Source organism: Callorhinchus milii, unplaced genomic scaffold (genome assembly GCF_018977255.1).
Source record: "Callorhinchus milii isolate IMCB2004 unplaced genomic scaffold, IMCB_Cmil_1.0 Scaffold16, whole genome shotgun sequence".
Lineage (NCBI taxonomy): Eukaryota > Metazoa > Chordata > Chondrichthyes > Chimaeriformes > Callorhinchidae > Callorhinchus > Callorhinchus milii.
In genome coordinates this window covers 12,939,381-13,083,559 of record NW_024704757.1, presented here as the reverse complement: position 1 = coordinate 13,083,559, position 144,179 = coordinate 12,939,381, and the positions used below count along the sequence as shown (strand labels likewise).

At 40.2% G+C, this 144,179-nt stretch overlaps 5 protein-coding genes across 7 annotated transcripts in view; 4 read left to right on the top strand and 1 right to left on the bottom strand.

Annotated features, from left to right (window-relative positions):
• The window catches only part of pgap6 (post-glycosylphosphatidylinositol attachment to proteins 6), a 15,180-nt gene extending 12,908 nt beyond the window's left edge, over positions 1-2,272 (top strand). Inside the window, exon 13 of the mRNA XM_007893755.2 lies at positions 1-2,272. This exon is cut by the window's left edge and continues 1,467 nt beyond it. The gene's annotated coding sequence lies outside the window, so the exon portion shown is untranslated.
• A 7,912-nt stretch (positions 2,273-10,184) lies between these two features.
• rgs11 (regulator of G protein signaling 11) lies at positions 10,185-42,826 on the bottom strand. The gene is made up of 19 exons (XM_007893754.2): positions 42,596-42,826; positions 41,868-41,964; positions 40,944-40,994; positions 37,635-37,741; positions 35,480-35,531; positions 34,660-34,718; positions 32,740-32,816; positions 29,561-29,642; positions 26,745-26,813; positions 23,554-23,577; positions 22,892-22,953; positions 21,154-21,267; positions 19,529-19,644; positions 17,529-17,616; positions 17,057-17,195; positions 16,698-16,780; positions 15,689-15,803; positions 13,391-13,699; positions 10,185-10,310 (listed from the first exon to the last, which is right to left on the bottom strand). Exons 1-19 carry the CDS (start codon positions 42,653-42,655, stop codon positions 10,287-10,289), a joined length of 1,728 nt encoding a protein of 575 aa, XP_007891945.1. The 5' UTR covers positions 42,656-42,826; the 3' UTR covers positions 10,185-10,286.
• Positions 42,827-73,332: 30,506 nt separating this feature from the next.
• Positions 73,333-102,514, top strand: arhgdig (Rho GDP dissociation inhibitor (GDI) gamma). 3 transcript variants are annotated; one of them, NM_001292329.1, is given in 6 exon segments: positions 73,333-73,366; positions 88,749-88,919; positions 94,535-94,618; positions 99,569-99,645; positions 100,573-100,636; positions 101,193-102,503. In NM_001292329.1, coding segments are annotated over 5 exon segments (588 nt in total). In that variant the 5' UTR covers positions 73,333-73,366; positions 88,749-88,753; the 3' UTR covers positions 101,390-102,503.
• A 3,644-nt stretch (positions 102,515-106,158) lies between these two features.
• On the top strand, positions 106,159-114,431 carry pdia2 (protein disulfide isomerase family A, member 2). Its single transcript, XM_007893753.2, has 11 exons — positions 106,159-106,572; positions 107,819-108,025; positions 108,450-108,583; positions 108,712-108,849; positions 109,472-109,588; positions 110,247-110,372; positions 111,311-111,505; positions 111,898-112,018; positions 112,872-113,053; positions 113,601-113,753; positions 114,029-114,431. Exons 1-11 carry the CDS (start codon positions 106,341-106,343, stop codon positions 114,125-114,127), a joined length of 1,704 nt encoding a protein of 567 aa, XP_007891944.1. The 5' UTR covers positions 106,159-106,340; the 3' UTR covers positions 114,128-114,431.
• Positions 114,432-116,931: 2,500 nt separating this feature from the next.
• On the top strand, positions 116,932-126,094 carry LOC103178863 (protein disulfide-isomerase). The gene is made up of 11 exons (XM_007893824.2): positions 116,932-117,133; positions 119,918-120,124; positions 120,237-120,370; positions 122,208-122,345; positions 122,470-122,586; positions 122,944-123,069; positions 123,283-123,480; positions 123,842-123,962; positions 124,968-125,149; positions 125,248-125,340; positions 125,864-126,094. The coding sequence occupies exons 1-11, from the start codon at positions 116,932-116,934 to the stop codon at positions 125,930-125,932; spliced, it is 1,587 nt and encodes a 528-aa protein (XP_007892015.2). The 3' UTR covers positions 125,933-126,094.
• Positions 126,095-144,179: the final 18,085 nt, after the last annotated feature.

The following is a 144,179-nucleotide window of genomic DNA, read 5'->3' as shown; positions in this document are numbered from 1 at the left end:
TGTAAGAACACATCCTAATTGACTTTTCTGTATTTGAAAGTTCATGTTAGTTGTCCTTCGTAGACTATTATTTCACTAGTTTGAAGTAGAGCTTTCATTTACTTAAACGTCCTTGCACATAAATATGCACTTTTCGCTGTCTTAGAAGAACTGCACGAATCTTCTATAAACTTGTACTGAGTATTAAAAAGATGCGTTAAATAAGTTTGTTTTAAGTAGCATTATTTTGATTAAATTAGGATCATTCACTCCCATTGTCACAGAGCAGCTAGAGTGTGCCCACTTTGGCTGGTCTCATTTACATTTTTAAATACTTACAATCTATTTACCTGCAGTTTCAATCACCAGCTGTTCTAGGTGGTTTGGGTACGCCAGATGATTGTCTGTTTTTCCTCCCACATTGAAATTAGGAATGATTCAGAAACCAAAACCACTTTTTGTTGCACTTTGATTTCTTTATTGCAATAACTGAAATCCTTTCACTGCTAGTTGTGAACTGGTAAGTCTTTCAAGACTACAAGATTTGAATATTGTAAGTGGTTGCTGTTTATACGTGAAAATTTGTTTTGAAATTATTCGATTCATTCTACTGTCCAAATGTGTTTCAAAACGAGCATGGTTATCTTAAACTGGTATTGCTCGTTTACTTTGTTCATTTTGGTTTTTTTTCCCCCAGCCCAGTTTACTTGCCGTCCTCCTTTCCTTACGGTATAGGGACTATATATCTCCAAACCCCCAATATTTGTCCAGGTGGCTTTTTTTCCCTATTTGTGAGCCCTGCTCATGAGTGTCAAGCACTTAATCGAGTGCTTGTGGGGAGCATTGCATGTACATATTCAAGAAGGGGTTGTTAGATTGTGATCAGGAGTAAGAATGTTGCTTGTTTTTTCTTAATCCCTAAGAGAAGGGACATTCAGGCTAATTGTAGCCTCCAGCTGCTGCAGTTGTGGATGGAAACAACTAATGTGGCAAAGGCTTGGACTTATTTTGCTTTCAAAGAGCCAAGTACATTAAAAGCATATGTACTTGGCATGAGACAAACGGCACACAAATTTATGTTGCTGGTTACAACACTTTTGTTTAATGGGAATGTGTCCTACAACTTCAATATTGTTTTGAAAAAGCACAGCAAGCTACTTTTAATTACAACCTGATTATTATTAATAATAATAATAATCCTTGCTGTACCTAAACAGTACTTTTAATTACAACCTGTTTAAGGCATCTCATTCCTAGATCTTGATTTGCAGCCTTGCATCAGACCTAGGTGAGCCGAGCTCCAGCTTTCAAACTTTATAGGCTTCAAAGTGCAAATGTAATGCAGTGGGTATTCTGGATCTTAAGAATGACTGACTTAAGATTTTTGTGTGTTCCCGATTTTTGTTTGCCGGAGGAGAAAGGAGAAATTTTTAAGTAGATGCAAAGTGCTCCTAGTGGGGTTGGCAAAGACTGGAGCAGATATTACCCTGCCCAGTTGTAGTGGCTAGTTCCAGAGTACAGCCATTGGAACCTACGACTGCGATTGCTTTTGAAGAGCCTAAATGATTACTAACTTTCACAGAAAGGAACATGATCTTTTCTTTTTTGAAATACAATGTGTATACATTTTCTTCCACAATATCTACCGAAGCTTATTGGACTGGGTAATTGGACCTGAGAATATTTTTGGAGATAGTTTTCAAAATTACATTTTGAAACACTTACCATGTTGTATTCTACATTCTAGTAATTAATGTTGGGTAAATGCCTTTATTTAAAAAACAATTTTGAGTGGCTTTGTTAATCGTCTATTAATGCGTGTTAGAATTAGCAAGCTAATTATCAGGAAATTAAGACATGGTTGCAGTAAGTACGTATGAATCAGTGGTAAATAGATTACAGGAGTCATTGTTTTTTATTGGCACTAATGTTGCATGAAAATTTCAAAGTAACAGTAAATTCTGTTGCTTAGAAATAAACTCAGGTCACTGTATATTTTCAGCCTTTCACAAATTAATTTTCTTGTATGTACGAGTATATAATGCAAAAATGCCAAATCACAATTAAAGATCTCTGAATTTATTCTGGTTAAATGGCACTTTTGTGTTTATTGAATAAAGAAATTGCATAATGTATCTTTTGCAGTGCACTTCTAGGTTACCTTTCACGGGTGTTGATATATGGGTGATTACTTTAATTTCATTTTGACTTGTATAAAAATTGATTGATGATGAAAGCGTTGTATATTTTATAAAATGAAATGCCGACTGTAATGAATAAATCCTATTTTGAAGCTTTTGGCCGTGCTCAATATTTACTTGATGTCTACACTGAAATCTAATTTAAGATACTCTTGTGTTTGATGTGGCATAATTAATGTAAGGAATTTGAAATTATCACTTCTATCAGTAAAAGACGTAGGAAGATGAGGAGGAATAAGTAAAGGCCATTCCTTCTCTGCAATTTGTCAGGTTAGATCTCTGTGTCAGATCTTTAAGATGTTTTTCTAAATCATTTCTATCCAAAGGCCATGGAACACAAGCCAAGCACAGTACTGTAGAGATTAAACCAGTTAGTCAAGTATTCTCTATTGTGTATTTTCCGAATGCTTCCAAAGGTACTAATCAAACAACAACAACAACAAGATTCCATTTATAGAGCCCCTTTCACATCGGGAGGACGTCCCAAACAAAACCTGAATATTCATTTAAACTTTAAGCTATACTCTTTGTCCTTGATTGGTTGCCTTCAGGCATTACATTACATTTCCACCGTCATCACAGTAGCTCATCTGTCTCCGCTCTCTCTATTTATAACCCTCAACCGCATGACTAGCCAGATATTGATTGGGATCTAATTTTTAACTATGAGTTGATGCCCCCTTTAACCACCCTCTGGAACTCCGACCCGCAGTTCCTCCGCCTCACCCCCTCCCTTGCCTCCTTCAAGACCCTTCTCAAGACCCTCCTCTTAGACCTTGCGTTCGATCACCCTCTTTCCCCACCCCCACCTGCCCTCCACTCTCCCTGATCCTGCCCCCCCCCAGCTTGGGTCCAAACACTGATTGCCCAGCGCCTTGGGCTATCCTCCCTGTCTGAAAGGCGCTATACAAATGTAATTTTGTTGTTGATAACGTATATCAGAAGCAAAAAAAATCATGTTTGAAGCTTAATTTCTCTTCTGCACTCACTAGCCCAAGATAAATGCTTGCTTTCAGTAGCTTAAACATCGTTTCAGTGGACTACATAAGGTTCTGACTAATTTAAGGTAGTTTGCAAGACCTGCCCTAAAAGTGATTGCAGTTCGCGTGGATTAATAGTGACTCGTCAGCCAGGAAGTGTTTGCAATACTATTAATCATTACCAATGGCTCAAATGTGAGTCATCACAATTGAATACCATATCGCCTCACACCTTAAAGATGACCTCTTTCTCATTAGGTGAGTACGTTTTTTTCCCCCGGGAGTGGGAGGTAAGAAGAGAGGTATTTAGACATTGGGTAAGTTGGTTCAATTTTGTTTTAAGTACTCGCAATGAACCGGAAAGCCTTGTTTTGAGATTGAGATTGATCTTATAATATAATAATAATAATAATAATCCTTGCATTTGATATAGCGCTTTTCATGTCAGGAGGACATCCCAAAGCGCTTCACAGAACACACTGTAAAGTGAATTGACTGTATATTTGTGGGCGAACGCGGCAGCCAATTGCGCACAGCAATGTCCCACAAACAGTCGTAGATTGAAAATGACCAATTTATTATTGTTTTTGGTTTTGGAGGGATTATTATTAGGTGTGTGGAGTAAGGAAACTTGCCCAAGGTTTCGCCCTCTGCCTGGAATTGAACTCAGGTCTCTCGCTTGCAAAGCGAGTGCTCTAACCACTGAGCTACAGGACTCCACAACTCTTGCATAGTTTGTGGGTTCGCTGTGCACTCGGAACTCATTGTACGTTCTGGATGTCCGAAATGCACCAAAAAAGTTAGCTTAGTATATAAGTTTAATGACTGAAATCTGTGTTTATAAATTTCATAGCATTTTATCTCGGGTGGTGTCATCTATGAAGTTGGTGAAATGGCAAAGGATCAAATGACAGACCTGCTCTAACAATAAAACACGGTTTCCAGTTTATCTTCTTGTGTGGCAACAGCGTGATACTAGGAACAAGCATTTTTGCAATGTCATATTTGTTTAGCAACTATTAATATCCTCAATGTTTCTTTCGATTCATTTTAGAAAATGACTTGAACAGCCAAACTTTTTGTGAGTGTGTATGTGTGTATATTTCTGAAGGTGCAAATCTGCTGTATGATTCATTACCGGATATTGGATGGATGTTTAATTGTAGTATCTGAGAATATTAAAAGGCATTTTTTTTGTGAAGGTGAGTGACGCCCTTGTCCTGACTCCCAATGCTTTACCAAGGTACCGCGAGCATCAAGGATTCTTACATCAACTGGAGTGCAGAAAACTGCAGCGTAAACTCACTACTCTGTCCTGAACAACAACATAAAGAGCATTTCTGTGCCCAGCGGGAACTGGGTTGAGTCTGGCCAAATCATTTTTACAGAGGACGCATACAGAATAATAATAATAATAATAATAATCCTTGGCTTTGATACAGTGCCTGATCACATCGTTAAGACGTCTCAAAGCATTTCACAAAATATATTGTAAAGTGAATTGACTGTGGATTTTGTGGGCGAAACACGGCAACCAATTGCGCACAGCAGTGTCCCACAAACAGTCGAGGATTGAGTGATCACTTTTTTTGAGGATTAACCCCAGAAAGCGATCCACCAATTGACTGAACGACCAGGTTCCTACTTACTATTAGGTGAACAGGCGTGTGGAGTAAGGAATCGTACCTAACGTGATTTGATGTTTGGTGGCAGGATGAAAACTGCTTTTTCTCTGACGTACGTCACCACTGGATCTGGGTGTGAATGATGATAAAATTGAAGATGAAGAGGCACAGAGGACTTTGCTACAACACCAACAACAACTTACATTTATGTAGCACCCTTCCTGCAGGATAGTGTCTCAAAGTACTTTAAATGGATGAACAAATAAAGGGCAGAGACAGCAAGTGGCAGACGTGTGAGGGTACTGTTTCAGTGCTATCGCAATCGCTTCTCTGCAACAATTGCGTCATTGACTATTGATATTTTTTGACCTTGGACAACAAATTTCCCAATGCAATTTGTCACAAGATGGTAAATCTCTGCCAACCAGGAAAAGCTCCCTCGGACAGCTTTGTTTCTCATGAGTCATTATCAAACCGTATATTTGTATGCTGCCGATTCGCATGTTGTATAAGCTCAACGAGAGATATTTGCATATTCCCAGACGTTAAAAGAAAATGGTATGAGTAAAAGCATCAGTATAAAAGTTGGCATTAATCCTTTAGATATTTTGTTGCAACGCTAAACAGTGCACTAAAGTTATTGTTCAGCATTAATGTGATATACTGGCAGAATGTGGAACATTGATATTACCTAATTCCGCCAACTAATATGCCAGACACTTTTGTAGCTGAGATGTACCACAAACATATCAGAATTATGGATCATAAATTAAATTTAAATGTAAATGTTTGGGCTTGAAATGACACCAGAGCTGGTTTATTACAGTTCAGCATATTTGATGAAAGGCTTTGTGTTTGTTTTATAACACTCAGTCCATGTTAATCTATCTTAAATTATTCATTGAACCAATACAGCAGTAAATAAAATGTTCAACCAGCACTGTAGAATGGAAAAAGGAAATGTTAGCATGTAAGGCAACAAAAAAAACACCAAATCATTGTTTTTAAAAGACTTGAATAAATGAATTCCATAGTTTTGCTCCTAACGTTACATATTAGGATAGAACAAACTACTTCAATTAGAAACTCAACTTAGCTAATATTCAGTATTATGCATTCAGCGTAATTAGACTATTTTGCTCATCGTTTGGCTGACGTTGTGAGTACTGCAATAGGATGAAGTAGATGTTACAAGTTGATTGAACTGTGTTAAATTCTTTTGGAAGAAAGCCTAGCACTTCTAATGCTGATTCAGACTGGAAGATAATTTGGAGTTTGTTAGAATAAGCAGAGCTGCTCTAAAAAGGATTGCTTTTAAGTCATGGCTTAGCTTGGCTTCACAGTGTTTTTCACGGATTTATAAAAGTGAGATTGGCGATAGTTATTTTAACAAACAAAGCAGAAAGCAATTTACTAAGCGACATAATAGACTGAATCAAGTAATGCATAATGGGGTCACCATTTTACAGTCCCAAATGTTCTATCCCAGGACAAGTTACTGATTTGAAATGCGCGAAAAGCCGACCAACTTTTTTTTTCATTTTCTTTCAGAACCATTTCCTAGGTGTCCTGGAATCAGCCTCGTCAATGTATTTATGTAAATGGTGAGTTTTAAGCAGTGAGCTAGAAAGTACTTTGTATTAGAAGCTTAAACCTGTACAAGTTCACTTGATTATAGAATTAATAATAATAATAATCCTTGCATTTGATATAGCGCTTTTCACGTCGGGAGGACATCCCAAAGCGCTTCACAGAACACACTGTAAAGTGAATTGACTGTAAATTTGTGGGCGAACGCGGCAGCCAATTGCGCACAGCAATGTCCCACAAACATTAAATTTAAAAAAATAAGTTCAAAAGGCTATAACGAATATTGAAGAAAACATTTAATGACCTTAATTTTTGTATAAAACTTTGGGATTTTGATTTTTAAAATTACTCGACTTAGGTCGCGTTACGGAGCAATGCAGAATTTGGCAAATTGCTGAAAACGATCTCAATTTGAGTTTTTCTGCAGTTCTTAAAAGAGCTTACAGAAAACTAGTTTAAAAAATATAAGGCTGTATTTATAAATGTGCCAATTCCGGATGCACAGCAAACCAGCAAATCCATATGCTCGATGTTCACTCATTCTCAACTATTCTCGTAGACAGCAAAAATTTCAGTTGACTCTAAACTTTACTGTACATTGATGGCTCTTGATGAACTGACTTGGCTTCACCTGCGGCGTATGAGGCTATGAAATGTGATGATAGTGACGAGAAGCTTGCACTTTTTTTTAAAAAAAACGTGGTGAGCTTTCCCCTCTACTTTTTTTTTCTTGCCTGAAACTTATTTTTTTGTTTGCAAAGAAACTGATCAATCCTGAATAGTCAGCCAATAATCAAGTCAAGGCTCACACGTAATGATCACTTTTGACAAGGTGAAGGTGACTGGAGCTGGCAGCTTCATAACGCACAGCCGTGGTGGGGAAAGAGGAAGAAGGTGTTTCTGTACAAGGTAATGTTCTTTTAAACGCAATTGCCTGCCGCCTTTCACCCACAAAATACACAGTCACTCCACTTTACAGTCTATTCCGTGAAGCACTTTGATACGTCTCAATGACGTGATAAGGCATTATATCAAATGCAAGGATTATTATTTATTATTATTATTATTAGTTCCTTTTTAAAATATATTTTGGGTTCTAAAGGTAACCAAACAAGCCCATAGAGCTCTGTAGCGCTGAGGCTTTGATGTGACGAAGCAATCCGAGTGTAGTGATCCCTGACTCTTAAATCCCATTCGCATCTGTTGTATTATTCTTTGTTGAACAATAAATTGACATAATTTTACTGTACTAATCCCACTATACTAATCTTTCTACAAACAATCTGGCTCTGCTATTTTAGCACTGGATCTAATTGTTTCTCTATATTTTAAAGAAAAGCAAAACAACTTACTAATTGTATTTCCTGTGTTATTTTCATGAATCAAATCATGCAAACGGCTGCTGGGAAGAAGGAAATGCATGATATATACTTGGGAGAAATTAATTGCGGTAAAAGGTCCACTTGAAAACAATTCAATAGGAGAATAATACTTCAGTATACCCAAAGGTGTTTTAGGTTTTTCCACCTCAGCTATTGCTGATTTATAAAACGTATTTTCATTTAGAGCTACACAAGTAAATCTTTTAGTTGTTTTATTTTAAAAAAATTTTAAAAAAGTGCTTTAAGCAGTTTTAGAGAGATGTCAGGAATATTCTTCCGAAGCTTGGTTACATTGTACTGTATGTATTCTAACTTGCAGAAATGCAATGGGACGACAAAGTTCCAGAAGATGTAATTGGGCGCAGACAATAGGATTGCATGCTTTTCCGTACAAAGTTTAATGTGCTCTTTTTCTAGAAGAGCTACTTGTATTCTTCGTTACAGACAAAGATAGGTTATACCCAATATTTGTTTACCCTTTGAAACCTACTGCTGATGCATAGAAAAAGACTGAGATGAAACTGAAAGAATAGAGGCCTATAGAGTATGCAAGTTTGCATTTATTTACAATTTTTTTTAAAAAAAAACTGCTTTAAGCAGTTTTATTAATCGCTTGCCGCAGCATTAAGTGAGTTCAAAACTGTCCAGGTTCAGGAGACGTTGATGACCCATGATTTCCCAAATGGTAAAAATTAAAAACGATAACCATATAAGGAATTATCTTTGGATTAGGGATTTAATTATCCAGAATTTGCTAAAATTTAGATTTTGGTAACTGTATCCACCAGCGCTCACCTCCAGGTGAGTGTTTGATATGTAAGGTTGCACTCCATGCAGTTGATTTCTTAACATGGGACAGGATTTGCATTTGTTGCAGTCCAAACCCAGTCTTTGGGAATGCTTAATGGATAATGTTGCATCCTTCACTAAGAACCACAAAGAAAATAGAGCCCAGGATCGGACCAGAAGAACGCCCTTCAAACAATTAATCTTAAAATTACTTCATCTCATTTTTCTTTGAAAACATTTGCAGTTTAGCAGTTTCTCATTAATAATTTAATGGTGTGAAATCTACGTGTATTTGAGATCGAACATTTTCGGCGACTGTCGATCCATTACATATTCTTTTGTCGCCTTCCATTCGGGCTCAGCTCTAAGGAATCTCAGGCTGACCTCATCAGCCCAAACTTGTACATTGACAAAGTGTCCATCTATTCCAGGCAAAGGGAAATTTTTACTTTTAGATGGCATATATGTGGAACTCTGGTCTGGATACTCTTGAGCATAGCAAGCATGACTGATCAAGTAAAAATCTATAATCTATAATCGAAACCAAAACCAATAATAAATTGGTCATTTTCAATCTACGACTGTTTGTGGGACATTGCTGTGCGCAATTGGCTGCCACGTTCGCCCACAAATATACAATCAATTCACTTTACAGTGTGTTCTGTGAAGCGCTTTGGGACGTCCTCCCGACGTGAAAAGCGCTATATCAAATGCAAGGATTATTATTATTATTATTATTTGGGTCAGATCATTAGGATTCAAGACTTATTCCGGTCCTTAATATAATCACATACATGTACAATATAATGAAACAAAAATACCTTTGTTTAATTAAATCCCAACAAATAAACAATTCCCACTAGATGTTTTATAAAGACTTTATTGCCATCTGGTGGTCGGCATTACAGTTTACCATCTGGTCTTTCACAATTTTATCGATACTGTGACTGAGATATCGGTTCTCACCGTGTAGCAGTGGCTTATTTATACAGCTAGACTTTGCTCAATTTTCAGGAGGCTATTTATTGCATTTCCAACGTCGAAAGCAAAAAAACAATAACAATCTGACACCATGTTATTCACATTACAGGTACAGCTTAGCCTTATGTACATATTGGGAACTATTCTTAGGACGTTTAAAAGGACATTTGTTCCACCCCCAGATTTCTCCCTGTGGTGCTGAATGTGCTAGACATGCCCACTAAAAATTTTTTCATGTTAGCTGTTCTGTATGTAAATCAACGTGTTGTCTTAATAAAAACAGCACTCTCTCAAACAATGAATGAAAGGGGAAATTTGCGACAGATTTAAATATCGTTCAGTTTTCATTCAGGCGGGCGTGCGTCAAAAGAGAATTATGGGTGGGTTCGAATTTCAGGTAACTGCACGAGTTAGGCCAATACCTCCTCCAGCACCGCAAGAAGATACTTCCATCAGATATCTGGAAACGTCTTGAACCAAGACACATTTTTCAGATGTTTGTCATAAAAATGGACGTGTGAAAACTGATTTAGCTTTTGAGATTAGGCAGTATTGCAGCTGCACGAATTGGAATTAGAATTTGCAGTAAAAGTATAAAGTGGAATTCTTCGTTATAAATAAAGGCACTTTACAATAAAAAATAAACGCTCTTTTTCTTTCGAACTCTAGAGTTGAGTCTGATACTCTGACAGTCTGTCCTGAGGTGCGGCTGCCTTGTCCTCCGAGGAATCTGCATCTTCTGGATCCATCGAGAAGATTTTACATTCCAGAGGGTCTTCGGGTCTAGCCAGGGAGAGACCAGTGAAAAGAATTGAGCAACTTTATTTTTAGTAACTTGTGTTTGATTTAACCATGGAGTTGTGCAAAAGTGGAGTCCTGAAGCTCAGTAGTTAAAGCACTCGCCTCTCAAGCGAGAGACCTGGGCTTGATTCCCGGCGGGGAGAAACCTTGGGCAAGTTTCTTTACTTCACACGCCTGATAATAATCCCTGGTCACTTCAATCCACGACTGTTTGTGGGACGCTGCTGTGCGCAATTGGCTGCCGCGTTTCGCCCACAAATATACAGTCAATTCACTTTACAGCGTATTCTGTGAAACGCTTTGAGACGTCGAGAAGACGTGAAAAGCGTTATATCAAATGCAAGGATTATTATTAGTAGTAGTATTATAAGTTAGCTCAAGAACACTTTTATCAATTCACCCCCATTTTCTCAACCCCTTCTCCCTGCCACCCCCACGCACTTCGGACTCATTGCCTTTCTCATGATGATGTTTCTCATATGTCAGAGTAAAATAATGTTATTTCTCATTTTCTAGTTTTAGAACAAATACTAAGTAGGTCAATTGTGATGAGACCCCATAACCTCTGCAATGAGCTGAATTATAATATTCCTCCAGTGTCCCCAGTGGAGTGGTTCCTCTAAAATGTTCCTGCGTTTACAATGCAATGCTGTTGCAAGGTTCATTTCGTACTCATGACCTACCTTTACTCATCGCTTTTTCGACTGCTCGTCTTTGGTTGTAAAATGACCTTTGTGACAAACGCTTGCTGATTTTGCTCCCTTTGCCGTTGAAGGCTTTACATTGTTGGCATTTGTCTACAGCACGTAAGCTTTGCACAATGCTTTTTATCCCCTTTCCCCTTCCCCATTTTAGCCCTCTTGGAAAAATGTAGATTCATGCTGGCACATGGTTCCAAGGTCTTGAGGCATTGTTCAGTGGCTATTATCCATGTGGATAATAGTATTGTTAGCCTACGAGGCCACTTTAATATCGCCGAAAATCAACTCAAGTGCCAAGTATTTACAATATTTTGTTCAGTCCGACTTATTTCAGTGAAACAATAGTTTGGGTGTGTAACTTTTAAGAAACGTCTGATCTTCCTGATCTGTGTTTGGGAATGAGCGTGATTCCGTTCACACAATAATGAAAGCTATTTGGTGGAAGAGGATAATCTGCTGCACATCTGTGATTTACAGAGAGGCAAATATTTCTGGGCAATGGGGCTGTTAAGCAGCTATGAAGACATCTGTGCAGTGATTCATAAAACAAATGCCAGGATATAAGAAGCAGAAGAATTTCCAAGTGGCATTTTGCCATGTGCTGTGGCCTTGGACTAAAATTTACGAAAAGAAACAAGTGACACTATGTATACTTTGCTCTTGCTCAGCCTATATTAGAGCAGCACAATTACTTTAATTGAAATCGGGTACTTATCAAATTTAGCAGTGGCAGAATCGAGGGATGTGAACCTTTCATTATCCTTATTAAAATGGGGACTTTGATGAATTAAATGCAGAGCAATCCCTTTATAATTTCTTTGCTCCTCATGATGCAGACTGTCATTCAAGACATCATTGCATTCAAGCAGGGAAACTGGAAGCAAGATCCATTTTTAACCATAGTTTAGAGTTTATATTATAGCACCTCCATGATATCTACGGACTAAGTAATTGAAGAGGACTTTTAATTTGAAAAAAGTAAATGTATACTGAACACAAGGATACCACTGCATAATTGCAAATAGTTGTTTGCAATTGTTGTGAGAGATCTAGAGTAGTTATGATCAATAAGTATGGCAACTTATAACTTGGGATATAAAGGAGGGTTGAAACATTTGCATTTAGTTCTTTGCATATTTCTGGTACATACAGTTATATGTGCGCGTGTGACGTGGGTTTATTCTATATGTGTATATACTTATACTTATGATCAATAAGTATAGCAATTTAGTAATTCTATCTTTTGAACAGCTTAGACACAAATGGCCAAATGTTTAAAATGCGTGCCGTCCCTTGTAGCAATAGAGTAATGAGACCAATGTGGCAATGTTACATTTGAGAAATCAAAGGTGCCCCTGCTCTTGTTCGACCGGCTTGTTTTATGTCTTAAACTTCATTCATTCTCGTACGTCCTGAGATGACATACAATAGACAGGTCAGTAATTCAGGAATCAAATAGGCTTACCTCTGCTTCAATGTCACATTCCCTGTGAGGATCAGTGGTTTAAAAAGCCCTTTCAGTTAACATACATTGTGCTAATAACCACCAGGGAAATGATAGTTCCTCCACCCCTCCCTCCACTTTCATCACATATTGATTGCACTAGATCACTTAAACATTTCATTGTGCTTTGCAGAACATTCAGCTTATTCTATATATGTTTTGCTTAACAACGAACACAGTAAAGATGTGGTACTGTTTAGTATTTGTGCTGCAGTACGACACAACTCGTTTGTTTCTTGCATTTTTATATAATTCAGAAGCCACAGGATCTGGTGAAGCTCTGATGAGACTTCGTATTGAAATGTCTAGTTTCGACTTTCAAATTTCTTTCCAGGGTGGAATTTTGAAAAGAAACTCCTATTAAATAATGTATCCACATATATAGAATAAACTCAAATCACACGCGCACATGTAACTGTATGTACCCAGAAATGTGCAAAGAACTAAATGCAAATGTTTTGACCCTCCTTTATGTTTTGGCCCTTTTCCAAAAGGTGGTAGAAAGTGAATAGTTTAATGAAAGTAAGATATGGCAAAATAATATGGACTGGATTGGATTGCTAACCTAGTTTACATCAGGGAATAAGTACCCTTGTATCACTTCCAGTCATTTCTGGTTTTGGGGGTACTAATACCAAGAACTAGTGGCATATTATTAATGCACAAACTTTTTTGGGGGTCCAAAATGTCTTGAACAAATGTTGGAAAACAAGCCCAGAAGCTGAAAATAACATTACTGCTTAATAAATTCCTTATCAGTGCTGTTTTTGTTTAGTTCTTTGTACGCCCTTGATGTATATACAGTATATGTAATATGCACCCATTTTGGGTAGACATATTGAAAGCAATAGACTTACTTCACTGATTTCACCTAGTCCAACATGCCACGGTTGCACTCTTGTATTAGCTAGTGAAGCAGGTTTGAATTTAGAGAGTGCAAGTGTACTACTAGTCTTAAAGCATGCGGAGAATGCAACCGAAGAACAAACAGAGAACCTCTTAGAGCTTGCGAAGCTAGAGTAGGGGTAGGTTGCTGTAGGAAGGTTTCCAGGGGAACATGAGGGAACGATGGGATGGGACCAGGAAGGTATGTCCTCGGGATTATCTGGGATATTAGGTCCAGTGAACATTCCTAGGTTTGCCAAAGGATGGGAGAATCGGCAGAGCTGTGGGGATGAAAAAAAAAGGATTTTGAAATGGAGCAGAGACATTGCAATATGAAAATACGTTTCAGCAACAACAACAACTTGCATTTATAGAGCGCCCCTCATGCAGGGTAGCGTCCCAGAGTTTCTTACGTATGTTCTGCCTACATGTGCACTGTACTCTCATAGTATTCTAGACTCATTCTGTAACTAAAGAATTATCAGCAAATATTATTTTTCAAAACTAATGCTCTTATTTGACTTGATGAAAACGTGTTTCAGAGATCAATTTTAAAAAACAATGAAAACGCTAAGCGGTCATACAGTACATTTATTGGAAGAAATGTTTAATATGAGGATTAACACTGAAAACATATGATGTAACATGAAAGATATGAGTGAAAACGTAAAGAAATTGTTCTTACACAACCAAAACAGATAGTAAGCAGACCTGGTATGTTACTCCACCAGTATACAATTATTTATGTTATATAAATAATAAGCTTCAACTGATTTAACTAATGCATAACTAAAATACAACTAGTTCTAAAGGGCAGATGTCTGAAAGAACGTTACTGCAATAATTGACCTCCCATCTCTCTATTACTTTCTCTCTTATTCTGTTCCTACTCTTTATGTTCTCCATTTTTGTGTTCAGATGTAAGTTTAATTTTTCCGACCTACTTTATCCTTCTAACCATTAAATAGGTTTAAAATGTCTCGCTTACCATGCATTTGCTGGATGATACCATCCATTTTCGTAGATGGAGTAAGAATGGCTGAAAACAAGTCTAACATGAGTGTTAGATGCTATATTTTTAGAGAACTGAATAGCCAGGCACAGGGGGGTGTGGGGGGTACAGGTAATCTGATCTATTGTCCAAACCAGGAGAGGTGCGAATGAGGTTACTTATTAGTGGTCTGGTCAGACCGCACCTTGAATACTGCATACCGTTCTGGTCCCTGCGATATCAGGCAACAAGGTCGATCCCAGGTGTGAAAGGAAAGAGTTAAGAGCAACGACAAGACAAGCTCGGGCTCTTCATTCTTGAGAAAAGACGACTCAGAGGAGTCAATATTTTAATTGGGATTGATAAAGTAACCTCAGATCAATACTTTAAGGATGTATAATGATAATAGAACAAGAGGACGTAGCTTTAGAGATGTATATAAGGATAACTTCAGGACAGATGCCTGGAAGTTTTTCTTTATGCAGAGGGTAATCAGTGACTGGAAAGTGGTAGAGATCAGGACACTAGAATCATTTCAGCTTGATGCAGTGACGGAGGAATGGTAGGGTGGGTGGTCTGGAGGGATGAGATTAGAGGGGCCAAAGGGCCTACTTCATTTATCCAGACCAATCTTGTGATACACTGTCACTAATGCCTTCAATGCGCAAATCTCTGTGGAGAATTCAGTTCTCTTCTTTCTACTTCGAGTCTGTGAAGGTCAACTGCATGGATGGCAATTTATTGTTCAATATCCTCAACATATCTCAATAATTCTAAACACTGAAACACAGTAAAGTCCTAATCAGTCACTCCAAGGGATAAAGGGCTTAGAGAGAGTTAGGGCCAAGATATTGACGACTTGATGACTTAAGTGGTAGTGACAAGTTAACCCAGGGTCGAGTTATCAGGAGTTCACTGTGGTTAAGATAGATGAATCTCAGTATGGAGATAAAATGCAGGGTAGAAGTTAGAAGGCTACTATTGAAAATAATGTCAAAGTAATGTTGTCATCCTTTTTCTATATTCCTTGCTGGTGTGAGAAACCGCATACAGAAGTTATGTTCAGATTCTGCTTCAGGGTCTCATTGTTTAAACAGAAAATGCAATTTATACTTTCCGAACAAAGAAAACGATAAGATTAATAAAAGATGTCACCTATATATAACACTATTCTCTGATCACGGTCCTGTGGAAAGCACAGGGATAGTGACAAGACACTGGATAATGGTAACGTAAAAGAAACGTTGATGCTGGGAAGGTGCTGGGTTTAGTTCTCCACCTGTGAAACAGTCCCTGACGTTGCAGCCTTAGATTTTCCATCATCCTCCGCTAGGTGTGAGGCCTGTGCGGGGCTTGGGCTCGAATGACGCTGCCACCTCATGAAAGGAAACACACTGGGGGAAAAAATAAACGAGAGACAAATGTGTATTTGGAGGGAAGCCCCTCAGAGAAAACAGCTGAACACTTAAAAACAGCGATCAATGTAGACATGACGCTGCTGTGCGCAATTGGCTGCCGCGTTTCGCCCACAAAATATACAGTCAATTCACTTTGCAGTATATTCCGTGAAGCGTTTCAAGACGTCTCGTGATAAGGCGCTATATGAAATGCAAAGATTGTTTTATTATTATTATGAATCGCCGATGCACTATAAACTTTCTAGGACTTCGTAATTTTTTTTTGCAAATCAATGTCTCTCCAAAATAACAAACTCCTGAAAGGTTTCGGAAAATACTTAAAGTAATTCTGAATATTTAAAAGTGTATATTACTTCCAATCACTTTTTATAGCATCAATGCAAGAAAGCTCAACTTTACAAGAGATGAGTGTAGTTTCAGCCTTAACCTCTTTCCAAGTCACCACTTATCTATGTAATCATTTTTTCCTTCTACTTATAACTAACACAACTGTAATTGTGAGAAGTGTTTTGATGACGTGATTAGGTGCTCTACCAAATGTAACTATTACTATTTATTATTATAAATATTCAGGATGGAAGAATAAATGGATTAATTCCGGTACCTAACATTGACAGGAATCAAACTTTTGCCCTATATTTTTGAGATAATAATAATAATTAATAATCCTTGCATTTGTATTTGCTTCACAGAATATACTGTAAATTGCGCACAACAATGACCCACAAACAGTCGTGGATTAAGTAACCAAATTATTATTTTTTTTTTTGAAGTTATTATTACTCCCGGAAAAGCAATCCGCCAAGCGACTAACAGCAGGGATCCTACTTACTGCTCGCTGAACAATAAATAAATAACATAAAATAATACCTTTTCTTTGCCTCTTGGGGAACACTGGCTCTAACTAGCATACTCTTGTACATCTCAGACTTTAAATAGCGGGGATAACAGTCCTAAAGATAAACAACACAAATAAGTTACATTTTGTGCAAAACTGGTCATCAGACTATTTCTTCAGTACATTTGTATTTTTGCCTACTTGCATTTTTACATAATTTTTTTCTTCAATAACATTCAGTGGGATAATCTGCCGATTGCCATTTGCAGAATCGAAGGTCAGTAAATTAGTGTACGGGCAACTTTCAACACACGCACAAAAGCCACTGAAATGAAATCAATGTTACGTGCAACCAACATTGAAGTGTTGCATCTCAAAAGAAACCACTCACTTTTTTCATCAGCATATAGATATGCATCTGTGCATCATCCAAGATGAAACGATCGGGGGACTTTAATCCATTGAGGGTCTTTTCCATGGTTTTACTGTCAATGTTCACCCACTTGCTGGCACCTGGAGCTAGAAACTGCCTGCAGAGAAGTACATACATCGTTTCATTGGAAACCGGAAGCAGAAATGATATAAATATCGTGGTACATAGTGGGACAAATAGGTCCTTCAGTATTAGCACGCTGTTTCGCTTGAGCTGAAGATGCTGGGAGTTCCAAATCGTGTTTCGCTGCTTTCCCATTGAAGAGGATGTAATAAGCATGTCAGCGGTGGGATTGTTGGTTTCATCCCAAGGACGGTGCCTCTGAAATTTAACGCTTCCCCAGTACAGCACAGGAGCGCCAGCCCAGGCTGTTTCCAAACAGATGGTATTACAATTCTTTCGAGATTGGTTTAAAAAGTAGCAAACTTACTGATAGACGGCAATCACTTTTTCTTCAAGATTTGACAGTTCGCCATATTTTATGTCTTCGCAGGCCTCCCAGAAGCTAAGATTCTCACCTGGTTTGAAAATCAAATGAATCATCTTTTTTTAATGAAACACTATTTGGTGTTGAGGGTTTAATTTCCTCTGCATTTCTAAAAACTTTCAGTCTAAAGTTGGAATATAGTGAAAAGATTGCTACAGTATTTTTAATCGACGAGTATACAATATCTGGTTTCTGATTTCTTAATTAAGATTTTGATTTCTTTGAATTGTGAGCACAGCTCAGAAAACATAAGTATGCACGTTAAAAGGTGCTGACTTACTTGGATTCACATTCACAGACCATTACCTATTGTTGTACAGAAAATGTGCCCATATGTTATGAAATTATACACTCCAATACTTGTGATGAGATTCCAAATATTCTAATTGCAAAGTATACCCATCCTTATGGTAATTAAACATCCCTACTGTCATACAAGGGAAGACTGGCTGGAATTCTTCTACTAAACATGAATTTTCTTGCTGATTAATTGTTAGATAAACTCCATATCAGTTAATACAGGTATTTGCATTTAGGCTAATTCATTTGTGCGCTTCAAATGAAAGAAGGGTACTGTTTTTGATCAGTTTTTTTTCATAGAAATAATAACTCAGATTTATATAGCACTTTCAGTGAAAGACATCTCAAAGCACTTTACCTAATGTAATTGATTAGATAACAAGTGAATGTTATTACCTTGGCAAATGCAATAGCTAATCTGTGCTTGGAATGTCACAAAAGAACAATAAGATGAGCAATAATAATACCTTTTATTTGATATAATGTCTTATCGGGTCCTGCAAATGTCTCTTCCCATCACAACATCAAGTTGTTCCTTAAATGCGTTCAGCATCCTGGCCTCAACCACCCTTCCTGGTAACCTGTTCCAGTCATTAATTATACTCTGGGTAAAGAAATACTTCCTGGTGTCTTCCTGAAATTGTCCTTTGCAGCCCTGAACCCATATCATTTTGTTTGCTCTCTCAGCGAAGTAAGATGTGCTGCCTGGTCTGCAATCCTACTTTTTACGGTAATTATAATTTCACGAGGATTAATCCCAAATAAAATTAATTAGTTGTGCAGTGGCCCAAACATCAATTAAACCAACGGCTGGGGACAAATCTAAACTAAGTCGAATCGCATTTTATAAATTCTGACGTAATCCATCTGCCCTGTAACCACGATTGAAATTGATTTAAATATTTACGCCAACATAATGTGACTCATCGAGTTCAGCAATGTCTTATGCAAGTGCACTGTTTGATGAGTTAGGAATGTTTTGCAGCAGAAAGTAAAGCCTAAATGAGATGAAACCAGCGCTGAAGGAAAGATTAGCCTTGCTGTAATAATAATAATAATAATAATCCTTGCATTTGATATAGCGCTTTTCACGTCGGGAGGACGTCCCAAAGCGCTTCACAGAACACACTGTAAAGTGAATTGACTGTATATTTGTAGAACTCACAGCTCATGAACCGGCACTGACAGAGCAGCCAGCGCTTGCTGTTTTTTTCACTTGAAGCAGGGGCGTGCTGACAGATGATCTCTGTTTAATGCTGACCCAGAATCAGCCTCTTTAATAGCAACTGTGAAAGGTTAACAACAGCTATAAATTTCTAAACTGCAGACTCACTCCAAAGCAGCCTTACACTGGCATCTTACGATTCTGAACCGCGCTCACCCCTTGGAAGGATGTGCACTCTTATACAGTTCTGTGGTTTGAATGAGAGACGGAAAGGGGTGTATTGTCCCTGATTTGGAGAGATGACCATTGCTAACCCATGAAATTCTCCTTCCTGATACTACTCTAGTAATAATGACACAAACAAACATTGAAGCAAAGTAAAAAAAATAAAAAGAGGTGGGAGTGTGGGTGGGGGCAGAGAGAACGAGCGAAAAGAAAAACGCACTGAAACCTGAAATAACGTTGATTGACAACTTACCACTGATCTCTTTTTCCAGATAAAGTTTAAGTTCCTGTCGACCAAGCGGATCATTCAGGAGCTCTCTGAAGATGAAGGCCCAACGTTCCAAACGTAACTTTGTTGGGGTGGTCACGCTGTCAGCAGAAAGAGGTCAGAAAACGTTCATACTTTTACAGTTTTATTTTTTAAGGCTTTTTTTTTGGAAAAAAAATTACATTTTGTAAAGCTTAGTTGGGCGATGAAGCAGTGAAACCCAGTTTTCGTCTGTTATCGAAAATGTTATGGAAATTTTATTTTTCACCCAAGCAAATTGAGCTATTTATTTAAAAAGTTATTGAAAATGTTTACACTTTGTGAAATCTTCGCTCGGCAATGAAGCAGCGAAACACGGTTATTGCTTGCATAAATTTGCAAAATTGAATCATACAAAGTCAAAGAATCAAGAGCTCCAGTTTATAGAGTTGGATATTTCAATTCTAAATGCTTGCTTCTCCTACCCTTAGGTTAGCTTCTAACAGGAATGTAACACGTCTATCATGCATATTTCCCGCAATAATGCCTGACAGATTATACTGTTCTTTTATAAGGTGAAATAAAGTAAGAATATCAATCAAAATGCACTGGTATATTAAATCCTAGAAGCCGTAAGATAATTAAACTGCTCATGTAAAAAATTAGAAAAACATCCACGACGTACCTTAGATAAACACTGTAAATCAAATTATACGAAGAGATATGTAACTGATACTGTGTACTATAAAAACAAGCCAACACAATTTGTTTGAAGAACGCCAGATTGAAATATATTCTTGCTCTTTTTCAATCTTATTCAGTGCTAAGTTTTCTTCCTAGACGCCTATTAATCTTTCATTTCAAAAAGTAATAAAAGTATTGTCAACCACAGATGACTATTCTGGCTTGTTTACAATTCAGAACTGATTCCCAATTTTAACGGGTTCATTTCAGTTGCCGGCTGACAGTTTGGTATGAAAGAACGTCCTCCCGATGCGAAAGGCGCTATACAAGTAATTTGTTGTTGTTGCTGCTGCTGCGCATTACGGTTCAGCAGAGTTACACTTGATCGTTCAGTTCAACCTGATGTTTTATTGCTTTGATATAGAAAATAATTCTGTTAGTATTAATTAAAAATATATTACCACACTGTAAGATAATTAAACTGCTCATGTAAAAAATTAGAAAAACATCCACGACGTATCTTAGATAAACACTGTAAATCAAATTATACGAAGAGATATGTAACTGATACTGTGTACTATAAAAAAAAATTGTGGTCCAATCGAAAGAAGAAATAACGCAAGGGCTTTTTTAGCTGTATTTTTCTCTGCCATCATCTCCTGCTCTGACGCTCACTTTTAACTGAGCTCCAAAGACTCACACCCATTGCACCATCAGTCTTTGAGTTGCGCACCCATACCCAAAGTGCACCAGAATAATCTTCCTGACATGCCTTTAAAGTAGGCTTGCTCTCTTTGCTGTTGCTATCGCAGGCTGAGAGATTCTCTGACCGTTATTGGGAAGCAAGAGTATCCTAATCTCTACATGATCCGAAACTGACCTGTTGCTCGCGGTAACAGCTTTCTAATAGCTTCTACTTTCTACTCGGTCTCAATTTGACCACTTACAAGTCAGCATTCAATATCCAGTATGTGGCATCGCCTGTAATCCAGGGATTGCTGGGAAGGCTACCAGACATGATCGGATCATGCATAAGATACTGCTCGCTGTGCTTCACAAATCTGTCGATCATATTAAAAAAAGGTAGAATACATCACTGATCACAGCAACTCACTTGTAGACTTGAAGTAATAGCACAAACAAAATGTGACATGTTACGTGATAAATAACTTGGAAATCCTGGGTCATGATAATAATACTAATATCAGACAGAATGGGATTTTGTAGCCCCTGAAAAAAAATACACTGACTAATTCTAAATTGCTTAAACAGTTAAGATAATCCCTCCATTTGGTATGGTGCCTTATTAGGTTGTTGTTGGAAGCTCATCTCAAATGCTTCACGGGATTTACTGTGAAATGGAGTGACTGCGTATCTGTAGGCAAACGCAGCAGCAAGATTGTGCACAGCAATTTTGGGGGATAAACTCCTTTCTTTGCTCGAATAGTGCTGTGGGATCTTTAACATCCACCTGAACAGGCAGACGGGGCCTCAGTTTAACATCTCATCTGAAGGACGGCACCTTTGACAATGCAGCACATGGTTTCAATGAGTTGGTTCCGAATTCCAGATCAAAACCCAGGGATTGCGCAGGGAGCTCAAAAACAACAAATCAAAAATAAGAAGAGATAAAAAGGTTGAGAAAAATGGTTTCATTGTAATCCAGAAGTCTAGGTTCACTTAATTAATGCTGATTACTCTGCAGTAGGTGATGTAGCATCAGTATCCCTTTTCAAGAGCAATACAACCAGACAACCATGATTACACTGCCTACAGGCACTGCTGTTGAGTGGGGGAACGCATACTTAAGGATCTTGCACTTATTTATATGCACAGAGCATTGTCAACCAGCCTCCGATGAGCTGCGAGATCTCTAATGAAGGACATAGCTGGCAGGGACAGCTGAAGGAACTGCTTTGCCAAATTCATTGATGTAAGAGGGCTAATGGTGCAGGACTACCTTTAAGAGATGTCCCAACCAAGTCAGGTCAGCCTGCTTCTCTCACATACACCTCACATCCTCCCGACGTGATAGGCGCTATACAAATGTAATCTTGCTGTTGTTGTTAGTAGTCAGTTTAAGAACGGGATGGTAGGGTGGGTATTCCGGTTGGATGAGATCACAAGGACCTTCGTCATCCAAAAACAATCTTGTGAACAGTGCAAGTGGAGTTTGGGAGCTAACTGTCTGGCAATTCTTTAGGTTGGAGGAGTGGCACATAGTGCTGAGAGGGATGGAAGGTTCAATCAGAGGATAATAACTTGCCAAGATTGAGGAAAGGGGATAATAATTGAAAAAAACATTTTAAAAATAAGTCTGGATGTTCAAAGCAAAGAAAATCAGGTCATTCCCATGTTTCCCAATTTTGGCCACGTGTTGAAACTAAATCTACACGGTCTAGAAGTGTCCATTAGATGGAACCTGAGACGCTCTAGTGATTCCTTTGATCGGATTTCCTTAGGCCAGTGATTTCTACGGAGAGTATTGTGCCTATTCCAGAGTTCTCCATAACATACGTTATCATTCTTTGCTTTCAGTCGCAAATCCCATCATCTCCGACCTGATAAGACACTGCTCACAGTCACGCAGGAGTCAAAAGAAGCAAAAGGAAAACCTTTAAAGAAAGTGGATAAGCATATTTACAACATTTGAGAAACACGGTTGGATATAATAAAATGCCATACCCCTCCAGGGAGATTGAAGATTTAACTCTTGTTCTGTTCATTGCCTTTTTGTAATATTCAATCTGTTTTTTTTTCCAATTAAATAGTCCACGGCAAAAGAGGGGGAGAAAAATGAGTGGAAAGAGATTCAAAGGGAGTTTTAAAGTTCGGAAGCATAAATTGCAGATCAACACATCTCAGAGACGTGACGTTTTATACATTCACTCTTTGTTATTATTATTATTATGTAAATTGGCCCTCAGAAGTCAAACAAAAGTCAAAAATTTTAAACTTCGCACAACAAATCCTAGCTATCCCAACCCTAAACTCATATCCTCAGTTTGGTGTAATGATAATGTACTGAGCAGAACATTTCGTTTCAGATCTAGAATTAAATTAAGCTCTAGCTTTGACTGTCTTAATTCTACTAATCTAATTCGTGTGTTTCAATTATAACATAGTAGCTTTTTCCTAGCGTTTACTTTTTTTTAATCTCTTTACATTACTGTAAACTGACAATGCATAACGAAGAAACAAAATACAATACACGACATTTCACGTTTCAAGTTGGGTTTTTGCAGTTAAAACACTGGAAACTGAAATCTGACTTGCAATAAAAAAAAACTGCGAACATTTAGCATTTTGCATTTGGAGAAACAAGAATAAACTGGTTGTAGTTTTACCTCTCTCTTGTAGAATTCACTGTTCTTTCTGTGGGAAAAAAAGCAGGCACATTTTTTTTAGAAAAACAACTATTTTAATTTATTAATTAATCTCATTGTATTTTATTTCAGAAGGGCACAATTATAGTATTGTTTAAGCACATGTTCTCTCTCTCTGTCTCTACACTGAACCATTAGCTCATAATACCTGTATGCAGTTAGTCATCTTACACTGACTGTGCATTAATCATTGGTCGACCTACACACAGACACATAAGAAAAGCTTCAGTGTTTTTTGCATGGATTATGTTTCTAGTGGATGATGTGGTAGAGGGGCGAGTTAGTCTAATGAGTAATGTCATTTAAGAGCAAAAACACCAGTTCATAATTACATTTGCCAAACAATGAGTTCCGTCATGTGAAGGCACGTGGCCCGATGAACCAAACAACCTGAGGGCAAGTCAATATCTCCATGTGGCCAATTGCAAAGCGGCCATCGGGGAGGGCATTAGTCTTCTCTCCTCTGCAGTGGAATGGGTTTTGGGTCAAGCAGAGCAGGAAGAGGGAAATAATTGATGGTAAGGGTTGAAAAATCCCGAGTTGATACTGCATTCTAATGCTCTGCGGATGCCTCGCTTATAGAATTTGAACGTTGGAAGAAAGTGGTGACATTTCCATTAATCGGAAACAAATGGTTCTTGTTTTATGCTTAATCTCTTATCTATTAATTCAGACGACCCATCATGCAAATAACAAGCGATTAGTACGTCAATATCAGTTAGAGAAGAAGCTTACCCAACTATTTACTGCAGTTATACTTGCCCATTTTTTCAAAAAATATCATGCAACATTCATCTATTTACTTTTGATATTTATCAACCATGTTGTAAAGGTTCAAGAATTGGAGTTTAAGCCTAAGCACTGAAATCATAGCGACATTTTAATTATAAAACTTCATCGCAATTACAGCCCAAAATCCATAAGAAAAAGCAATCACAAGTCAAAGGCAAGGAATTCCTTTGCTGGAGAAGTATAGGAATGTTGATGAGATGAACTTACTTTCCATTGCGAAGTATAAAAAGTTCACACTTAACTGTATGAGTACATTATTATTAACAAATAAGTACATTTTTATTGGAAGGAATTATTTTCCTTTCTATAAACCCTTGCAGTTCGATCACTGCACATTAACAACAGAAGGTTTTAAATACTAAGTGAATACTTACTTGACGGCAAAAGACGCAAAAATATAAAAAGCAGAGATTAGTAAAAAATCTGGCAAAATTTCAAGCAAACTATAACTTTGAATTACCACAGTTCAATAGTAAAGTGCCATAGACCAGGAATTTTAATGTTGGATGTTTTATTGGACTACACATTAAGACAGCAATCAATCAAGAACAATTTCATATGATGAAATATTAATATGTTTAACTATTAATAGGATTAAATTGTTTTCAGAACAATCTTATAGAAACTAGAATGCCAATACTTGGACCCTCCATGAGGTTTAAATTTCCCCTCTGGTCTAAACTTATTTGATATATGTAGCAATTCAGAATTTGCAAATTCTTAAATACAGTCTTAAAATGTTAAGCCATTTTCTGTTAGTATTTTTTTAAGAAAGACAGCAAACCAGCTTCAAAGTTAAGTTGGATTTCGACAAATTCTGAATACTCTGAAATGCAATATAGAGTAAATCTAGATCAAGGTAGGATTCCTCCCCAGCTGGGAATCTAGACCCAGATCCTAAGGGCAACTCCAGGCCTTCTATTAAAATTCTTTGGAACAGATAATGACTATTTGAAATTGTAGCCTCATTAAACGGTAAATTATTAAGAGGCACAGCCACAAGTACTATTATAAAAGCCAAAATTCTCCAGAAAGTTACATAATATGTTATGCGAGTTAAGACAGAGTGATTTTGAACAGAGCATGCCATAGGAAGGAAAGTGCGCACTAGGTGGGTGAAAGTAATTTACAAGCTGCAGTTTCTCTATAAATCGAGATGGTTTACCTGGAAGAGACTCTCTATTTATATATTTTTTAAGGAAACTCCAGACTTCAAGCAATGTTCATTTAATGTAAATTCAATATCTCTTTCCATTTGTAGGTGCAAATTTGTCTTTGAGCGTTAAGATAAAGGGTTTTAAAATGGGTTAGGAACAAAAATGGTAAAATAAGAGCGCAGGAGAGAGAAGCAAAAGAACAAAATTGGTCCATAAAACAGGAAAAGGCTATCAGAGAATTTTCTTATACAAAAATTGAGTTAATTACTGTAGGCCACAGAGTGATGCTATCCTTTTATTACCATTATAAGATGTTTTACTGCTTTAGTTTTAATATCTTTAGTGTTAGGAATATTTTGTCTGTTTTGCCTCTGTAATAATGACAGCTTCAGTCACAGTGCAAACCAGCTCGGGAGTAGATCAGGCAAAGCATTGTGGCATTAATACTTTGACACCATCGAGAGCAAACTGTTTTGCTCTCCCCACTTGTGAATATAAATCGTGGCTACTTCTTAACAAAATGTTTTCCAAACTACAAAGCGGACAAATAAACAATTACTCAAATTTTTCTACGAATCTCCAATCTGCGTATGTGGAAGATTTATTGAAAAGAGTGTGGTTTGTCCGATTCCAGAGAGTGTAATCTAAATTATATAGAGGAACCGAAGAGATTTAGAGGATTATATATTTTTTAGATTGTGGTTTAACTTGAGCTGTAGGGCATTAACCAGTACACTTAGCAATCATAACATATATGGAGGATTTCGAGAAAATTTGTCTTCAATCAGTAGATTTTACTTCTCTCCCCCCCTAGAGCAAGCATAACATTCACATTTCTATTTTTTTTTAAATCCCAATGGACACAACACTCCTGTAAATTCTTTAAAAATGTATTGAAAATTAATTCAAATGATTACAGATTTGTCATAACTGCAATTTAAGCAACTGCAGCTGTAACGTTCTGTTGCATTTTTTTTGTTGCTGCCCAACAACTGCAAGCGAGTCCAAATCACTTAATTCAGGGCATTTCCCAATGACATCTGTCTCATTCAGGATGTAACAGCCCATCTCATACACCTTATGGACTGAATGGATTGTTCTATCATATAGTCAGCACAGGCACAGTGGGCCGAATGGTCTTCTTCTGTGCTGTAAATTTCTAGGGTATGGAACGAGATTAACATTCAACAGGATATAAATTACCAACTGGACCCTTGTTGTGTGGGCGTTATTCCTTTCTGAAACAAATTCCATGATGTCTGAAGCTCCAGGCTAGAAGCGAACAAACACATCATTAAATATTTGTACTTTACTGTCAATATCTCAACCTTCAAAAAAAAAAAGAGATTTGTGCATTCTGGTTGTTTGGAATGGATTATGAACCAATAGAATAGACGGTTTTGTATGTATTACTCCATAAAACACAGGAGCAAATACCATGATCTGAACTCCCATTGTTGCATTAAAATCACTCGCTGGTATCTGTTATTGTATATAAGATTTATAGTTCCAATATTCCGGGGGAAGTTTATTATTCAGTTTAATTTCAGCCTTTGTATCAACAATAGCTGTCAATGGAGATGCTCTCCATATCTCTGTTGTGTGAAAATAGAGGATTAATGATATGCAGTCTGTTTGGAGTAAGTGTGAGATCTGATGTGTTCAAATGAAGTCGTGCAAATGGATTTGTGAGCAATGAGTTCTCGACCTCAGCAACTTATTGCACTGAGGGGAAAGAGACGTCTCAACAACAATAACAAGAAGCACTTTATAGGATGTTATTGTGATGTGTAATGATTCTCTATTTGCGGACAAATATACATATATGTGTGTGTGTAATACTTTAAAAGGTACTGTTAATTTCCTGGTGCTTTGGGAGGGACAGGACTGGGTTTCAATTTTGTCAAGCAATTTTGAAGGAAAGTTAATAGCATTAAATTGTAGCATTATAATCACTAGCTGGTAATTTATTGTATATAACAAGACAGTTGCAATATTATATGGGAGGATTAAATAGTTTGAACCTCTATCTTTGTTTGACACACATACAATTGATAGTCTGGTGTGCACACATTAGATTAAAATAGCATAGATTTGTTGGAGGAATATATCCTTCAATGGGCTGAGTGAGATATCACTTTTCCTTCCCTACACAAGAAAATGGAGAGAGAAAAACATCGCTGTAGACTTAATGAGAGACAATCCACATTTGATGAATGGGGCAAAATCATTTGTTTTTTTTTAAACATTTCACAAGTGAATAAAATTCACCTACAATAGAGTACTGTAGCTCCAATACCACTGAATAGCCTCTGAAACATCAGAGGTAGGAACTGCGAGAAACTTTGTTGCTTTGTATCCTGGTGACATTCACTGTGACATTTGTACAGCATTTGTTCTTTATTTCATTATACGTTTGATTTGCTGCTGAAAGCTTTCACCGTATGATGCAGCAGAAAGAAATTTTTATATATGTAACTAGACCAAATTTAGTATCCATTCTGTGATATTGGTAAAAACAAAACCAACAAACTTTTTATTTAGACATTCACAAGAGGGTAGCGTGGATGTTTTGGAAGCGCTTTGGGACGTCTTCCCGACGTGAAAAGCGCTGTATCAAATGCAAGGATTATTAGTATGTTATTTTCCTCATTTGTTTCCTTTTGCAAAATATTACGGCTGCAATCTCTTGACGAATGCACTTCAGATTAATCTAAAACAGAGCTTACATTGCACATTTATCTGGATATATCATTAATATTTGCTGTGAATCAATAAAAGCTTTAGTGGAAAAGCAGCTTACTTTGTGTTACCTCCAGGGACTTCTCTATTTTTTCTGCAAACCCATTCAGGCCACTAATCTCATAGCTCTTTATCCATTACTACCCACTGAGCAATATAACTTATTTAGCCATGGATAAAAGCAGCTTTAATGTTTTTTGGCCTGAAACTAAGAAGTACTGCATCAAGGACATAACCATCAGGAACCTTTTGTTAAATTCTTACATGAATAACCATAAAAGAAATTATACTCATATTGGGACTTGGCTATGTCGGTTTCTTTACACTCGTGGTCTTTTGTATCGCTCGACCAGAAATTGAAATGTAAGGCTCTTCTGCTAGAATCTGAGATTCATTGTGATTTGAACCTTTTTTTAAAAAAACTGGAATTCTTATAATGTCCAAAACTTACAAGATTTCAGAATTGGAATTTTTCAAACAGACACACGGTTTATGTTCTTAGAGGGTGAGCGATCTTCTCCTCACAGGTTGGCTGGCCCTGGTCTGAAACTTTCTGATTTGAAACAGCTAGCTTGTTTGTTTTTTATTTTCTGTGTATTCTTCTTTGTTCTGATTAATCTCTGATCTCAGAATTAGGTTAATTCCCTTGCGCAGCACTTATGATCATCATTTTACTGCGTTCTTATTTCTCTTTTTTTTATACGAGGTCTTGCAATATGATTATTACAAGTACCTCATGAATAGGATTATTATTCTAATGATCATAACGTGTACTTATGTAGCATCGTTTTAGGGGCTCTCCACTTGGGAAAGGTGGGGGAGTGGGGGGGTGAGGAAGGAAGAGATAAGTAGAATCTTTTTGGGGCTGAGTTGGCTCCAAGATGACATGTAATAATATCAGAATTGTGCCATTTCTCTCTTGTGGTCTCAGTAGCCTGGTTCCTGAGTCAGGCGGGTCCTCAGTACTGATGATGTATCAGCAGTCATTCACTGGAGGCTGAATGTCATCCCCTGTGGGTCAAAGCCCGAAAGGATGACAGATCCCAGCTGGACAAACTGCCTTTAAACTCTCATTAATGAAACTCCTGGATTAAACTTTAAACTCTCATAGGTGCGTTCCTCCATGGAGAGAGTGCACACTCCACTGCTGACAAACAGACACCATGCACACGTGGAACTCATAGTAGTCTGGTTTGGAGACAATTCTGCGGGTATCTGATACATGGCTGACCAAAATAAACTTTTTCCGAAGCACTTTACAAAGTAAGATGGCTTACCGGAGGTCTGTTCACCAGCCAGTAGGCCTGCTCCTGGCAATCCAGTACAATACGGTCTGCTTTCCTCCGCTGCTTAGCTGCCCTGTTAATTTATATTTCAATTAGGGAAGAAAAAATTAGTTTAGCGACATGGAAATATCCGAGTCAATGGATTCATTGTTTCTGTAATATTCACTAAGGGAACGATGATCATCAATGTGTCGTTTGAAGTTGATGATCAGACAGTATTTGACATTCCTCTTATTTTAAAGTGGGAGAAAAAAACAAATTGAATAAAATTCTAATGAAATCAATAAAATCGCCTGAGTGGCAGCTATTCCTAAATGCAAAAGTGCAATACGTAGTTTTTTTCTAAAAACATGAGAATTTGTGGGTCGAATGAAAACCAACGACCATCCAGTTTGCCTTCCACCATCCTGGCAGTCGCATGATGTGTCGTGCCACAAACTATATATTGTGTGTAAGCGGCAACGAAGAAATAGTAGACAATGATGGAGCATGTGCACTAATGGCCATTTCGCACTTCCAAAGCAGCCAATATAGTTTAACAGTCTGAGAACACAGCTCAGAATGCTGGGCCAGAATGATTCAATGATAATAACAAACAGGACTATTTAACAAGAGTTATTTGGTGAGTCTGGTCATTGAGAGAAGCGCTTTGAGGCATCTTGACCACGTGATAAGGGGCTACATCCAGTGTAAGGATTACTATTATTATTATAAGTTCAATATCACTTTTTCTACAAATTAACACATCCAACCTCTAAGGAAAACCTTACAATTCCTGACACAAATCTATATTTAGCCTAGTTTTCAGTCTGCTGTATTAATCCTTTTTTGCTACTAATAGTACATTGCCGTTATGGTTTAACCTCTGTGGGAATTTCCACTAGGTTACTTTCATGATTAGGTAAAAATTCCTCGCTGTATTTTAACTTTGCAAATCCAATTAATTTGATGACCAGACTTGCCTCTGAAGCGAACGAGAAAGCGGGCAAACTGGGTTCCTGTTGTGATATAAAATGCAAACTCAATGAAGGAATTAAAAGATCAAATCTGAAACAAAATGTGACTGTGGCTTTGGTCAGTCAATGAAATCACTCTATTGTCTCCACTGGCCCATGGGCTAAACAACTGTTGTCAAGAGAGCGAGATACTTGCTTGCACACCTTTGCCAATTGCCCTTTCCGTTTGTAGGAGATGCATCAGAGGACAACCTATTACCCGATAGCTCCTTCCTCCCCCCCAAACATCCACTCGGTGTCTAACAAATCATTGCATTTGAAACTAGAAACTAGTGGTAATTATCGGTCTGTAAATTAGACACTGGTGTCTCTTGTTTCCTAATCATCCTGTGTACCAGATAGCACTGCCATTTGTCATAATTTGCCATAATACCCGACATGCCTCCGAAAAAATCCCCCTCCCGATAAAACTTGACAAAATAGCAACAGAAAGGGTAAGAAATAGCTGGACGTTACTGAATACAAAAAAACACAAAGTCCCCTGATGTGGATTCCAAGGCAGTAACGTGTCTTGGGACTGAATGTACATTAATAACCTATACAGGAATGATACCATCTCATTCCCAAGACATCCCACTGTCTCGGTATTTCCTGCAGATTCTGTTCTATTCTGGTTGGATTGTTTCATATATTCCTTTCATCTGATTTCAGCTTGAAGTTCTCTTCACTTTAGACGTCACCACAGTGACCAAAGATGGTACAAGGCGAGGCAGAACACAATCTATCCCTCATGTAGCATGGAATACATTATGCTTTAAGAGGCAGTGTGTTTCTGCGCTCTCTCGTTTCAGGCAGAAAACAGATTAATAATTCAAAGTCCTTGATGTGAGATTCAAAGCAGCTGCAGCAGCTGCAAAAAATATCTCACTTTGGAAGTGAAGAGCAAAGACGATGGTTTAATTTTTCAACCTATTAAGTGCTGTTTATAGGACTCTTATTCCAAATATCATCAAAGGTGTATCCACTGCAAAATGACCCCCCGCTTAACAAAAATGAGAAAATAAGCTTAAAACAAGGTATGTAGACCTCAAGCACTTCTCTGACATACTGCAGTCCCTTGTAATTAGTGAATTCTTCATTATCTGTGGCTTCATTATCTATGTTCCCAATTATCAAATATAATTGGGGAGGAGGATAATTCAGTCACCTTCCCAACCTCTGCTCCTGCTCCGCTCATCTCTTAACCAGTGAACACCCTGGTTCCATTCGCCTCATTGACCTCAGCTACCTGTAACTTGCTGAAGCAAGATTTCTACACATCAGCTAAGAGGACTGTGATGGGTCTTTGTAGTGCAGAACAGCCGACACTTCCCCCGGTCTCAGAGATACAGAGCGAGAGGTTCATTAAACGGAGAAATGAAGACACTGTTCGGCAGACCTGAAAGAAATAGACTCCGCACTTGAAGTGGATAATTAGGGGAATGTATATTGCAGTAGATAGCTAAGGCAGACACACTGTTCTGTGACCATGTTGCATATCAGCATCCAAACCATGCACTCTCTTTAATTGTTTTTTGCACATTACTTCCAGCCCCCACCCCACCACCTTACCCCTGCTCTTGTATATGTTTTGCTGATTTTCTTTTTAAAAAAGCTATTAAAAGGACAGGGGAAAAAAAATCACATTTTCCTTTTATATTATAATATTCAAGGATTCCAAACAGCCTGCGCAATATGAAAAATATAAGGATGTGTTGTTTTGGGCAAAATAATTGAAATTTGTGCATGCTGGATAATTGCCATTTTTGTTGCAAACCTCTCATTCAGCAACAGATATCAATTATTATACAAATCATACAAATAAAGCTAATTAGATGGAATAAGCTGTGGTCCTGCAATGTTCAGATTTTTGCAGGTCATGTTTTTAGTATTCGGTGTCTATTTACAACACCGTCCATTCTATTTCTTAATTATCCATTGCAAATCTATTGTGTACCAAATGCGCCCCTTTAAAAGTGTCCAACTATTTTAGCAAGGGCTAATCAATAATCAAATTATCTAATATACTCCTTTTTTTCCCTTCTTGATAAAACACAAGCCTCTTTCTTGCCAATTACTGAAAGTAGTCAAACTAATAAGCCAGTATGCCCAGACAACATATTCCAACATGCCAGAAGAATAAGAATAAAAGCATTACATGAATGTTCGACTAACCTGAGCTGCTCTCTCGCTTGCATCACCACAAAATCCCAGGTATGATTGATCCTTTTGTGGAGCAAATTATAACTATCCTGCAGGAATTCAAGCAATTTTTTTTAGCAGGATCTGAATTTTAAAAAATAATGAAAACGTAAAGATCGGAGTTTGAAAAATACCAAATATGATGGATGCACTACGTGAACTGCTGTCTGTGTGAAATGCTTTCAAAAAAACAAATTCGAAATAGCGCCGTTATTGTTAACAGCGTGCTCCTCTGTGACTGTGTGCAATTACAGCGCACAACTAGAAAGCAAAACAGAGGTTGCTCAACATTGTGAGCACGTCTTTCTCTGGAGAGCTTAGGATAGGTTTGCAGCTTGTTGCCAGAGGGCAGAGAGCAGGTAAAAAGGGATGAGTGGTCTCTAGAGGTGTTAAAACAGACGCCTGAAGATGGAACAACCTATTGTTTACCTGTTAATGCCGTTTCCCTATTGAAATAACAATTATAATACGTCAGTGGCCATCTTTTCGTTTATTAAAGGGCAAACATCAGCAATCTGCAAGTTTTGGTTACATAAATTTTAAACGTGAGTGTCGTGATTGTCTAGATATGGGTATTTCTGGACTTTTAGTCACACAATAGCTCGGCAATATTACACAAAAGTGAAAATGTAAATTGTAGTGACTAATATCTCTGTAGTGTTGGCAATCCGAGATAAGACTGGACCCACGACTGCCCAAAATCCTAACACCGGATCTTAGTCCAATGCTCCTTGCCCAAGAGGGCAAACAGGTGGCAGATAGTCTGCCCCTGGGCTTCAGAGAAGGGAATGAAGCTCGTGTTTAAAAAGATGATACTACAACAACAACAAAATTATGTTTGTACAGCGCCTTTCAAGTTGGGAGGATGTCCCAAGGCCCTGTCCACTCAGTGTTTCGGACCTGAGCTGAGAGTCGGGATCGGGGAGGGTAGAGGGCAGGGGGTGGGTAAAGGGGGTGATTGAAAGCACGGTCGAAGAGGAGGGTCTTGAGATGGGTCTTGAAGAAGGCAAGGGAGGGGGCGAGGCGGAGGGACTTCGGGATGGAGTTCCAGAGGGTGGGGGCAGAGTGATAGCAGAGTGATGAAGTTAATTTCTATAGAAATGCGAATTGGCAAATTATACTTTGCAGAATTATTTTGAAAAGGTGGATCTGTCTTTATGTAAAGAAAAGGGTAAAATTCATATCACACAAATGAACTCGAAACGTACGTCCAAACCCTCATTACTGCTATAACTGAGCAATGGATAAATGAGCAATTTGTGAAAGCAAACAATGGATCGGCTGCTTGATAAAGGGTCACACACAAAATAATTGCCTTAGGACTTTGAGGTGTAACACGACTCAAGTGGTGATCAAATTATTACAGAATAAACAGAGGCAGAGATGATGTCTGGTGAGGTTTTAAGGCAACCACTTCCTTCTCCTGCAGGCTGAAAAAGACTCCTATTCAGTTTATATATGTGCCTGACTGGTCGATACCTAAAGAGCTCTTCAAAAACCCATACCGCTAAAAACAGGAAAGATGGGAGGGTGGAAGTACATTATGATATTAGTGACCTGATTTCCTGTCATATCACAAAGGGAACAGTGACAGCAAAATTCCCAATTTCAATTATTGTAGTATAAATGTACAGATTAGTTACAGATAATATTTTCAATGACCTTATACTTAATGTGTCGTTTTAAAACGCAAGTTATTTGTGTTCTTTTCCGAATAAATTGCCTGAAATTGTGTATTAACCTTTTACGAGAGCTAGGCTACTTATTTCATGCTTGATTCAAATTTGTCAAGAAACTGGTCAAAGTATGTAACATAGCAACAGCAGTGAGATGGGTGTGTTTTGTAACAAGCCACAAAGCAAATGATTTGTGTTGAGTGGAGAATGATCTTACCTTTTCATAGCCAACCAGCTCTCCCTGTTTCCGTATGTTCTTCTTTGTCAAATAAATGGCTAAACATTTAAAAGATTTGGAAAGATTTGAAATGCAAGCATGCAGCACATTTGCAGGTTACACATACATCATCCTCTCGCTGATGTACATTTCGAAAAGTTAGTGAAGGGTGAGCCACTGTCGATCAGAATATCTGCCTCGGGTCTATTCTCTAAGAGGAGAAAATATAACTACAGCATTAAGTGCGGCAGAGCTCGAAGGTTTTATTGCTGGAGAACTCCACGTAAAGCAACTACAGTAGAACCCTGTTATAAGGCTGCGTTTGAGGGACCCTGAAATTCCAACCAGCCTTATAACAGGGCAGGCTCGCGAGTCAATGCTTCTGCATCAATATGTCAATGACCGCATGACTGGTGTCCTGTGGATCATGAGTCAAGTATGGGCTCCACAGGGCACCCATCTTCTAAGCAAACAGCATTATCAGTGAGTGGGGGTGGGTGGGGGGGCCGTATAATGGGGTTCTATTGTATACCCCAGGTTAACATAATTACCTGAAAAATATTCTTTTCCTACTTAATACACTAAACATACAGTCGATTCATTTTACAGTATATTCTGTGAAGCGTTTTGAGACATCCTGAAGACACGATAAGGCGCTAAATCAAATACAAGGATTATTATTATTATCTTATTTAAATCCACGCAAGGCTGTTTTTATGATTCTAATGTAAATGAAGAAAAGTTTCTTTGAAAATAAGACATCTTAGAATTTTCTTTACAAGCTATTGTTCATTAAATGTAATAATAAATCCACTTTTACCATAATCCAGATCGGTGGCAGGACATTTACTTGAAGTCCAGAAGTAAGGAGTCTAGTAGAGACGGAGAAAAACAAATGATTAACAGTAAACATTTCCAAGATAATTTAATATGTTTATTTTTACAATGCTTATTTAAAATACTAATTCATGTTAAATATTTCTACTATTAGGTCAACAATCACCCAAATAAAATTGGTCAGTCAATCCATGCCAGTCAGTGGGACACTGCTGTGTGCAAATGCGCTGCTGCATTCGACTACAAAATTACACAGTCACTGCACTTTCAGTGTATCTTGTGAAGCGCTTTGAATCGTCCGCCCAACATGAAAGGCGCTAAATCAAATGCGAGGGTTATTTTAATTTGTTTTACTACATTTTACATAGTTTTGAGAACGTGGAGTTGCACAATAAGAAACATTAATTAGGGATCTTGGAGAGTGTTGAACATTAGGCAGATGTTATTCATTAAGGTTATGAGCTTTCTTCAGTTTTAAATAGCTAGATGTTTCCTCCCGAAGGTGGTGATGCTTAGTCATCTGTGTTTCTTTCCAAGTACAAATCTTTCCTTGTAATGCCCGTATCAATAGTCACAAATGAGTAATGTTGAATCAACCATCGGCTGAAGCACCTACAGTATCTGTGCATGTCCTTCATGCTGCTTGAACAAGCCAGTAGCTAACGTGGAACTGAACTGAGCATTGTTCAGAATTCCCTAAAAAAATAAATAAATTGGTCACTCAATCCACGGCTGTTTGTGGGACGCTGCTGTGTGCAATTGGCGGCCGCGTTTTGCCCACAAAATATACAGTCAATTAATTTTACAGTATATTCTGTGAAGCGCTTTGAGAAGTCTCGAAGACGTGATAAGGCGCTATATCAAACGCAAGGATTATACTGTGCACTAAGGACACAATATCACAATATCGGTAGAGGAGACCCTAAGTAGTCAAAACTTGGGAGACGCAATATTTAAATCATCATTTGGATCTGATAGGTTGCTTCGCAGGAGGATCTGTTGAGCTACACTACACCTTTATTTTTCAAATTATCCATTCGTTTAGGATTTTCTTTAATTCGTACACACACTCGCCTCTAAGTTGACCCAGAAAGAGTCTTGATGGAGAGTACGATTGAGCAGAACGCTAAGGTTACCCTACTGCACTAAAAATCATTGGTCCCATTAGGTTTTGGGTTGCGATAGAACATGTTCTTCAATCAATGAAACGCAATGTGATTTAATTCAATTACTTTGTTTTGGAATGCAGTCACCCTTGGGGAGGTCACCACCACATACAACACAGTTCCCAGGCTTCGCTGCTAATTTTACTGTCGTCAACGGCGTTTGCTATTCCTTAGAGAACTAGATTTTTCCTGCAACCAAGATTAACACTGGCACTTTTACAAAATCAACTCGGATGATTGATCTCCTCAATACACCTATGACTAAATGGTGAAAGCAATTCCCCCAAATAAAATTGGTCACTCACTGCTTGGCTGTTTGTAGGACAACTGCTGTGCATAAATTGACTGCCGCTTTCACACAGTCATACACTTCGCAGTAAGAGCCCGTGAATTGCTTTGAGATGTCTTCTCAATGGCATAATTAAGATGCTAGATCAAAGGACTATTACTTATTATGTTGAACTGTACAGTCTCAGAAGTTCCCAATTCGATCCCTGGTTTATGTGGAGTGAGCTAGTTTCGCCCACAAAATACACAGTCAATTCACTTTCCAGTATATCCTGTGAAGCACTTTAAGACCTCTCAATGATGTTATAAGGCGCTGTATCAAATGCATAGACTTAATCTAATCTCATTCAAGAAGGGCTCCCACAGTTAGAATGGTCTGTGCCCTTGAGCTACACCAGGGAAAGGCATTCCCATAGCTGGTCGCTCTTTAATTGACCCTCTGCCAACAATATTGTTGTGGTAGCCGAAAAGAACTTAACTTTTCAATATTTGACAGAGCGCTTAATACCTTTCCTTGTGTGGATTAAGATTGCTTATGCTCGTTCGCTCATATTATGGCAGGGTAAAGGTGGATTTTTTTTCCCCCGTTATATATTACTGTAGGCCCATCATATAATGGGAGAAAATCACAGCACAAAAAGTGTCCCTTTAAGTAATATCTTCTGGCGCTTCACGAAGCTTTACCTGAAATCGATAAGGAGACTCATCCCCCCGGAGTATGAGATTCTTTGGGTCCTTCAGGGGATAAATATAGCCATATTTTGCTATGAGATTACCAAGGTGAAGGGACTCTGCAGAAAGAGAATATTCCGTTAGATAGTTAGAATGTGGGAAATGACCCCAATAAACTTACTCATTCAATCCACGCCAGTTTTTGGGACAGCGGTGTCCCACAAACTGGCGTGGATCGAATGACTCGTATCTGATACCCCTTCAATGCTGAAAAATAGCTGTAAAATATACGAAAAACTCTACATTAGAACACAGTATAGAGATATGTTAATGAACTCCCGGGGTTCAACAAGAGTGGTACTTTCTGAAGACTTTCTCCTTGAGCTGGTGTAACGTTTTCACGAAACTTCAAAACACATGTTCAGAATCATGAATGATGAGAAACCAAACAATTGTGATTCAATAACTTCCACTTGCTTTGGGGGTATGAATGTAGAACATACCTGATATCTCATCTGCAGAATATTTCAACACAATAGAAATGCTTTAACTCCCTATATTTTGGAGCTGTTTCAAAATCTGGTTTGACTGGCTGCTGTGTTTTCCTATGAATACACAGTCATTGCAATTTACAGTACCGTGAAGAGCTTTGAATGATGTAATGCGGCGCTATATCCAAGCAAGAATTTTTGTTATTATTATTATCATGATGCATCCTGCTTACTTTGGCAGGAATAGTTCCAGAATATCACACCAAAATAGGAAATGAAACATCTAACGAACATGAGCTATAAAAAGCACTTGAGCTTCAAATCAATCATTTCGCCCACAAAATATACAGTCATTACACTTAGCAGTATATTCTGTGGAGCGCTTTGAGATGTCTCGAAGATGTGGTAATGTCCGATATCAAATGCAAGGATTATTAGTACTATTATTATTAGCCTTTCTGTCTTAAGTCACTGAGGTTTCTTAACTGATACTAACAGACAAGTATTTCCGCATGCACGCTACTAATTAAACTAATGCTTTGCGCTCATTATTGGAACTCAGGGGAACAGCGTTTTCTCCAAAACATCTTTTGCACAAAGTTCAGAGGGTGTATGAAGAAATGAATGAGACATGACTCATCTCCTCCTTTCTTTCCTAGACGCAGAGGAAATTATTTACAACAGTTGCCAAAAGGGCTCCCCGAATTATTACTCGGAAGCAGGTAATTGTTTAAGTGATTAGTTAAAATACTGCTAATGACGTGCGTTCTAGGCCACTTTAATATTCCTTTCACCTTTTTTGTCGGAGGAGCGAGGGCAGTTTACAGTAAACAAATCCGCTTAACAGAGCAAAGTTGTTGTCAGTATTCGTCAACACGGTATCCAAGCCAAAAAGAAAAAGTTCAGTGCAAGACTTTTGACATCTTACTGCAACTGAGCATTAGTCACTGGCTGTGCCAGCTGTAGTGATGTAGTGGGTGTGAAACAAAACTAGAGTTTGTTTTACGACACACCAAGCCAAGCCAAGTAATGTATAATGAAATATGCAAGACTGTCGTTGTGCAAACCTGTGAATATCTCGCAGTTTGATTTGCATTACCCCTCACCTCAAGAAAGCGTGTGCAACTTTGGTTAAGTAAAAAAAAACATCCAATAAATTAATGATTAGTGACATTTGCTTCAAAATCCATACTGCCTCCAGGAGTGAGTGGAATTGAAGCCATTCCTGTTTCATCCCAGATCCCCGTGGAAGTGAATTCTGTAAAGTACCTATGATCAAAGCTCTGTGAGCATCCGCTCAGGTGCAATTCTCATTATAGTTCTGACTATAAAACAGATTACAGTATGACCACATTACAAATAACACTAAATATACTGAGAAACCCCATTTCCTCGGGCCAATTCAAAACCGAAACTAGTTGAATACTCTTAAAATAAACATGGTTTAGCACAATGGCATTTTGTTTCCTATTTACCTGAAGGACTAACCCACTGGGGTGATTCCATAAATTATTCAAACACTGTCAGCTTGATGTATTAGAGTAATTACTTAAATAGAGAAACAGATCAATACTTAGATTGACAACACACATGCAGGCTTTCAAACGCCAAAAGCTATTTCCTTGGATAAAAGGCACTTCAAATCCCAAATTGGTACAAGGTCAAAGTAGTCCTGCGATTGTCACTGTCAATGGTCCTGTTAAAATGTTAGAATACCGGACTTTGTCAAGACCTTTTAGGTCAAGTGTACAATTTAAAGTACAAACCTGCAAACAGGTCAGCAAATATACAGGAACCTGATCTGTATCAATATGTGGAGGAGATTTGCCTGGAGATTGTCTCCAGATCATTTGGTCATCCAGCTCGTGGCTGTCTGTTGAGCTTTGCTAGTGTAGAAAGCTGGTACACTTAGTCGTTGTATTACCTTCTGTGACCTCTGAAGGTATTTAAGCGCTCCGGGACGGTGCCCCATGGAAGGACGTTACATAAATGCAAGTTGTTGTTGTTGTTATTAATCCCAGTTACCTCTGACAGTAATTACCAGTGAAGTGCTTTGAAACATTTCAAAGTGTTTGGGCACTTAATGAACAACAAATGTTCATTCTTTCTGAACTCTTCCGAATGTAACAACAAATGAAATAGTTTCTATTTCCACATAACTAAATAACTTATGAGTAAAACGTGAAGTCCGTCCTTTAAGAAGAGCATGGATGGAACGAAAACAACTTATTTGCAAGTCCTATAACTTTTAAACTGTCAAAATTTTAATAGAAAATTAACTTCTGCGTATTGGTTTCATCCCATTTAAGGACTGTATTGTTAAACAAAAAAAACAAGGATTCCTCCCATTGTATACTATTCCCTGACAGACAGAGAATAATGATGGGTTATTCCCAAGCTTGTGCCATTACTAGTGTGTTACTAGACCGTTAACAAATACTCAAGGGCAGTGCAGGTGATTAGACATTAGATCAGAACATCACTGGGTGGAGAACTGCAGGTACAGAATGTGTACAGAATGTGCCATTTGTCTAATTCTATTGATAGTACCACTTTGCCTCTAACAATATACAATGCTTTTCAACTAGATTTTTTGTTCGTCCACAAAACACAGTCACCGCATTTTACAATATACCGAGTGAAACTCTTTTGGGCATCCTCCTGACGTGAAAGGCGCTGTACCAAATATAAAGATTGTCATTATAGACCTAGTGAAAACACAAATGTTAATACAGTCTAGGCAGTTTGCATTAAACATATAAGAAATAATGTTCTCTACCTTTTCAAAAGAAACGCTGTGAACCTAATTTATAAAAGTGTCTTCGCCTACCTTCTTCGGAGATGGAAAACTTTTGCGTAAGCCATTCAACAATGTCGTTGCCTGGAAAAAAAATGCAAATCAGAATAAAATCAATTCGAAGTACAGGGTCTTATTAATCAGAATTGGTCAAAAGGGTCCATTAAGCGGGCCAGTAAAAGTGTAGAAATAAATGTTCTATTGAGGTAATATGCTGTTAAAAATAAACTTGCAGAGGACAATTATATATACCCAAAGAGATGAACCTCAAGAAGTCAATAAAAAGACACTCCATACATTTACTGGAATATTTTCAGTCACAGTATCATGAAAGCATCTTTGCAAAATCACTTCTGCAAGGTCGTGAAAGCCAATACATGCAGAATCCCCCTAAAGTAAATTGTTTTTTCAACCAAAGAATACATTCTTTTGTATATTGGCTCCCGTTGGTTTGGCCCTGACATCAATACACACAATAAATGACAAAACTAAAATATTTTGACTTGCTTGTGTAAACCATGACAGCAATTGTTTAACCACCCCCCAAACAGGTGCAAACAGCCCTGTGGTCGTAATTTTGGATTTACAATTATTTATGAAAAATAACGAAAAATATTTTCAAACAAAAATTTTATGTGGACATGAACCTAGTGAAATTACTCGCATTCTTTCCACCTAGCCCATAAATACCCAGTAAAATCCTGTGAAACGCTTTGAGATGTTTTGACGATATCAAATGCAAGAATGATTATTATTTATTACTATTAATAATATTAATATTTTTAAAACTCTGAAAACTACCCCAAGGTTTACTGTTTTTGGACACGTGCCAAAGCAGACGTGTACAAAAGCATTCACTTTTCCTCCAGCAGCAAACAGAAAAGCTTTTAAGAGAAGCGATATGGAACAGGAGCAAGGACATGGGATACAAAACCGCAATCAATGTAGTATTCTTACCCGTCATTGCATGGGGAATAACAGTAATTAGGAGTCGTTGATTTTTCATTTTAATGCCCGCATCAGGATCTTGCATGGCTACAATAACTTTCTCCATCTGCAAATCAACAGTAAAAAAGCAACAGAACAAAAAATGATGCAAATAACATAATTGGGAAGGGGGAGATTTTAACCAAGGCTGCTACAATTTATTTTCTAATGGTTTTATTTCATTTCTGAAAGGTGCCTTAGAAGTGCAAGTTATTATTATTATTATTATTATTATTTATATACAACTGTAACCATCAGTGCTATTTACAGTACTCAGTTCATCCTCGGCAGTCACAGAGCAATAAATCTTCCGCCAAGTTTTACTAAGGAAAGTTTCACCCAGTTCTTAAATTCTAATTGCAACACATCTTATCTCCACCAAATTCCTCAAGTGGCGCTTGAGTTCAACTGCCTTCTCCAAACCTTTGCAGGATTCTGGTATTTCTTATACCCCCCCCACCCCACCCAAAAAAAAATCCATCAAAATAAATTGAAAAAAAAATCAAATCACACAATGAGCTGAAATAAAAAAAACACTTTTGAGAATGATTGGCATCTGGAGAAGAGAGAGAGAAAGAGAGAGAGAGAGAGACAGAGACAAACTGCTGGGTTGTAGAAATCCTTTGGTTAAAAACTGTCCTTTCTCTCCACTGCTGGTGTCTTGGAGCTAAACCAAAGCTGTTAGAAAGAGCTTTTACCTTGGCCAGACATGCCATCTGCATTGTGGCAGTGTGAGCTCCAGTGCTGTGGATTGTCATGGTGAAAGTCTAGGGGAAGCCACTGCAAAACCCATGTCTCCCCCCAATCCACTCCAAATCCAGAGCAGATGCTCCCACGTCCTCTCTCTCTCTCTCTCTCCTCCTCCTCCTCCTCTGCTGGACCTCTTTTTTTTTGCTTCTCTAACGTTCAGCCCAGCACATCCCAGCCCACACCCCCTGCACATCCCAGCCCACAGCCAACCTCTGCCTCTCACTTATTGGCAACTTCATGTGCCTATCCTTAAATCCAAGCCATGATTGGGCGAGGACTCTTGTCAACCCTTTGCCTCTGTATCTCACATTATACAGTGGCTGTGGATAATAATACAATCACAATCCTCGCATTTGGCTATAGGAATAACAATAACAATAATGATAATCGTCCTCGCCTTTGATGTCGCGTCTTATCGCTTCGTTGAGACGCTTTGCGTGGCTTCGCGGAACAAATTGAATTGAATTGAAGTGAATTGATCGTGTGTTTTGTTTGCGAAACGCGCCAGCCAAGGATTCAGGGACCGAATTATTTTTTCGAAAGTAATCGTTAGCCCCAAAAAGCGATCCGTCAATCGACGGACAACTGGGGTTCCTACTAACTACTCGGTAAACAGAGACGAGCGGAGTAAGGAAACTTGTCTAAGGTTTCTCCCTGCCCGGGAATCGAACCCAGGTCCTCTTGTTTGCGAGGCGAGTGCTCTAAACCACTACACTGCAGGACTCCACAATACTGCATCGGTGCAGTATTAAAGTTAAAGCATTTCGATTTTCTCAGGCTATGAAGTTTCGGTGTTGTGTGAACTGATGCGGAAATTGTTTAATACCTCGCATTAGCTAAGCAATTGAAATGATAACTATTAGAAGTAAATATTCATATTGGTAATAGTTCTTGCAATTTTTTAAAGCGTCTATCACACTCCAGATGTTTCAAAACTCTTCAATATAATTGTTGTCAAGTGTAGCCACTGTATTTGTATGCAAACACACAAATAGATTTTAAATCGAGACTCACACTCCAATCCAGCATTGGGTGTGTGCTGCATTGCTGGAGGTATCATCCTTTAGTTAGATGTCAAACATCCTTTGGAGTCCTGTAGCTCAGTGGTTAGAGCACTCGCCTCGTAAGTGAGATTTCCGACAGGCAAGTTTCCTTACTTTACACACACGCCTGATAATAATCACTCAAGTAAAAAATAATAATAAATTGGTCACTTCAATCCATGACTGTTTGTGGGACGCTGCTGTGCACAATTGGCTGCCGCGTTCGCCCACAAATATACAGTCAATTCACTTTACAGTGTGTTCTGTGAAGCGCTTTGGGACGTCCTCCCGACATGAAAAGCACTATAACAAATGCAAGGATTATTATTATTATTATTATGGTAAGATGACTGTCTGATACTGTTGGAAGTAAAAGGAACTTTCTCCCGCTGGCCTGGACTAAAGACAGAGAAAATTGGTCATTCACTTCAAGACTCTTTCTGGTAGATGGTTGTGTGTAGCAATTACTATCGATGTGTACTCACTGATTCATTGGACAAACCACTGTTTCTTCACTACTTAAATCAGATAGTTTTGGTCCAGAAGAAAGGAACTGTATTTTTATACCACCGTATTGTCTCAAAGTCCTTCACAATCAATTACTTTCAAATATTTTTGCAGGCAAATGCAGCAGATTATTTATCCCATGAACGTCCGTGAGGTCACTGGTCAGTTCTTTGGGAAGGGGATGTCAGCTATAATACCAGGAAAAGCTCACATCTCTTTTTAAATAATGTCACGGTATCTTTAACAGGAACCTCAGCAGCCTCAGTTTAATACCTAATCCAAAAAGGACAACACCACTGACAGGGCAGGACCTCTGAGGGTGTAGTAATTTCCCCGGACTGTACTGGAGTGTCAGCCTGGGCTTTGAGCTCAATTCCCAACAAACCAACAACCCTCTGACAAATAGGTGAGAGTGCCACCTACTGAGCCAGTCTGGCACCTTGTAAACCGTGTTAATTTTGAGTTATGCCACATTTGCTCATGAACCATCTCGACGCGCAGCCATCAAAGTCGATTACCCAGTCAAAATTTGATTAATAAAGATTTTCTGCTACAATTTGTCTTCAGCCGTTCCTGTGCTTCTAACTGGCAAGACGATGAATATGGGCAGGTCGTTTACTATGGAAAACCTGAAGGAATCGTACAGCATTAAATTTCAGCATTTAACGTCAAAGGGAGAATTAGCTCTGTATCTCACGTATATGACCTCGATTCAGAAATGCCAAAGGAAACATGAGTGCGTCGTTCTGCAGGAAAATATCTCCTTAAGCATCGATTGTTTTTTAACGGTTCAAAACTACTGCCAAAGTCCTCAAAGAGCAAAGGTGGGATCGCCACAGTAAGGAGTAAAGAAGCTTCAAACGACAAGCGTTCATCCAGATAAATGTTTCAAAGGGTGTTCTGAAAATACTCTTTGATTTCATTTGTCTTTATGTGTTGACAAGATCACAAGAGTGGTTTGGATGAAGAAGGTCTTTCAGCCCATTTGATCTCATGTCTCATCTTTTCACAATACCAGCCCTAACTGTCTTTCCATTACAGCATCAAGCAATTTCTTAAATTACTTTTTGTGTGGAAGATACATTTCCAGTGTCTACACTAAAATTGCCCTTCAAAAGCAATCCTGAACATGTGACTTCTTATCTTGTTGTCTTGATGGATCTGAAAGTATTGGTCTGAATTTGCTGTCTGTATCCCATTTGGCATCTTATTGCCTACAAATAACAGCCACAGTCAAACCCTGTGAAATGCTTTGAGACATCTCAGATGATGGGATAAGGTGCTATAACAAATGCAAGGATTATTATTATTATATATTATTATTATGCTGTAAATCTGCTTTCCAGATATCTTTCAAGGCTGAAGAGCCCTACATTTTTCTCCTCCATTCTCCTCCATTCATCAATTCACTTTACAGTATATATTCCGTGAAGCGCTTTGAGACGTCTCGAAGACGTGATAAGGCGCTATATCAAATGCAAGGATTATTATTATTATTATTATTATTATTATTATTACTATTAGTATTATCAATGTCCACACGGTGGTGCTATTCTTACTTATGCACATACAGTCCTCCGCTCAGGAGGTTTGTGGAGAGCCAGGAAGACAAAATACACTGACGCATGGCGGTCTCATTAAATGTTGGTCTTGTGACCTTTCAGCCATTCTGCCCCTTAGTCTCTGGAACTTCATCTCAGTGTCCCTCCGCACTCCCTTCCTGCCTTCAAAACTCACCCGTTAAGACCTACCTCTTCAATCCTACCACTCTTGCTCTCAGAACTGCTGTTATTCAGTCTTTGAAGTGCTTTGAAACTTACTGCTGACATGAAACCTGCGACAAAACAACAGTAGCAACAGCAACTTGCGTTTACACGGTGCCCTTCGTGAGGATAGTGTCTCGGAGCACTTGAAAATGTAATTTATTTATTTTCTTAAGGTCAATTATAGAAGTCTTACTGATGGGGGAAATTAAATCTGATGAAATTTGAATAATAACCATTGAATATTCTGTTCATACTTTTTTTAATATTCAGCTACTTATAATTTGTTGAGCATCTGCTTAAGGGGCAAACAGCCAAAGCAGTTGATGTTCAGTCGGCCACACCTTGGATCACGTTGGCTGAAAGTTAACTTTTAAGATTTAAGCTTGTTTACTGCTCTCGTCTCTGAATCAGAAGATTGTGGATTCAAGCCACAAGCATAGAAGTTCAAACATTGGAACTTTGAACTCCTATTCTGACACTCTAAAACAATGTTCTACAATGTTGAATAATAATCATCCTTGCATTTGATATAGCGCCTCATCACGTCTTTGAGATGTCTTAAAGCGCTTCAGAGAACATACTGTAGAGTGAATTGACTGTATATTTTGTGGGCAAAACGTGGCAGACAATTGCGCTACACAGCAGTGTAAATTGAGTGACCAATTTATTATTATTATTATTTGCTTTGAAAGAATTATTACCCCCCACCAGAAAAAGCGATTTGCCAATCGACTAACAATCAGGTGCTGATCTTCAGATGAGAAACCCAAAGGAGTGGCGTAACAAGATTCTCAGTGGACCTGGTGCAAGAATAACTACTGTATATCAAATGGAGAAAAAAAAGATTAATTTTTTGGCTGAATAGTCACTTCCCAAAGTTGACAAAATTATTTTTCAATCATTTATTTGTACGCACATTCCTGTTCCGAGTATTCAGAACCATGTGCTTACAACGTCACTGAGAACCTCTGTGTTCCAGGCACCATCCCCTGGAGAAAATGAGGCTCACCAGAGCTCAAATTTCCCAGCAGAAAAAAAGCTGGGAGTGGAATACATTATTTACAGTAATTGTTCGTCAGGCACCATCCTATTACTATCGACTGGTAGAACCAGTATTCTGTCAGCACATGTGTTGAATCTTGTATCCCACCTGGGGCCCTTTTAGAAAGCCTGGCTGCTGTTCAGTCCAAGTTAACTCCAGGAACGACAGGTAAGCGAGGAGAACATTCTCGCTCACACGCAGAGGGAAAACAGCAATCTCGCGCCCGATTCCCGACCACTTTGGAGCTCAGTGCGATCAGCTGGAAGGAAGGCCGCTCGCGTATTTTCCAGTCAGCGAATAACTTCTTTGCAACTTGTGAAACCCGGTGGTGTTTTTTTAATCAAATAGGAAGGATGTTAAGGCATTGGAAAGGGTGCAGAGGAGATTTACGAGGATGGTACCAGGATTGAGGGACCTTGATGATGAGGAAAGGCGAGAGAGGCCGGGATTATTCTCAATGGAGCAGAGAAGGTTACGAGGAGGTCTTCAAAATCATGAGGGGATTTGATAGGTTAGAAAGGGAAAAACTGTTTCTACTGGTGGATGTGTCGGTGACTCGAGGTCACAGATTTAAAATAGTCTCTAAAAGAAGCAGACGGGAGGTGAGAAGAAATTTTTTCACGCAGCGAGTTGTTCGAATCTGGAACGCATCGCCTGAAAGGGCGGTGGAGGCCGATTTGATAACTACTTTTAAAAACGCGGTGGACGGGTCTTTGAAGAGGACGGGTTTGAAGGGTTATGGGGAAAGAGCTGGGGAGTGGGATTGACATTAATTGCTCTATTCAAAGAGCCGCACAGACTCGATGGGCGGAATGGCCTCTTTTTGTGCTGTACAATTCTATGATTCTACAAAATAAAATGGGTTGTACTGAAGTCTGCCTGAATCTGAATTGCAGAGCACCTTAGCGTAATACTAATATCAATCCTAATAAACCTTTAGTTCACGTATAGCGCCTTTCGCATCAGGAGGACGTTCCAAAGCGCTTCACAGGACACACTGGGAAGTGACCGTACGATCTTTGTGAGTGACCGCAGCAGCCCTTTTACGCAAACAGCCATGGCTTGACTGAGCAATTTTATTCGGGGGATTGTTGGCCAAAACACGGGGATACACCCCTTTCACCTTTTGAATAGTTCTTTGGGATCTTTAATGTCCACCTGGACTTGCGGTTGGGACCTCGGTTCTACAACTCATCCAAAGCACTTTGCAGTTATTTTTGTTTCTGTACAATGTAGTGACTGTGCGCTTGTAGACAACCATGGCAGACAATCTTATTCTTTTCTTGTGTGTTGCTATATTACTTTACAGATAGGAAGCGAATCACAGTGTGACAGGGAGAGTTATGGTCCCCTCCCCTTTCCCCCTCGCCCTGCCTCCGTCACCCGTTCCTGCCACTGTGAAGCGCTCTGAGCCATTATTCTATGTGAAGAGCCCTATATAAATACAAGTTGCTGTTGTTGACATCATCCGAAATATATTTTTGTCACTACTGCTACAGACTTGCTAAAAGAAACGTTTATTAAAAAGCATTTTAATTCATGAAGACGTGAAAGGCTTGTAAATGTCCTACACAATGACAATAACCTTTACTCACATCTCAGCTGCTGCCTAGTTATTCTTTTCATGTGCCGATCTTTGACGCAACCCTGATAATGAAAGGAAAGATGCTTGCAAGCCCAATATGTTCATTAAGACATGATGTGCTTTCATGAATGATCCTCTAACCTTTTCTTAAAGTCATATTTTCATTAGCAAGTTGCCAGAAGCCATGAATGAACTACACTAATGGTGCTGAATACAGTCAATATCAATCAGTAACAATTTTATTTTAAAAATATAATCACAATTTATAGTTTTATATTTTATTTAACTCTCATGAAATTTATTTTCATTGGATCTTTCTAAATCCTTACGCCATGAGCATTGTCGTGGAACGATGGAACGTAAGTGGTTTTGAATGAACTCCAATCAGCGAAGATTTATTTTAAATCAATAAAAAAAGTTATTACACTTTTTGAATTGTGATAATTCTGTAGTGTGAGGATTGTTGATTATGAAAGCTTTTCTCTTAAAATAATCTTTTCGGCAACTTATGGAATTAGTTTCAGATGTTGTGAAGGATGGTTTTAGAATCAAGTCCGCAGGGCTGGTTCTAAAATAAGACCTTGCAGTTTGCACAGAAGTGGGTGCTATTCATATTATAAGCATTTCACACTTTAGTTCAATTGACCTTATACAATATACAGTCAATTCGCTTTACAGTTTACACTGTGAAGCACTTTGAGATGCCTTGAAGACATAATAAGGCGCAAAATCAAATTCAAGGATCATTATCATTATTATTTTTATTATTATTATAACTAGCCGTTGCAATTTCAGGGACAAGAATGAAATGTTGTTTGTTTTGAGTTGGAAAAATCAGTCCGTATTATTCTTTGCTGTTTGTGAAATAGGCGGATGAAAACAATAGATTTGAAAGAAAGATTCCTTGCTTGGTTGTGATTGACAGATACGCTGATGGGGGCATCAGTTGATCACAAACACGTGAAGGCAGATGACATAGGGAGAGGGAAGGTCTTGTGATGCGATAACGCAGTTGATTCTTGAAGGGACGGACAATCTGTATACTTCTCCCTCGGGGCTGTGCTGTGCTGACTTGTCAGAACACATGCCCTGAATAATATGAACATGAATATTTATTGCAGGCCAAATGGATGTTTCACCATATCAAATGGAATAATGCAGACTGCAGTGTGTTAGTACCCACATCAAGACATGTACCAATTCCAATTCAGCGAAGATTGTCACAGCCTTTGTTCTTATTTTTGTTGCAGTCTTCACTCTTCCCTCTGAAGTTCCTTCCTTACATCTCCCAGGTGTCAGCTTGGCTCAGTTGGTAGCACTCTCTCGTCTCTGGGTCAAAAGGTATTTGGTTCAATCCCTCCATAAGAACTTGACTTCATAGTTAGGCTGACATTCCAGTGCAGTGCTGACAAAACACTGTAAATAAAATCTTAAGCTCTGCTTCTCTTTGACTTTTCTTCCGGTGAACTTTAAAGATGGGCTTAACATGGCACTATTTGAAGGGAGCGAAGGCTGTTTCCAGACAAATTACCTTCAGTACTTCACCCCACGGCTGTTGGTGTATGCAAAACGACTGCCCACAAAAAAAACTGCGGTCGCTTCACTTGACCCTAATTTTTTGTGAAGTGCTTGTGACATGGAGAAAGCAGGATGGGGGAAGTATCCCACTAGGCTCCACAGTAAAACCCTGCACAGTGCTTTGAGATAGCTCGACGACATAAGGCGTTGTGCCAAATGCAATGATGTATGTCATTATTATGTGTGCGTGTGTGCATTTGTCTGCCCATCACATATACACACTCTCAGAGGAGTCACTGGAGGACGATTGAAGCTTCCCTCTGGGTTCGTCTAAGTCGGTACAGACCAGGAATAAAAGTGAAGCTCTTAGTTGCATGACATGTGACGGCATGATGTAAAGCATTTGCCAACAAAGTGACTGGGGAGCTCTGTTAAAATGTTTATATAGAGTTATATAGCTTATACGGTTAAATATATAGGTGTTTAACACACTTCACACAGTAAGCTGGGTTCGTGGGGATGATCTGATAGGGAAGAAAATTAACACCTATTCTAGGTCAAAAGTGACATGCCAGGCAGGAGCTTTGCCATTTACTGTTGGCAGAAATCCTGGCGTATTTGTGACATTTTGTAGCATATTTCAAAATTACAGCCCTGTATTTATCAACATCGTGTACAGCACTTCCTCCCCGATATTCTGAAATAGAAAGTGATAGCATTTCAGTGTAGCTAAAATCATATGCAAGCTAATTTATGTATGCAAATAGCAGGGTTTAAGATTGCAACCAACTGCCAAATAGAAGTCTGATCTACTACCTCAGTGACCCTGAACCCAATGCCGTTAGAATCAGAATTAACAAGCGAGCAGTGAGTTTAACATACTTTGTACGCAGTGTGCAATTATGTTGAAAAGTTAGAGAGAAGAGAAATATTTTTATCATGTTAAGCATACATTAAATATTTTGTAGATGAAAACCCAATTACGTCACTTTCGGGCATTTTGCTCATAGAACATGCAGTCAATTTACTTTACATTATTTTCTGTGAAGTGCTCTGAGATGTTTCAATGATATGATAAGATGCTCTATCAAAAGCAAGGATAATTATAATAGCTTTTGGCCATATTTGATGACACAAATGCTTTGTGAGTTACAGTAGCTAGAGAAACGATTCCTTCTAACAACAAATCTCCCATTATATAATCAATGTGGAATGATCATTTCGGTAGATACTGATCTGATGAAATCAATTCATCAACATTTAAAATCACTAATAAGATCAGGATCATGTTAATCACCCAATCAGGAGCTAAAGTGTTAATCTAAAGCTTTTCCTTCCGCATGGTCTAGCCTTTCTTATAATAATCCTCGCATTTGATACAGATCCTATAATGCAAAACGGCTCAAGCATTTCACAGGTATTTGCTGTCGAGTGGAGTGACTGTGTATTTGTAAGCAAATGCAGCAGGCAATTTGCACACAGCTCGGGTCCAAATTCCTGACATGCCTTGGGACATCCTCCTGATGCGAAAGGCGCTAAACAAATGTAATTTGTATAATTTGTTAAAAAGGGCTTTTCCATTGAATCGCACAATGACTTATCCAACTGAGAGCCTGGTTGTATTGTATATTTTAGTAGTTGGTGAGTCCTGGAGTTTGAACAGGACTATCGAGAGCTTTGTTGGATTACAGCGTGAAGTAAGTTGTTAAATGCTGGAGCATATTAAATTATTTAAAATCATATTGTACTGTCTTTGACAACAGAATGTTTGAAGATTTGACACTTCATTATATAAGTACACAATGCTTTTGGCATTACCATGTTAGATTAGGAATATCCTGGGGCGCTGAAAGCAAATTTATTGCCTTCATGGTTTGTTTTGTTTTATTAGCACTAAATAATGATGGGGGGGGTGAGGGGGAGGTTAAAAGGATTACTTGCTATACATTTGTTCTGATTAACTGAATCATTAACACTTTCCAGGATCCATGTAATATAGGATTCAAAACCATATCTTTGTATTGACTGTTGAATGTGCTTCTATTCCATTTGCATGATGGTATATTCCAGGTCCTTGTACACTTTCCAACCTAGTAGAGAGTGCGAGAGAGAGAAAGAACAGGCAATAAAATCTATTTTGCTTCAAAGATTTACTTATCGCAAAACGAGTGCTTAACATATAGAATCTAGGTATGAAGCTGCCAGATTTAAACATCATACAAATGCGGAAGGACAACGAGAAAGACTTTCTACCTAAAATGAAGGCTTCCTCCAACATGTTAGTAATAATTAACTTGCCAGGTAAGCTTTCTTGTTGCCGTACAACCTTGCTACAGGTTTATTGACCACCCTTTGGATTTTTTTGTTCTTAGCGATAAGCTGTGTGACAGACAGTTTAATTTATACATCATGCAGTTTTAATTCCTTTTCTATTACTGTCAGTTTGACTTGATTGGTAGCACTCCACCTCCCCCAAACCCTTTCTTGGGTCCAAACGTTCCAGACACACATCAAATTCATCCCATAATCCAGGCTGACATTCCAGGGCAATATTGAGGGAGCGCTATATTGTTGGAGTTGCTGTCCTTTGGACAGAACGTGAACCTAAGTTTCCTTCTGCCTTTCTTGGAGGATCAGGAGGATGTTAAAGATCCCAAGGCACAACTTTGAAGACGACCAGCCATTTCTGCTGGTGTTCTGGACAATTTAATTGACAATTCAGCTCGTTGCCGCTTGTGGGGCATCGCTGGCCCGGATTCGCCGCTGTGTTTGCTTACAAAACAGTCACAACACATCAAAGTAACAAACCGTATGAAGTGCTTTGAGATGTTTTGCCTCGAAACGATGTATCTTTGGCTTGCCTACCTCAGAAACTCTTGAAAACTCACTGCCTTCCTAAAGAGGCATGCCAACACTCGCAACTCTCCCAATCAGTCTGATCACGAAAGGTTGGCAAGGAGGTTCTGATTGTGGGAGGGAACATACAGAAAGGAAACAAGCCGGAAAAAACTAATGGACAAAACAGCACAGTTAGAGATGCCGTTCTTCACTGTTGATCACTGTTGAACGTGTAGCAGGAGCATTGAATGTCGAGGGATGCAAATATATACATTTTTTTTCACGATTAAAAAATAAGCCACGCATTTTAACCACAAGAAGAGTGCAGGTTTTACGCGGTGACATTTACACGCAGGCAAAGTCGTTATTTCCTGCGAAGACACTGGCACAACCCGTAAGACGATGAAAACCTTAAGCACGATCTCATTTCCATATTGCAGGCAGAGAATCACAGGCGAGACTTGTTTGAATGCCACGTCTAAAAATGGCCTCAGCTAGAATGCAAAATAGGCAGCCAGTTGGTAGAGCGTAAATGTTACGCTCAGCCGTTCCTGTGCTTCTAACTGGCAAGACGATGAATATGGGCAGGTCGTTTACTATGGAAAACCTGAAGGAATCGTACAGCATTAAATTTCAGCATTTAACGTCAAAGGGAGAATTAGCTCTGTATCTCACGTATATGACCTCGATTCAGAAATGCCAAAGGAAACATGAGTGCGTCGTTCTGCAGGAAAATATCTCCTTAAGCATCGATTGTTTTTTAACGGTTCAAAACTACTGCCAAAGTCCTCAAAGAGCAAAGGTGGGATCGCCACAGTAAGGAGTAAAGAAGCTTCAAACGACAAGCGTTCATCCAGATAAATGTTTCAAAGGGTGTTCTGAAAATACTCTTTGATTTCATTTGTCTTTATGTGTTGACAAGATCACAAGAGTGGTTTGGATGAAGAGGTCTTTCAGCCCATTTGATCTCATGTCTCATCTTTTCACAATACCAGCCCTAACTGTCTTTCCATTACAGCATCAAGCAATTTCTTAAATTACTTTTTGTGTGGAAGATACATTTCCAGTGTCTACACTAAAATTGCCCTTCAAAAGCAATCCTGAACATGTGACTTCTTATCTTGTTGTCTTGATGGATCTGAAAGTATTGGTCTGAATTTGCTGTCTGTATCCCATTTGGCATCTTATTGCCTACAAATAACAGCCACAGTCAAACCCTGTGAAATGCTTTGAGACATCTCAGATGATGGGATAAGGTGCTATAACAAATGCAAGGATTATTATTATTATATATTATTATTATGCTGTAAATCTGCTTTCCAGATATCTTTCCAAGGCTGAAGAGCCCTACATTTTTCTCCTCCATTCTCCTCCATTCATCAATTCACTTACAGTATATATTCCGTGAAGCGCTTTGAGACGTCTCGAAGACGTGATAAGGCGCTATATCAAATGCAAGGATTATTATTATTATTATTATTATTATTATTATTATATTAGTATTATCAATGTCCACACGGTGGTGCTATTCTTACTTATGCACATACAGTCCTCCGCTCAGGAGGTTTGTGGAGAGCCAGGAAGACAAAATACACTGACGCATGGCGGTCTCATTAAATGTTGGTCTTGTGACCTTTCAGCCATTCTGCCCCTTAGTCTCTGGAACTTCATCTCAGTGTCCCTCCGCACTCCCTTCCTGCCTTCAAAACTCACCGTTAAGAACCTACCTCTTCAATCCTACCACTCTTGCTCTCAGAACTGCTGTTATTCAGTCTTTGAAGTGCTTTGAAACTTACTGCTGACATGAAACCTGCGACAAAACAACAGTAGCAACAGCAACTTGCGTTTACACGGTGCCCTTCGTGAGGATAGTGTCTCGGAGCACTTGAAAATGTAATTTATTATTTTCTTAAGGTCAATTATAGAAGTCTTACTGATGGGGAAATTAAATCTGATGAAATTTGAATAATAACCATTGAATATTCTGTTCATACTTTTTTTAATATTCAGCTACTTATAATTGTTGAGCATCTGCTTAAGGGGCAAACAGCCAAAGCAGTTGATGTTCAGTCGGCCACACCTTGGATCACGTTGGCTGAAAGTTAACTTTTAAGATTTAAGCTTGTTTACTGCTCTCGTCTCTGAATCAGAAGATTGTGGATTCAAGCCACAAGCATAGAAGTTTCAAACATTGGGAACTTTGAACTCCTATTCTGACACTTCTAAAACAATGTTCTTACAATGTTGAATAATAATCATCCTTGCATTTGATATAGCGCCTCATCACGTCTTTGGAGATGTCTTAAAGCGCTTCAGAGAACATACTGTAGAGTGAATTGACTGTATATTTTGTGGGCAAAACGTGGCAGACAATTGCGCTACACAGCAGTGTAAATTGAGTGACCAATTTATTTATTATTATTATTTGCTTTGAAAGAATTATTACCCCCCACCAGAAAAAGCGATTTGCCAATCGACTAACAATCAGGTGCTGATCTTCAGATGAGAAACCCAAAGGAGTGGCGTAACAAGATTCTCAGTGGACCTGGTGCAAGAATAACTACTGTATATCAAATGGAAAAAAAAGATTAATTTTTTGGCTGAATAGTCACTTCCCAAAGTTGACAAAATTATTTTTCAATCATTTATTTGTACGCACATTCCTGTTCCGAGTATTCAGAACCATGTGCTTACAACGTCACTGAGAACCTCTGTGTTCCAGGCACCATCCCCTGGAGAAAATGAGGCTCACCAGAGCTCAAGATTTCCCAGCAGAAAAAAAGCTGGGAGTGGATATACATTATACAGTAATTGTTCGTCAGGCACCATCCTATTACTATCGACTGGTAGAACCAGTATTCTGTCAGCACATGTGTTGAATCTTGTATCCCACCTGGGGCCCTTTTAGAAAGCCTGGCTGCTGTTCAGTCCAAGTTAACTCCAGGAACGACAGGTAAGCGAGGAGAACATTCTCGCTCACACGCAGAGGGAAAACAGCAATCTGCGCCCGATTCCCGACCACTTTGGAGCTCAGTGCGATCAGCTGGAAGGAAGGCCGCTCGCGTATTTTCCAGTCAGCGAATAACTTCTTTGCAACTTGTGAAACCCGGTGGTGTTTTTTTTAATCAAATAGGAAGGATTGTTTAAGGCATTTGGAAAGGGTGCAGAGGAAGATTTACGAGGATGGTACCAGGATTGAGGGACCTGATGATGAGGAAAGGCGGAGAGAGGCCGGTGGATTATTCTCAATAGGAGCAGAGAAGGTTACGAGGAGGTCTTCAAAATCATGAGGGGATTTGATAGGTTAGAAAGGGAAAAACTGTTTCTACTGGTGGATGTGTCCGGTGACTCGCAGGTCACAGATTTAAAATAGTCTCTAAAAGAAGCAGACGGGAGGTGAGAAGAAATTTTTTCACGCAGCGAGTTGTTCGAATCTGTGGAACGCATCGGCCTGTAAAGGGGCGGTGGAGGCCGAATTTGATAACTACTTTTAAAAACGCGGGTGGACGGTCTTTGAAGAGGACGGGTTTGAAGGGTTATGGGGAAAGAGCTGGGGAGTGGGATTGACATGTAATTGCTTCATATTCAAAGAGCCCGCACAGGACTCGAGATGGGCGGAAATGCCTCTTTTTGTGCTGTACAATTCTATGATTCTACAAAATAAAATGGGTTGTACTGAAGTCTGCCTGAATCTGAATTGCAGAGCACCTAGCGTATACTAATAATATCAATCCTAATAAACCTTTAGTATCACGACGCTAATAGCGCCTTTCGCAATCAGAGATGAGGACGTTCCAAAGCGCTTCACAGGACCACACTGGGAAGTGACCGTACGATCTTTGTGGAGTGACCGCAGCAGCCCTTTTACGCAAACAGCCATGGCTTGACTGAGCAATTTTTATTCGGTGGGATTGGTTGGCCAAACACGGGGATACCCCCTTTCACCTTTTGAATAGTTCTTTGGGATCTTTAATGTCCACCTGGACTTGCGGGTTTGGGACCCTCGGTTTCTACAACTCATCCAAAGCACTTTGCAGTTATTTTTGTTTTCTGTACAATGTAGTGACTGTGCGCTTGTAAGACGAAAACCATGGCAGACAATCTTATTCTTTTTCTTGTGTGTTGCTCATATTACTTTACAGTATAGGAAGCGAATCACAGTGTGACAGGGAGAGTTATGGTCCCCTCCCCTTTTCCCCCTCGCCCTGCCTCCGTCACCTTCGTTCCTGCCACTGTGAAGCGCTCTGAGCCATTTTATTCTATGTGAAGAGCCCTATAATAAATACACAGTTGCTGTGTTGACATCATTCCGAAATATATTTTTTGTCACTACTGCTACAGACTTGCTAAAAGAAACGTTTTATTAAAAAGCATTTTAATTCATGAAGACGTGAAAGGCTTGTAAATGCCTACACAATGACAATAACCTTTACTCACATCTCAGCTGCTGCCTAGTTATTCTTTTCATGTGCCGATCTTTGACGCAACCCTGATAATGAAAGGAAAGATGCTTGCAAGCCCAATATGTTCATTAAGACATGATGTGCTTTCCATGAATGATCCTCTAACCTTTTCTTAAAGTCATATTTTCATTAGCAAGTTGCCAGAAAGCCATGAATGAACTACACTAATGGTGCTGAATTACAGTCAATATCAAATCAGTAACAATTTTATTTTAAAAATATAATCACAATTTATAGTTTTATAATTTTATTTAACTCTCATGAAATTTATTTCATTGGATCTTTCTAAATCCTTACGCCATGAGCATTGTCGTGGAACGATGGAACGTAAGTGGTTTTGAATGAACTCCAATCAGCGAAGATTTATTTTGTAAATCAATAAAAAAGTTATTACACTTTTTGAATTGTGATAATTCTGTAGTGTGAGGATTGTTGATTATGAAAGCTTTTCTCTTTAAAATAATCTTTTCGGCAACTTATGGGAATTAGTTTCAGATGTTGTGAAGGATGGTTTTAGAATCAAGTCCGCAGGGCTGGTTCTAAAATAAGACCTTGCCAGTTTGCACAGAAGTGGGTGCTATTCATATTATAAGCATTTCACACTTTAGTTCAATTGACCTTTATACAATATACAGTCAATTCGCTTTACAGTTTACACTGTGAAGCACTTTGGAGATGCCTTGAAGACATAATTAAGGCGCAAAATCAAATTCAAGGATTCATTATCATTATTATTTTTATTATTATTATAACTAGCCGTTTGCAATTTCAGGGACAAGAATGAAATGTTGTTTTGTTTTGAGTTGGAAAAATCAGTCCGTATTATTCTTTGCTGTTTGTGAAATAGGCGGATGAAAACAATAGATTTGAAAGAAAGATTCCTTGCTTGGTTGTGATTGACAGATACGCTGATGGGGGCATCAGTTGATCACAAACACGTGAAGGCAGATGACATAGGGAGAGGGAAGGTCTTGTGATGCGATAACGCAGTTGATTCTTGAAGGGACGGACAATCTGTATACTTCTCCCTCGGGGCTGTGCTGTGCTGACTTGTCAGAACACATGCCCTGAATAATATGAACATGAATATTTATTGCAGGCCAAATGGATGTTTCACCATATCAAATGGAATAATGCAGACTGCAGTGTGTTAGTACCCACATCAAGACATTGTACCAATTCCAATTCAGCGAAGATTGTCACAGCCTTTGTTCTTATTTTTGTTGCAGTCTTCACTCTTCCCTCTGAAGTTCCTTCCTTACATCTCCCAGGTGTCAGCTTGGCTCAGTTGGTAGCACTCTCTCGTCTCTGGGTCAAAAGGTATTTGGTTCAATCCCTCCATAAGAACTTGACTTCATAGTTAGGCTGACATTTCCAGTGCAGTGCTGACAAAACACTGTAAATAAAATCTTAAGCTCTGCTTCTCTTTGACTTTTCTTCCGGTGAACTTTAAAGATGGGCTTAACATGGCACTATTTGAAGGGAGCGAAGGCTGTTTCCAGACAAATTACCTTCAGTACTTCACCCCACGGCTGTTGGTGTATGCAAAACGACTGCCCACAAAAAAAAAACTGCGGTCGCTTCACTTGACCCTAATTTTTTGTGAAGTGCTTGTGACATGGAGAAAGCAGGATGGGGGAAGTATCCCACTAGGCTCCACAGTAAAACCCTGCACAGTGCTTTGAGATAGCTCGACGACATAAGGCGTTGTGCCAAATGCAATGATGTATGTCATTATTATGTGTGCGTGTGTGCATTTGTCTGCCCATCACATATACACACTCTCAGAGGAGTCACTGGGAGGACGATTGAAGCTTCCCTCTGGGTTCGTCTAAGTCGGTACAGACCAGGAATAAAAGTGAAGCTCTTAGTTGCATGACATGTGACGGCATGATGTAAAGCATTTGCCAACAAAGTGACTGGGGAGCTCTGTTAAAATGTTTATATAGAGTTATATAGCTTATACGGTTAAATATATAGGTGTTTAACACACTTTCACACAGTAAGCTGGGTTCGTGGGATGATCTGATAGGGAAGAAAATTAACACCTATTCTAGGTCAAAAGTGACATGCCAGGCAGGAGCTTTTGCCATTTACTGTTGGCAGAAATCCTGGCGTATTTGTGACATTTTGTAGCATATTTCAAAATTACAGCCCTGTATTTATCAACATCGTGTACAGCACTTCCTCCCCGATATTCTGAAATAGAAAGTGATAGCATTTCAGTGTAGCTAAAATCATATGCAAGCTAATTTATGTATGCAAATAGCAGGGTTTAAGATTGCAACCAACTGCCAAATAGAAGTCTGATCTACTACCTCAGTGACCCTGAACCCATGCCGTTAGAATCAGAATTAACAAGCGAGCAGTGAGTTTAACATACTTTGTACGCAGTGTGTGCAATTATGTTGAAAAGTTAGAGAGAAGAGAAATATTTTTATCATGTTAAGCATACATTAAATATTTTGTAGATGAAAAACCCAATTACGTCACTTTCGGGCATTTTGCTCATAGAACATGCAGTCAATTTACTTTACATTATTTTCTGTGAAGTGCTCTGAGATGTTTCAATGATATGATAAGATGCTCTATCAAAAGCAAGGATAATTATAATAGCTTTTGGCCATATTTGATGACACAAATGCTTTGTGAGTTACAGTAGCTAGAGAAACGATTCCTTCTAACAACAAATCTCCCATTATATAATCAATGTGGAATGATCATTTCGGTAGATACTGATCTGATGAAATCAATTCATCAACATTTAAAATCACTAATAAGATCAGGATCATGTTAATCACCCAATCAGGAGCTAAAGTGTTAATCTAAAGCTTTTCCTTCCGCATGGTCTAGCCTTTCTTATAATAATCCTCGCATTTGATACAGATCCTATAATGCAAAACGGCTCAAGCATTTCACAGGTATTTGCTGTCGAGTGGAGTGACTGTGTATTTGTAAGCAAATGCAGCAGGCAATTTGCACACAGCTCGGGTCCAAATTCCTGACATGCCTTGGGACATCCTCCTGATGCGAAAGGCGCTAAACAAATGTAATTTGTATAATTTGTTAAAAAGGGCTTTTTCCCATTGAATCGCACAATGACTTATCCAACTGAGAGCCTGGTTGTATTGTATATTTTTAGTAGTTGGTGAGTCCTGGAGTTTGAACAGGACTATCGAGAGCTTTGTTGGATTACAGCGTGAAGTAAGTTGTTAAATGCTGGAGCATATTAAATTATTTAAAATCATATTGTACTGTCTTTGACAACAGAATGTTTGAAGATTTGACACTTCATTATATAAGTACACAATGCTTTTGGCATTACCATGTTAGATTAGGAATATCCTGGGGCGCTGAAAGCAAATTTATTGCCTTCATGGTTTGTTTTGTTTTATTAGCACTAAATAATGATGGGGGGGGTGAGGGGGGAGGTTAAAAGGATTACTTGCTATACATTTGTTCTGATTAACTGAATCATTAACACTTTCCAGGATCCATGTAATATAGGATTCAAAACCATATCTTTGTATTGACTGTTGAATGTGCTTCTATTCCATTTGCATGATGGTATATTCCAGGTCCTTGTACACTTTCCAACCTAGTAGAGAGTGCGAGAGAGAGAAAGAACAGGCAATAAAATCTATTTTGCTTCAAAGATTTACTTATCGCAAAACGAGTGCTTAACATATAGAATCTAGGTATGAAGCTGCCAGATTTAAACATCATACAAATGCGGAAGGACAACGAGAAAGACTTTCTACCTAAAATGAAGGCTTCCTCCAACATGTTAGTAATAATTAACTTGCCAGGTAAGCTTTCTTGTTGCCGTACAACCTTGCTACAGGTTTATTGACCACCCTTTGGATTTTTTTGTTCTTAGCGATAAGCTGTGTGACAGACAGTTTAATTTATACATCATGCAGTTTTAATTCCTTTTCTATTACTGTCAGTTTGACTTGATTGGTAGCACTCCACCTCCCCCAAACCCTTTCTTGGGTCCAAACGTTCCAGACACACATCAAATTCATCCCATAATCCAGGCTGACATTCCAGGGCAATATTGAGGGAGCGCTATATTGTTGGAGTTGCTGTCCTTTGGACAGAACGTGAACCTAAGTTTCCTTCTGCCTTTCTTGGAGGATCAGGAGGATGTTAAAGATCCCAAGGCACAACTTTGAAGACGACCAGCCATTTCTGCTGGTGTTCTGGACAATTTAATTGACAATTCAGCTCGTTGCCGCTTGTGGGGCATCGCTGGCCCGGATTCGCCGCTGTGTTTGCTTACAAAACAGTCACAACACATCAAAGTAACAAACCGTATGAAGTGCTTTGAGATGTTTTGCCTCGAAACGATGTATCTTTGGCTTGCCTACCTCAGAAACTCTTGAAAACTCACTGCCTTCCTAAAGAGGCATGCCAACACTCGCAACTCTCCCAATCAGTCTGATCACGAAAGGTTGGCAAGGAGGTTCTGATTGTGGGAGGGAACATACAGAAAGGAAACAAGCCGGAAAAAACTAATGGACAAAACAGCACAGTTAGAGATGCCGTTCTTCACTGTTGATCACTGTTGAACGTGTAGCAGGAGCATTGAATGTCGAGGGATGCAAATATATACATTTTTTTTCACGATTAAAAAATAAGCCACGCATTTTAACCACAAGAAGAGTGCAGGTTTTACGCGGTGACATTTACACGCAGGCAAAGTCGTTATTTCCTGCGAAGACACTGGCACAACCCGTAAGACGATGAAAACCTTAAGCACGATCTCATTTCCATATTGCAGGCAGAGAATCACAGGCGAGACTTGTTTGAATGCCACGTCTAAAAATGGCCTCAGCTAGAATGCAAAATAGGCAGCCAGTTGGTAGAGCGTAAATGTTACGCTCAGCCGTTCCTGTGCTTCTAACTGGCAAGACGATGAATATGGGCAGGTCGTTTACTATGGAAAACCTGAAGGAATCGTACAGCATTAAATTTCAGCATTTAACGTCAAAGGGAGAATTAGCTCTGTATCTCACGTATATGACCTCGATTCAGAAATGCCAAAGGAAACATGAGTGCGTCGTTCTGCAGGAAAATATCTCCTTAAGCATCGATTGTTTTTTAACGGTTCAAAACTACTGCCAAAGTCCTCAAAGAGCAAAGGTGGGATCGCCACAGTAAGGAGTAAAGAAGCTTCAAACGACAAGCGTTCATCCAGATAAATGTTTCAAAGGGTGTTCTGAAAATACTCTTTGATTTCATTTGTCTTTATGTGTTGACAAGATCACAAGAGTGGTTTGGATGAAGAAGGTCTTTCAGCCCATTTGATCTCATGTCTCATCTTTTCACAATACCAGCCCTAACTGTCTTTCCATTACAGCATCAAGCAATTTCTTAAATTACTTTTTGTGTGGAAGATACATTTCCAGTGTCTACACTAAAATTGCCCTTCAAAAGCAATCCTGAACATGTGACTTCTTATCTTGTTGTCTTGATGGATCTGAAAGTATTGGTCTGAATTTGCTGTCTGTATCCCATTTGGCATCTTATTGCCTACAAATAACAGCCACAGTCAAACCCTGTGAAATGCTTTGAGACATCTCAGATGATGGGATAAGGTGCTATAACAAATGCAAGGATTATTATTATTATATATTATTATTATGCTGTAAATCTGCTTTCCAGATATCTTTCAAGGCTGAAGAGCCCTACATTTTTCTCCTCCATTCTCCTCCATTCATCAATTCACTTTACAGTATATATTCCGTGAAGCGCTTTGAGACGTCTCGAAGACGTGATAAGGCGCTATATCAAATGCAAGGATTATTATTATTATTATTATTATTATTATTATTACTATTAGTATTATCAATGTCCACACGGTGGTGCTATTCTTACTTATGCACATACAGTCCTCCGCTCAGGAGGTTTGTGGAGAGCCAGGAAGACAAAATACACTGACGCATGGCGGTCTCATTAAATGTTGGTCTTGTGACCTTTCAGCCATTCTGCCCCTTAGTCTCTGGAACTTCATCTCAGTGTCCCTCCGCACTCCCTTCCTGCCTTCAAAACTCACCCGTTAAGACCTACCTCTTCAATCCTACCACTCTTGCTCTCAGAACTGCTGTTATTCAGTCTTTGAAGTGCTTTGAAACTTACTGCTGACATGAAACCTGCGACAAAACAACAGTAGCAACAGCAACTTGCGTTTACACGGTGCCCTTCGTGAGGATAGTGTCTCGGAGCACTTGAAAATGTAATTTATTTATTTTCTTAAGGTCAATTATAGAAGTCTTACTGATGGGGGAAATTAAATCTGATGAAATTTGAATAATAACCATTGAATATTCTGTTCATACTTTTTTTAATATTCAGCTACTTATAATTTGTTGAGCATCTGCTTAAGGGGCAAACAGCCAAAGCAGTTGATGTTCAGTCGGCCACACCTTGGATCACGTTGGCTGAAAGTTAACTTTTAAGATTTAAGCTTGTTTACTGCTCTCGTCTCTGAATCAGAAGATTGTGGATTCAAGCCACAAGCATAGAAGTTCAAACATTGGAACTTTGAACTCCTATTCTGACACTCTAAAACAATGTTCTACAATGTTGAATAATAATCATCCTTGCATTTGATATAGCGCCTCATCACGTCTTTGAGATGTCTTAAAGCGCTTCAGAGAACATACTGTAGAGTGAATTGACTGTATATTTTGTGGGCAAAACGTGGCAGACAATTGCGCTACACAGCAGTGTAAATTGAGTGACCAATTTATTATTATTATTATTTGCTTTGAAAGAATTATTACCCCCCACCAGAAAAAGCGATTTGCCAATCGACTAACAATCAGGTGCTGATCTTCAGATGAGAAACCCAAAGGAGTGGCGTAACAAGATTCTCAGTGGACCTGGTGCAAGAATAACTACTGTATATCAAATGGAAAAAAAAAGATTAATTTTTTGGCTGAATAGTCACTTCCCAAAGTTGACAAAATTATTTTTCAATCATTTATTTGTACGCACATTCCTGTTCCGAGTATTCAGAACCATGTGCTTACAACGTCACTGAGAACCTCTGTGTTCCAGGCACCATCCCCTGGAGAAAATGAGGCTCACCAGAGCTCAAATTTCCCAGCAGAAAAAAAGCTGGGAGTGGAATACATTATTTACAGTAATTGTTCGTCAGGCACCATCCTATTACTATCGACTGGTAGAACCAGTATTCTGTCAGCACATGTGTTGAATCTTGTATCCCACCTGGGGCCCTTTTAGAAAGCCTGGCTGCTGTTCAGTCCAAGTTAACTCCAGGAACGACAGGTAAGCGAGGAGAACATTCTCGCTCACACGCAGAGGGAAAACAGCAATCTCGCGCCCGATTCCCGACCACTTTGGAGCTCAGTGCGATCAGCTGGAAGGAAGGCCGCTCGCGTATTTTCCAGTCAGCGAATAACTTCTTTGCAACTTGTGAAACCCGGTGGTGTTTTTTTAATCAAATAGGAAGGATGTTAAGGCATTGGAAAGGGTGCAGAGGAGATTTACGAGGATGGTACCAGGATTGAGGGACCTTGATGATGAGGAAAGGCGAGAGAGGCCGGGATTATTCTCAATGGAGCAGAGAAGGTTACGAGGAGGTCTTCAAAATCATGAGGGGATTTGATAGGTTAGAAAGGGAAAAACTGTTTCTACTGGTGGATGTGTCGGTGACTCGAGGTCACAGATTTAAAATAGTCTCTAAAAGAAGCAGACGGGAGGTGAGAAGAAATTTTTTCACGCAGCGAGTTGTTCGAATCTGGAACGCATCGCCTGAAAGGGCGGTGGAGGCCGATTTGATAACTACTTTTAAAAACGCGGTGGACGGGTCTTTGAAGAGGACGGGTTTGAAGGGTTATGGGGAAAGAGCTGGGGAGTGGGATTGACATTAATTGCTCTATTCAAAGAGCCGCACAGACTCGATGGGCGGAATGGCCTCTTTTTGTGCTGTACAATTCTATGATTCTACAAAATAAAATGGGTTGTACTGAAGTCTGCCTGAATCTGAATTGCAGAGCACCTTAGCGTAATACTAATATCAATCCTAATAAACCTTTAGTTCACGTATAGCGCCTTTCGCATCAGGAGGACGTTCCAAAGCGCTTCACAGGACACACTGGGAAGTGACCGTACGATCTTTGTGAGTGACCGCAGCAGCCCTTTTACGCAAACAGCCATGGCTTGACTGAGCAATTTTATTCGGGGGATTGTTGGCCAAAACACGGGGATACACCCCTTTCACCTTTTGAATAGTTCTTTGGGATCTTTAATGTCCACCTGGACTTGCGGTTGGGACCTCGGTTCTACAACTCATCCAAAGCACTTTGCAGTTATTTTTGTTTCTGTACAATGTAGTGACTGTGCGCTTGTAGACAACCATGGCAGACAATCTTATTCTTTTCTTGTGTGTTGCTATATTACTTTACAGATAGGAAGCGAATCACAGTGTGACAGGGAGAGTTATGGTCCCCTCCCCTTTCCCCCTCGCCCTGCCTCCGTCACCCGTTCCTGCCACTGTGAAGCGCTCTGAGCCATTATTCTATGTGAAGAGCCCTATATAAATACAAGTTGCTGTTGTTGACATCATCCGAAATATATTTTTGTCACTACTGCTACAGACTTGCTAAAAGAAACGTTTATTAAAAAGCATTTTAATTCATGAAGACGTGAAAGGCTTGTAAATGTCCTACACAATGACAATAACCTTTACTCACATCTCAGCTGCTGCCTAGTTATTCTTTTCATGTGCCGATCTTTGACGCAACCCTGATAATGAAAGGAAAGATGCTTGCAAGCCCAATATGTTCATTAAGACATGATGTGCTTTCATGAATGATCCTCTAACCTTTTCTTAAAGTCATATTTTCATTAGCAAGTTGCCAGAAGCCATGAATGAACTACACTAATGGTGCTGAATACAGTCAATATCAATCAGTAACAATTTTATTTTAAAAATATAATCACAATTTATAGTTTTATATTTTATTTAACTCTCATGAAATTTATTTTCATTGGATCTTTCTAAATCCTTACGCCATGAGCATTGTCGTGGAACGATGGAACGTAAGTGGTTTTGAATGAACTCCAATCAGCGAAGATTTATTTTAAATCAATAAAAAAAGTTATTACACTTTTTGAATTGTGATAATTCTGTAGTGTGAGGATTGTTGATTATGAAAGCTTTTCTCTTAAAATAATCTTTTCGGCAACTTATGGAATTAGTTTCAGATGTTGTGAAGGATGGTTTTAGAATCAAGTCCGCAGGGCTGGTTCTAAAATAAGACCTTGCAGTTTGCACAGAAGTGGGTGCTATTCATATTATAAGCATTTCACACTTTAGTTCAATTGACCTTATACAATATACAGTCAATTCGCTTTACAGTTTACACTGTGAAGCACTTTGAGATGCCTTGAAGACATAATAAGGCGCAAAATCAAATTCAAGGATCATTATCATTATTATTTTTATTATTATTATAACTAGCCGTTGCAATTTCAGGACAAGAATGAAATGTTGTTTGTTTTGAGTTGGAAAAATCAGTCCGTATTATTCTTTGCTGTTTGTGAAATAGGCGGATGAAAACAATAGATTTGAAAGAAAGATTCCTTGCTTGGTTGTGATTGACAGATACGCTGATGGGGGCATCAGTTGATCACAAACACGTGAAGGCAGATGACATAGGGAGAGGGAAGGTCTTGTGATGCGATAACGCAGTTGATTCTTGAAGGGACGGACAATCTGTATACTTCTCCCTCGGGGCTGTGCTGTGCTGACTTGTCAGAACACATGCCCTGAATAATATGAACATGAATATTTATTGCAGGCCAAATGGATGTTTCACCATATCAAATGGAATAATGCAGACTGCAGTGTGTTAGTACCCACATCAAGACATGTACCAATTCCAATTCAGCGAAGATTGTCACAGCCTTTGTTCTTATTTTTGTTGCAGTCTTCACTCTTCCCTCTGAAGTTCCTTCCTTACATCTCCCAGGTGTCAGCTTGGCTCAGTTGGTAGCACTCTCTCGTCTCTGGGTCAAAAGGTATTTGGTTCAATCCCTCCATAAGAACTTGACTTCATAGTTAGGCTGACATTCCAGTGCAGTGCTGACAAAACACTGTAAATAAAATCTTAAGCTCTGCTTCTCTTTGACTTTTCTTCCGGTGAACTTTAAAGATGGGCTTAACATGGCACTATTTGAAGGGAGCGAAGGCTGTTTCCAGACAAATTACCTTCAGTACTTCACCCCACGGCTGTTGGTGTATGCAAAACGACTGCCCACAAAAAAAAACTGCGGTCGCTTCACTTGACCCTAATTTTTTGTGAAGTGCTTGTGACATGGAGAAAGCAGGATGGGGGAAGTATCCCACTAGGCTCCACAGTAAAACCCTGCACAGTGCTTTGAGATAGCTCGACGACATAAGGCGTTGTGCCAAATGCAATGATGTATGTCATTATTATGTGTGCGTGTGTGCATTTGTCTGCCCATCACATATACACACTCTCAGAGGAGTCACTGGAGGACGATTGAAGCTTCCCTCTGGGTTCGTCTAAGTCGGTACAGACCAGGAATAAAAGTGAAGCTCTTAGTTGCATGACATGTGACGGCATGATGTAAAGCATTTGCCAACAAAGTGACTGGGGAGCTCTGTTAAAATGTTTATATAGAGTTATATAGCTTATACGGTTAAATATATAGGTGTTTAACACACTTCACACAGTAAGCTGGGTTCGTGGGGATGATCTGATAGGGAAGAAAATTAACACCTATTCTAGGTCAAAAGTGACATGCCAGGCAGGAGCTTTGCCATTTACTGTTGGCAGAAATCCTGGCGTATTTGTGACATTTTGTAGCATATTTCAAAATTACAGCCCTGTATTTATCAACATCGTGTACAGCACTTCCTCCCCGATATTCTGAAATAGAAAGTGATAGCATTTCAGTGTAGCTAAAATCATATGCAAGCTAATTTATGTATGCAAATAGCAGGGTTTAAGATTGCAACCAACTGCCAAATAGAAGTCTGATCTACTACCTCAGTGACCCTGAACCCAATGCCGTTAGAATCAGAATTAACAAGCGAGCAGTGAGTTTAACATACTTTGTACGCAGTGTGCAATTATGTTGAAAAGTTAGAGAGAAGAGAAATATTTTTATCATGTTAAGCATACATTAAATATTTTGTAGATGAAAACCCAATTACGTCACTTTCGGGCATTTTGCTCATAGAACATGCAGTCAATTTACTTTACATTATTTTCTGTGAAGTGCTCTGAGATGTTTCAATGATATGATAAGATGCTCTATCAAAAGCAAGGATAATTATAATAGCTTTTGGCCATATTTGATGACACAAATGCTTTGTGAGTTACAGTAGCTAGAGAAACGATTCCTTCTAACAACAAATCTCCCATTATATAATCAATGTGGAATGATCATTTCGGTAGATACTGATCTGATGAAATCAATTCATCAACATTTAAAATCACTAATAAGATCAGGATCATGTTAATCACCCAATCAGGAGCTAAAGTGTTAATCTAAAGCTTTTCCTTCCGCATGGTCTAGCCTTTCTTATAATAATCCTCGCATTTGATACAGATCCTATAATGCAAAACGGCTCAAGCATTTCACAGGTATTTGCTGTCGAGTGGAGTGACTGTGTATTTGTAAGCAAATGCAGCAGGCAATTTGCACACAGCTCGGGTCCAAATTCCTGACATGCCTTGGGACATCCTCCTGATGCGAAAGGCGCTAAACAAATGTAATTTGTATAATTTGTTAAAAAGGGCTTTTCCATTGAATCGCACAATGACTTATCCAACTGAGAGCCTGGTTGTATTGTATATTTTAGTAGTTGGTGAGTCCTGGAGTTTGAACAGGACTATCGAGAGCTTTGTTGGATTACAGCGTGAAGTAAGTTGTTAAATGCTGGAGCATATTAAATTATTTAAAATCATATTGTACTGTCTTTGACAACAGAATGTTTGAAGATTTGACACTTCATTATATAAGTACACAATGCTTTTGGCATTACCATGTTAGATTAGGAATATCCTGGGGCGCTGAAAGCAAATTTATTGCCTTCATGGTTTGTTTTGTTTTATTAGCACTAAATAATGATGGGGGGGGTGAGGGGGAGGTTAAAAGGATTACTTGCTATACATTTGTTCTGATTAACTGAATCATTAACACTTTCCAGGATCCATGTAATATAGGATTCAAAACCATATCTTTGTATTGACTGTTGAATGTGCTTCTATTCCATTTGCATGATGGTATATTCCAGGTCCTTGTACACTTTCCAACCTAGTAGAGAGTGCGAGAGAGAGAAAGAACAGGCAATAAAATCTATTTTGCTTCAAAGATTTACTTATCGCAAAACGAGTGCTTAACATATAGAATCTAGGTATGAAGCTGCCAGATTTAAACATCATACAAATGCGGAAGGACAACGAGAAAGACTTTCTACCTAAAATGAAGGCTTCCTCCAACATGTTAGTAATAATTAACTTGCCAGGTAAGCTTTCTTGTTGCCGTACAACCTTGCTACAGGTTTATTGACCACCCTTTGGATTTTTTTGTTCTTAGCGATAAGCTGTGTGACAGACAGTTTAATTTATACATCATGCAGTTTTAATTCCTTTTCTATTACTGTCAGTTTGACTTGATTGGTAGCACTCCACCTCCCCCAAACCCTTTCTTGGGTCCAAACGTTCCAGACACACATCAAATTCATCCCATAATCCAGGCTGACATTCCAGGGCAATATTGAGGGAGCGCTATATTGTTGGAGTTGCTGTCCTTTGGACAGAACGTGAACCTAAGTTTCCTTCTGCCTTTCTTGGAGGATCAGGAGGATGTTAAAGATCCCAAGGCACAACTTTGAAGACGACCAGCCATTTCTGCTGGTGTTCTGGACAATTTAATTGACAATTCAGCTCGTTGCCGCTTGTGGGGCATCGCTGGCCCGGATTCGCCGCTGTGTTTGCTTACAAAACAGTCACAACACATCAAAGTAACAAACCGTATGAAGTGCTTTGAGATGTTTTGCCTCGAAACGATGTATCTTTGGCTTGCCTACCTCAGAAACTCTTGAAAACTCACTGCCTTCCTAAAGAGGCATGCCAACACTCGCAACTCTCCCAATCAGTCTGATCACGAAAGGTTGGCAAGGAGGTTCTGATTGTGGGAGGGAACATACAGAAAGGAAACAAGCCGGAAAAAACTAATGGACAAAACAGCACAGTTAGAGATGCCGTTCTTCACTGTTGATCACTGTTGAACGTGTAGCAGGAGCATTGAATGTCGAGGGATGCAAATATATACATTTTTTTTCACGATTAAAAAATAAGCCACGCATTTTAACCACAAGAAGAGTGCAGGTTTTACGCGGTGACATTTACACGCAGGCAAAGTCGTTATTTCCTGCGAAGACACTGGCACAACCCGTAAGACGATGAAAACCTTAAGCACGATCTCATTTCCATATTGCAGGCAGAGAATCACAGGCGAGACTTGTTTGAATGCCACGTCTAAAAATGGCCTCAGCTAGAATGCAAAATAGGCAGCCAGTTGGTAGAGCGTAAATGTTAGACGTACTCAGGAACACTGCGTCTGTTCCTCAGATTTACAATTGGAATTCAAGCACTGTCATTTATTGGCCTTATTGGTCTGTGTTTTTTTTCTTGAATACTTCGACAATGAGCTTGCCTGTGAAGGATATTAAATTGTTTTCTCTGCTTATGGATACTGCAAGCCCTGCAGCAATTTCGAGTCATTTGGATGAAGTTGTTCTACACTCCCCAGATATCACTGCGATAATATCTTTGCCTCCGTACATGAGCGAAGCCAAACAATTGTCTCTCTATTCGTGCACTGAAGAGGTTCTTATAGCAGTTAATATGAAGCAACAAAACATAGAAACTTAATTTAAAGCCAAGTCACTGTAACATTGACATTTTGATGCATATGCTGCAAAAATCTAGAGCGAACACTACGATTCATTTTGGTAACTAAGGTATAGATCATTCTTAAAGTCTCATTGTAACCTTTAGTAAATATGAACTGACATTATGAGTTATTATATGGATCGTCAGATCTTGTGCAGTTCATCTATGTCTCAAGCAAGCTCCTGTGGGCAGCATTTGAGAATAAAAATATTTCTCAAGGAATTGGGTGGTGCACTCGGTTGGTACACTTCCCGTCTGCCTCTGAGACTTCAGTTTGAAACCACATGCACAGGACAAAATCTCCTCTGTCTTTTGTGTCCGAATGTCCAAGGTGAAATGGTTTTGGACGTTCTCAATCCCAGTTCCTGAATGGCGTGGATTCACAGCGTAAAACTGCCCTATTGGATGGGATGTGTGTGTGTGTGTTTGTGGGGTGGGGGGGAATGAGTGTGTGGGTGGGGGATGTCACAGGGTGGCTAGTGTGGGAAATAAAAAGAAATGTAACACTGGGAAGGCAGTACAGTGTTTTTCTGAAGCTGGGGCTGAGGCACATTTCTGAGCCAGAGGACAGAGGTTTACTGTGTTATACTTGACCTGAGAGTGCTTTAGTCAGAGGGAGAAAGAACATCATCTCATTCCTCCACCAACTGCAACTGAATGGAGTACACACACACACGCGCGCGCGTGAGATTGATGGGCTGGAGAAAGTTCAAAATAAACTCAGAAATGCTTTGTTTGCATAACAAATAGGATTTTTCACGTGAAAGTTTTGCATTCGATACAGCGGCTTTCACAACACAATGCTTTGGTGCTAATTATCATTAAGTGTAGTGACTGCGTCTTTGCAATCGAAGCGGCAGCAAACAGCTGTTTTCAAACCCTGCTAAAGCCCTAACGAGTAGAGTTGGCGTAGCTGGAAAAGCAACGGGGAAGGTTGTCGGACGATGCTCGCTCAATGTCAAGCTGTGTGGTTTTAACTGGTTAAACAGCAACACCCAAACACTCTAGGGTCCCCAAGCGAGGCTCTTGCCAACCTGCGCTTAATACTGCCTCGAATTAGGTAAGCAGGGTGCATCTGACTCCCTCCAAGGAAAGTGCGCATTCCATTGCAGGAAAATTTCCACGGATACACATGCGGAACTCTGTTCGTTTTGGAGATTCTTGAAGCACAGTGATGGGTACCCGGTGTGTCAGACACCCCACCCAACAAGAGCTAAACTAACGTCTTCTCCCGTTGCTTGGAGGGCTTTTAGGTTTGACAGTGTTAAGAGCCGGAGCCAAGTGGAAAAGATCCCCCCTGTTTCCAGTGACTACTGGTCTGCCCTTCCAAGTGGAAAGAATTCTTAAGAAAATAAAAATAATAATCCTTGCATTTGACACAGCGCCTTATCACGTCTTCGAGACGTCTCGCAGCGCTTCATGGAATACACTGTAAAAGGAATTGACTGTATATATTGTGGGCGAAATGCGGCAGCCAATTAATTGCGCACAGCAGCGTCCCCACAAACAGCCGTGGATTGAGTGCCCAAATTCTGATAATATTGTTTTTTCGGAAGGGATTATCATCCCCGGAAAAGCGATCCGCCGATCGACTACAACAACCGGGTTCCGACTTAAACGAAGCGTTCTCGAGAGAGAGAGAGAGAGAGAAAGAAAGAAAAAGCAACAAAAAAAGTTGTGGGGTGGCTTCTTATTTTGGTGGTGGTGGGGGGGGGGGGGGGTTTGGAGAATTCAGTTCATTTCCAGGTTGCATTCTCACTGTAAGTGGGGACTGGCTGACCATGTGTGTGTGGGGCAAAGAGGAAAGCCTTTGAGAAAACCCCAATCTCTCTGCTGGGAGAGAGCAAACCACCAATCTGAGTGGTGATGTTGCAATGGTTTGGGCTGTCACTCAGCCCAGGGTGTCAGAGGCTATTGGTGCTCTGCTGCTTCCTGCCTCAGCTCTGCATCTGAGAGTGAGAGACTCAGTCAGTGAGAGGCTACTGCAGAGGTAAGTGCAACAATTTCCAAACAGGCCTCACCAACCAACCAACTAACTAACTAACTAACTAACTCAACTAACTCACTTGACTGGAGAGAGGAATAACCCCTCCAAACACTTGGCTGCAACTTCTGCCCAAAGTCTATGTGAGTCCTTTTTTTTTTCTTTCTCTCTCTCTCTCTCTCTCTCTCTTTCTCTCTCTTTCCAGCTTAGACCTGAAGCTGTTCCAAAAAAAAAACATGTTGCAGATCAGTCACTGTTGGGCTCCTGCAAACTTATTTCACAACTTGTTGAGAGCTGACTTGGTTTGTTTGCAGGGTGGGTCCTGGCTTCTTCTGGGGTTTTTTTTTGTGTGTGTGTATGTGTTATTATTATATATATATATGGATAAAAAAGTTTGATCAGTTTGCAGTTCTTGTAACATTGTATTCCTGGTTTATTTTTCAAAACATGTATTCATTGCTTCTTTTTTTTTAGTTGTTTTTTTTAAACATGAAACAAGTAAGTTTTTGTTTTAGTTTGAACTAAACAACAGGGAATGAAGAGAGAGAGAGAGAGAAATATCCTTCCCCAAACAATTGAATACAATTTATCTCTCTCTCTCTCTCTCCCCCTCCTCCATCCCCCACAAGTTTCATTTTAATTAAAAAAAACTTTTATTGTGTGTGTGTGTGTATATATATATATATGAATATGAAACTCAAGTTTTTTTTCATAACCCACCACCCTCTTTTCTTGTCGAAACAAGTACTTCCTTGTGTGTGTGTGTGTTTTTTTTGGTGTGTGGCAAAAAGTTTTTTTTTGTTTCTTTCTCCCCCACCAATGTAGCCACACACACACACACATGTGTGTGTATGTATATATATATAAAAAACAGTTGCAAGATGTTGCAATCACTTGGTAAAACTCATTTGTTTTGCTTTGGCTTATAACTGTAACACAAGGCTGGTTATAATAATAATCAAGTGAAAGCGGGTTTGCTGACTGGAGGAAATGTACTGGTATGTAACTCATTGCACTGTGATCTGGATGGAGCCGATGCTCGAAGGCTACTTTGATGAGGCACTGGCGTTAATTACCGATTAAAGCGGTGAAACAAACTACCAACCCCGAGCAGTTCAGGGTTCAGCTCGGTTCGGTTCGTCGTCGTTGTTTTTTTTGGGGGGGCTCGCCACGAGCCGAGGGTAATCCACGGCGGGGATTGTTCCGCAGAGAGCGCTTTCTTAGAGATGTGTAAATGAATGTAGATGTGTCTGCATTTCATTCACCTGTTGCTTCAAACCTTCAAGCGTAGTTTGGAGTGCAGACAGGGAATCGAGTGGTCCTTCTTTATTTATTTTTTGAAAACAACTTACTAAAGCGTGGAAAAGCGTACACGTTTTGGGGCCAGTTTACCGATTTGTCTGTGTGGGCATTGCTTTTTTTTTAAAAAAAAACGAAACAGAAATAAAGGTATTGAGTTTAAAGTAAGAAAGGATAGAAATGTACGGTACATTGATAAAATATTTCCTGTTTTGGGTGTGACCCTTCATGAAAAACTGCTGACTGCTTCTATAACCAAGGTTCGCACCTTGTCATGTATTTTGAGAAGTTTTTTTTTAATACAGTATAATGCAATAAATGAGGCATTTCGGGATATACTTTGGCAGTTTTGAGCGGGATTAATTTATAGTGGGTGAAGCTATAAACTTGGTCCAAAGTGCAGCGTATATGGTACGATGTGAGAGGTTGGTTAAGAAATGGTGCAATTTGTCAGCAGTCAGTGAGATATATTGGGGGAAGATGATGCAAGTGACATTCTGGTTCGACTAAGATGTGTCTTAACCAGTTGGTGATCTGACCGAGTGGCTTGAATGGTCCTGTTGATTGGGGAATAATTCGCTTCCTCCCTGGCCTCCTTCAAGGCCGGTCTCACGACCCTCCTCTTCGATCGTGCCTTCAATCTCTCTCTGCCTTCCTCCCCCAATGCTCGGGTCCTGACCCCAGACTGTCCAGCGCCTTGGGACGTCCTCCCGACGTGAAAGGCGCTCTATAAATGTCATTTTGTTGTTGTTGTTGTTGTTGTAAATGATTCTGCCTGTGAGCAAGCATCTGTGGGGGCCGAAAGGAGATGGGGACGAGTTGGGCTGTTTCATTCTGTGTAGAAAGGGTGAAGATTGATCATGGTTGCTCCATCGGTGCGACCAGGTTGCTACTCTCTGCAAACGTTTCCGTATGTGTGTGTAAAAAAACAGGAAGTGCAAAGGTACTGAGCTACAGTCCACAAAGGAAGTGTGTGACCCAGATAAATGCTTTTATTCGCGGTGCCACACCAGCGAAGAGTACTTTTTAACCACAATCTCGACTCGTGATTTCAAGAATGCTGCTGCTCTCTTGATACTGTGTCTCTTATCAGATAGCGATCTCCTTTTTTTAAAAAGGAAAAAAATATAAAATAGAAACTTGATTCCGCCTTTTTTCTTCCATAATGTTTCTCGACGAAAACCTGGAATTCGAGATCCTCATTTTCACCTTTAGATCCCTCCGTGGTCTCGCCCCGCGCTGCCCCTTTGACCTCTTTCCTGTTTGCTTCCTTCACTCAGCGATCACTGGTCTGTTTCACGTCCCCAACCCTATCCGCCTCGCCCTCGATCTCAGAAATTCGATCCCAGTGCCCCTCCCACCTTTCTTTTGAGGCCCGTCTCAAAACGTAACTCTTTGACCGCTCTTTCGCTCATCTTTCCCCCTCTCAGCTCCCACCTCCAGCTCGGGTGCCCATCCAGCACTATAAAGCACATTGAGAAGTCCTCCCAATGTGAAAGTCTCTGCATAAATGTAAACTGTAGTATATTTATGCTTTAGATTTAATAGAAAGACCTAAACAGTCATTGTGGTGGTATACACTTCCTGCATGTAGATAGGCTACAACCGTTTGGATGATGCTCAAAATATTACCATTTAAAGTCATTGAGAGCACTGTGGCTCTTTCCCTCCAAGACCCGCTTGTGGGTTTTTATCGCTCGGACTGACTGTGAGTTGGTACATGTGACTTGCTCTATGAAGGTCTCCAGTTAGGATACAACTGGTTGTGAGAGGTGTAGGTACGGTAATAGACCACTAATCGGGTATCCTTTATACTGATAATGAAATTATTTAATGTTAGGCCTTTCGGAGTATAGTATAATTTTGTAAACTCAAAAGAGCTGGTGCACATTATTCATTGATCCGATTTGCCGTTTGGTTGAGGGATGAATGACTCAACATACTATAACTCTTTGTACTGATATACCTCCAAGCTTCCAGCTTTTGTTCCGTTTTGAATCAATATTGGGTTATTAGTCACAGGACACAATTTTCTGCTTCTTTGCTTTGAACACTTTCGTTCCAGCATTAGCTTATGGCTTAGAGTTGATAAGTAACCTTACTCCAATAGTTCAGGCCCTCTTCAGCACCTTCCATTTAATCCAGGCAACAAGATTAGGTGTAAAGTACAAGGTGTCTACTTTCTTATGCACGTACCTGTAAACCCAGTCTTCTCTGTGACTGCAGTCATTTTATTGCTGTTTTTATTTCTGATAAAAGCGATTTCAGACGATTATGGCTCTTTCGTTCCTGCCCTTTTTCTTATATTTAAATAGGTGCTTTATCAAATGCAAGGATTTTTATTTCAGTGTGGTAGGTCGTAAAAGTTTCCTTTAAAATTCCTTGTTCCTTACTATCCTTTGAAAGATAACTATCGGGTGACACTAACACTTCCTAGTTAGGCTACTTGGCAGCTCCTCTAGAAAGCTAGTTACATTTTAAACTATATTACCTGTGTAATCCTTGTGTTACCTGTTGGTTTAATAGGAGTATAAAGCCGCCTGGTAGTTTGTTATTGGAATGAATTTGTCTTGTTCTGTTTTGAAAAAGCTTCCCATTGCCCTTAAACATTGAGGTTCTTTGAAAACATAAGAAATGTTTGTTCCTGGCGGTCACATGCACATATGTCCCAAACTCCCTATGTACTGTATCCCATAATGTTATATCCTTAAAAAAACTATCTAATCCGTGTTTGAAAAAATCAACACTTCAAAACCACCAGAAGCAGCACATTAAATTGCTCTCTGGTAAAAATCAGTCCTTCTAAATTGTTAAATCTATTGTGTGAATAAAATCTTGAATCGTCAAAATTCTTGACTGGTCCGAAAATCATTTTTGTTTAAAAAAAAAGAAATCGAAATCGACCACCTTAGCTAATTGAGAACTGGCGGGTTTTAATTAATCGGTCAGGAAGACTTTCTCCCCTCGGTTTTAATACTTTTAATGCTGCACCATTTTTTAAAATGAATTAAGCAAATGCAGTGGCTCTTCCATTTTGCATAGTCCAATACTTGCAAAATAACCCGGGCTTCTCCTGTGAAAAGGATGTGACTTTTTTTTATGCATTCAAATGATTTGGTTTTGTTGCGTGCATCGACTGTGGAGAGGACAGTGGTCGGGGGTGGGAAGAGGGGCGGGGAAATGAAATTGTCCTCTGGCTACGATTGAACATTCTGCTTCGGGAAATTTGATTCTGATGGTTTGCAATATCTAACGATATTGGTGAAACTATCAGGTGTGTGCAGTTGTGATGTTTTACGTACAAATCTGATCGTGAGCATTAATTAGTCAGTGCGGAAACATGACTAGTCCAGACACAGACACAGAATTAACTGATCGTTTAGGAAAAATGAGCTGACACAATTCGAGTTGGTGCATGATTCACTCCTTCGGGCTTCATTCAAACTGCAAAAGAGAAAGTAATTGTGGGGGTTGGGGAAACCTTGCCCGATAAATTCCGAAGCACGTTACTGCATTAGCCTTCAGTGCTGTAATGGTTTCTCCTGTGAATTTCAGAAATGTAAAGTGCAAGACTGTCTTGCTTGACTTGTGTAGAATACATGACCTATTGTGCTGTTAATTTCCGTGGGCGAGCCTTATTCATGTGGGTTGCACTTCTGTGGGAAGTTGTAGTAAAACCAGACTTTACAGTTGCGCATGTTTGAATTTATAATCATGTACCGGCCTTATCAGGCGCTGCACAGATCAATGTAAACTGGCCTGTTCCTTCTGCACCTCTGCCCCCACACTCTGGAACTCTATTCCGCAATCCGTCCGCCTCAATTCCTCTTTTCCCTCCTTCAAGTCCTGGTTAAAGACCTTCCTCTTTGACCAACCTCCCACCCCCATCTCCTGACCCCCATCCCTCCTGACCCCAACTCCCAGCTCGGCTCCAAGAAACCCTGACTGTCCAACACCCTGAGACGTCTGTCTGATGTGAAGGGTGTTGTACAAGTGCAGTTTGTTGTTATTGTTGCTGTTCCTGAATAGTTAGCCATTTTTTTGCTAATATGTCCAGTCATTCAAGTTAAGATAAGATACGAATGTCAATTTGAGTAGTTACACACTTTTTGAATTGGATTAATTTTCTCAATCTCTTAAATTGTCGACATAAATGTATATAATTGTGCCCAGCCAGTAGTGGTCTTGTGCTTTGGGACTTCCTCCCGATGTGAAAGGTGTTACATAAATGTAAATTATATTGTATAATATGTGGAGTCCTGTAGCTCAGTGGTTAGAGCACTCGCTTTGCAAGTGAGAGACCTGAGTTCAATTCCAGGCAGAGGGCGAAACCTCGGGCAAGTTTCCTTACTCCACACAGAGCCTAATAATAACCCTCCAAAACCAAAAACAATAATAAATTGGTCATTTTCAATCTACGACTGTTTGTGGGACATTGCTGTGCGCAATTGGCTGCCGCGTTCGCCCACAAATATACAGTCAATTCACTTTACAGTGTGTTCTGTGAAGCGCTTTGGGACGTCCTCCCGACGTGAAAAGCGCTATATCAAATGCAAGGATTATTATTATTATTATAAAGGATGGTTTTGTGTAGGAATGAGGAGATTGAAATAAAATATAATCATGCTCTGTTACTGTTTTGGTGCTTTGTACCGTATAATGTTGATTTGTTGGGTCTTTCATAAGAAAGTTGACTTGTAATCACAGGAACTAGTTTAGAAATGTAGAAGTAATATTGAAACTTCGTGAAGATGTTTCCATTTGCACATCTGGCCTTAACTTACTCCTTCTTCCTTGTGGTAAAATGGGCAAAAATGTTGTTCGATTCCATAATTGATTGCTAAAATGCCAATTTTCACCAACTGAACACTGAACCTGTACTGGGTCTAAAAATGAGCACGGCTTCATAGACTGAATTGCTGATTTAGTTGCCAAATGCCTTTCTTTCTTTGCTGTGGTTTGCCACACTTCCTCCTCAAACATTTCTCTACTTGCTGCAGTTTTGTCTCTGCAGAAACAGTTCCTGTTTCATGAGGAACAAGAAAACTTCACTGTTAGGTCATTATTTCAGCCAATTCTCAGTGTTGGATAGAGGTTTTTTTTAAGCATTCGAATGCCTCTCGTTCAGCTTTCCTTTTATGGTATCAAGATCTATACAGTAAAGGACAAGATAGGTCATCAAACTCTACTTTGGGCACAAATAATGTGGTCTATGGAGTAAAAGCTATGATAGAATTACAGCATTTGCACGACAACGGAAGTTGGTGATGTTTTGGGATGGGGAGGGGCACTAATAAGACATGTGGAGTGAATAGGTGCACAGTGCCCATCATCAGAAGAGGACCTATCAATTCTAGTCTTTGCATTTTTTGTGTTTTTTCTTTTGTTCAGTCGATGCAAAAACGGAGGGCTTTATCTGGGAACGGAAAATGCAGCAATGAAGCATTACTGTGTTGGTGCTCTCTGTGCGTACGACACTGTTCTGAATTAAAAAGGATAAACTGGTCAAACTGTGAACATGAGAATGGAATGAGCAGAGGGTTCATTGTCTCTCCTTCCATGTACAAGCTTCTCTGTGGCAGAATCCACCAAATATATTTAAGTCGATGACCGTGATGAAAACCTGCGACTACTGGAAACTCACTTCATTGGGTTCATGACCACCAATAATAGAGTGGAATTCCTGAATAATATGGTGATTTACCGTTTCTTCAGCCCTGTCCAGTTGCATTTCACAGAGCACAGTTGCGTGATCCCTGTAACGTAGGAACCACAGCGTGCTGTGGAGTATGTGATCGTGTGTATGTGTGTGTGTGTGTGTGTGTGTTGTGCTCAGGAGATTCTCTCGTGAATGTTCAAACCTGTTGCCTGTGAGTCAATTGGGCCTCTGTGGGAATTTATTGAGTGGAGGGCAGGCACTTCAGGTTATCCTAACGGAGCTTGTCATCGAGTCACTTGTCAGCCCAGGTATTCTTTTTTATGATTCACGGCAAAAGGTGTCAGCACCTGTAGATTGCCCAAGTCTCTGCGGCTAGGAATTAAGAACATTTTAACAGCGCCAACAGACCAAATGGTCACAGCAGTCACCTGCTTCAAAGCTAGGATTGTGGTTGACCATGATCCTTCTATCTGTTGACTCATTCACCGAATATAATACATAAAAGCTCATTGCAGAATTCGAAACATTAAAAAAAAGCCACTAAACGAACCTTTTTGGATTTTGTGCATTTTTAATTTTGTTTTTATTGGTACTACCCTGGATTTTACGGATAATCTAGGTCAGTTAGTGGACGGACACACAACTATTTCTCCAGACAACAGCAGTGTTGTAGTTGAATACAGTGCAACCATTTTACATGCTGTAATACGTTGCATTGAGTTGACAGAAAGGTTATTGTTTGAATGCACGACCCAAACCGCAAATATGAAATCTTTAATAAATGTATAATAATGTAAAGCTGGATGCCTGGACTCTCTTGTGCACACCAGAAGATGCCCTACTTCCTCAGGGCTCCATTTCGATGAGAACATAGAATTAAACCCTGCGAATATTGGAAATCCATTACATCAAACCTGAAACGGTGAAAGATTTTCGAAAAAGGAGACCAACGATGGTCTAGTAACGGAGTGTTGAATCTTGTTGCTAGAAGAACGAAGGTGTTTTCTTTTTTTTGCTCTTCTCTACCTGCAAAGGCTTCTCATTTCTCTGGTTTTCCATCTCCGTTGCGTTTACTCTGACGTCTCCTCCCTGCACCAGGACTTGAGAAACTCTATTTTGCCTCCCCCGAGGCCACCCATTTTCCAATGCAGGGATGGCCAACGTGCACATGTCTGGAGGCCACATGACACATCCCTGCTCTAATGCATCCTCCCGAAACTGGTTTGTTACCTGACTTGGTTGCAAGCCTCAATTCTAGCTGCAGCTCGTGTACTGTCCCGCACCAGGCTTCGCGACCACATCACTCCCACCCTCGCTCGCCTCCACTGGCTCCCCATCCCCCAGAGGATCGAATTCAAGATTCTCATCCTCACCTACAAGGCCATTCACGGCCTCGCTCCCTCCTATCTCTCTGACCTACTATCCCCCTACTTACCTGCCTGTACCCTCCGTTCCTCTGGCTCCGGTCTGCTCCACGTCCCCCGCCCCAACCGCCCTACCATCGGTGGCCGGGCCTTCAGCCTCTCAGCCCCGAGGCTCTGGAACTCCATCCCCCAGTGCCTTCGCCGCCTCCTCCCTTTCCTCCTTCAAAGCCGGTCTCAAGACCTTTCTCTTTGACCGTGCCTTCAGCTCCCCTCTCGACTCTCTACCCCCTCCTCGCTCCCTCCCTTCCCTCTGACCATTTCCCCCCAATGCTCGGGTCCTGACCCAACTGTACAGCGCCTTGGGACGTCCTCCCGACGTGAAAGGCGCTCTATAAATGGAATCTTGTTGTTGTTGTTGCTTGAGAACCTTTCTAACCCGTTCTGAGCGCGTGATCACATGTGAAGAGTGGCATCACCACATCACGGGCGCGAAATTGCATTGGGGGAAATGTTTTAAAATGTCTACGCGTGGTTCATTTAATACAGAGTTGGATAAGCATAAGAGGTTCGAAAATCCTCGAGTTGAGCGCGATAGTGGAAGGTGAGGAAGTGAAATCTTCCCTCCCAACCTCTCTTCAGCTGAGCACGACTTCTCCCAAGGCTCTGGGCAGCCACTGACACAGAGTAGTGAAAATAGCCTGAGCCCCCCCTTCTGACTTGGAAGGCCTGTCTCAAATGCTTCCTGACAGTAGCTCAGTAAAGCTCTGATTTTTACGAATAAAAGAAAACCAGGGGAATATTGGCTTGACTGACGGACGGAAAAGATCCATCGGTAACCTTCTAGTTGTGGCTCCTGTGCTTAACTGTTTCATTGACACGTAAGGAAACCCGGTGATGGTGTATGTGCAATTAGGTGAGCTTCCATTGATTGCACATAATGTCATGACTAAAGGTGGCGAAAAGTTAATTTAGAATGATTGCACCTTTCTCGTCTCCTTAAGCTTATACATAATGCAGAACTTCCTTGCCTTGTGGTAAATGCGTTGCATTTAAAGGGCATTCTGTTTATTCCGTTTTAAGTGGTAACTTGGGGGCTCACCGTTTAATAAGCAATGAACCCTCCTTGCATTTGTTATAGCACCCTCCAAGTCGGGAGGACGTCTAAATGCGCTTCACAGGATACACCGACAAACATCGCCGACCCCCGCCCACAGCAATGTCCAGCAAACAGCCATGAAGCAAATGACCAGCAAACTATTTTTTTCCCCCCCAGTCATGCGCGCTTCTGAGAACCGGTGAATTGTATGTAGCGAGACAGACTAAAATAAAAGCCTGACCCTCTATTATATTCAAGCTAATTAACTCTTAAGTCATAAATAGCAATTAAACTCCAGTCAGATTATTTGATCGTGTCTTTTTGTTAAATTCCCATTTGAGATGTTTCTGCTTCCTTAAGGGGGGGAGGGGGGGGGTGCGTGTGTGGAAGGGGGAACGTTAAAGATGCATGTGATGTATTTTCTCTCTCTCTCTCTCTCTCCTTCCTCTCCATCTCTGCATCATTGTATTATACTGCTGCTTTACAGTACCGGGGGAGTACGGTGCTTTGCCCAGTGTTGTCGAAAGACGTGTCATTTTCCCAGGTAGCACAGTGGCATTGTGCACGGCTTGGGATTACAAATACCGGGCAGCCGAACTGGGAGGATTACGTCTTCCCTCTGCATCGGGGGGGTGGGGGGAAGCACTGCGTTTGTATTCAAGTGTGTGCTGCATGTGGTGGGAGGGAGATGAGATCACAGACATCTGCGAGATAATGACTGATGGGAGTTGAGGGCAGCATAGCATTAGAGCAGCTGGCAAATCAATAGCGTCTGCACACGAATAAGATTTTTGCATTACAGTTTCCTCGCAGTTTCATCGCAGTCTCGGTGCACAATTCCTGCTCCTTGGATTACTCTTTTTTTTTAATGTGTTTCTCCCCCACCACCCTCCAATCCTACCCCCCCCCTCTCTCTTCATACTTGATGGTGCGCTGTAAAGGATATTTATTTCATTCTTTGGTTGCGGCTGGGGTATTTTTTTGTGTGCTCATTTTTGAGTGAGTCAGCATCCACACTGCTTTGGGGAGAGAGGCGAGAGAGAGAGAGAGAGAGAGAGAGAGAAAACCATGCTGGGCTTGGATGTGTGTGAGTTTGGCAGTCAGCTCCTGGAACTTATGTGGCTTTCAGCATGTTACAAAGGTGAGCAGAAAGATATATGTTTCTTGCATTGCCGTTCTATGCTCAAAGCCCATCCTTTGTTCATTTGAAAAGGAGCACCGTGGAATCCTTGTAAAATCAAGCCTGCGTTTACAGCGCTGAATTAGCAGAATCGGGACCTGTGTCGATATATATTTTTCGGTTTTACATTTATCCTGTTTTTTGTGTCTCCCCACGCCCCCCCCCCCCCCCCCCCACGCACACACACACACAGCCTGGATGGGAGTTAAAGGAGTCGATTGAATTAGCTCTTGATGCTGAAGTACAAGCAAGTGCCTGTGGCTACCTGATGATGTAATGCGCTGTGCATGGAACTGTAAATTAGAATCTCTAAACCACACCCATGCGTATAGTACCAATGAGAAATAACTTTTTTTTGTGTGTGCGTGTGTAATTTTTAACTCAGTGAAAAAAAAAATCGTTTGACGCTGCAATGTACGGACTGTTTAAAAGCACCTGTCTGGCTTGCATTGGCGGCAAACGGGACCATCACCAGAGCAGCTCGGTGATCCTTGCCTTCATAATTGTTCTTTCTTGCTTGGACCCATCCCCAGTTCTGCGCGTGTCTCCCTTGGCGTTGGCTGGATTTTGTACCCAGTTATGAAAATAATGCACCAAATTGAACCCTCATCTCTCTTTGGGGCTTGGTTCAAAAACCCGCCTTCACTTTAATGTGGGGGCCCTTTGAGACTAAATTGGTTCTGTGCTAACGGAGAATTACACAAGATAGCCTTGCTAAGGGAAGCTTCCTGTTGTAAGTTGCAATCCTGTCATCTGGATATTTTGAAATCCCTGGGACATGATTAATCCTATTGTGGTATATAGTTGTGTTGTGGTAGCTCTGCGCCTGCAATGGAAAGGATCTCCTGTTCTGTATTATTGCAAAGAAAAACAATTTTCTTTTCGATCTAGAAAACATATTGCGAGTTGGTAACTTTTTTTTTACAAAAAAATCTTGTCATGTTGATGCTTCTGACTATCACAGGAAGTGGTACAGCGAGACTTCCTGGGCACCACCACATTTTCCCCATCCCCTCCCCCCCGCATGAAAGCTGGCAGAGGCACTGTTGACCGAATGGCCTCCTTCTATGCTGTAAGATTCTAGGATTCTATTCTAAGGCATTGGGATCCAACAATTTGAGGATGGGTCAGTTGTCCTAGCTTCGGTGGAAAAGGTTGCTCAAAGTCAAGTGGGAAGGAACTTCTTTGACATAAGGACCAATGTTCTAGTTTAGCAATATTAGAATTGATGGAGCAGAAATCCTGTTTCCATTTCCGCTCTTCCTCCTGCTCCATCTTGACTCATCCCGTGCACTGTGCGCGTGAGCAATTGATGTGTCGCCAGGTGTAGTGCAGTTGAAAGCTGGTTGTTGATGGCAGTGTAAACTATTGCTCAACACACTACAGGTATCATCCCATCCCTCCCCTCGAATAAGGCCTGTCTCAAGATGCCGCACCATTTTAACCACTATTTTGGTCATCTTTGCCCCTCCTCCCAGCTTGCTTGCCCATCCAGCGGTGGTGCTGAGAACTTTGAAATGTCCTCCTGTCTTGAAAGGTGCTCTACACATGTAAAGTGTTTTGTATGTTTGAAGGAGAGTTCCAATGTTAACGCTTTCTCCCCCCACCCTTACCTTACTTTGCACATGTATACTTGCAGTGCTCTACAAGTTTGTCAAAGGGCAGCAGAAGAGAGCCCAGCTGCTCGTAAAATAAGCTGCCATTTCAATACATTCAGCAAATTTTACCGTCTTGTCAGAAACTGTGCTACTTGAAGCTTGAATACTATGAACAATTTGGAAAAATCGGTCTCTTAACCTGAACTTCTATTTGAATTTATGTCAAACTTGGCAACTATTTCCTTTGTCATTCTGTTGGCTTCCTTTCGAAGGCGGGCAGCTATCTGTGTGCCCAGCCTTGCACATTTAATTCATGTTTACCCACTATAAACAGTTCGACCTCCTGTTGGAAATATCGTCGCATTTTCATCAAAATTGATGGCCAAGTTTTTTTTCTAACTTTTTACATTGAGTAAGTAGAAGCTGTGCCTGCAGATTACTTACTCATTCGAATACCTTAACTCGGGATCTGAAGTTGCACAAATGTTACGTGGCGGGGTGGGTGGAGGACGCGAAAGTATTGACCTGGTGTCTTGGTTGTATTGCATTACGGTGGTTGGTTAGTCTCCTGTTGTTTGTCCTGCTATGCACTGTTCAAGACACGTCAAGACTTAAAATCGAATAGCTCTAGTAGGGTATGCAGCCAAAGAGCTCTTGTAGTCCAGCTTACTACGTGCAAGAGATGCTTCCTTCCTCTTGTGTTGGGTTGTCCCAACGCATTGATGTAAACTACACGACAACTTGGGTTCATCAGTGTCGCTTGCTGTGCCCCACACTTTAGTGCTATGTGTGGGAAGTGCGCTTAACGTTACTTCCTGCTCTCAGATCGCAAAAGCACCGCTAACGTCACTTCCTGCGCACTAAGAGTAAGACGTACCGCTCACACAACTTCCTGTGCACTATGTATAGTCGTGCCACTCCTGTCCCTTCACATTTACATCCAGAGGCAGAAAGTAGTTGCCAGATTTGTTGGCGTATTTCCTTTATTGTACCTGACACACGTCCCCATACAGCCTCTGGGTTCTCCCCCTGTATAAGAGAGACAGACAGAGAATTGGAATTTTTAAAACCTTCTTTGTTTCCAGATAGGAAAAGCTCAAAGCTACCCAGTGCCCACGCACAGGCAACAGCAGATTTTATCAGTCAAGTTTCTCCGGTTTTCTCCCTTTTGCACCTCTTCTCTTGAAGGCAAAGCACGACATGCACTTGAATATGGTTCCTGGGTGCTGGCATCTGATGCCTTGCCAGTTTTGCACGGCAATAATAACTGTTATTTAATAGGAACTATAATCGTAGAGCGGAGTTATTGAATAGCTATCAGGAGCGGGAACCTTGGCCTTTTAAACATCATTCCCCTTCCTAGTTCACTGGCCTGGCGTGGTCACAAGGTAACTCGGCACAGACTAAGGATCAAGGGGGGAGTTTTCTGGCTGTCAAGTGATTATTATGTAAAATTGAATCAGGGTCTTTAGAACTCGTCCATTGTTTCAGATTGAATTGTTGAGTGAGTAAATGACGTGCGCTACAGACATTTGCAGCATGGTTGGCTTTTATCAGCAATTTTACAGAAATTTTAATTGAATCGCACAGCAGTTTTTTGGGGGGGAGTGGGGGGGTTCATAAGTTATGCCGTTTATCAGGATTCAGCAGTGTGATGCTTGAAAGTAAATCGGATTCTCTTTCTTCCTCATCCTGAATACAAAAAAGGGCCCCCGTTGCTTTTGATGCCTTTATATTTCCTAATGAAATTTGTCTGGATCTACAGATTTTAAAGAACCTCCAAGTCTGATTGTGTTTGGTTTCATTCTCCCCCCCCCCCTCCGCCCTCCCCTCACCCACCCCCCCAAAAAAAAAACACTTTTTCCTGGAAGAATTTAAAAGAACGTGGATGTTTTTCCTAGTTGCTCCATAGATTGAGAGCTGTGCAGATACCTATTTTGTGTTTAGCTGAATGGCCCGTAGTGTAACCTACGTGTTGGCTGAATTGACCATCTGCCAACAGTAGTGGTAATATCGCCTCTGTAGTTCCTTCTTCCCTTCTCTCTGTATTTCCGTCAGAAGACGCCTGAGCCTCTGATGTGCATCAGTAGAATTGTTTGCCCTGCAGCCACTGGACCCAAATGTGGGCCTGTCAAGGGAGCAGCAAAAGTTCAATGCTCTTGTAATTTTGAGCAGAATACAACCGAACAGCTCCGTGTAACTATTTTTCTTGAGCTCCTAGTACAGCAGGGCAGTTTTATTTTAAAATCCCCTTTCAGAGAAAATTGTAAGGGATTAATAATAAGTAATTGTAAGTGGTGATGCATTTTGCCTTGCATTGAGCTCCTGGCTGCTACTGATGCAAGCTCATTAGATTTGCCCTGTGCAACTCTGTTGTTGTTCCAGACGCACAAGATGTATGTATTTTCTCAGCTGGGGGGAAAAAAAAGCTTTGTGTTCTCCTACACTAAGAGACCATTAATGCACACTGTCATTACATTACTAAGCGCCAATCGTACTGTTAATGACCCCGAAAGATAAAAGTCTTGCTCGCGATACTAAAAGGTTTTTGAATAAAAGAAAACCCAAATCTTGTGAATTTAAGAAACAAAATATCAAGTTTCGTAAATTTACAATGCAAGTTTTAATAAGAAAAAATACCCAGTACAGTCACCTATCGTCGCATTATAATAATCTTTGTACAGTATTTGATATCGCGTGGTTGATGTTTCAAAGTGTTTCACTGTAGCAACATTATTAACTGTAAATTGCGGTGATGGTGATGTTTGTAAGCAAAAGTGGCAGCCAATTTGCACACAGCAATTTCCCACCAGCATTGAATTGAAGAGAATGACAAATTTGCCTGGAGAATTGTCGGACAAAACACTGGGAGAAAGTCCCTTCTCTTATCAGATAAAGCCGTGGAGTCTTAAGTCCACCTGGACTAGCAGATGTGTCCTCATTGCCACTATAGCATTCTGTTTTACTAAGCTAGCCGTTTGCCTTGTAACTCGACATTATGATGTGTTGCAGACACGAGGAGCTAAACCAACCTTGACTTTTTTGCGTTGATGGACTTTTGTCTTGTATTGCACGCAAATAAAACCTGAAAATGACTAAAATGGTATTGTTCTGCCGCTAGATCATTTGGTTAGTGTGCAAACCATGACTAAACATGACATTTACCTCTCTGTGACTCTTTGCTTACCGCAGATATCATGGCTGACAAGGAATTAGAGACGCCTGGTCCAGAAGAGGTAGAACATGATTCCAACTATGTTGCCCCAGCCAAGAAGTCGATCAGTGAGATTCTGGAGATGGACGATGATGATGAGAGTTTGAAAAAATACAAACAGGCTCTGCTTGGCGCTCTACCAACAACGGGTTAGTATTTAATTCAGTAAATATTTCGGGAATGTTTACGTATCGTGGTCATCCTGGTTGTGATGGCATTCCCTGTTTTCAGCCCACAAAATGCTCCTGACTTTGAATCTTAATAGGATTTACCGTCCCAAAAAAATCCGATTGAGATTCAAGGGTAGCGGCTGCGTATTTTGTAGGTGAACAAGGCAGCTAATCTGTGCACAACAATGTCCCGCACACAGCCACGAGTGACTCATTTTTACCTGGGGAAATTGTTGATCAGGATTCCCTTCACTTTCCGAAATGTGCAATGAAATCTTGACTGCAGCACAAGAAAGTGCTAGAGATGTGCGGTTGAGTCTCTTTGAGCGTTCAACCTAATCAGAGTTTTTCTTGGGGTAAAATGGGAACAACAAAAAGATCAGTTAACGTCATAGGTATTACGGGTTTGTAATGCCCATACGCTGTTCTTGCCCAATAAAGTTTGCTGCACTTGATATGAGCCACGATCTGTAAATGTCTGATCCTTCGGTTGTTGTTTTTCCTGATCTCTTGCTCCGTGACCTTTCCTCGTCTTTGGTTACTGCCTGCCTACAGTTTCAATTTGCTCTGAAAGGCTTGCGGCCCTTTTTGTTTTCCTGCGTTTTCTGTGTTTCCCGTGCTTCGTGAGTGTGTGGTTAGCATTAGTGGATTGGAAGTTCAAACAAACTGAGGCTTGCAATGAGTGTAGCCATTGTAGGTGCTGCAGATGCACAATACCAGCAAGTCCACACGTGCCTGGAATTTATGTGTTAAAATGTGTGGTCACGCTGTTCTGCGAGAGCTGCTCTTCCTTGACACACACACACAAGAGCAGGGCAGCAATTTTAAGGAATTTAATACATGCTATTTGCCGTGACTTAAACGTACAACCATTTCCTGCGGAGCAGGTACCAGTGGTGAAGATAATGACGTAATTGCTCTGTTTGGTTTGGGACTTGTATATGTACAAACCCAGAAATAAATAGCAAACCCAGAAATTGCCCTGCTTCCTCTCGCTCATTAAAGTCATGAAATCCCTAAAACCATCTCCAGTTTTACGGAGCATATAATCATATACCTTTTCACTCTCCTCTTCGGTCTGGTAAATAATGCTTGTAGTTTACCCCAGATCGGTCAGAAATTATTTGGACGTCAGAAGAACTGAGTTATTGGGGGAGGAGAAGCAGATTTTAATACCATAGCCGGCAAAAAGAGAGGCTTGTGTAAGAATGAATTTGAACATTAGACTTTCCGCAGGTAGTGAAGAGATCTCGCTTCAAATCTGCAATCGTTTTGTGTTGAAATTGTAGCTCGCGGAAAGCAGGTAGCAAATGGAAACCTGCTCCAGGCAAAAAAGAAACCGTGTCTTAACTGCATTTGACAAAATTAACAAGACATCAGTGATAGAACTTCACTGGTAAAGTCCCGTGAGCTTTGTCTGAATATGTGTGTGCTTGCTGTAAAATGTTCCTGTGCAGTGGGGGGGGACCTGTTTTATAAGGTGTGCTTTATAACACTTTATAAGTCATTGATAAGGCCTGTGGAACCGGGGCTGGCTTCATATCGAGCTCACTTCCTGCACGTGTGCAACCTGACTTCCTGGATCGTCGCTTTGCTGCAGGTATCATTTCCTGCATGTTGGCGATTGCTGGTCGGAGCTTTTGCATTCGCTGCGGATGGAGTACATGCCCAAGAACCAGCCAGCCAGCATTTTGCACACAGCCACGGTATATGTGGTTGGGCTGACTGGAAATCGTGTCCTGGTTATAAAGCAGATTGGGATTTTTATGACTAACCCGTCGCCCCCCCCCCAACCCAGCCTTATTGTAAGATTAATGCAGCATCAAACGTTTATTTGAGCAAATTCAGATGGTTCATGAATTATTCCCAATCATGCAAGGCCCAGAAATAGCGTAGGATGTGTAAGTCAAGTTTCAAACCATTACCACCCTGTGGTCTGCAACTATTGCATACGGTGGAATTAGAAGAACCTTCCTGTGTTAGAAATGACCATGTGCTGCGGAAAGAAAATCTGCTGGGTAAAGAATTCATCAGGAGCGAGAATAATTTATGGGTTAAGGTTGTCCAGATCTAGATAATGTATTCATTGGCATGTCATTGTCATCCGGGCTATTACCTCGGTGTCCTCGTGAAACTGTTGGCTGTGTAAGCAAGCAGGCAACCTGCTTCAGTGCACTTCTCACTGACTGGACTGAGTAAAGTGATGCTAAGTGTTTGGATCGCCGTGTAACAGCAAATACACTGCTTTTTACAGGAAAATTGCCAGCAATCTATAATAAAATGACAGATACTTAGCCCTAAGGCTGTAGCGCTAAGGGAATGAGGTGGGGAATTACATTTGACCCAAACCGTGAAAGCAAATGTTCAGTGGGTATCAGTACCAATTAATAATGATCCTTACATTTGATATAGCACCTTTTGCAAGTGCGAGGACATCTCCAATTGCATCACAAAATTAACTGTATTACGTAGTGACTGCGTAATTGTAGGTTATATCTGGAATCCTCGCATCTAGTATATCTGTATGGCGAGCCCTCATTTTATACTTGAAGTCTTGATGTCCAGGAATTTGTCTTGTAAGATAACAGAGATGGGATTTCTCGAGGGACGGAGGGGAAGTTAAGGGTCAGAAGCAGCTTAAGCACCCTCTTAACGGCAGTTGGGACTTTAACATCAAGTCACTTACGCTGGGAATTTGCGCACTCAGTTTGTTGAGGAGATTTTATTTGAGGAAGAAACCTGTGCGAAGAGTCAAAGTCATAGTGGAGCAAGCTTAAGACTGCAAAGAGTCCTGAGGTCTAGGCAGGGTCGAGAGGAAGTGGTTGGTGAGGCAAAACTTTTAGAGCATGGGAAAGAGCAAAAAGATTGGAGACGAGAACTCCTATGGTTTTGAGTTCATGGGAAGGAATGATGTGGAAATGCATTTATATAAACTCAAATCTGTATACATCCTGGTGTATTATTGTAGAGTATTTATGGGGAGAAATTCAAGCTGGATCTAGATTTGCTCTACTAACGTAGTGTTTTAGAGCATGCAGAATTTGCATAGAGTAAATCTAGACCCAGGTGGAATAACTCTTCTCTTCCCCCACTCACTCCCTTGCATCATGATGCATGATTTACTGCCCCAGATTTCAGTGTTTGGAGTGAGGAAAGAGCAGACTTGGAGAAATGTGTTCAAGTTTAATAGCAGTCAAACACAATTAATGGCCTTACAGTTCAAGCAATACGTTAATGCAACTCTTAAATTGGTGGTCAAATGGCGAGAGAGGCAAATCTGCTGTTGGGGCTAGCTTTGTTGCGTTGCTGTGTATATGCCTTTGTCCCCAGTTGCAGTGATTAACAGGAAGAAAGCATTAATTCATATTTAGGACGTTATTGCTATGGATTCTCAGGATGTAATAATATAATTTGAGCTTTAATGACTCGACATAGAATCCTTCTCTGAGTAAAGCCATTTGGAGATTCTAATTACCCCTCATTTCCTAGCTTCCTTCTATAAGATTCACTTTTATCTCACTGCTCCAACTTTTAAGTAAACTGGAGTTAGATTAACCCAGTACTGGTCAGTCAATCCACGACTGTTCGTGGGACATTTGCTGTGTGCAGTTAGTTGGTTGCCGCGTTTCGCCCACAAAATATATCGTCAATTCACTTTACAGTATATTCTGTGAAGCGGTTTGAGACGTCTCGAAGACGTGATAGGGTACTATATCAAGTCCAAGGATTAATATTACTTCCTGAGCATAAGAGGAATTTTTCCACCTTTTTGAATTACTGAAAATGCTTAACAGACACGAGATTATCCTTTGTAGTGTGAGTTGGGCGGGGGGTGGCGGGGGGGAAGAGAAGTTGAGTGGGGTCTTCTTCGAGCTGAGTTGGCTTTGTAAAGGAACATCGGAATTGAGTCAACACTCCGTGATGATCTCAGTACTCCAGGTTGTTGCTGATGATGGCAGACCAGCCAACTTGGCTCATTATCAGGACTCGGATGTGGTATATGTGAAACTCTTATCTGGTTTGACACAAGGTCTAAATCGTCCCTGAGTTCAGCACTGACCCGTGGCTGTTATCCTGCAGTTTTGTCTGGTGTCTGGTTTTCAGTTAGACATAGAATTATTGTGACTTTGTCACTTGTTGCTAACTACAGAGCAGTCCCATATAGAGCAAAACTATTGGGTCCATAATCAGCATCCTCCACCTTCCCCACACCCCTCACCTGCTGTCGTTAACATGAAGTGAAAGCAGAGGAAGCTTGTGGAGTTGGCAGATCATCGTTGACGTCACTTCCTGGGTTCGGCTTGTGGGTTCTGTGCTCAAGAAGCACCTTTGCAATGTGACGTCAGCCACGCTTCCTGATCATGGCACGAGCACTGTTTTTTTTTAAAAAAACTGCATGCTAGTCAGTGCCAGAAGCTGCAAAAGCACTAAACTAGGTAGTGTATGGAAGAGGTTGTCCTGGAATCAGTACAGCCAGACCAGAGTTAGTAGCAATTTACCCACCAGGGCCCACAAAAACAGCCGTGAAGTGAGTGACCAGTTTTATCAGTTGAGCGATAACGTTCAATGAGTTAAGTTCAAAGATCCTTAATCAAACTGGCCGGCTAGTTATAGAATATGAGCCAATATTGTGCAGACATGGCTACGGCAAGCTGTTCTGCAGTAGATTGCCTCCGTTGTTGTTTAGCAGCACGGTATTGAATTCGACCTATTTTGCGTTCATTTTCCAAATGAGAGGTTGTATTCCGTGCGATAGTGTTCATTGGCAAAAACATCTACAAACAAGTTGCAAAATCTATTATAGTTTGACATATCAGTGATATTTAAAAAAGCAATTGCCTCCCTGACGTAAATTGGCTCTCGTTCGCAATCCAGTTATAATGATTCCTTGGCCTTAAAAAGATAAGACAGAGAGGAATCCAACCAATTGGAAAGCTGTGCAGGGCGAGGGTGCGAGACTTGTGCATTGCGGTGAAACAAATGGGTCCATTCCTTTGCCTCATTGACATTAAAACCCAATAATTGTTAAACAAATCAACCTTTGTCACCTCACATTTTTCTACTTATAGACCTGAGTGCTCCAGGAAACGCTGTTCACAGCGACTGGGTTTTATAGTTTTGATCAAGTATCTGTGTGAGTTAACTGACTACGTCTGCAGCAATGAGTCATCGCTTGTTCTCTCGCTTTGGTTGAATGTTCAGTAATAGGAATGTAACGACAGCGCTAAGCATTTCCCTTTTGAGTTTTACAACTCCCAACACAGTGCATCTGCTCCGGACAGCCTTAACTGTTCAAAACCTACATACAATTTTTAAAAAAAAGTTGTCATTGTTTTTCGATGGTTCAACTTTAATATTTTGCCTTTTTTAAAAAAAAACGAGAGGTCATGTGAATATGTAGAACGTGTGAAATTGTGTAGATGTAGAAAATAGGTTCTGATTCCTGCAGCAGGTTAGGGACACTCACCTCTTCATTGTTACTGAGCTCCAGGTGGGGGCTGAGGGAATCTTCAATGCACTGTTCTTTTTTTTACATTCTGCTGTAAATGAAAGCTTTGTTTTTTTAAGATGTTCTGGCGTTTGTATTTTTTTAGATGCTGATGTGCCCAACGTTCAAGTAGTAAGACTGACCCTGGTCTGCAAGGAAGCACCTGAGATCATTACCATGGACTTGACCGGTAACTAAATATTCTTATCAAAACAAAACTGAGCTTATTTTTTGTTTGGTCTGTGTAATCCACTCGATGTGCTGATATTGACTGTAAAATATAAAATATGTAAACTGTGAACTACTTGAAAATAGTAAATAGTCTATTTTAATTTCCCGTCATCTCTTCTAGGTAGGTAGCAGAGAATGGTGTGATTGACTAGTCTTGTTCTGAGTGTAATATTGATACATAAGAGCCCTACATCAAATGTGGATTTTTTTTTTTTAGTTCAGTTTCCTAAGGTCCTCCAAAGGCTCAGTTGGCAAATTTTAAAGTGTGGATTTTTGTGTGTGTGTGTGTGTGTGTGTGTGTGTGCAACAAGAGTGGTTACGGGGTCTTTTATTAGTGTGTGTAGCTTAATGCTTCTTCATAAACCATTTGTTACACGTGGAACTTTGAACTCCTAGTCGAGGCTGACCCTCCAATGCAGTGATGGGCGTGTGCTTCATTGTTGGAAGTGCCGTCCCTCAGGTGAGATGTTAATCTTGCCTGCCTATTTAGGTGGCCGTTAAAGATCCGGTGGGACTATTCGAATAGAGAAGATAGCCTCTTGGTGTCTTGAACAGCAATCCCCTAAATAAAATAAAAATTTCTCATTCACTTTGTGGGACATTGCTGTGTGAAAATTGGCTGCAGCCCACTCTACAAAAATGGTCTCTGGACTTTACAATAATCCTGTGAAGCGCTTTGAGATGCGAAGGGTGTTATATGAAATGTAAAGATCTTTTTGTTAAAATGGCCTTATCATCCTGTAACTGACCGACTATGAGAAGGATTGTTTCAGGCTTCCTCATTTTAGCCTATTGCAGCATCTAACATCCTGTATTCTGACTAACCGTTGACGATCTTTTTAATGCCCCATATTAAAAACACAGGGGATATTGAGTTCTATTTTCTGTGAGGTAAGGGAAAGGCGAAAAATACTCGATTCAAATTTGTGAACCGATTGGGTGAAAGTTGGTTTAAAAACAAGTTTGCCGTTGGTTTGTATATTTTCTGCCCTTGACAAAGAGTGCCACAGAGCCTTCTTTTCACTGCAGGAAATGGCTCCTCTACTCTCAGATGTCAGCCTAGATCACTTGGTTGCCTCAGAGTCAGTTGTGGGTTCAAAAGCTTCACGTGGGGATTTTGAGCTCATAGTCAAGGCTCAAACAGTGCTGGATGTGCATTGCATTGTTATAGGTGCCATACAATGTATAATATGGATGTGATATTAAGCCAGGGTCCTGCCTGCCTGCTCAGCTGGACCTTAAAGATCCCAACGCACTGTTGGAAAAGAGAAGGGAGCTTCTCAGTTTCCTGGGCAACAATCTCCCACACAAAATCTAACCCTTCGTATAAGTTACCTTGTTCCTTGCGGGACCTTGCTGTGCATAAATTGGCCATCACATTCGCCTGAAGCACTTCACATTAGACTCGATTGTCAGGACTGAGACGACGTGCCTCCCACAAACTGGGGCAAACAAAGTCTGAAAATCCGTTGGTTTTGGCAGGGAAAATAGATATTTGCCAATCAACTTCCACCAAAACAAAGCAACTTTCACTTGTGTAGCTCCCTTCACCTAGCGTAATGTTTAGGAGATGTTCGCTGGGATAGGGTTGGGCCCCGAGCAAGGGGAAGAGGGAGGTGACTGTGTTATTGATGGGTTCAAAGCAATTATGGTGAAAATCTGACCATAAAGGGACCTGAAATATGATTTTGGCTTCTTTCAGTCAGTCACTGGACATTTCTGTGATCATTTCCGCAAAGGAAAACCAGATGAGCCGTAAGCAGTTTTCAATTTAGAACTTTTCTGACAGGAGGTGTAATTGATTAGGACCCTCGAGGGTGCACGAAAAAGTGATCTCATCCGTGCCCGAGACTAGAAATGTCAAATGAAATGGCGGATCTTCAATAAATCCAGAGGTGTGTTCTGGAATGCCCTTGCGTTGCTGGCAAGTTCCTGTGAATGATCGTAATTCCAGTAATTGCTTATTTTCTCATTTACTATCTGGTGACACAACAAACACTGTGAAGGAGCAGAGGATTATTTAAAGGTCGGCCAGTTGCAGACGACATCTGCATTTTCTCTTCTATTAGAGGAGCTGGGCAGGATCTTATTTTTCCCGACTGATTCATTGTTAAATAACTATCATTGGTATGATGGACTTAATGGCAATCGTAATGCTGATTATTGAGCGTTAGCGCCTTGGGACGTCCTCCTGATGTGAAAGGAGCTATACACGTATAATTTGGTGGTGTTGTGCTCAGGAACACATTGGAGGGGCTCCACTGGGGTGAATGGGTGTCTCCCATGTCACTCATCCCATCACAGCATAAATTGCTTTGTACTTTAAAACGCTGACTTGTCTCTTTTTAAAACAAAAACATTTCCACTAACGTCAACCTACTTTGTGTAAGCTTCCCCCACATTTCCCCCGCTTAAAATATTACCCTACGCGTTTTCGTGGCTTTAAGGTTTGCCCAAATTTCACATCTCTGCAGTTTGTGCATCAAACCAACACTTCCCTTAAACTGAAACTTGCCAGGAAAGGTGACAGAGATGAACAGCTTGATACATTAGGGTGGGTTTTCTGATTGGATGGACCGAAAGGATCTTGTGAAGTATGAACACGGTTAAGTCACTTCTGTCTATCGACCATACTGAGTGCCAGTGGCGGAATGTACTGTTGAGGTTGAATGTTGCTTATTTTAGAACTGGCTGCACATTTAACGAGGAGACTGACTTAGTATTGCACAAGTTTTGTAACCTGCCTCTTGCATAAACCCAGATCTATAGCAGTTGCAGTAAGTGCTTTTGTCAATAAAGTGGGAGACAGAGTCTAGGGGGAGCACTTTGAACTGAAGGTCTTTAGGTTTCTGCGCTGAAACAGTAAACCTATCGATCCTCACTTCTGCATCAACCCAAAAAATAGATTTTGATTGAAGTTTCAAAGCTTGATTCGAATCTATTCAGGTGTTTAGAAGCTCGTAAGGAATAAGGAAGCTTTTTAGAGAAAAACGCTCAAGTGATTGAATTGTTTATTCCCAATCTGGTCTTGAGTATTTGGTCGTCTTATTCCTTCATGTAGAAGCAAGACGGTTGACAGGAGGTGTGGGTGGGAGGTGAGATCACAGTTTGCATCTTCTGAGTCAGCCTTGTCTGGTGTGAATTTCTGTACAAGTTCATTATAGCTTTTGTTGGATAGATAGGGTTTGGGAGTGGGGGGGGAAACGGTTGGATGCAGTAATAAACTGTATCAGGAGAAAATGTAAATCTCCAGTTAATTGTACCTTTTTTTTTTCCTCCTCCCTGAGATTGGGGGGGAAAAAAATATGATAAATTTGCCGTGATTTAACGTTGCTTTTTAAACGTTATTCAGAAGAGTGTGGGGGGGAAGGGGATAGGTCAAGGTCACAGAGAGAGAGAGAGAGATGGTGCTAAAGGTGTGAAGGGATTTACGGGTGAGGGTGAAAACCGTGCAAGCGATCCATTATGAGACAGGGAGACAGTGGAGCCTGACAAGGAGGGCTGTGCTGTGATGGGCATGCGGAGTTTTAGTGTGGGTGGAGGAGTTTCGATTGAGGAAGTGTTTTTTTTTATATTGTTATCTAAAATGCTTTCACTTGTGTTTAAATATAAGGCAACGTGGAATTGAACCCGCACTTTATTTTAAGATCGCTGCCCTCCACCCCTCCTGATCCCAACCGCCAGCTCGGGTGCAAATCCTTGACTCTCCAGTCCAGAGCCTTGGGACATCCTTCTGACGTGAAAGGCCCTGTGCAAGTGTAATTTGTTGCTGTTGCTTTTAAGTTCACAAATTAAATCGTCGTCTGACGAGTAAGATGGGGCCTTGAACTCTCAAGGCGTCTCTTAAACGGCTGCGTACAGCTCCTGTCCACACTGAACGGTTTAGATGGACTTGATACTGATTCACACACAGCTGGTAATCATGCAGTGTTCACCCAGCGGGCAGTCTTGTTTGAGAGCAGCAGCTCTGTCATGCGGTGCCTGGGCTGAACGCAGAGGGCTGGGGTCCAGCCTTGTCCTGTATTTCTCTTGTTCTGGTCAGATTATCAGCTGCTGGGCTCGGGCTCGGAGTCGTACCATGAATTTACGGTGCTTGTACCAATGTGCTTGAGTTTCGTTTCCGGTTTGCCTTTGCGATCTGTGCAAACATCAACCTCTAGTGTCCCAGTGTGGCATCTGCGTTGCTTCATTCACTTTTTTTCACACACGTCATTTTTCTAGGACCATCCTACTCATTAGGGGCTTTGGCAGAACGTAGGAAGAATCCCTTCCCCCAGTGACTGTTTGCCAGACTAACAAGTGGGCATTAATATAGCCACCGGTCTGGAGGAACATCTTAACACAAAAGACTGTGAAACTCGCTACGAGAACCTGTGGTTGAAACAAAAAGCGTCAGCGTATTTAACATAAACTTGATGTGTGCCTGAGGGAGAAGGGAATGGAAGGGTACAGGTGAGGGGATTAAGGAGGAACAGAAGCTTGTGTAGGATATGAACACCAGCACGTAATATTAGAACATTACGGTTTGGAAACGGGCCATTGGGCCACAACTAGGTTGCGCTGGTGTTTATACCTTATTCACTTTATTTAACTCGTTTCGCCCCCAAAATACACAGTCAATCCGCTTTACAGCATATCCTGTGAAGCGCTTTGAGGGGTCTCAATGATGTGAAGAGACGCTCTCTCAAACGCAAGAATGAATATAATAATAATAATCCTTGCATTTGACACAGCGCCTTATCACGTCTTCGAGACGTCTCAAAGCGCTTCACGGGATACACTGTAAAGTGAATTGACTGTGTTTTATGGGCGATTAAATAAAATTTATTTAGAGAAAAAGTAGCCACAAGAGATTATTGTTAACGTGGCTCGTCTTTCTTTTTTTTTTCTCTCTCTCTCTCTCCCCCAGAGGACTTGGAAGCTCTGAAGAAGAAGTCCTTTGTGCTGAAGGAAGGCGTGGAATACAAAATTAAAATACATTTTAAAGTGAGTATTCCTACTGTTATTTTCAAGCACGCTACCCGTAGAGGGAGCTGAAGAGGAAACAGAAACGGGAATGCTCTCTGGCTTTTTTTTTCCCCTGAGAATGTTGGACCTGTTTGTCTCCGCCCATGTAAACCCAGCTGAGACCATCAAACGCAGCACAGACTGGAATTTGAACCGGCCAGTTCAATAATAATAATCCTTGCCTTTGATATAGCACCTTATCGCGTCTTCGAGTCGTCTCAAAGCCCCTCACACAATATACTGTAAAGTGAATTGACTGTATATTTTCTGGGCAAAGGTTCAAGACTGGAAGCCGCAGCTCGCTCTGCTCCCCTGCAAGTTAATTTTTATTATTGCACACGAAAAGCCCAAGTGACAGTGTGTTAGCAGTAATATTGCTAATGTTTACAAAGATAGTTCCAACATATTGCTGCTTTTGGCTAACCTAAAATACAACTCGGCGAAACCTTTCCCTGATTTTTGCCTTCACTTATCCTTTCATTTTCCCTGTACACTTTCCTCGCTCTCATCGGTTTGTGAGGATTGCAGAGTTGCATGTTTTGGAAGGTGTAAAGGCAACTTTTTAAGAATGTAGATTTCAATCAATTTGAAGCTGAAACCCACCTTCCCTCAAGGTTAACTGATCAAATGTCAGCCACAGCTTTTTGAATGAAAGTCCAGAATGGGCACAATAAATGTGTATGTTCTTCAGCGCCAGCAAATTATAATACACATCCATAATGTAACTATACTTTGTGCTGCTCTGAGGCTAACGCATCCTTGCTGATCAGTGCTTTGTCTTCCCTTCACCAATTTTCAAAACATCGCTCAAATCTGTACGTTACCCAGTACTGTGCCTTGTATGACTGCACGATATCACGTGTCAAAAACCTCCCGTTAAATTTGCTCATTTGCTTTCTCTTTCAGGTTAACAAGGAAATCGTTTCGGGCTTAAAGTATATCCAGACTACATCAAGGCAACTTTTTAAGGGTGAGGACTGCACTGAAATATAACACTATGTATACATGCAATACACACACACACATGGTTCAAATGGTATTTTTGCTGCAATTCTAGAAGAGCTAAGACTTGAGGGGACAGAACACTTTTTGATTTTTACAAACTGCTCTTTAATAAACAGCACTGAGGTAAACACAGTGTGAGGGAGAAAGAGTCAAAACAAATCAAAACCGAGACTCCACCATCGTTGCTAGACCGTTCAGCTGGATGTTTCTGCATCTCTAATTGTTGTGGTCGTGAAAGATGATTTATTTCAAGGCGCTCGGATGCTTACCTTAACATTAAATGCCCTATCTTCCACTGACAAATGGCGACTGTGTATTGACACACTTAGTTAACACATTCCGAGACGCTACTACAGGGCAGCTGTGTAAATGCAAGTTGTTGCAACACAATTCTGTCGTGCGCAAGGTGGAGGAATAAAATACCTTTGCCCCGTGTTATTTGTAAGCAAATGGAATCGGTTAGCCTTCTCGGGTGTGAAACTCAATTCTGTAACTGACGCCGACCTTCGTGTTCCAAACAGATACGTCCAAATACATGGTTGGCAGCTACGGACCCAGAGTCGAAGAGTATGAGTTTCTAACTCCCACCGAAGAGGCCCCCAAAGGCATGATGGTGAGGGGCACGTACAACATCCACTCCCGCTTCTCAGACGATGACCAACATGATCACCTGGTCTGGGGGTGGAAGCTTCATATAAAGAAGGAATGGAAGGACTAGCTGGCTTTTAATGTTAGATAACAACCCGTAGTCAAAAGGACGGTACTGCATTGTCCTTTTAGTACCAAAGTTATTTTAATGCTTTTTATTATTGTTACTAATTGTTTACATCCTTCAAAATTGGCAGAAGTAACCATTCATTGCTGTTAGTTAGTGCAAGTGCTCTCTAAATGTGTAAGAAGTGTATGGTTTTATTGGTAACAATATGGACATCAGCATCGCCAAATTATGGTTAACTGCAAATGTGGAATTGAGTTTTTAAAGCTTGTTCTAGATGGGTAACTCAGGTACTCAACAACAAACGGTGATTGTGTTATGCGGCTTTGCATCCAGTCATATTCCAATAAGTTCAAGGATGTATCCTACGTTCTTTAAAGATGACAAGTTTGGTTGTTGGAGTACCTCAATGCTTTGCTAAGGCTTTTATTTTCTCTTAACTGACCAGGGTCCAAATGAACTTCTTTCTGAAAAGCTTATCTTTTGCAGCAAGAGACAAATCAAAGTTGTAGCCCACTCCAAAGTACCTTAACTATTAGATCAATTGATTGCAGTCGCTAATCGGTTTGGTGCACACAAAGAAAGGATCAACAGTTTTTTTTGGTTCACTGATGTTCATCTCAACCCTGACAAACTGGAATTTGATTGCATTGTTGTAATTTTTGTAAAACTAACAGTTTACCTTTGAGAGAATATAATATCTTCATTTAACAGCTGTCTTTCTGTCGTTTATAGGTTAGTGGTGAGGGCAGCGTGTTAAAACAGTTCAGCACTAAATTGGTTAAAGAGCCTAAAAGGAGTGGGGCAGCTCACACAATTTTCTCTATCCAACTTTGACTAGATTAAGTTCTAATTGGGTGCTCCTGTTTAGTTGGAATAATATTGTAATTTACAAATTGAACATTCCTCATGACCTGTCATTTCAGAGCATTCAAACCTACTGAGGATTTGTGCAACAAGGTAGTCTTATGAAATGTCATTTGTGCAATTTTTACATTGCATGATTAAAAACCTTGTTCTACTCAGTCTGTTACCGACGTCCTCTCTTCCTGTGTGGCTTTTATGTTTATCGTGGCTTTGTATCTAAAAAGGATAATGTTTCAAATAAAGATTGGGCACAAAAAACAATTCAGTTGTTTGTCCAGTGGTCCCGTTTTGTAAACAGTCCTGAAATAGTCAGTACTTCTAGTAAATGGTTTAGAGGTCTTAGTCAATGTATTGAAAGTGCTGCAAATAGGACGTAACATTATAGAATGTTTTTCTGACAAATCATACTTTAAATGGGAAGAATTGGCACCCTACTGCCACAGCCACTCGCTCTTCAGCTACCAGCTTAACGACCTGCCCCACCCTTCAATTCCCTCAGACTTGCCCCCTCCCCGCTCGCCTTCAAATCCCACCTTAAGACGCATCTTTTTTTGACCATTGCCTTAGGTCACCCCTTCTCCATTCCCTCACCCCTGAGTTCAGGTGTGTGAAGCGCTTTGAGACACCCAAAATATACAGTCAGTTCACTTCACAGTCTATTCTGTGAAGCGCTTTGAGGCGTCTCGAAGACGTGACAAGCGCTGTATCAAATGCAAGGATTATTATTATCTTACAAATGTAAGCCTGTTGAAGTGCAACTGGGCCAGATTTGCTGCCAAATGTGGCATTCAGACTCTTTTGCCCTCTCCAATGAGTTCACTAGAGGATAATCGCAGGCAGCAAACAAATGGGGCCAATAAAGATGCTGAAAATAACTACAATTAACGTTTTTTTCACTTATCAGCTATTAGTACAATATTAAAATCTATTGCAACTTGAAATATGCACTGATGCACCAGTTTGCAAAGGCACATTATCGGAGCAGAACAGAGGGCTTTTTGTCTATCCCAAAGGTGAGGGAGTGCTGTGTCTGCCGCAGATGGCAAAAGTTTTCCATTCTTTAGCTCAGAAATCTCAGCGCACTTAATTCAACCAAAGAAAATTGTTCGATTGTTTTTTTTTTCAGCCCCAATTCTCAAATGTAACTGCATGCAATATAGATATTCTTTCTGCTCCGTTGCATTTTCTTTACTCCAGTAACACTCCACGTGCATTTAATGCTTGACTGAACTCGGATTCAGGAACTGTGCAGGAAATATGAGCTTGCGTTCCATATGCCCTAAACAAATCTAATTTGAACATTAAGCTCATACAATCAATAATTTGCTCACCGCTGCTTATAAATTTCCATTGGAAACCTGTAAGATCTCACAGCTTTTCAGCTCCATCCTATTCCTGCAGTGTCCACAAATTTACAATATGCTTTGTAGGCAAATACAGTGATAGGTTTGCACCAGCAAAGTCCCACAAACAGCCACGAAATGAATGAACGATTTCACGTGAGGGATTGTTGGCCCGGACACCGCGAGAAAAACCCCTCCTCGTTTTGAATAGTGCCATGGGAACGTTAACGTCCGCTCGAACAGGCAGACGGGAGATCTCGATTTAACACTCTATATGGCTTGCGAGTGCATTCACAACTGACTGTTACAACTGCGATTGTTACTGCATTGCATTTCCTCTAACGGTGAAGCGATTAGTCGTTCAGATTCACATCGCTACCTCCCAGTCCTTACCTTCAGCACGGGCCGTCATAGGTTGTGATCGCACGTTGCTTTTTCATAGTTTACGTGTCCCCTTTGCACCTGCTACAGAGCCCCAAATTTCCCTCAGTTTGTTGCAGAAGAAAAGTCCACGAAAGCGAGTTGACCCCATAACATCTGGCTAAGGTACGCGATTTCCCATGTCTGAACGGAAGAATTGAATGCACAACATGCACACACTTTGTCCTAGCAGCTATATAAATCATTTACTCAAGGTTAGCCTTAAAACATTCAACCTTCAGTTAGAAGCCTAATGGATCGGAACATTTAAAATACTCTCTTGGGAAAGGGATGAGCAGAATAGTTATTTGTTCGTTGGTTTCATCACTTATCTGCGTTGTGTACAATAATCTGTGTCGTGTACAATTTTACCAGTAATACATTAGCACAAATATAACCTTGCTAAGAGCCAGGATAATCAGCAGGTTATGGAATTGTCGATTTATTTTAAGAATCTTTTTCATAATAACTGATAGAAATGCATTCACCTACACAATTCAGTCACTAATGCTTTACAGCAAATCCTGTGAAAAGCTTCAACATCCTGAAATGGAAGGTGCTTTATCAAAGGCAAGGATTATTATAAATCTGTACAATTATGTACCATCATCTAAGCTCACTATAGGAGAAAGTTACACAAACTTGTTTTTTTTTTAAAAAAGTGGTTCGCAATCTTTATTAATTCATTGGGAGGTGAAAGAAATTGAAGAGGAATGTCCTCGCTTTTAAATAGGAATTGAAACGTTATTTTTTAATAATAATAATAATAATAATCCTTGCATTTGATATAGCGCTTTTCACGTCGGGAGGACGTCCCAAAGCGCTTCACAGAACACACTGTAAAGTGAATTGACTGTATATTTGTGGGCGAACGCGGCAGCCAATTGCGCACAGCAATGTCCCACAAACAGTCGTAGATTGAAAATGACCAATTTAATTATTGTTTTTTTTTTGGAGGATTATTATTAGGCTCTGTGTGGAGTAAGGAAACTTGCCCAAGGTTTGGCCCTCTGCCTGGAATTGAACTCAGGTCTCTCACTTGCAAAGCGAGTGCTCTAACCACTGAGCTACAGGACTCCTACGACTTTGTAAATGAACAATGAAGAGAGCACATTTTGCTTATGTCGCCGCAAAATACAGCACATTGATCACTTAAGCAGTAATTAGCGATCGACGGTGCTGTGAGCAACTTAGAATTACAGCATTTGAAGGAACACCAAATGTTAGATAAACAAATCAGCACATTTTTTAGATTGTGAAATATTTGTGCTTTGAATTTCAAAAGAGTAGGAAAAGCAAGTATGGGTAAACAGGAGATAATTAAATTGCTTTTAAACTGTACCTCGGGATAGCTGAAAAGCCGTGTAATTTAATTAACGTTGCTCTCCTACACAAATGATAATCTCTTGCAGTTAACCTTTTAAGTAAATGAATTAATTTATTTTTAAGAAACAGAACAATAATAATTTGGTCACTCAATCCACGGCTGTTTGTGGGACGCTGCTGCGCGCAATTGGCTGCCGTGTTTCGTCCACAAAATACAGTCAATTCACTTTACAGTGTGTTCTGTGAAGCGCTTTGGGACGTCCTCCTGACGTGAAAAGCGCTATATCAAATGCAAGGATTATTATTATTATTATTATTATTTTTTACAGTCTATTCTGTGAAGCGCTTTGAGACGTCGAGAAGACGTGAAAAGCGCTATCTCAAATGCAAGGGATTATTATTATTAAGCCCTAGTGCATTATTTCAAACAGTTTGGGCTGATAAGATCACAGGCAGAATAAAAATAATTTTTCCAGAAGATGATTTTCTTAAAAAAAACAAGACTTTTCTTTTTGTAGCATTAAATTTCGCGCTTTCTTTCAGCGAACTTGGATCATGTTTGAGTGTCCAGCTGCTGAAATTATAATAATCTTTGCATTTGATGTAGCGCCTTATCCCGTCTTCGAGACGTCTCAGAGGATGTACTGTAAAGTAGAGTGATGGTGCATGTTATGGGCGAAAGGCGGCAGCCAATAGCGCACAGCAGTGTCCCACAAACACTGGTGGGTTGAGTGACCGAGTTAATTATTATTTGACTGTACGATATACACCCTGCAGCCTCCTGTGATAACTTCACGCATCAGAACAACCCTGACCTGGAAGTGGATGAGAATACTACCCGAGGTTAGTAGGCTCGTGCTCTTATTAGTACAAACCAGTAGCAGAATTCCACGAGTTGTTCCCGAGAAGGTGCCACGTTGATCTAACCTTTATCATCTCTTCTTGAAACCGGTTGTGCAGTTGTGCTCTTTCCTGACTCACTCCCTGACTCATCCACTATGAGGAAGCGGTGTTGCCTTTTTGTGCTGCTTCTAGCGCTCCTGTCCCCTGTGAAGACAGAAGGAGACACTGAGGTGAAAGGAGAACCAGCCACCCCAAGCAGCGATGAGTGGACAGAAGTCGAGGAAATCATTTCGGACGAAATCACCGAAGAAGAGGGGGTCCTCGTGCTGAACACGCACAACTTTGAGAGGGCGCTAACCGAGAACAAGTTCCTTCTGGTGGAATTTTGTGAGTAACAAAAACGTTTCAAGTCTCCGAGGCTCTAAATTAAGGTTTTTTTTTCACAAATCTATTGGATGTTTCAAAGCAGATTGCTCTTAAAAGTGTTCAAAGTATATATTTCATCACTCCCATAGTTAATACATTCAATAAATGACTCTATAGACTTTCAGAACCTGCCTCAAATTCTATAGCGATGGTACCAATTGTACATCACGGTGCCAGGATTATTATTATTATTATTATTATAAAGCCACATCTGGCTTATAATAATAATAATAATAATCCTTGCATTTGATATAGCGCTTTTCACGTCGGGAGGACGTCCCAAAGCGCTTCACAGAACACACTGTAAAGTGAATTGACTGTATATTTGTGGGCGAACGCGGCAGCCAATTGCGCACAGCAATGTCCCACAAACAGTTGTAGATTGAAAATGACCAATTTATTATTGTTTTTGGTTTTGGAGGGATTATTATTAGGCTCTGTGTGGAGTAAGGAAACTTGCCCAAGGTTTCGCCCTCTGCCTGGAATTGAACTCAGGTCTCTCGCTTGCAAAGCGAGTGCTCTAACCACTGAGCTACAGGACTTAATCTAATATTAATTATATTAATATAATTAATTTATTAAGAATCCTATGCGTACCTTTACATGTGTACATGACTTAAATAATGACATCTTCAATGAGTGAACATTGTTTAATGCATCTGATCTGCGATGGCCAGCCAGGCAAGTCTAAAACTTTAAATTAGAAGTTTAAAAAGTTTGCTTTGCGTCAGCCACAGGAGCTAGGAAGAAGATGAAAACGGGTGTGATTATAATAAGACCGGCATTTAAAACAAATCATAGATAGATCAAGACTCAATACGATAATAATAATAATCCTTGAATTTGATATAACGCCTTATCAGGACTTCGAGATGTCTCAAAGCGCTTCACAGAATATACTGTAAAGTGAATTGACTGTATGTTTTGTGGGCGAAACACAGCAGCCAATTGTGCACAGCGGTGACTGGCAAACAGTCATGGATTGAGTGACCAAATTAACAGAGGCGCGTGGAGTAAGGAAATTTGCCCAATGTTTCGCCCCGGCTGGGAATTGAGCCCAGGTCCTCTCGCTTGCGAGGCGAGTGCTCTAACCACTGAGCTACAGGACTCCTCGTGTGACGACTCTGATGTGCCGAGACAAGTGTTTATTTTTTCATGTCTAATGCTGTGATGCTTTCTAAGCACATCTGCTCGTCTGTTCTAACAGATGCTCCGTGGTGTGGACACTGCAAGGCTTTGGCACCAGAATATGTCGAGGCTGCAGGCCAACTGAACAACGAATCTTCAGAAATCAAATTGGCCAAGGTTGATGTTCTAAAGCACAAGCAACTGGGGTCGGAATTTCGCATCAAAAGCTTTCCAACATTGAAGTTTTTTAAGGAGAGCAATCGAGAAGCTCCAATTGAGTACACAGGTAACATGGTCCATCAAACACTTCCTGGCTGGGGGTCAATAAATGATTAGATCACATGTTGCAAAGCGGTCCTGGATGCCTGGGAAGTGATGATTATGCAATTGTCTTATCGTGGGATCCATATTTCATCCAAAACAGAAGCCATGAAGCTCGGAGAAGTAATTTCGAACCAATCAACTTAACAAAAAGCTAACGCGTCTCAATTAACCGGTGTAAGTCCTGATCCTCATTTGTTCAATCTTTTTTTGATTGGCGTTACAAAAGCAAATGGTTTCTTTCTAAGTCAAATCTCCCGCTGACTATCGATGAGACAGTGGGGTGTTCTATCTGTTTTCGAAGCTTAAACAGCTTTGGTAGCGGGGGCAATGAATCACTTAAGCCGCAAGAAAAATTGATGTGCGGGTGACGTTTTATGGTCTTTCAGGGAAACGAAACGCCAAAGGTATTGTCAGCTGGCTGAAAAGAAGCATAGGCCCCAGCACTACATTCCTCGACAGTGTGGATGAAGCTGAAACTTTTATTCACTCAGCGGACGTGGTCATTGTTGGCTTTTTCAAGGTAATCGTTTCCCGGGTACAATTAAGCGTCTTTCAAAATCCATCAAAATGCCAAAGCTGCCTCTTTTCAAACATCCCTATTGTTCACCGGAGTCTCGCACCGATCAGATTCTGTATTGCTTTGCACAGGACCTTGAAGACGGCTCCGTGGAAGTCTATTCAGAGGTGGCAAATGATATTGTCGAAATACTATTCGCTCTGACCAACAATGCCAAGGTTTGGGAGATGTATGGCGTTACCAGGAACACAATAACAATGTTCAAAAAGGTGAGACCAAAAACATTGGTATTTACTGTGTTTTTTTTTACTTTGAACCAGCTTTAACTCTTGACAAAGAAGTAATGGAGTGATACTGTGGAAGCAATTCTCCTGTGATTTAATACAATAGAGGAACAGACTCGATGGATCAAATGGTCTCCGCTCATTTAAAGTTGAGTTAGGTCAGTGTTTCCTGATCAGGCACAGAAATGCTATATATGTAAGGCAGCAACTGGCTCTGGGTGAAATTATACAAACAAAGTTAGAGTTGGGGGAGAGGAGGGGTTTTTCCTGCAGCAGTTATCGACAGGCGCATCAACTGGGAACAGAATATCCCACAATGCGATGATTTTCTTCCCAATGAAAGTTTTTCCATTAAACTCTCCAGTGTGATACATACACGAGGGAGAAAGAAACAGAATGGCTGTGGGAGAGGGGATTTGGAGGTGTGGAGGCTCGTATGGAGTGTGAATACCAGCACAGACTAAACAGGTTTCATGACCTGTTTTGTGCTGTAAGGTTCAATGTAATTCTATGTGGCTATGTGAGGTATACACACACTTGTATTTCACCAGTGGAGAGTGCCCTGGCTGGTCAGGTGGAATCACCAACGCATGTTATTCCTTTGCAGTTTGATGAGCCCCAGACAGATCTAGTGATTGACGATGAAGCTGGACTGGATAAGGCAGAGCTCAACAAATTTATCAAAACAAACCAAATGGAATTAGTAACTGAATTTACAGAAGAGGTATGTCATGCACGAACTTAGCAATATTTTTTTTCCTCAAAATTTTTTCAGATAAGGTGCAACTGTGATTTATTACGGGTGCCAACTTGGTTCAGTGGGTAGCACTCTCTCCGCCTCTTAAATCAGAAGATTGTGGGATCAAGCCCCATGTTTAGACTCTGAGCTCATGTTCCAGGCTGACGGTACAGTACGACAACAACTTGCATTACGCCTTTCACACAGGATAGTGTCCTGGAGTGCTTGGGTGTCCAGCTTGGCTCATACAGTGCGGGGAAACGCTGCATTGTGCCATCCTTCAAATGAGACATTAATGTGAGGTCCTACCTGTTCTACCCAGGTAGACGTTAAAGAACCCTGGCACTATTTGAAAAGAAAAGGGAGTTTCTCTCTCTGGGTCCTATCCAATAATTCCCCGGATAAAATTAATCATTCATTTCATTGCTGCTTGTGGGAAACTGCTGTACGCAAATTGGCTGCTGTGTTTGCCTACAAAATACACAGTCACCACGCTTTTTGGTAAATCATGTGAAGACACAGGGCACAACATCAAATGTAAGGATAATGATATTTGTCTTACTGTTATAAAGATCAAGTGCCATTATGATATAATTGCTGAGTTCTGACAAGCCGATCCTAATCTCAGAATTTAATTTTGCAGAACAACTTGAAGATATTCAATGCTAAAGCTGACAATCACATCCTGCTGTTCATCAATAAGACAACGGAGGAGCACAATCAGTTACTGGAGAACTTCAGAAGGGCAGCAGCAGTTTTCAGAGGCAAGGTGCTGTGGCTTCTCTTTAATATCCACTAATCTCTCAATTTCATCTCGGTAAACAGATTACAGATGTTTAAAGAGCTGGCTTTTACTTGGAAACATTGAAACTTCCAGGCAGTCTCTCCCGAGTTTTATGCGACGAAAATCAATTCCCATTTTAGTTGAAAGAAAACTGGCTCCGAATTCTGCTTTTGATTTCATTTTGAGCTTCTTCTTTATATTCTGACAAGTGGATGTGACAACGGATCTGGGAATCTGTTGCTCAGCAACGTCCTTTTATGTTCCTGACTTGTTGGAAGGATGAAGTTAACTCATGCAATGCCAATACCACGTGGTCGTAAGATCACAGCAACGGCCTGGATGAAGAAGACCCTTTGGCTCATCCGATCTCATCCCTCCAGAACACCCACACCACCATTCCCCTATCACTACATCAAGTTGCTTTTTAAATGTGTCCAGTGTCCTGGCGTCTACCACCTTTTCTGGCAAGCTGTTCCAGTGGTTGATTAATCTCTGCTTAAAGGAAAAACGTTCTGGTATCTGTAATTGTTATTTACAACCCTTTAAAATTCTAAACCTGGCTCCCCTTGCTATCCTGTCTTGATACATCCTAAAGCGTTGTCCGTGCACAACACAGAACCCCCCCCAATAATACAATGTTTCTGCCCATGAGAAGACTGCGGAACTGAGATAGAGGTGTGACTGGAGCTGTGTCAATCACACCCTTAGTCGATAGCTCCATGGTGGTAAGATTTGATTAACGTCTAGTTCAGGAAGTCAAAAGGCTTTGGGAAATCTAGGAAAGAGTCAGAAAAATATCTAAATGGTAATAAATAAATAAGGTAAGGACATATTGGGAAGAGCAGTAAATGGTATTCTTATGATAAAGCATTCCCCCCCCCTTGCCGAATGACCTAATTCACTGGTATCTTTTCTCGTTTCAGGTCCTTTTTGTTTCTATCGATGTAACTGGCGACTTTGAGCACGTGTTAGGGTATTTCGCTGTTAAGAAGCAAGATGTGCCAACGATCCGTTTAATTAACACCGAGAAGCTTAAGAAGTACAAGTTTCCCTACAATGACCTTACCACAGAGAACATAAAGAACTTCTGTCAAGATGTCATTGACGGAAACATTGAGGTTTGATGCTCAGTACAAGCTTTCTTGTTTAAAAAACACCCACACCTTGGTAAAGCTGAAGCGTAACCAACATTAATAATATTTGATACTTGAACCAATCTACCATTGACATTTAGTATGGATTCTTACCCACACTTCTAGTGACTTGGTCCATTGTGCCAAAAGTTCCTTTTGTAATAACCCCCGCCAAAAAAGAAGAAAAAAGGTTAATCACTCAATCCACGACTGGTTGTGGGACACTGCTGTGCACAATTGGCTACCGCATTTCACCCACAAAACACACTTTACAATATATTCTGCGAAGCACTTTGAGACGTCTCAACAATGTGATAAGGCGCTGTATCAAATGCACAGATTATAATTATTATTTATTATTATTTTGATCACTTTAGGTTTACCTGAAGAGTGAGGATATCCCTGAGGATTGGGACAAAGACCCTGTTAAAGTTTTGGTTGGGAAGAACTTTGACCAAGTTGCTTTCGATGAGACTAAGAATGTTTTAGTGGAGTTCTGTAAGTACTTTTGTGCCACGCAGGTACATTTTCATATTCTGAAAGCATTTGGGATTGGGAATCACATACAACTGCAAGTTTTATTGTCTATAATGAGCTTTACCGTGAATTTACAAAAATGTAAATATACTAATATTATAATAGTTTACCTTTTTTTCAGTCATTCGCAGAAATAGGCTTTATATTTTGTAAATATTTTTAAATCTGCGGGACTCATGTGGTTATGAATGTGCAATATCTGGAAATTTCTGACAATTTAAACAAGCGTTAGTGCAAGAATGATGGAGTAAAACGTGTCCATTTTCACTTCGCATACAGACACACACAAAGTTTTGAGGATCTTAAAAGATAAGCAGTTTCTTCACCAGGAACTCTATCCTCGAGTCTACAGCTTTAGATTGCAAACAAAAAACATTTCACGAGAACAATGAACCAAACCTCATGGAATCAGTCAACTCTCATAGTAACTGAAAGTATTACAGGTGGAAATGAGCAATGCCTATAATTCACAAACTTATTTCTGTAAATTGACAGTGCTATGGGGAACATTATGGGGGCAATGCTATCGTGATAACGGCTTAGGCAAACTAGACAGAACTTGTCCATTAACAATGATGATAAACAATTAATAGCTTGACAATAATAAGTTTGCAACGGGGAAAGCAGAAAAATACCAACAGGTATTTCACTGTGAATGATTGATTTCCCAAGCACACACATCCTGTTCGTGCACATCCTACTCCTCAGCTAAGGGCTAGTATTCACCATCACTATTGCGATCAGTTGATCACGCACAGAAATGCTGAGGGAAGAAAACTGTTGGTGGCGAAAATGTTGTACTTCTGTCTCGCAGATGCACCCTGGTGCGGTCACTGTCAAGAACTGGCTCCGATCTGGGAGCAACTTGGAGAGAAGTACAAAGACCATGAGAATATTGTCATCGCTAAAATAGATTCCACACTCAACGAAGTTGCATCCGTTCCGATCAAAGGATTCCCAACTATCAAATATTTCCCCGCTGACTCTGAGAGAAAGGTCTGTTTAGATTTTTTTCAATTATCAATGTTGTGTGTTTCACGCCATTGTCACTCACCTACAAGATACACAGTCACGACAGTTTAAGGTAAAGCCTGTGAAGCACTTTGAGGCATCCTCCTGACGCAAATGGCGTTATAACGCAAAATTATTAATATTGTTGTTAAATTCATTACTTTTTTTTAATACATTATAGTAAAAATTCTGAAGTTTATATATATATATAATTTATACTGGAGAAAAGTATATATAATATATAATAATCCTTGCATTTGATAGAGCGCCTTATCCCATCTCCGAGACATCTCAAAGCGCTTCACAGAGTATACTGTAAAGTGAATTGACTGTATATTTTTTTTATTAATAGTATTATTATTATTATTATATCAGGAATGAGTTATAGATTCATAAACTAATCAATCTTTCTACTAAAGCTTTTTGTAAAAAAAATGAAATGCTAAAATAGCCAAAGGACATTTTTTTTTTTTACAAATCCAAGTTTTATTTTTCTGGATATAAAGAAAACTAAATGTTACTTTTCCCACAGATTGTAAACTATGAAGTTTCAAGGGACCTGGAAACCTTTACAACGTTTTTGGACAATGGGGGTGTAATGCCTCATGTTGATGATGTTGAAGTTGATGATGAAGCTGACGAAGATGATGAAGCTGACGAAGATGATGAAGCTGATGAAGATCTGGTCAGTGAAATTGCTTTTGCTGCCTGCAAGGAATTTGCCAATGAAGCGAATGATTTGCTACAGTTAATTGCTCCGAGTTTAATATCAATAATAAATATCAATAATCATTATTATTAATCAACCTCTAACCCCCTGAACATTCCCCTTTGAACCCCCCCTGCGGTCATGGCCACTCCCCATTACTTTGCATCCGTCCTGATGAAGTGCTCGGAAACGTCACTCCGGGTGAAAGGTGCTTTAGGAGTTGTTGTAATACTCCCTTTTAAATATTGCAGGAAGCTGGCGATAGTCTTGATGGCCGGAGCAACAAAACAATTGAGGGGCGTCCTGCAGAGGAGGTTGCCGGTGGTGAAGCGAGGAAAGATGAATTATAGTTTATTATAATAGACACATTTATGCAATTTTATACAAAACTATATTCAAAGCCAGTATTGCAACTCTGGTAATCAAAGGGGTTTAACCCCTTTTTGTGCTTGTACAGTTGTATAAGTGGCTGATCATTTGCCAGCAGGAACAAACGCTCTTGGTGGGAAAGGGTTAAAGTAGGAAATATATTCTACTGCAATAAAACAAGTATTGAATTTGCCTTCGCCGTCCTGCTTTGACGAGTTTTTGTAACGTTTCCACGAAGTAAAATGTTCAATTGCTTTCTGAATAATAAATGCCTTTTTTCTCTGAGATCTCATCTGAATTACATTAGTCACTCAACGACGTCTATATGTTGAAACTATCCTAGGCGGGTGGGAGTGAGTGGTGGGGGAGTGAGGGAGTGTCTCCAAGATGATGGCTCTCAACATCATGTCAGAGTTGAGTCAGCCCTCTGTGGTGGTCTCTGTCGTCTAGTTCCTGAGCTAGACCGGCCTGCAGTGCTCCAGGGCATGGCTGATGACAAACCAACTAGTCTGGCTTGTTGGTGGTACATACAGGAGAAGACCAGTCACTGGAAGCAGAGATTCTTCTGATTCAGCTCCTGTTAACCCTGCAACCCAAAGCCCTATTGCTTGGGTGGTTCTCAGCTGGGCAAACGATGGGAAGCTTGCCAGGTTCTCCCTCTCTCAATGGCAAGCTATGTGGTTCGAGCCGGTTAGACTCCGACAGTTACCCCAACGTCCACTGTGGGGTCCCCAAACCTTGGCGCTTACAAACCCGTGCCTCACACCCTCTGGAATTAAGTGAACAGGGTATGTCCTTCCAAGGAGAGAGAGAGAGAGAGCGCCTTCCATTCCAGATACAAGGACATTTCCACGTGTAGGTGGCATAGATACTGGGCATCGTGTCCGATTTGGATAAAGGAATTGATTAGTGAAGAAATCGCGTTCTGATATTTTTCAAAACTGGCGATGACGTTACTGTCACTTTTTAACTGTTGCCAGTGAACAAAGTTATCCATTTTTTTTCCCCAAATGTTCAAAAAAAAAAGGGTTAAGTTTGGCCTTGGAAGCTGAAATTAAATTAAACAAGAGTTGGAAAAAGGCAATTCTTTCCCCGCAAGCCTGCATTGAGGTCGTTAAGATGACTGGTTGTGTGCGTAAGGAAAGCAAGGTCACTGAACCAGTCACTGACTTGAAGGAGTTTGCAGTCTTCAAGATGTTCTTCCACCTCCTCCAAAAACTACAACAACTTGCACTTATATAGCACCCACCATGCAGGGTAGGTCTCAGAGCCTTAACAGTGGCGGAGCCTGACTGTGAGCCGGGGGGGAGGGCGGTGGGGGCGGGGGGGGTGTGGGTTGAGGAGTGAGGGTAGTGGTGAGGGTACCACAGTTAGCAGGTAAAGCGCAAGCACTTTTTCTTCTAAATTCCCAAATCATTCAAGAGCCTTCCCCTTTGAGAGCCAACGAACACTGCAATGAGGGAATAACTTCCCTTCCTCATTTGCCTCTTCATCAAACAAGTTATGAAATTCCCGGCAGTTTAATGCGTGCGCACAAATTTTGTTCATGCAACCCCCCACAGGATGTCAGGAAAAAGAGGAAGGAGTTTCTCTCTCTCTCTTTCTCCCTCGCTCTCTCTTTCTCTATCTCTCTCGGTGTCCTGACCGACAGATAAAACTGTTTGCGGAGACGTCACCGTGCTCAGAATCGGCTGCCTGTAAATTTCACAGTCACTACACTTTACAGCGAAACCCTGCGAAGCGCTTGGAGACGTCTTCCCAGGGCGAAAGGCTCTGCATTGAGGGTTCGTATCATTTATTACTATCGTTATTATTAATATACGCTAGAAGTTTTTAAAAAAAAAAGGTTTTTACAGTGCAAGGTACAAGTGGAACGTGAAGGAGGTTTGCAGATACAGCGAAATGTCAACCTCCCTGTGTGTCAGGTACTCGGGGCACACACACGCGCACACACACATACGCACACACAGGCACACACGCGCTCTCACCACCGCTCAACGATGTGATAAAAGTGCTACGTCAATCGCAAGGATTATCAGTAATCATTTCGAAGAGAACTGCAGAAAACCGTCTTTCGAAGTCGAGACTGAATTCAACAATTTGCCAAATTCTGCGCGACCCGAAATGCTCAGAAAATAGAGACAACTTGGGCCCAGGTGAAATCTGGGTTATGGGTTCTGGCTTAACACGTGCCGTGGGATCACTGATCACATCAGTGTAACTATTTTTGGGGGGGAGGTGGGGGGGTGGTCAGTTCAGAGCTGAAGTCTCTGCTGATCAATGCTGTCACCAGCGGTGGAATTCCCACAGCTTGTTTACGTTTCTGAAAGACATTTCCATCGATTGTTTCGTTTCCCGCTCTCCGAAGGAGAACCAAGTCGTTTCATTTTGGAAGTTTAGAAATAGCGCGTTTCCAATCTGCGTAGGAGCAGGTGACACCGACAGCAGAGGGTTGTCACTGTTGGTAACACACACGACAGGTTCAAACTCTGCCTCTTAGGCTTCAGCGCAAATACTGATCCGTGTTCTGGTTAGTTAAGGCGAGGGGTGCTTTGATTAACCGGCAGCAATAACTTTCTAATGCTGTGTTCCGCAACTTTTCATCCTATCTTAACTCGATTTTTTAAATGCGTCATTAATCATTTTTGCAGCGCTGCCCCTTTACGTCCGTGAATTGTTTGCTTCGGGAATGTTAAACCCTTTTTCGTTCTTAACGTATATTTTCAGTGCCCGAAGAGGAAAAGCGTGACTGAGCTTTTTGGGCTGTGCCTCACACAGTTGCAATATGAGAATCCCACTCTTTCTGCCGTTGCTCTTTGCCGTCGCCCGGGCAGAACACAACACCCAGAACCAGAAGAAAGGAAATGGCACGAAAGCACAGAGAGTCCAGCGATCCAAGATCAAGCAAGAGCACAAGGTGCTTATACTGGGTAAAGGCAACTTTGCTCAGGCACTGACAGAGAACAACTATCTCCTCGTCAACTTCTGTGAGTAGTTTGTTTTTATTGGCGTTTACGTTGTTAACTTTACATTACAGTCAAGGCAGTTGTGCCAATTAAATCAGTCCCTACCTTCTCAGTAAGGAGGGATATTTATCAGATTGATTCGGAATATTCTCCGAAATATATGATAAAAGTAAAACATTTCGAAGTGCCAGCGTTCAAGGTGAAATATTTAGAGGGTAGTAATTCCTTCCAAAATAATGATCATAATAAATTGGTCACTTCAAGCCACAACTGTTTGTGGGACACTGCTGTGTACATTTAACTGCCGCATTTCACCCTCAAAATATACAGTCAATTCACTTTACAGAGAAGCGCTTTAAGACGTCTAGAAGACATGATCAGGCGCTGTATCAAGGATTATCATTATTATTATTATATCAAATAATGCTGGGGTTGCAATTTATTCTGAGCACCTGCTATACACTTGTTGCAAAATCATTACAGTCCCACGGATTCCAAAGAGCTTCAAGGATGAGGGAAAATACTTTCCATTTGTCACTCATTTGTAAATTGCAAATGCCGTTGGGCTGTCCCCCGACTTATGCTTTTCAATCGCCATTGCAGCAGTGGAAGCAAACAATTAGCAACTAGCATTGCACTCGGTGAGCCAATTCCTATCAGCTCGCGCCAGATGTAGTATTCCCACCTCATGAACAAACAGTGGATTAATCTCTGTTGTAATATCCAAGGAGATTCTGCTGCAGAGATTGTGTTGTATAATTCCTTTCACTTCCCGTCTGCATTGCCTTTGGAAGCAGCCCTTGAAATGTCTCGAGTGCTTCACAGGTAATTGCTGTCAAGTGTATTTGTAGGCAATTGGAGCCAATTTGTGCACAGCTAAGTCCTGCAAACAATCATCAGGTGAATAACCAATTTATCTTTGGAGGATTGTTGGCCAGGACACCAGGAGAAACTCTATTATGTTTTCCAGTAGTGTCATGGGATCTTCAAAATACACCTGCATAATTGGAGTTCCCACAATTAAAGAGCAAATGCAAACGTCTGCCTGTTCAGGTGGATGTTAAAGATCCTCTGGCACTATTTGAAATCAGAAGGGAATTTCTCCCAGTGTTCTGGCCAACAATCCCCCAAATAAATTTGGCTGTTTGTGGGACACTCCTATGTGCAATTGTGCTGCATGTTTTTGCCTGGAAATACACAGTCACTCCACTTCACAGTCATTCCTGTCAAGCACATTGAGTTGCAATTCTGACGTGATAAGGCGTTGTGTCAATGCAAGGATTATTATTTATTTTATTATTAACGTTGAAGGAAAACAAAACAGGAGAAAAGTAGTTGTGGAAAACACCGATTAAAATCTGATTGCTGGTGAGCTGAATCTGAGAGAAGAATAGTTTTCTCTGCCTTTATTGAATTCATTTAATACTTTCATCTTTGCATTCCTGACAAGGGAATAGATTTTCGCTGATTACTTTGTTCAGCTCATGATGTGCTTGAGAGAATCTGCGTCGTGCCCAATACTGTCTTCACACTGAGCTGGGAAAAGTGGGTCGATATCAGGGTGTGTATGTGAGGCACTCTCTCTCGTGGCCATGGAAATTTGCCCTACTTTTTCTTAGTCTTAAGACGAGCTTCAATTTAACGGTGAACCGAGTTTTACAAACGGTTTCAAATTCACGTTCAAACTGTGAACAGATTTTCTGCCGTTCTTTTTAACGTAATGAGGAAAAACAGCTTCCAAACTGAAACCGCCCCAAATTCCACCCAAACTCACATTTTTTCAGGTGAGGATCTTACACGTAAGAACATCAGACCTTTTCCTTCATTGACGAGGAATCAGTTTTGTAACGCTCACTGTGTGTGTTTAACCAGAAGATGGCAACAAAGTGCAGCTGACCAGACTCTCTATTCTTGTTCCTTGCCTATCAGCTTTTGAAATGTACGAATGCGTATTCTGTATTTAATATGAAATAACATAAATTGGATGAAATTATCAGCTTTTGAAATGTACGAATGCGTATTCTGTATTTAATATGAAATATCATAAATTGAATGAAATTAAATTGGTCTGCGATTTATACAGAATAATAAACAACAGTTCAGAGGAAGAGATTATCAAGTTATATCCAAGTTTGCTATGGAGAGCTAATAATAATCTTTGCATTTGATATAGCACCTTATTATGTCTTCAAGACGTCTCAAAGAGCTACACAGGATATATTGGAAAGTGTATTTTGTGGGCGAAACACAGCAGCCAATTGCTCGTAGCAGTGTCCCAAAATATTATTATTTCGTTTTTTTAAAATGTTATTTTGAAGGGATTATTACCCACGGAAAAGCTCAACAATAAAACCTGCATTTGTATTGCGTCCTTCATACTAAGTGTCACTCCATTTCAAAGCATTCCTGTGAAGCGAATTGAGACATCCCTTTGTCGTGATAAGGCGCTGCATCAAATGCAACGATTATTATTGTTATTATCATTAATTCTGAGCTGACTAGACCTGAATCGACTATTTTGTCCAACATACCAAGGTGCCTGCAAAAGAGAATTTGTGATGCCTCCATGGGAAAGCATGTCCCAGAGATCGCAATCGCATGAACCCTTATGGTAAGAAGATGAAACTATCAGACCGAAAATAAATGAATAACTCGCAAAACTAGTTTAAGTTGGCGCGATGCACTCAGGTTGCATTATTGGGTTCAGAGGTGAAGTGTTGAGGTTTGTGCAGAGTAGGCCACTTCCTTCTTGTGCTGTAGTTGTGCCTCTGGTATTTCATGACCTTGACCTCATTTCATCTGCAGATGCCCCTCTGTCTGGCGCTTCTCTTGCTTTAATGGCAGAATTTGAGAGAGCTGCAGAAGAGCTCAGCAGCGAAAAGTTTCCAGCAAAACTCGGCAAAGTTGATGTTTCGGCAGAAAAGGACCTTGGCAAAGAATTTAAATCTCAGAAGTACCCAGTTCTGAATTTGTTCACAGAAGGGAACAGGAAAAATCCAATTAATTGCAAAGGTTTCTATTTGATATAGTCATAAATTACAACAAATAATGGCAGCAATGTATTTTGAGTTCTGTTTGCAAGATGAAAAAGTAAGTTGCTCACCTCCACAATCCTATCTTTCAGGCGTGAATGCAGCTCCCTCCATTATCACTTGGCTAAAAAGAAGAATTGGCTCTAGTGCCATATTTCTAGTCAATACAACTCATACTGAAACCTTTATAGGGTCAGAAGATGTGGTTATCGTTGGCTTCTTCAAGGTAACTCCTTCTATAGCCTTTGTATTATTGTTTAATTATAGAAGATGAACAGAGTCAATGATATAAAACAAACTATTGATATTAAGTCTGACAAGTGTCAAGTCATTTATCAACAAGGTTACCTAACCTATAACAAGATTAAACTAACCTGTAACAAGGTTATCTAATGTATAACAAGGTTAGCTAACCTATAAAAGCCATTTGTGGAGTTCTGTAGCTCAGTGGTTAGAGCACTCACTTTGCAAGCGAGAGACCTGGGTTTGATTCCCGGCAGGGCGAAACCTTGGGCAAGTTTCCTTACTCCACTGATAATAATCCCTCAAAAAAAAACAATAGTAATTTGGTCACTCAATCCGCGACAGTCTGTGGGACGCTGCTGTGCTCAATTGGCTGCGCGTTTCGCCCATAAATATACAGTCAATTCACTTTACAGTCTATTCTGTGAAGGGCTTTGAGACATCTAGAAGACATGAAAAGCGCTATATCAAATACAAGGATTATTATTATTATATATGCAAGAAAACGAGGGGGTAGGATTCCTATCGGTGAGTGACTGGTCTAGAGAATCAGGAGCCAGGTGCTTGGAGGCAGAGTTGAGAGATTGTGATGACAGATGTGAATGGAGGAAGAATGATAGCCTTGAATCATTTTTTTTTAATCAAAGGAGAAAGAAAGCAAAGTAAGCGAAAATGGTTCTGCACAATTCCAATTGGATTTTTATTGTGCAAGATCAGTCGCTCACTAATCGCAGTGTCCCCGACGGTTATTTACACAACAGCAGAGATCCCAAGAATATCGTTTTACAGGAAAAATTCAGACCGCGCCTCAGCTTGTCAATTCGCTCTGTGGGAAACCTTCACAGGATAATTATACCTTGGAGACATCGGTCTGCCTCACACAGTGATGCAGTAGATCACTTAATGTGGGAGAACAGGCCGATTGAACACACGTTACATATTCATCAGACTCATTGCCCTACTTTATTCAGGGGCTCATTTTCCATCGCACAGCTCATTCTCCTGAACTGCCTCAGTTCAGCTCCAAAACAAGAGGGTCTTTTTAAAAAAAACCTGACACCGCTGCTGCATATATTTTTTTTTATCTGTGTGACTCACTAGCAGTGTCAATATAAATGTGCCCTCACAACAACACATTGGAAGAAGTACTGTACATCTCCATTGCCGGTGATCAACAGTAAAGTTGCATTATTAGCACTGTTCTTGATAGAAAAAGTGTGATAGAAAGGCTTTCGTGGAAAAATGCCTGCTTTCTGCCACTTTTGAACACAAGTGTCTTACTGTAGATGTATAGATATACTATGTACCCTAATATACAGTCGCACAGTGTAAATCTTACTGCGTAAATACTGTAGCTATGTAAACCTTCCCCTTATCCGTCTGTATTTTTCAATTTCCAACTGAGGCTCCGTCTGCCTGATCAGATGGACGCTAAAGGGTTTCATGGCATTCATTCAAAATGAGAAGGTAGTGTCTTGCTGTGTCTTGGCCAACAATCCTCCAGTTAAATTGATCATTCACTTCCTGGCTGGATTTGGGACATTGCTGTGTGCAAATTGGCTATTGCACCCGCCTACAGATTTTAATAAGAATTCTTGCATTTGATGTAGCGGCTTTCAGGTCAGGAGGACATCTCAAGGTGCTTCACAGGGTTTACTGTAAAGTGTAATGAATGTGTATTTTGTAGGGGAACATAATAGTTATTACACTTTACAATAAATCCTGAGAAGGGCTTTGAGCTATTGACATGATAAGGTACCGTATCAAATGCAAGGATGATTATTACTATTACTACAACATGCATTTTGTTTTTCAAACAGGATCTTAGAGGAAATGACACCAACACGTTTTACGAAGTTGCAAAAGACATCCCCCATCTCCCATTTGGTGTTACAAACAACACAGAGAGTTTCATTAAATACGGTGTCACCAAGGATACTGTCACTCTGTTCAAAAAGGTATGACATGGTCGCCAATGGAATTTAATGGAGAAAATTGGTGAAATTTTACCCCTTTGGTGTGTGTGTGTGTGTGGGAGCGTGTGTGCGCGCGTGTCTAACATTTCCTTTCCTCCGTTTCCAGTCTGAAGATAAGCAGGTAAACTATGAATCTGCTGAAAGAAACAGACTGGATAAAGATAACCTGACAAAATTCATCAGAGTCAATGAGCTGAGTTTAGTCACAGAATATAATCGCTTGGTAAGTTCAGTAATTACAATGGGTTCTATTTCAAGCTAAATTTTAGAATATTGTTTATAAAGTATCGCAGTTAACAAGCTATTGGAAGTTTAATTCTTTTTACTACTTTATTTCTCTCAACTGAGCCTGGCACAGTTGGTAGCACTCTCATCTCAGAGTCAGAAAGTTGAAGGTCCAAGCCAGAGACGTTGAGCTCACAGCGTAGGCTGACACAGGTGGACGTTAAAGATCCTGTGGTACCATAACAATAAACTTATATACATCGGGAGGGCGTCCCAAAGCTAATCGCAGGATATATTGTAAAGTGCAGTGACTGTGTGTTTTATTTATTTACACTTTAAAATAAATGCCTTGCAGACCGCTGGCAAAATCTCTGATTCTACAGTCGACAGCCACGTCCTGTTGTTCGCAGACAAAACGTCCAAGGAGTTTAAGGAGATGTTTGAAAACTTCACGGCTGCAGCTGCCGACTTCAGAGCCAAGGTTTGCTCTTCCTCCAGTTCAAATGTGAATTTAGGAAGCTATTATTCTACCAGCCAGGCACGAGAATTATCCAACTATTTTTTCCAGAGTGTCGAGTGAATCTTTTTTTCTGTCTCCCTCCCTCTCTCTTATATACAAGTATATCCAGGTTAGGGACTGTTTTCTTATGATCATTTCCATTTTTGTGCAATTTTTCTTTGCTCAACTTTGCAGCTGCTCTTTATTCTGGTCGATGCCAATGAAAGCAAGAACGGTCGCATGATGGAGATGTTTCGCATTCGAGACATGGACATCCCAGCGCTTCGAGCCATTAGCATGAGCGATGGTACGAGGTACAGAATGCAGGCGGATGAAGTCACGACTGAAAACGTGGTAACTTTCTGTCGGGAATATCTCGACGGGAAAGCAAAGGTAGATCGATTGGAGGAGCATTTTGATTTAAACTAATTATAAATCATTTTAATGTTGTAGAAAGGCTGATACCCTGAATAACGGTGTTGCAATTGCAGATTATAGGAACATCTTAATATTATTAACAAAGTGAAGATTTGTATAACTACAGAGCTCTGTGTTATAGTAAATCAGCTTTAACAAGTATTTTAGCTCCTGAAGTGTTGTATAGTCTTGTCACAATCTTCAAAGGTGCTGTGTTAATACTTAAACTCCCAAGATGATCTGAGCGTTTGTGTGGGTTTATTTTTTTTTAAAGCAGAGTTGGAGTTAGCATTGCAATGAAAGGACATTGAATGTCTTGACATTCTTTATTTATCAGCCTCAACAATACAGTGAGGAACTGCCACCAGATTGGAACAAGCAACCCGTAAAGGTGCTGGTGGGAACAAACTTTGATGACGTCGTCTTTAATATCACAAAGAATGTCTTTGTGATGTTCTGTGAGTATTGTTCAAACTCTGCTCGAACCATTTCAACACCATTTGGAATTCGAAACACAATCTTAAATTCTTTTGTTAAATGTGCTTTATATTTACTAAGCATTTCTTTTGGTAAGTAAGTTAGGTGTCACTTTAATGACAATTTTTTATAATAATAATAATCCTTGCATTTGATATAGGGCCTCATCACGTCGCCGAGACGTCTCAAAGAGCTTCACAGAAGATACTGTAAAATATAATTTGTGGGCGAAATGCAATGAGTGGAAATGCAATGCTTTTATGTTCCTTCCCACTAGACTCAGGCCAGAATACCAAAGAATTCAATTTTGACTGATGTGCAATGGGTGGTTTATATTCACACCAAGCACTGTAGAAAATGATCCAAGTGGATTCAAATTGATAGCCTGTCTATACAACAGAAGAACAGGTTTGTGATTACAACAATTTACATTTTGCCTCAAAATTTCATTGGCACTTCAAGCTACTCAACATGCAGGAGTTGCAAACTCACCTCAGGGCAGTACATCATTTTCCCCTCAGTTTAACTGAAAAAATCCATGCTTGATTTGGGAACATTAATAATAATAAACCTTGCGTTAGGTATAGTGCCTTATCACGTCATCGAGAGTCTCAAAGCACTTCACAGAATATGTAATATATATATAGTCTATATTTTGTGGGTGAAACAAGACGAACCCGAAACCTTCTCCTAATCCTAGACTTAACAACGACTCAAGCCATTCCTTACCCCATGATTACCCCATTAATCCTATGTCATAATATTTTGGTATTTCAATCCAGTCTCAATGTTTCGTTGTCTGATTCAGTCTTAAGGAATCATTTCTTTAGATCTTGGGCGACTCATATTTAAAATTTCATTAGGTCGATTCCCTGAACATCTAATGAAGGCAATATCTGTGGTTTGGAAATCAGCCTCAGTCAGTGCATTTTAAGGTTTAACTTTGAAACTCAGTTAATATTTATTATTCCTTTTCTTAATTAAAGATGCTCCTTGGTCTCAGCGATGCAAGGAAATTAATCCCATCTGGGATCAAGTGGGAGAAAAATACCAGGAGTCGGAAAACATCGAGATTGCTAAAATAGACATCACTGCTAATGATGTTGACTCTGTCTTAATCGAGGGGTATCCAAGTTTTAAGTATTTCCCTGCCGGATCAGATGGCAAGGTTTGTTATTTTCAGGACTCTACTGTAATTCCGCTCTATATTTTTGACGTAATGCCTGCTCCATTTTGCTCCTGAAATTAACATTTAGTCTCTCACAGATTGTTCACTATCTGGGTGATCACACTCTGGAGGCCTTCTCTGCATTTCTGGATAATGATGGTCTACTACTTGACAACAAAGACAAGTCAAAGGTATGCATTCGGCTATTACACAAGTGGAGCATGATTTTGCATGGTTGCTATGCAACACTGATTTTTATTTCCAAAGTTTTTATTTTACATATTGCTGATTCAACCCTGTGCATTTTCGGGTTTATAAAGTCTTTGTCTCATTTCTTTACAAAGTCACATCATTTTCAAGGTTAATAAATAATCCTTGCATTTGATACAGCGCCTCATTACATCATTGAGACGTCTCGAAGCGCTTCACGGGATATACTGTACAGTGGACTGACCATGTATTTTGTGGGCAAAACACAGCATTCGGTTTGTGGACAGCAATGTCCCCAAAACAGCCATGGGGTGAGTGACCATTATTATTTGGCGGATTCGTTGGCTCGGACACTGGGAGAAACTGCCTTCTCAATGCATAGTCAGTCACCACACTTCACAGTAAAAATCCTGTGAGACTTCGATGACTTGACAAGGCACAAATGCAAGGATTATCGTCATCATAGAAACCTTCATCCTGAGTGACTTCTGCCTTTATTTACAGAAAGCTACAGAAGGCAAAAAATCGAATACTACCGAGAATATGAAAAGAGAAACAAACGATGAACTATAATTTTGTAAAATAATCGACTCAAATTATTGGACAGCTACTTACAGTTGTCAACATCACAAGTGCAGATAATACAGATCCTGGATAATGTTCAATACTGATTCAAAGCGTCATGAATCAGTACAATGTATTATTTACCCTTGAAGAAGAGAATACGCTTTTGCATTTATCATCCCTTATGCTCACATGCTTTTGCTTTTGCAGGTAATCCATGCTTTTTAAAAACATTGTTAATAAAGAGAACGTAAAAGCCATTTCTCGGGTTTTCCAAAGATTTCATCGAAAATTAAAAGTAACTGATGACTATTCCACACCAATTTGTTTCACTGCTGCATATGGGAAGTGTTGTAAATCGGCTTCGATCCATAAACTTCAAACTGTTGTTATGCAATACCGAAGGAAGCCAGGAGGGAGCATTTCATCCACAAAAATGTTCTTTTGGTTTAGGTTTACAAAGCCAAGCAAGGGGGAAAATGTCACTCCTGCTCCATAGCGCAGTCTTTTTGAAAGTGTTACTCCCCTATGCTATTTCCTACAGCTATCCAATAACAGCCGAAGTGTTTGAGCATCTAGTAAATCTACATCTAATCCGCGTCTCGCCCGCAAATATACAGTCAATTCACTTTACAGTATATTCCGTCAAGCGCTTTGAGACGTCTCGAAAACGTGAAAAGGCGCTATATCAAATGCAAGGATTATTATTATTATTGCTTAGAATAATCCTTGCATTTGATATAGCGATTTATCATTCGCACTAGTCTAGGCATATCTGTGTTAAAGGAATATTTTGTTTCCAGTAGCTACTATTTATGGTGTGGCCATAAATCGAGAAATATTCAATCAAGGAAAAAAATATTTGGTTGGTTGGCCACTCCCTGGTCTGGGGCAACACTCAATGGGAAACAACAACGACCACAAAATTACATTGTATAGCGCCTTTCACGTCGGAAGGACGTCCCAAGGCGCCGGTAGGCTGCAGTGTCAGAGGAAATGTTTAGTCAGACAATCTCATATGTAATGTGTGTTTAACTTTACACCCCTACATTTAACAGAAAATAACAACAAATATTAATAATCATTAAAATGTTGATAAAGTACTGTCAATTTCATATAAATATACATAAACGTATACCAAGAAAGCTAGATATTTCCCCCCCACCACCCCATACTATTGGTCTCAGGACCCACTAGCGAGCTGGGGAGTGAGGAGGTTGGAGGGGTAGGGAGGTGACAGGGAGTGAATGGATTTGAATACAAGTGCGAGGATCTTGAAGTCGATCGGTTTGGTGATGAGGAGCCAGTGGAGCCTGGGCCAGAACCGGTGAGATGTACAGTGGCATATTGGCCTTGGTTAAATTGCTTTTGATGTTGGCTAAGGAAGTAATAGAATATTTACACAGATACATTAAGGCCGGTACTGTTTCACATGGTGACTTCAGCTAATGGACCAGTCCTTTGACAAATTGTAAACGTTTTCTTAAAACTGTTGACATTAGCGTGAAATGCACGGCGATGGAACAGTAAGCCAATAGCAAATGAATTGGTTGGAAGTAGAAAGAATTGAAATGAAAGTGAACTCAATGATCTATGAAAGCTTAAGGTACACGTTGAGGCGAATAGCATAGAGGCGTTAAGGGGAAGCTCAATAAGTACATGAGGGAGAAAGCAACAGAAGGTTAAGCTGATAGGCTTAGTTGAGGAAGGGCAGGAGGAGGCTCATGTGGAGCGTAAACACCGGCATAGACCATTTGGGCCGAATGGCCTGTTTCTATGCTCTTTTTTCTACACAAGTTGCTGCTTTGCTCTTTACCTCAGGAGACCTTAGTCTTTGAGAGTCTGCAATGAGATTAATTCTGTATTACAGTGCTCTGCGTGTGAAAATATTTACAAATGCAACACATTGCCTTGTTTTCTTCAGTTAACTTTGCTCAGACCTAGATTTCAAAGTGCATTTAGGCTTATGAACTGACGGATCTATTTTGACCTAAAGACTAGATTGTATTGATATTAGAAACTTCACATATGGAGTTGTACACTGAAGGTGATATTGTGATATTTTTTCTTACTCCTAATTTATTTGCAAAAAAAAACCGTTTCAGATAATCTTAATTAAATCTTTAGCCTTAGGTATAATCTAAGGTAAAAAGGCTAATGCATGAAAGAAGGCAAATTAAGTAAGCAAATTTATGAGCCCAATAGCTCGTAAACTATCAAGAAGGTGTTATGTGTCAGCCTGGCTCAGTTGGTAGCACTCTAAGCCTCCGAGTCAGAAGGTTCCGAGTTCAAACCCCACAACGGGATTCTCCAATGCAGAGCTTGAGCGCAGACTTGCAGCATTCCTGCTGTTTCATTTCGGGCAGAACCATTCCACCGTGACCTTTGCCAATTGAGCCGTGGAGATAGCGGGGAAAAAAATGTCATTGGGAAAAGAATGTAGAAGATGTCGCGTTGTAATTAATATTCCTTAGTAATATTTCAAGTCCCCTCTTCTCTGTTACAGTTTTAAAATAGGTAATGCTCCTACACATTGCGCTTCTAAGTCCTAGAGCTTTTGCTCATAGAATTTGATTCACCGGTCAAGTTGCAAGCGACACAGATTTGCTTAGGCGGGAAATGATGGGACGGTGAAGTTGCCAGAACGGGAGTATTAAAACCTGATAAGAACGCATTTAAAAGCGCAGTGACTGTTGCTTGATGACACGCGACAAATTGCATAGCAATAATTGCTGTCAACAAGCAATCACACAGATCGATAGGAAATTAGTCAGCAAGCACACATAAGAAACGGTGATCGATAATTCCAGGAGTTAGTGACCGAGGTGGAATTATTGGCATCATTTATTTTCCAGTAAATGTGCAACAGCATCAGATTTCAAAAACAAAGCTTTCCTGCAAAGGGCTGGTTGCTGGAAGACAGGGTAAAGTCGAATGGGTCAAAGTGCAATCTTCATCCAAACCTCTCGTGTGATAGCGGAACGTGGAGAAGACTGTTGCATTAGATAAGAATTATCACCTCGTAATCTATAACAAATGTTAATAGAGATTTCAAACATCCATGGGCTTAACATTTCTCAGTCTGATCCTTAAATATGCGGCATCTTTGATGGCTGATGGATGGTTAATGTCTCCTGTAGTTTGAGCTTTCTGTGAAAGCTAGCCCCTTTCCTTGAACTACTTAGAATACTCAGTTTTACTCATCAAGAGACTATTCAAGAGACAGATAATGGAATCCATACAAAATGTTTTTGCAGTGGCACTGTCACAGCCACTTACCTCAAAGCGCTCTGTGCACTAGAAAGCTGGTTAGAAATGCTATTGATTGGCCTTGTACAATCTCACTTTCTCAATTTACTTCTGCCTTCGTCTACAACCCACGACATCTAGTTCAGAGACGAGAATCACATATTTGCTCAATCTGCCTTATTCCACAGAGAAATGCCATATAACGTTGCAACCGTGTCTTTGCCAACAAGTTACGAACGGCTTGAAATAACGTGTTTGGACATGAAATCAAATACCTCTTGAGGCACATCCCGGATTCTTCATTAGCCTAGTTAAACATAGCCCAACATTTGTCTGGTTTACAATTCCTCTAAAACTCAAAGAATTTTTCTTCCACCTTTTTCAGTGGGTAACCATCTGTTCTAGGTGCACGTTTCTTGTATCAAGTCAATTGACTTACATGTTTTTGTGGTGCATTCAATCTGATATTCTTATTAATAGTTATGATTCTTGCATTGGATTTAGCTGCTTTTATGTTGAGAGGAAGTCTCAAATGGCTTCAAAGCATCTGCTGTACAGTGCAGTAATTGTCTTTTGTTATGGTGAATATAATGAACTATCATACAATTCTTATTATTTCTGAACAGAGATAACTGCACATTTACGGTTTAAGTGATGTTATTTAAAAAAAAAATCTTTCCTCACTTGTTAGGATATCTTTTGTTTCAAGATAGAACCAGCCTGGAAACAGGGAATGCGAGAGGAGAATAATGAACTTCAAGCAAAGGTTAAATCTTTTGACTTTTCACAAGATCGGATGGCTTGGATGAAGAAGGCCCTATGACCCATACTCACCCTAGTGTTTTCCTATCACAGCATCAAGCTGTTTTTTTTAAATGATTCCAGCATCCTGGCTTGAGCATTATGAATAATTTCTGGGCATCTGAACGTAACTGATTTGTCAATACTGTATTGCCCAGCATCCCGTTTGCCTGGTTTACGGTTGCCTCGCACTGTTCATGCAGAATAGGAAATAGCAGTATTCTATCCTACCAAAAGGGAATATGGATTATTATGTGCTCCCTTTCCGGCGTAGAAATTCACTTCAAAAATAGCATTTCAGGAAGATGTCAGGTTGGTAAGAACAATGTAATAAAATACAACAGACAGCTCATCTTAAGATTTTTGATTAGATGCAACAGGAACTCAGAAAGACCAAATTATTCTGAACTGCGGACTAGCAGAAAATTTCTGCTGAGCTATTGAGTACTCTGTTGAGACACACAATTCATCTCATGGTGATATGGATTTAACACTCATTTTGCCAATCTCTAGATGTCGAACAGTCTAGTCATTAAACAAGTAATTGTGCTGCTTTAAAAGGCACAACTTCAACTTCTTTTCTACCTTCACTTATTCACTCATTAAGTAACTTGAACATTCCTACACATCTTCCTTCCAAACCATAACTTTCCCCTCACAATGGATTCTCGTTATTTTTCAAAGGAAATTCCCCCACGTTTTGGTGTGAATGAGAGAAAGAGTTATGAAGAATTGGAATCATTTCAAAGGGGATTCCTTAATAAAGGGATAAGAGCTTCTGGGAACTGAAGTATGTCACGTTGACTTGGAAGAACTCCGTTGAAAGGTGTTCTGTGAAGAGTCACCAAAATAAGGTCCATTAATAAGGAACTGCATTTGAAATCACCACATTTTAGAACCCAGGTGACACTTAGCTCTCAACCTGAACAAGTTCTGCATCTAATTAACAAACCAAATTGAAATCAAAGGCATCCTTTCAGTTTTCTGAGGTGGCCTGGATATCTCATAAAGGCATATAGTGCGCTCAATGATCAAGCAATTTCATTTAACTATCTTTGTACACACCCCATCTGCGTTAGCAACTCATAGCCAGGAGAATCTGAAGTACATTTCTGTTCTTATTCTGTTTCTTATTCTTATTTCTGTTCTTGACGGCATCTCCCTGACCCTCAATCTTCACCCATAGCTATTAGCTGAAAAAATTGCAATCAAAGATGCATCAAGATACAGGAAAGGTCTACAATAACAAATCAATTTTAATACAGTGACACGAGCATGCTTGGGTGAGATAGATGTGTTGCTCAATCTAATCCCATTCCCCATGGCAGCATTCAGTGTCTCAAGTCCGCCAACTGTGCCAATGCTCATTTAATTTATGAGCAAATCGTAAACGTGAGATTATTCTTTTCAAACCGATAGATTTGATTTGAAATTTAAAATATCGGGAAGCACCTTAAATATCTAAACTGCCCTCAGTGAGATAAGCCAGCTCGTTCTCTATTGAACGCCTTTCTTCTAAAGAGTATTGTGCAACAACTGGATGTTTAATCAACTAGTATAACTAGTTCGGTAATACAAAGGCTGTGGACGATTAATTTATTTGAAGACATACTTGATGGATGTGTTTCTACTGCCATTCATTTCGTTAAACTGATTCATAGAATTAATTCAGTTGCAGGATCCATTGTCTCAGATTCATTGCGTTACTGGGCAAAACTGTATAACAAATGAAGATGTTAAGTGCTACAATCATTCTCCAGCTACCTTCCGCTAGGTTTCTGCTGGGGAATGTCCATATTGGAGCGATCCAGTAAGATAAAAACTGCTAATACAATACCAAATTGTATTTGTACAGCGCCTTTCACGTCGGGGGGACGTCCCAAGGCACTGGACGGTCAGAGATTTGGACCCAAGCTGGGTGTTGGGATCAGAGGGGGCGCGGAGGGCAGGGAGGGTGGCTGAAGTTACGGTCGAAGGAGGGTCTGACAGGGTTGCTTCATTGTGGATATTCAGTGCATATCCTTTTATTTCAAAAAAAGCATTGAAAAAAAATGCTTCACATCCCCCACATCATTGGGCAAGTTTTCAGCCATTCTGCCCCCTCTCTCTGGTATTCCATCCCTCCCAACTAATTCCTTCCCTCCCCACTTTCAAAGTCCTCCTCAAGACTAGCCTCTCTGACCACGCTTGACACCTTATTGCCCGCCCCCCTCCCACCGCATTATTTGAAGGGGAAGAATGATTCCTCATCAAGATGATCAGTTGCTGGCCTCTAGTTTTCCAGCTCTGATCGAGGTCAGTCAAACACAGAGTAAGGCTCCCTGCGCTCTGCCCCAGTGATACGTCCGTCACTCAGCCAAACTCGGCATGCACCAAGATGGCACATTCCATTTCCCCCCACAACGGTCCGAGGGAAATGGCCAAATTAATGCTGTCAGCTCGCAACCACCAGGACATGCCGTGTTCAAAGCTGTATTATGTAAGACCCTTATGATCGACAGGCGAGAGAATATTTTCACCCCCATCAATCTCAGGGCTGGATTGGAACCCAGATCCCAAGAGTGAAAGGACCCAATTTCAAGGGATGAAAGGTTAGGGTTCAATTGGCCAAAGGTTGTTTTCTAGCCTTGCAAGTGTTACAGAGGAGCATTGTTCTGCAGGGTGAAGGGATCACGTGAGTGTGTGTTTAGGGGGTAGGAGGGAGGGAAAGGAGAAGGGAACTTTTCTCAGTTCCTGGCCAACAAACCCCCAAAATAAAATTGGTCATTCACTTCGCAGCTGCTTGTGGGATATTACTGCTTACACTTTAGCTGTTGTGTTTGCCTACAAATACACGGTCAGTACACTTTACAGCATTTTGAGATTTCCTACCAACTTAATAATAATAATCATCCTTGTGTTTGATATAGCGCTTTTCGCATCTTCCCGACGTCTCAAAGCGCTTCACAGAATGTACTGTAAAGTGAATTGACTATATATTTGTGGGCGAAACACGGCAGCCAATTGCGCACAACAGCGTCCCACAAACAGACGTGGATTGAAATGACCAATTTTATTGTTGCTTTTTTCGTGAGGGATTATTATCAGGCGTGTGGAGTAAGGAAATTTGCCCAAGGTTTCGCCCCCTGCCGGGAATCGAACCCAGGTCTTTCGCTTGCAAGATGAGCGCTCTAACCACTGAGCTACAGGACTCCTACACACTTGAAAAGTACTATATCAAGTGCAAGGGTTATATATTCAGAGGCACATTGAAGAATCAACCAGTCTTTGGTGTTTTTAATGCAGAGGCTGATACTATCCGATGCAAAGATTATTATTTAATGCATGCTGAATCGTTGTCCAATTCTGTTGCTGGTGTTAAATTGACCTTTGCCATTCCAATCACAAAGATGGCCATTGCGCTGTGACTTAAGGAAGTGTGATTGAGGCAAGAACACTCGACTCATTTTATAAAGAAAATAGTACAATGATGTGATGGCAGGACAAGGGTGGGGCGGTGGGTGGTGGGGTGTCTGGAAGGAAGAGAAACGGGTCAAAGGGCCTTTCTTTGTTCCAATCCAATCTTGTGAGGTCAACCCGGTGATGCTACAAAAGTCATAGCCGAAGAGTTTAATTTATTTCACTCACTGGCTCCAAATGAAAATGATCGGTTTTGATGTTTTATTGTGTTGCACATCTGCACAAGGTGAAACATTAGCCTTTCCGAGCATTGGTTGTGGGAGCATAACGTGTGAGCAAGTGTGCGGTTTTGCAATTTTCCAGTTTGAATGAAAATGATAAATAGCTTTGCTTTCCGGTCGTTAATTCGAAATGACAGGAATTTTCCCTTTACTGCCTCTAGGGAACGCACTGCCACAATGTGTCACGCGTAGCCTCCCATTTGATGAACCCTCGCTTGATATATTAAATACAAAGTTCATGACCACAGGCAGAATAAACTCTACAGATGAGAAGTTCTCAACAGATCTACCGATTAATTGCCAGGATCCTTTTCTCATTGTTAAACATTTCAGGAACTGCTGAATAAATCATGTAAAAAAAAAAAAATTTAAGAATTAATTTTTCATGATAATATTTAATCAGTTAACACTTTGCCTTATCGGCTCGTGTTCTGAATTCGGTCGTCCTACATGATAATGGTTTTCATTAAACTTACATAATTTAGGTTATAAAATTGTAAAAGGCACAAAAATTATGATTGGTTTTGATTAGTAGCTTAACTAGCTACTTGCTTGACTTTTTACATGATCTCTTTCAGTCAGAACCTGCTTCCATCTAGTCTCAAAATAATAATATTCATCTTTGCATTTGATATAGCGCTTCTCACGTCTTCGAGACGTCTCAAAGCTGTTCACAGAATATACTGTAAAGTGAATTGACTGTATATTTGTGGGCAAAACGCGGCAGCCAATTGCGCACAGAAGTGTCCCACAAACAGTCGTGGATTGAGTGACCAAATTATTATTTTTTTCTGTAGGTTTTTATGCCCAGAAAAGCGATCCCCAATGGACTAACAACTGGATTCCTACTTCTGCTAGGTAAACAGAGGCGTGTGGAGTATGGAAACTCGCCCAAGGTTTAACTGGACCAAACCCAGGTCCTCTCGCTTGCAAGGCGAGTGCTCTAAACACTGAGCTACAGGACTCCACAATCTAGAAAGAATAGAGACAATATATGGGAACTCAGTCCAACACCTCTACATTTAATCCAAAGAGATTAGGATCACAGAGAAAACTTTGCAAAGATTGTCATCAGAACAATGACAATGCAAAATCAAGGCAAGACAAACAAAAAATATTCGGTAACATTTTGCTTCGGGATTTATTATTTGCCTGGAGGCGTGGCACATTACATCCTCTTTGAGGTCAATAATGGCAATATTCCTGTTCACAATTACCTTCTCGTTAGACAGCATTCGCCCTTTAAGATTTGTTTCTTGTAGCATAAGCAAATGTGCTTCTTTATGATAACAAGGTTTACCATATGAATGTGGTTTTCTGAAGCTTATTCTTCAAATACTGAAGCTGAATTACAATAACCACTTACATTTATAATAGCGCCCTTCAGGCTGGGGAGCATCTCAGAGACTTACAGCTTAATACTGTAAGACTTAAGATGTTGCATGAGGGTGTGGAAATACAAGCTTCAATGTATTCAGGAAAAGCACACTTGAAAGAACCCATCTCATTTCCACACTACGTACATCAGCTGAGAGAGTAGGCTGAATGCTTCATTGGCTGGGTGGAAGAGATTAATCTTAAATGCAGTTGGACTCGAGAGTATTTCCCATATGACGATACTAAGAAAATCATTGGTGTGACAATAAGAAACTAGATTTTTCACAGCCTTTTTTAAACCATACAATATGCGATAGTGAATTTGAATATTGATTGTTTTCTTGGCAATTATTGTGATAAGAGCAATCTATGCAATAGTGACCCCTCCTACTATTCCTGATAACTCAATCCAGTACTATGAGAGGCTAAGATTTGCATATTAATACATTTTGGCAAAAGATTGCAGTATATTATTACTGATTTATTATCTTAAAGTTATGATATTTATTTTGCCCATATGAAAAAAAACAGGATTCACTTCAGTGAATATTATTAATAGAGGAATGATGTCAGAAGAATATTTCTTGTATGCCTCAGGTAAAACAAGGTGCAGTGAGAGGCGATTGCAATTAAGTACCTCATGAATTTGAAGCTGGCTGAAGCAGAAAGGACTTGCTGATGTAGCATTCAGATGCCAACAGTCAAGTCACATTCTTCCTCTGGCTCCAATGCACATTCCAACAATCTTCGTGGAGCAACTGTTAACTATTTGCACAGTGAGTATAACAAAGCTCGTTGTAAAGAGGAAGAGGAATGTAGCACTGATGGAGTATATATTATCAGGACAGCACCCATTAAATCCACCAGTACTCGGTCCTGAAAAATAGACATACTATATCGTGAACTGAACCCACCCAATGGATTACATTTTTGAGGTCTCGCTTCACCATCATCTTTGATGAGCCGCTGTTATACCGTTAAAAACAATCAAAAATGAACTTTGAAAAAAATAATTACCATCTGTATACCAGCCAATTCCTGGGAGTGAGCTTAATAACATAATTTGATTTCACAGTTCTGATATTTATAAATGACAAGAGAGAAATGCATCAGGACCATTTGGCTGAATTATTGCCTTCAAGTTCACTGCCAATCACACCTGGATAATCCTGTATTTATTTCATAACATGTTACGCAAGTTAATTCAAATTTTAAATCACTGCGGCCTCAGCGATATTACACGGATTCAAAAGTTGACGTTGGCAAGATGATATGAAAAACAGATTGCAAAACCACAACAGTCAAAGGTCTGATATTCATAATCTGCAAGAGTGACCTATCAGCCATTCTGCCCCTGCATCTCTGCGATTCCATCTGACCCATTCCCTCTCACCCTCATTTCAAATTACACCTCAAGCCTTAGATCTTGTTCTTGGTCAATGACCCAATAATAATCAAAAATAACATAGAGTCAAGTCACTTTAGAGTATATTCTGCGGAGAGCATTAAGATGTCCCAATGACGTGACAAGGCTCTATATCAAATGCAAGGTTTAAGATAATTATCTTCCCCGACCCACCTGGGCTTGATTTCCCAGCAGGTTTGCAAAACACTTTAAAAACATCCTCCCGACATGAAAGACGCTACATCAAAGTAAATTGCATTATTGTATTGTACAGTAGAGTGCACTCCAAAGATTGCCAGGGCTTCATTCATTTTCCTTTGTAAAAAATAAAAAATAAATATTCTAAACAGCTCAAAAATAAACATGTGCGCCAAGCTGCCCTACCCAGTAAACACCCAGACAACTGGTGCGGCAATGCAACTGCAAAATTAAATAAAAATCGGAAATCATTTGTTTGCCAACAATGTTTAACAAGCAGGCCCTATGAAATGTGGAGTCCTGCAGCTCACTGGTTAGAGCACTCGCCTTGCAAGCGAGGGTCCTGGGTTCAATTCCAGGCAGGGGGCGAAACCTTGGGGAAGTTTCCCTACTCCACACGCCTGATAATAATCCCTCCAAAACAAAAATAAATTGGTCATTTTCAATCCACGACTGTTTGTGGGACATTGCTGTGCGCAATTGGCTGCCACGTTTCGCCCACAAATATACAGTCAATTCACTTTACAGTCTATCCTGTGAAGCGCTTTGAGACGTCAAGAAGACGTGAAAAACGCTATATCAAATGCAAGGATTATTATTATTATTATTAATATGACGTATACACAGGGGCTTGTCAGCACTCACAGGTGATATTGGATATGAGGTGCAAGCTCATAACAATCATTCAATTCTTGAAATGGAATCACTAGTGATCTGTGAAAGTGATTCTTACCCACTTGTATCATCCATACGCCTGAAACAGAACACCATCCTGTTATATAGATGAGGTGGATGCTAAACTCACCGAACCAATGCTCGATCTAAGTGTCCAGTTTGACCCCCTACTGTCCTTCCACCTCTACATCTGGTCCCTGACCAGGACCGCTTTCTTCCGCCTCCGCCACATTGCCCGTCTCCAACTGTACCTTGCCCCAAATGCAGCTGAAACCCTCGTGCCTGGGTTTGTCCCCTCCCACCTGGATTACTCCAACGCTCGACTGGCACCGGCCTCCTGCTCGTCCCTTGCACCCTCCACCCCACCATCAGAGGTCGCACTTTCAGCCACTAATAATAATAATAATCCTTGCATTTGATATAGGGATTTTCATGTCTTCTAGACGTCTCAAAGCGCTTCACAGAATACAGCCAATTGCGCACAGCAGTGTCCCACAAACAGTCGTGGATTGAGTGACCAAATCATTATTTTATTTATTTTTTCTTGAGGGATTATTATAATTACTATTATAATCATTATTATAATCCGGAACCATAATTATTATTATCATCACTAAACCCCAAAACTCTGGAACACTCTCCCTCAATCCCTCCGCCCTACTTAAAGCCACCTCCCCTCCTCACCCCCCCAGCTCGGAGTCAGGCTCCGCCACTGTTAAGAGCTCTGAAACGCTACCCTGAGTGGAGGGCGCTGTATAAGTGAAAGTTGTTGTTGTTGTATACAGCACAAGATGCAAAAGCTCACATTAAACATTGAAATAAGCACTGTGCCAAAGCCATTTCCTGTTTGGTGAGTTACAGCCTCACTTATATTACTCTCACTGATATTTTGACCAAAACCATTGCACAGAACAAATATGTCTCCGGCTGCTTTCTTCACATTAATTTTCAACCACTTCAGCTACATTGCTATGCTGCTTGTGCATGTTGACTTCGAACTAAAGCTCATTCCCGACCAATCTTTCCTCCAGTGGGCAGCAAAACTGTCCACTCACGTTATTTACCTTCCCGATAGTTTAGTCTTGAGCGTTTCAAAGAACATATTTCCACCCCCCCCACCCCAAGGTAAATTGCGTTGATACTTGCTATAATGAGCAATTGTTCCTAGGGATTCAAGGTTTGAGATAAAGAAGGAAAGATTCAACTACTTATAACGTTCACAAGAATACTTAAGCTCAGCCAAACCAACCACATGTGTGAATTTGCTCACAACGCTATACAGTTTACACCGAACAGGAGATAAAAGGAAAAACTGCAAAGGCTGAAATAAAACTAGAAACCGGGGGAAATTGCGCAGCGTGTCTGTCTGTTTCCCCAACAAAATATACAGTCAGTCACTTTGCGGTCTATTCTGCGAAGCACTTGAGAGGCATCTCAATGACGTGATAAGGCACTACATCAAATGCAAAGATTATTATTAACATCTGAAAGCAAAAGTTAACTTTTTCGGGTGAAAATTTTCATTAATGCATCCATTATTAATCTATATTGTTTACATACTGATCAACTTGCTGTGCATTTCCAGCAGTTTCTGTTTTTGATTCTGTAATTATTTGCGAATAATTATTTATTTAAATGATTCCCCCCCCGCCCCCCGCCCCCACTACCAACCAAGTGGCATTAACCATTACTTTAAAGGCACAGATAATCTTTAATTGGAAAGAAACCTCTTTAGTTTGGGATTATCACCCGGTGGCCGTTACCCAATCATTAAAGACAAAAAGAATTACAATTCAAAGATGCAGACGTAATATTTCAATGCAGGGAAATCAAACAGTGGGTTTCAATTCATCCGTTAAATGACTAACAAAACAAAGGGTCGTAAGACTAAAATCCTTTTACACCTTAATGCCACATCTCAGAGAAGCATCAAATGGCTCATCCTTAGCAAAAGAGCAGCTTCTACAGAATGCCTATCACAAACATGTGCAAATAACAGCAGGGGAGTTGTCTAATTTATTACTCATCCACGTCCCAAGCTGTGCGTTGAAAACATATTTTCCTTTTACGCTTATGCCAGAGGATTACTCAGACACATCTGATGCTTCATGTGAACAGGCTCCGGACGGTGATGTGAAAACAGTGACACAAACATGTGATGCTGTTTTTTTGATCCTTAGTCCACTGCCTATAAATAAATCCACCTTTTCCATCTTCTGCCTTCAAAGGGCTGCTTCATGCAGCGACTGACCTTATCACGCACCAGGGTTCCTTCGCTCCAGCGCATCTCAAAGTGCTAAAAAGTTCCTACATTTCCTTTAGAGCAAAAATTGGGTTTGTATCAAGAGAAGAAAAGGGTGTAGGAGGAGGAAAAATAAAACATGATCCTGTATAAGATTTTTCTTGGGTTTGGGTAATGCAGAGAGTTAGAAAACATCTGTTCACCTCTCTGACCTGCTTTAAAAGTCCAGCCTGCAAATATTGGTTGAATCATCGCCCTCAAATAGTCGTCATATATTCAAGTGATATTTCACAATTGCGCAAAGTGGTTTATCCTCATCTCCAATCCCTAGTTTGCCAGAAGGTTACATGTTAAATAATAATAATAATCCTTGCATTTGATTCAGCACCTTTCAGGTTGGGAGGACGTCTCAAACAGCTTCAGAGGATTCATATTGGGTGCAGTATTAATAATGCTTGACTTTGCATCCAATGATAAGAATGGCAATAAAATAAATAGTATAATGCAGTGTCTCACCACAGTACAATAAACACAGCAAAGAGATGCATAAATCTCTCAAGATTACTGTGACATTAAAATCACTAAACCCATGCAACTCATCTGTTTCCAAACTATCTACGTTGAGTCATGTTTAGTTTTAGTAATAAATAATAATCATCCTTACATTTGATATGAAACATCTTTCATTTCTGGTGAATGTCTCAAAGCACGTTACAGAATATACTGTAAAGTGTAGCGACTGTTTGTATTTTGTGGGAGAAGGCAGCTATTTTATGGGTTATCATGTGGCTGCATTTTGCTTGCAAATTGGATGGGCACAGTCAGTCAAACATTTTCTCCTCAACCTATCGATAATAATAATAATCCTTGCATTTGATATAGCGCTTTATCACGTCATTGAGATGTCTCAAAGTGCTTCATAGAATTTGCGCTCATCCATCCGAAACACCCTCTTGTTACAGCTTGCGACTGATCATATCGTCTTGTGAGAATTCTCTAACTGACTGGATTGGTGAGTTGGTTCGAGGAGTAGCATCTCACCTGCTCTTAAATACCAGTCCTTCAGAAAACGCTTGCAGCTCTTCTCAAAAGGTTTACTTTCTACGAATGGTTCAGAATTTTTCCATGAGGAGAGCCAGCACTGAACCGAAGATAACAGCCAAAAATAACTACGTTTGTCGATTTCATCCATTTCTTTGAAGAATTGGTACATAAAAAAGTCATCGCTTTTGGACCGAGGTCTTCTTCCCTGATAGATGAAATACAAGTTGCCATTTCAGATTAAAAATAAAACAACGCACCAGGTGTCAATGCTATAAGTTAACCCTGTAAACCTGACCTTTTACCTTCTAGGATTTTCTGTCACAGTCTCAATTTAGTCACCTGGGTTTCCCTTAACACATGCAAGTGAGAGGTGGCTTACATGGTGCCTGGCGATGCACCAATATTCAGCAGTTTGGTTGAGGCAGAGCACAGTTTTAAGTTATAATTTTCACCTCACTGGCCCATGAAAACAACTTGATTTATAATAGAATGTATGTAGTTTGCAAAAAAAGTACTGATCGCCTAAAAAAAAAATCTTAACGCTCAATTGCACCCTGGCAACTGATTATTCAAGTGGCTAAAGTTTGAAGAAGTAATTGTGGTAGAATGATGAAATCTACTGAAGTTCACACAGCGTTATAATAATAATAATCCTTGCATTTGATATAGCGCTTTTCATATCTTCTCGACGTCTCAAAGCGTTTCACAGAATAGACTGTAAAGTGAATTAACCGTATTTTTGTGGGCGAAACGCGGCAGCCAATTGCGCACAGCAGCGTCCCACAAACAGTCGTTGATTGAAAATGACCAATTTATGATTATTGTTTTTTGTTTAGGAGGGATTATTATTAGGTGTGTGGAGAAAGGAAACTTGCCCAAAGTTTCGCCCTCTGCCTGGAATTGAACCCAGGTGTCTTGCTTGCAAGGCGAGTGCTCTAACCACTGAGTGTTTAATAACATATTAAATTACAGGGCGTGCACAGAGCTTTTTCATTCTGTCTGTCTGCTAATAATAATAATAATCTTTGCATTTGATATAGCGCTTTTTCACGTCTTCCAGATGACTTTATTTATTTATTAAATAAATAATAAATAAGTAATACATTATTTATACATAAATAAATAATCTTCTAGATAAATCTTCTAGATGCTAACTAAATGTAGCACCATGTTCTCTGTACCAACTCTGTAGTCCTCTTATAGATGTTAAGATTTTATGCACCAGTCTCCTGACTTTTTTAAAAAAAATGGACTATAGTAATTTATAGAATATGCAAATGCTTTCATGCATCAACACTTCGGAAGGCCCCATAACAACTTTTCATTTGGTCAGCTCCTTAGAGATGCCATATCAATTCTCCCTCACAGCAGTTAAGATGAATGAGATGAAGTCGGCTGGTTGAAATACAATTCCCAATAGATACGAGCACAGAGATCAAAACGTGAATCAGGTTTGAAACACTTGTCTCCATTCTACAATTTGACCAGACATCTCGGAAATGGAAAAGTCATGCTTTATAATAGAAGGTGCTCTGTAGCTAAAGTTTGCGCTTGTCGGGATAATGTAGAAGCGGCACTTTATTGAATCCGAATGCTGCAATCCCTGTCCTGGGATTGTCTGTTGTTTGGCAAGAACAAAATAATCTGTTTTCCAGGGCTATCATCCTTTACCTTGATGAGCGCCAGCACACACAAGGAAAGCAATACTTCTGATGCAAATAAAATAGCACTGGCATCCATACCAGCTTCAGTCTACTCCATTTGGAGATCAATGTTCCATTTGTTACTGCATATCCAAAGATGTGCATATAGGGAATGCCAAAGTTCTGGGAATGTTGGCATGATCATTCTCAGATGGCTGTAATTCTTTATTCTGCCACTTACAATCATTTCTCTTGGTGAGTGAAGCATAGGTCTTCCTTGCCCTCATTTCACACCCACCCCCCCACCCCTCCCACCACCAACAGCCCAAACTTTTTGATGTTGCTAAGAAACAAATAAAGAACAAAGAAATTGAAAAGCAGATCTATATGATGTGGAAACAAGTTAAACGTGAGAGGGCTAAAGGTGAGGGGTGGGTGGGGGGAGGAATTAAAATTAAAGCCAACTAGAAAGAGTAGAGGAAAGAAAATACATTTGTAAATTTGTAGATTTACCTCAATTATACTGATACAATTATACATCAATGATGCTGTATTTATACCGATGGAAGTGAAGTGACTCATTTTTTAAACTTTATAAATGAGAAACTAATCAAACATTCTTATGGTGCAAACTTATTAACAAACATTGTGCAAACATCCTCAAATATTATCTGGGGGATTGTTGGCCAGGATACCAGCAGAATCTCCCTTCTCTTTTCAAGTAGTAGCCATGGGATCTTTAATGTCCCTCTGAAGAGGCAAATAGGACCTTAGTTTAACGTCTCATTTGAAGGATGGCACCTACAACACTGCAGTGTCAGCCTAGACTGTGAACTCAAACTCCCCATCATGAGGCTTGATCTCACAACTTTTTGGGTCAGAGACGAGAGAGCTACAAACCTATCAAGGTTGACACTCAAAACCCCACTGCCCTGCAATTAACCTGTGAATCTGCTAATGAATATCAATATCCCAAAGTTTACACAACTCGTGCAGTGGAAAAATTACAATCCCGACGCCAACACTGAAAATTTACATAACTTCTCTCGTTTCATTGGCATTGTGTAACAGAGGCAATAAGTGGAAGTGCCATACATTTTAATTAGCAAAAGCAGCAGCTATAGTGCACAAGGCAACACAGATCGATTAGCAGTGGTGTAATATTCCAGATGAAATCAAGGAAGCATGAATCAAGGTGCCATAAACGCTAACAACTTTACATACATCAGTTACCCAGCTCAGGGTTAGTGTGCATACAGTAATTTATCAAACCCACTTCAGTCTTGAATGCAACAATATAATCTCATACCATCACTTTTCCTTTTGGCAAACAGAAATGACCATAGAACCATCCTAAAGCAGGTTGCTGTGCAGAATGTTCTGAACAATTTGTGCGCTGCGAGCACTTTATGAGCTGATCCCATTGTTTTTTTTCAAAAAAAAACTATTATTTAATTATCGCAGAAATATTATAAGCGCTCGTCAAATGCTTGAAGAGGCCATTAACAACAAACACTCCCTGCTGGTGTTTTAATTTTCTTTGCAGAAGGCAGTGAGGTAGCTTCGATACGAAATGACGAGCCATCAAATTATTGGCACTGCATTCATTTAGGAAGGTTCGATAATCTTTTCATGTGAAGACCGCATGTATTTTTTAATGGACCCCAAGACATTTTTACAGTCCATTTATCTCTCTCCAGGGAGAATGTGCATTCATTACTGCAGTCAGATTTGCAGCCACGGTGCTATATTATTTATCAAGCAGCGCTGACCTTAACTGCAGAGAAACTAATCCTTTAAACTGGCACAAAGCTGAGACAATTTGGAGGAACCTCTGACTAGAAAGAATGAACGTCCACTTATCCAGTGTAACCAAATGACCTTTGCAAAAATTATTACCTTGGAAAACTATATTTATTCAAGGAGCTATCTTGATATTCAG

Bases quoted from the DNA above. Each gene is read 5' to 3' on its own strand.
- rgs11 (XM_007893754.2), bottom strand. From the start codon at position 42,655: ATGACAATCCACAGCACTGGAGCTCACACTGCCACAATGCAGATGGCA. The intron at 41,965-42,595 runs GTAAAAGCTCTT...GTTGATTTGCAG, and splicing joins AGATGGCATGTCTGGCCAAG to ATGGAGAAAGTTATTGTAGC. The intron at 40,995-41,867 runs GTAAGAATACTA...TTTTTTTTCCAG, and splicing joins TATTCCCCATGCAATGACGG to GCAACGACATTGTTGAATGG.
- arhgdig (XM_007893751.2), top strand. From the start codon at position 83,847: ATGCTGGGCTTGGATGTGTGTGAGTTTGGCAGTCAGCTCCTGGAACTT. The intron at 83,920-88,748 runs GTGAGCAGAAAG...TGCTTACCGCAG, and splicing joins GCTTTCAGCATGTTACAAAG to ATATCATGGCTGACAAGGAA. The intron at 99,646-100,572 runs GTGAGTATTCCT...TTTCTCTTTCAG, and splicing joins AAATTAAAATACATTTTAAA to GTTAACAAGGAAATCGTTTC.
- pdia2 (XM_007893753.2), top strand. From the start codon at position 106,341: ATGAGGAAGCGGTGTTGCCTTTTTGTGCTGCTTCTAGCGCTCCTGTCC. The intron at 106,573-107,818 runs GTGAGTAACAAA...CTGTTCTAACAG, and splicing joins GTTCCTTCTGGTGGAATTTT to ATGCTCCGTGGTGTGGACAC. The intron at 112,019-112,871 runs GTAAGTACTTTT...TCTGTCTCGCAG, and splicing joins GAATGTTTTAGTGGAGTTCT to ATGCACCCTGGTGCGGTCAC.
- LOC103178863 (XM_007893824.2), top strand. From the start codon at position 116,932: ATGAGAATCCCACTCTTTCTGCCGTTGCTCTTTGCCGTCGCCCGGGCA. The intron at 120,371-122,207 runs GTAACTCCTTCT...TTTTTCAAACAG, and splicing joins TTATCGTTGGCTTCTTCAAG to GATCTTAGAGGAAATGACAC. The intron at 125,150-125,247 runs GTTTGTTATTTT...AGTCTCTCACAG, and splicing joins CTGCCGGATCAGATGGCAAG to ATTGTTCACTATCTGGGTGA.